This window comes from Macaca thibetana, chromosome 1, assembly GCF_024542745.1.
Source record: "Macaca thibetana thibetana isolate TM-01 chromosome 1, ASM2454274v1, whole genome shotgun sequence".
Lineage (NCBI taxonomy): Eukaryota > Metazoa > Chordata > Mammalia > Primates > Cercopithecidae > Macaca > Macaca thibetana.
In genome coordinates this window covers 85554507-85689503 of record NC_065578.1, presented here as the reverse complement: position 1 = coordinate 85689503, position 134997 = coordinate 85554507, and the positions used below count along the sequence as shown (strand labels likewise).

The 134997-nt window shown below is 38.2% G+C and overlaps 2 protein-coding genes and 2 pseudogenes across 4 annotated transcripts; 2 read left to right on the top strand and 2 right to left on the bottom strand.

The window, feature by feature from the left end:
- Positions 1-11476: 11476 nt before the first annotated feature.
- CLCA2 (chloride channel accessory 2) lies at positions 11477-43473 on the bottom strand. Its single transcript, XM_050773469.1, has 14 exons — positions 42722-43473; positions 41700-41837; positions 38631-38781; positions 36230-36338; positions 34825-34984; positions 32598-32825; positions 28269-28499; positions 27049-27226; positions 25834-25940; positions 23345-23569; positions 20499-20769; positions 17307-17477; positions 14463-14696; positions 11477-12958 (listed from the first exon to the last, which is right to left on the bottom strand). Exons 1-14 carry the CDS (start codon positions 42905-42907, stop codon positions 12516-12518), a joined length of 2832 nt encoding a protein of 943 aa, XP_050629426.1. The 5' UTR covers positions 42908-43473; the 3' UTR covers positions 11477-12515.
- Positions 43474-61843: 18370 nt separating this feature from the next.
- On the top strand, positions 61844-62767 carry LOC126943843 (60S ribosomal protein L7-like 1; annotated as a pseudogene).
- A 6147-nt stretch (positions 62768-68914) lies between these two features.
- ODF2L (outer dense fiber of sperm tails 2 like) lies at positions 68915-117023 on the top strand. Of its 3 annotated transcripts, none has more exons than XM_050772772.1 (17): positions 68915-69225; positions 77868-78039; positions 79367-79499; positions 80141-80266; positions 81754-81816; positions 81949-82020; positions 82608-82724; positions 88595-88780; positions 92461-92570; positions 93852-93987; positions 103690-103800; positions 105375-105479; positions 107362-107520; positions 109096-109181; positions 109263-109425; positions 110962-111087; positions 115048-117023. In XM_050772772.1, the coding sequence occupies exons 2-17, from the start codon at positions 77927-77929 to the stop codon at positions 115174-115176; spliced, it is 1935 nt and encodes a 644-aa protein (XP_050628729.1). In that variant the 5' UTR covers positions 68915-69225; positions 77868-77926; the 3' UTR covers positions 115177-117023. The 3 variants fall into 3 exon arrangements, with proteins under 3 accessions (XP_050628729.1, XP_050628794.1, XP_050628880.1); XM_050772837.1 differs by lacking the exon at positions 115048-117023 and adding an exon at positions 112311-115015; XM_050772923.1 differs by having other exon boundaries at positions 69125-69309.
- A 12570-nt stretch (positions 117024-129593) lies between these two features.
- LOC126949165 (transcription factor NF-E4-like) lies at positions 129594-134785 on the bottom strand (annotated as a pseudogene).
- Between the last annotated feature and the right edge of the window lie 212 nt (positions 134786-134997).

Sequence of the window (134997 nt, the reverse complement as noted above, 5' to 3'; positions counted from 1 at the left end):
GCCATATATCTAGTTATCCCTCATTGTGGTCTTTACCACAATGGTGGTTTTGTTTACCTTGACATAACCTCAACACCTCTTCATGCTCCCCTTAAATAAGAAAATATTCAATTATATTCCACACCCATTTGTACCAAAAGCATTAGCAAGTGATGTAGATATTATTGAATATTTTATAATGGAGAGTAAAGATAACATGTATATCTTACTTTACAAAGCATACTTCTTCAAGTTCCTCATCAGACCTCTGCATTCTCTATTCCATAGCTCCTACCAGTCAATAAAATTCCAATTAGCAACATTAAATTATTTTGCCGAAACGAAATGTCCCTTGGAACATGAATTACGGACTGTCAGCAGCTATATATATTCTTTCCATTTGCCAAACCTCAGGTGGAACCTCAAATTGGCCCACCATTTTCTTGTATTGAAATACTTGAAATATCTCTACATCCATAACTTCATTTGGTCTTCAGATGGTGGTAAGCATCAATTTCATCTTGTCTGTGCCTTTTCATAAAAATTAAATCAGTACTTTTTGCTAGCATAATCTTAAGCAATTAAAAGGGAAACACTGAAATAGAGTGGAAATACTCAATTATAACGTGGTTGTCCAGATGATCCAAAATATGCTTTTATATCAAAATATGTATACATTTATTATTCATACAAAATTTAAAAATTTAGATTCCAGGTTATCTCAGACTCCAAATATATGTGCCTGGCTTCCCTGAAAAACAGAGCCTAAGGCAGGCATATGTGCTAAGAGTTTGAGAGTTTAATCCCAGAGCAGTGAGAATGAGGGAGTGGGGAAATGAGTCAGGCAAGGCTGGGAATCATTACTGAAGGACGAGCATTACTAAGTCATGCAATGGAGAGACCCAGCAGGCCAGCCCACAGGACCCTTGCCTTCCTGTGTGGGATGTCTCCTGAGGGGCTGTGCAAAGAAACCACGCCTTGGAGCAGCCCTTTCAAGAGAGGAAGGAAAAGCATTTGGCTCCTTATCTTCTACAGGTGATCATCTCCCCCTAGACTTTCTGGCTGTGTCATCCAGCCCTTTCAGCAGTTGCTTAGAAAGAGAGACCTCCATGCCTTGTGGTAGGTGAGGAGCCAGGGGTTACAAGAGGTTCCACCTTGACCTCAGGCAGTGGAACTGCTCGGACCTGCAAGGAGTGGATAGTGACTGAGGTGGAGCAAGTGACTGAGTGCCCAGTAGACAGATGGAAACAAGCAAGTCTGAGGAGGTTCAATAAGAAGAGTATGATACAGTTCACTCTTTGAGCTGCTCAGATTCACTCTTGTACTTTCATCATATCTAGCTCCAGTATTATAATGTGGGATTTGCATTTCTCTGTGTGTGAGCACAAGCTGTCTCACTTTTTCCCTGAGAGAAGGTACAAGTTTAATCATTTACAGAATCTCCTTCAAAGTAGTGGTCAATTGCAATCTGCTCAAATGCATAAGGCAAGAGGGTTATTGAAATAAATTGCAATGCCTGCTGCTACAGCTGGTCTCAAGACATTTATAATCTCCCTCCTTTATCACCTATTTCCCTCACTTTTGCTCAGCATTTTGGCTGATCTGTATTGTTTGCTCTCTTGTTGGGGTAATCCCACCTTTCATCCCTTAGTGGGGTCTTTAGTTGTCTTGCCCTTGTTGGCTGCAGCTGCTGCATTTCCCTATGACAGGAGTCATCTGGTGTGACAGACCCAGTTTAAGTGCTCTCCAAATTTGCTTGGCATTCCCTGCAAGTTGGGTCTTGGCTGCTGGCTCAATGGAGAGTCTTGGCTGCTGCTAAAATTCACACATCTCCTAAAACCAGTGTTTCTTCTTAGCTTTCCCCAGGAAGAGGGCCTACTTTAGCATGGCCTTCACTGTGCAGACTGTGTGGGCAGCTCCTCCATTCTCTCCCGTGCCCAAGTCTAGCTTGAAATGGATGCGCGGAGGCTTTGGCTCAGATAAAGCACTGCACCATGGCACTGGGATCTGGCTTTGTCAGAGGCAGCCCAAATGGGCCAAATAACACAAACCAGAGGTGCAGGGAGTTAGCACCCTAAGGGACAAGCTTTCACCAAAGAATATTTCCAGCATTCTGGAAGTTTCCTTTGCATTCCCTTCCAGTCCGTCCCCCCAAAAGATAATCGCTGTTTTGACTTCTATTGCCACATAGGTTAATTTTGCCTGTTTTTGAACTTCATATAAACAGAAATATGCCATATGTACTCTTGCATTTGGTTACTGTGACATAATGTTTTCTATAAGAGATTCAGCCAAGTTGTTGAATATAGCAGTAATATGTTCTTTTTCCATTGCATTCAATTGTAAAAATATACTGCGATTTACTTACCACCTGTTCTTGATGAACATTTGGACTATTTCCAGTTTGGGGCTATTATGAATGAAGCTACCATGGATGTAAGCATTGATTTCAGTTGCGAATATACAAAGAGTGACATTGCTGGGTGACAGGGTATACATCTATCTAGTGACAAAGACTCCTTCCTTTGACTAAAACTTAAGTCAGGATCTTGAGTCTTCTCTGACTAGGTCTGACCTTGGGCTTCCCTCTCCATCCTTGCAGAATCCAGTTTGAGCAAGAATCTTGCTAAGTCAGTTTAGGGAAAATCCCCACCTTTGGTATCTGACCATTCTCAGCATCTTTCCACCATGGCCTGCCTTCAGCAATAACCCTATTGAGTCAGTTTAGCCAGACATTCCTTATCCTTGATGTTTCCTCTTAGGCATTTTTCATCCACTGACCCCAGCCTTCTCCTTGGTTATAAATTCCCACTTGTCCTTATTGGAGTTGGAGTTAATCCACTCTCTCTCCCCAACTGCAAGACCTCCTTACAATGGTCCTTGTACCTATCGCCATGGCCCCCACCCCTTACCATCTTTAACAAGTGTTTGCATGAAGTTTTTCTTTGATACTAGCTTATGTTGATCCCCCAAATACTTTTCAAGTGGTTGTTCAAGTTATTCCACATTCCAAGTACGTTGTACTGTCAGTCTTTCTAACTGTATCCATTTTCTTGGGAGTATAGTCATATTATTTGGTGGTTTTGATTTGCATTTTCCCTAATGACTAATGTTGTTAAAGACCTTTTTATATACATATTGGTCTTTTGTGAAGTGTCTCTTCAAGGTTTTTTTTGCACAATTTTTAATTAAATTGTCTTTTTCTTATTGATTTATGGGAGTTCTTTATATGTTCTGGATACTGAGTCTTTTGTACTGAAAGATACATTGAAAATATCTTCTACTACTTTGTGGCTTGCCTTAACAGTATCATTAGATGAATAGAGGTTTTTAATTTTAGTACAGTCCAATTTAATCTTTTATGTGTAATGTTTTTGTGTCATATTTAAGACAGCTTCCCCAAATTCATGAAGATATTATACAATATATGATTCTAGAAGCCTTGCTGCTTAACCTTTAACATTTAGGTATACTGATCTATCTCAAAATATTTTTGTGTATGGTGTGAGGAAAGGTTCAAGGTTTTTGCTTTGTTTTGTTTTCCTCTGTGATAGCCAGTAAGCCGAGAGCATTTATTGAAAAGACCATATTTCCCCTACTTAATTACAGTTGTGCTTTTGTTGTGCTCAGGTGACTACAGATATGCAGGTCTGCTTCTGAACTCTCTGTTCTGTTCCTTGTTCCATTGGTCTGTGTGACTATCCTTACCTTGATTATCTGGTAGTGTAAACAGTCCAGATTTGTTTTTATTGAAGACTATTTTGGCTACATTAGGTGCATTTCAATATAAAATTTAAAAGCAGCTTGTCAATTTCACATACAAAAAATCTGGATTTTATAGGAGTGCATTAAATTTGTAGATCAATTTTAGAAAAATTGACATCTTCATGATATTGTGTATTTCAAATTATGGAGATGGTGTGTCTCTTCATTTTAAGTTTTATTTAATTTGTCTCAACTGTGGTTTATAGTTTCAGGATAGGTATCTTGTGCATCTTTCATTAGATTTATTCTTAGGGGTTTTTCTTGGTGCTATTGTAAATGGTATTTTTATAAAATTCAATTTTCTAATTGCTTATTGCTGGTATATACAAATAAAATACATTTTTATGTATGGACCTTAAATTTAGTGAACTTGTTTAATTCACTTATTTCTAGTATTTGTAGATTCTTTTGGATTTTATATGTATATAATTGTGTCATCTGTGAGTAATAACATATTGATTCTTCTTTTCCAATATTTTTGTTTCCTTCTCTTATTGGACTAGCTAGGACCTTGGGTACAATATTGAATAGTGAAGAGAATGGATATCTTTTTTCTTGTTCCTAATCTCAGGGAGAAAAACATTCTAAAGAATTCTATATTTTACCATTAAGTATGCTGTTACCTAGAGATATTTTGTAGATACCTTTATCAGATTAAGAAAGTCTCTTTGCGCCAGGTGCAGTAGTTCACACCTATAATCCCAGAACTTTGAGAGGCCAAGGCAGGAGGACTGCTTGAGTATGAGGCCAGACTGGGCAACATGGTGAAATCCCACCTTTGCAAAAAATACAAGAATTAGCCAAGTGTGGTGCCATGTCCCTGTAGTCCCAACTACTTGGGAGGCTGGGGTGGGAGGATTGCTTAAGGCCAGGAGAGCCACTGTACTCCCACAATCCTGCCTCTCACTCTCACTTTGAATAGAGTGAGACCCTGAGACCCTGTCTTTAAAAAAAAAAAAAAAAAGTATTTTTCTATTCCTACTTTTCTGAGAGGTGTTTTTTTTTTGGTTGTTGTTGTTGTTAAATCATGAATAGGTGTTGAATCTTATCAAATGCTCTTTATACATCTATTATGATGAGTATATAATTTTTCTTCTTTGTTCTGATAACATGACGAGTTACAATGACTGATTCTTCAATGTTAAATCACTCTTACATTCCTAGAGTAAATCTTAGTTGATCGTGATGTAGCATCCTTTTCAATTTGCTAATATGTTGCTTAGGATTTTTGCACATTTGTTCATAAGACTGGTGTGTACTTTTCCTTTCTTGTAGTGTCCTTGCCAAGTATCAGTATCAAGGATATTCTGAGGCTGGGCATGGTAACTCACGCCTGTAATCCCAATACTTTGGGAGGCTGAGGCAGGCAGATGACTTGGGTCCAAGAGTTTAAGACCTGCCTGGCCAACATAGCGAAACCCTCTCTCTACAAAAAAAAAAATACTAAAATTAGCTGGGCATGGTGGTGCAGACCTGTAGTCCCAGCTACCCAGGAGGCTGAGGCAGGAGAATTGCTTGAAACCGGGAGGTGGATGTTGCAGTGAGCTGAGATCACACCACTGCACTCCAGCATGGGTAACAGAGTGAGACCTTGTCTCAAAACACACACACACACACACACACAAATTAGAAAATATTTGGAACTAAATGATAATTAAAATATGGTGTATCAAAATTTATATGACAAGCTAAAGCAACAGTCAGGAGGAAATTTAAGAAACTAAAAAATAGTCTTATAAAAACTGTTGCAGAGTGTATACAGACAGAATATAAATTTTTTTTTTTTTTTTTTTTTTTTTTGAGACAATGTCTTGCTTTGTCACCCAGGCTGGAGTGTAGTGGAGCAACCTCTGCTTACTTCAATCTCCACCTCCCGATTTCAAGTGATTCTTTCACCTCACCGTACCGAGTAGCTGAGATTACAGGCCCACACCACTACGTCTGGCAAATTTTTGTATTTTTTGTAGAGATGGGGTTTTGCCATGTTGGCTAAGCTTGTCCTGAACTACCTGCCTCAAGTGATCTGCCTGCCTCAGCCTCCCACAGTGGTGGGATTACAAACTGTTTTCTAATTTTCATTGTGAGTTCTTTCTTAACATATGAGTTATGTGGAAATATGTTGCTTAATTTCCAGACATTTTGGGATTCTCTAGTTGATTTATTTTTGCTTTCTAATTTAATTTGCCTGTAGTATTCATATGTACTAATATAAATATTATATATATATATACACACACACTAATATATTATATTCCTCTTTCCCCTGTCTGATAATCTGTTTTGCCAGGATGGTAAACAAGCTTCTGAACTCTGTTGGACATTAAATAATGTGCACATTAAATAAATTTGTATGCCATTTCTCCAACTAATCTGCCTTTTGTGAGTTGATTTTTCAGCTGAGCTTCAGAGAGCAAAGGGGATGTTTTGAGAGAGAAGGAAGGAAGAAACCAGTCAAGTAGGCAGTTAGGGTGGGTCTTCGGTTGAATTCTTTCAAACAAAAGAGCAACCTGCAGACATAGATAAGGGAGCTTGCACAGAGGGGCTTGCCTAAGACATGCCCACAACTGCACAGATAAAAAAGGCTACACAGGTGACTTTCCCAGACATGCCTGCAATGGAAAATTCTGTCCGCTAACACATGCGCAGTAAGAGGAACAAAGCAATATGGAGTAACTCAAGCTAAGGGCCCACATGCACACTAGGAGGACAGGGTGGAGCTATCAGAAAGTCATGCCTTATGCAAATGAGATACCGAGCCCTCATTGGTTTCTTATGAAAGCCTGTGCATTCAACTGTAAAAATGGCAATCTTCTGGGGCCCCTCTCCACCATTTATCTTCTTCATGTTCTTGCTTCTTCTTTCCTATGTTAGTGTGAAGTAAGATCATGCCAATTTAAAACATACTCCTTTTAGATGTTTGTTCTTTTATATTGCTTTCGCTACACAGAGCTAGGGAAATAGAAAGTAATTGCCCACTGTGCTGGATAGCTTCCTTCTTCCTGGGTCCTTGAGGCAACAGTTGTCAGAAAGCAGCTTTTTGATAAGAATCAGCAGCTTGTAGCTGAGAGGGACTGGGAAATAAAAGTGGCCACCATCCAGGTCACTCTCCACCCATTTCGGGAACCATCTTGCTGATAAGAGCTACTCATTCTAAGGGCAGGAGGGATTTTTGGACCAAGGCATGGCTTTTGATCTTTGGGAACAAGCTCTAATCACCCCCATGCCTGTGTGTCTATGTCTTTGAGTGTTTCTCTATCACCGTGTACTCTGTGATATATCCCTTTCATACCTTATTTCATCTCTTTTTTGTGCCAGATCTGGCATTAAACTTCCTATAATGCATACATACACGAGAAATCGGATTTTTCTTTCTTTCAGAGCCTGCTGCTCATCTGACTTCCCTCTGCCTCTACTTCCTGTTTCCCTGCATTTTGCATTTGCAGATCTTAACACATAATGCAGCATCCACCCAACTTTGTATACATTCCATCTTTATTTTTCATGAGGCGGATTTTCTACCAGTCTTATACATACAGTCCTCCATTATGGATCATCTTAATTTTGTTTTAAATGTATTTTTTCTTCTCTTTTGTCTTATCAGCTTTATTTAGATCTGGTTCACACTCTTGTTCTGTTTTCCCCCTCAATAAGGTCACTTTTTCTTTTCTTTGTGTATCAAATATCCTTGCCTCTTTCTCTTCCTCCTTAGAAAGCAAGGTTTCTCAGCCTCAGCATTATTGACATTTTTGACTGAATAATTCTTTGTTGTAAGGGTGTTAGAGTAGGTAGCTAGGTAGACATGAGTAGGACTGGAGACAGACCCCCCACCCTCCATCAGGAATGTCAGGCAGCCATCAGGTGATGGTCAGGCAGTTGTTCAACTGTCTCTCTAAAACAATAATTGGTTGCAGCCAGCACCAGGAGAAGGTAGTTTCTCAATAGATAGAAAACACCCGAAGCTGGTGATCAGCCGCTTCCCAATAAGACCTCGGGAACTGGGCGGGTGGACTCAAGCATGTGCACTAAGAGGCAAAATGGTGGAGTTTAACTGGTAAATGACCTTCCTCTAGGAACACTCGACTGGTAAGGAAAAAGATGCCTAAAATGAGCATGCACACAACTTTAGTAAACATACTGCGCATGCTACCCTCCCAAGTGCTGGCAGGCCACTGTGAATGCAGACAGCCTGTCCCAAGAAAAACATCAAGGGAGGAGAGATGCAAAACCCCGGAACCATGCCAACGTATAAAACTCTAAGTCAAAGATCAAACAGGGCACTTGGATCTCTCAAGTTGCCCACTTGGCCCTCTTTCAAGTGTACTTCTTTTCGTTCCTACTCTAAAGCTTTTAAATAAACTCTTACTCCTGCTCAAAAACTTGCCTCAGTCTCTCACTCTGCCTTATGCTCCTCGGTCAAATTCTTTCCTTCAAGGGGGCAAGAATTTAGTTGCTGCAGACCCATGTGGGTTAACTGCTGCTAACAGGGGTTGTCCTGTGCATTGTAGGATGTGTAGCATATTTTTATTTTAGATATTTTTATTTTATGTGTTATTTGTGAGATAGGGTCTCACTCTGTCATCCAGGCTGGAGTACAGTAGCATGAACACAGCTCACTGCAGCTTTGACCTCCTAGGTTCAAGTGATTCTCCTGCCTCAGCATACCGTGTAGTTCGGACTACAGTTATGTGCCACAACACCTGTCTAATTTTTTTGATTTTTTGTAGAGAAGGATCTCATTTTGTTGCCCCAGCAGGCCTCTAATTCCTGGGCTCAAGCAATCCTCCTACCCATGCCTCCCAAAGTGCTAATAGATGTGAGCCACCACACCTGGCCTCCATTCTCTATTTTTAATGGGTGCTAAAAAAGTCACAATGTACATCCTTAACTTATCCCAGTCTACTCTGAATTAATATTATACCACTTTATGTATAATGAGAGTACCCTTCAATATTGTAATTCCATTTGTCACCTTTATGTTCATTTTGCCCTTATTATCTTATATCATACTTCTTCATGTAATTAATACCACAATATATTGTTTTTATTTCTGCCATAGTTAATTGTTTTTTAAAGGAATTGGGTAAAGCAAACCAACAGCATAGATACTTACCTACTTATTTATAATTTATTTATTTATTTGGAGATGGAATCTCACTCTGTCTCCCAGGCTAGAGTGCAGTGGCGCTATCTCAGCTCACTGCAACCTCTGCCTCCAGGGTTCAAGTGATTCTTTTACCTCTACCTCCCGAGTGGCTAGGATTACAGGCACCCACCACCATGCCCAGCTAATTTTTGTATTTTTAGTAGAGACAGGTTTTCACCATGTTGGCCAGGCTGGTCTCGAACTCCTGACCTCAGGTGATCCACCCGCCTAGGCCTCCCAAAGTGCTAGGATTACAGGTGTGAGTTACTGCACCCAGCCTATAATTTCTAAAAACCCTTCAATGCTGTAGAGCTATATTTCCATCAGACATCATTTTCCTTCAGCCTGAAGAAATTTATTTGGTATTTCTTGCTGGCAAAAATTAGCTTCTACTTACCTACATTTTGAAAGACATTTTTGCTTGAAATCATTCTATGTTGACAGATTTTCTTTTAGCACTTTAAAATGCTATTTTATTGTCTTGTGGCCTCAATTGTTTCTGATGAGTAGTCAGTCACCATTTGTATGATATGCCTAGGTGTTTTCTATTTTAGGTTCACTTGAACATCTAAGATCTGTGGATTGATAGTTTAAATCAAATTTGTTTTTTTTTTTTTTCAGATTGAGAGGATACAGGTTTGGGGACTTTCCTCTTTGTGGTTGCTTCTTTTTGGGATTTCCTTCCTCAATTTGCAACTATTCTGACGCCCAGATAGCTTACTTCTGACTTGTCAACCTGGGAAGATGGCTGCTTTCAGCTTGAGCGCTATCCAGATTTTCTGAGCAAACTAGGGAGAGCCTTTGGGGAAAAATTTGGTTAAATGTGTATCTCATCTCTATTTATTCTCCCCTTTTAAGGGTCATATCTCCTTCAGTTTCTATCTGCTTTTGTCAGTGTCCATTGCTTCAAGAATTGTGTTCTACATTTTTTTCCAGAATTATAATTGTTATTTGTAAGAGGATTAGTTTGATATGAGCAGCTTTACTATCAGTGTCACATTAAGTTTTAAATGTAAGCTATATCTAGGGGTTAACTCTTCTAAGAATAATTGCATAGTAATAAAAGATAAAGCATATACAACATTTTTTTTGGAAGACTTTCTGTTATTAACATACAAGTACAAAGGTACTTTTATGACAGTCGATGGTGTCCACACAAACAGTGACCTGCTCAGTGCATAGGCTATATTAGCAGCTCTTAAAAATCCTCCATCCCTTACTTTTGTCTCTCTTCCATTGAGATTTAATCTTCCTCTACTATCCCTAAAAGAAGAGGGCAAAAAATGGGGGGATGTTCTCTTCACTTTCCAGAACAAATTTCTATCCACTACATAACAATGACTATTTTGGAATTTGAAAATAGTATCTGTCCATATTGCTTAATTCCACAGACTTCTCTTCCCTCTCTCAGATAACTGTGCATCTGGCCCACAGTCTTCCTTTTCTGGCAATCTTGGGTCAAATTGTTAATGATGTCACATGTTTTGACATCATGGTATTCCACTAGTGACCAGTGAGCACATCATAGTTTTTCATTCTTTTTGGCCAAATGCCCTATTGTTTCTTTTTTTTTTTTTTTTTAAATCAGGTATACAGAATCAACAGGGCATTTACTATGACTCTGTTCTATTGATTGCTGGAATCTCTAAATCTGTGTTTTCCCACATTTACTACATCTTTCTTTTTGTTTAATATTTTCACTCCTTACAACCACTGAACAGTGTTTACCCTACACACTTCATGAGATCACTCTTTCTACACTGTTATATTTGTTTGTTACTTTAATATCGTTAGAATCCCTTAATTTTGCCTCTTATACTCACTGATTTCTGGACTTAAGTCCATATGTTCCATTCCTGTACCCACAAAATGGAAGACAAACAACAACAACATCAACAGCAAAACCTACCAGGTTTCTTTAAAGCTAGATCTGCTGTCCTGCGAACTTATCATGAAACAGTTAAATACCTCTAGGTAGAAACCCTGGCGTCTGCCCACACCTTCTTAAATAGGAGTAAAGGAGTAGTCGGAGAACCTGGCTCTTCCTTTGTATAGCTTTGCCATTAACAAGTATACAACTGTGAATTACTCACCCAACCCTCCGTTTTCCTGTCTGTAAAATGAGGAAAATATTCGAGAACTTGAAACCCACTACAATCCATCTCTGTGCTTCACTAGCCCAGTTTGAAACTAGAGAGAAGCAAATTCCATGCTAGCAAGTATAATAGCGATAGAGGGAGGAAGGACTGACTGCCAGCTAGGAATTGAGCTTAAAGGGTCTTAAAGCTTTCATCTGTGAAAATGTAGGCACTGTGAGACTTAGAAAGTAACAGGCCAGACACTGGATCAGTAGAAACTACAAGGAGGTGGCCTGGGTAGAGAGAGTTGCTGGTTGTTTTTCTCCCCAGCACTGGTCTGAGTCTCTCATTTAGGGCTTCATGCTGTCTCTTTCTTCCTGTCCCAATTCCCCACATTTCCCTCTCCACTACCGTAAAACATAATCTAATTTTTATTCTTAATTGGTCCTGGTTATAAAACTTACATCTAGTCTACCTTATTATGTATATTCTTCAATAAAGTTTTAAACTCTTTAATTAAAAAGGCAAATGATTTTATTGTTCGATAATCATTTTAAAAAATAAGAGGAAGGAGTAAAATTAAAGAGGAAAGATGATTTTTATTTCCTTGTGACCTCTATTTCCCCCTTCCGCTGCCCTTGGTAAGTAACTCTTGATGGAGAAAGGATTCAAGACTCTTATTTAACCAAAAACCAGAGCCAGCTAATCATTTCCAAAGGTTGGTATCTCTCTGCTGACCTTTTCTTTGGTTGAAATTGAATAAAACTATATGTTCATATATGTATTAAAACAAACTCAGAATAACGAGAATAACGTCTTTTCTTCCTTAGTTAAGGCATTATAAGGGCTATAACTATCATACAGTAATACCCAAGGCAGTAACGTAGAAAGCTGCTTTGATGGGAGTAGAAACTTATAAACAAATAAATTCAATAGACCTTTTTTACAAAACTGGTATGAAGAGAAAAGGGTAATACCCATATTTTTAAAGGTTGCCTCTTACAGTGAAAAAAAGATCTCTGAGCACTAGCAGTGAGATTTCATCTGTAATATATGTAACAAAATAGCAAGAGGTAAAGAGCTTTGCAATAGGGGCTTCATATATAAAATATAGCATGATCTTCAGTTGTAAACAAGCAACCTGTTCTGTGTAGATAAGGAGAAAAGAAAAATTAAAGTAACTAAATGATTGCTTCACATAGACAGTTATAATGCAGATCTACCCTCCTTTTCTCTACTTGGGGCTATTTTTCCACCTCAATAAAACAAACTTTTCTTGACACTGGTCCAACTTTACCCTGCCTTTGCCTTTAAAGACATTACTTTAAAGAATAATTTTTATTATTTGTTCATAGCCAAAGTCTAAGGGTTTTCTAATCTCTGCCCGAAAAGAATTTGTTGATCTACCATGTAAAAAATCTTATCTGTATTATATAAAAACTCAATGCATTTTAATACAGTTTTGATGTTAATTTGACTTTGTTAGTATGTTTTTGTAGTTGAAGGCCATGGGTCTTATATCTAAGAAGGAAGACATTTTGTATATTTGTTTATAATAATTTTGTTCCATTCTCTTTCTTGTCTGCTCTCTTTTTCCTGTTTAAAGTATGATGTGTCACAACTATAATAAGGCAAATGATTCCTATCAAACCCATTGCTGTTAAAACTCCTTTCAATATAAGATAATCTCTTGCAGGTACAGGATCAGAATTGGGGGGAGTAAACAGAGATGCCTGGGCAATGTTAGATATAGCAGACTTTAAGGAGTTCCTATCCATTGCTCGTATTGCAACATAAATTCTGTGGCTTTCATGTGTTTCTCCATTTGGCTGATGTTCAGGTCCATTTCTGGAAATTTGAGGTGAGAATGTAAATATCTCCCTGATGCCAGCTTGCTGAGGATTTCGCTTTGATGTATTTACTAAAATAGCATTGTTAAAGTCATCTTGGATATTCTCTAGACTTTTACTCATTCTTATTTCATAGCTTGTAGCTGAAATTAAAAAATATAAATAGGAAAATTAAGTCACTTTGAGTATATTTTCCAGTTTATTAGAAATTACTAATGAGAACAGCAACTAAAAGTCAAAATATTTAGAAATAAACATAACGAGAAATACGAATACAAGCAAAACTTTAAAACACTACACAAAGACTCATTAAAACCTGAGGACTTTTTTTTTTGAAAAGCAAGATTCAACATAAAAGATGTTATTTTTTTCCTAAGTTATTTTGTAAATGTTATGTGATTTTTTTGTTTGTTTTTGTTTTTGTTTTGTTTTGTTTTGTTTGAGATGGAGTCTCGCTCTGTTGTCCAGGCTGGAGTGCAGGGGTGCCATCTCAGCTCACTGCAACCTCCAACTTCCGGGTTCAAGTGATTCTCCTACCTCAGCCTCCCAAGTAGCTGGGATTACAGGCATGCGCCACCATGCCCGACTTATTTTTGTGTTTTTAATAGAGACGGGGTTTCCCCATGTTGGCCAGGCTGGTCTCAAACTCCTGACCTCAGGTGATCTGCGCACCTCGGCCTCCCAAAGTGCTGGGATTTCAGGCATGAGCCACTGCACCCGGCCTGGTATGTGATTTTATTTAAAATACTTCATTTCTGCTTTAACTAGTCAAATTTATTGTAAATTCATATGGAAATTAAGCAACCAAATTGAACATATAAAGTCTAAAAATAGCAACGTGGAAAGACTAACTCTACCAAATATACAAATGCTATAATACCTCAATAATTAAAACGCTGTGGTACTTACTGATGCATGAATAGACACATCAAAAAATAGGCCAAAACACATTCAGAAGTTTAGTATATGACAAAGGTGGAATTCATATTAATGGGGGAAAAAATAAAATTTCTGAATAAATGGTGTTGTGAAAATTGGGTAAAAAATTTGGAAAAAGACAACGGAGGTGGAAGCCTGAAAGTTAACATAAGCCTTAGAAAAGGGAAAGTAGAGAAAGGTACTCCGTCAATGTTTGCCCAAGCAAGAATAAGAAAGCCCTGAATCAGGGGACCGGTCCCAGCCTTCCTAACAAAAATAACGGCCAGAAGTAGGAAACAAAAATGCACCAAGGTTTGCATGAGTTACACAAAAAATTCCCCGAAGCCTACTGATAAATATATGAATAAATGTTTACTACCCAGCTTTCAGAAAGAAATCACTTCCAGTACTGGGAAGCACACGCTCTGTAGTGCAGAGCCCATTTCTACTAAACAGATACCATAACACATGGTGTTGATGCTTCTAGTCAAGATTTCTGAGAGATTAGTATCAGTGAGTTAGCCAGGGCCTCCTCACTCCAGGGGTAGCAACACACTGTCCTTCTGGGACTCCAGGATTTAAAGCCTTATCAGCAACTCAGAGCTTTTCACAACAATCCTCTGTACCTTTTTCAGTTCTAAAACCCCAAAGCTATTTTCACTCAACTAGCCCCTAGTTATTAGAAATGCTGTCTTATGGAAAAATAGGTCATGAAATAAGCAAACCTACCCTGGCCCTGATCAAAGTCTTCTCCAGGTGCTGTCCAAGATAGGGTCAATTCCTCTTCTACGTTTACAGCTTCCAGGTCAATAATTTTGCATGGTGGAAACACATCAGGGTGGGGGCCACCTGGAACTCCCAGCACTGAAAAGGAGCCTCCTGAGCTGACTCGGCTAAAGCCCCATTTTTGCTCCTGCTCATTTCTGCCTACTGATTTCCTTGGAGCATTCATCTGAATATTACCTGAGACAAAAAAGAAAAAAAAAAAAAAGGCAAAACGACAAATTACAAAGCTTCTGAATAGCTTGTTCTTGACACGGTGAGACTTTCTTAAACCTTTTTTTATTTACTACATCTTTAGAATAACTGAGTGTATTTGTACAATCCTTTGCTCACTAATTCATCCATTTATTCACTCAATAAATATTTATTTTATTTTACTTATTTTATTTTGAGACAGAGTCTTACTCTGCTGTCCAGGCTGGAGTGCAGTGGTGTAATCTTGGCTCACTGCAACCTCTGCCTCCCAGGCTCAAGCAATTCTCCTGCCTCAGCCTCCCAAGTAGCTTGTATTACAGATGCCCGTCACCACGCCCGGCTAATTTTTATATTTTTAGTAGAGACGGGGTTTCACCATGTTGGCCAGACTGGTCTCGAACTCCTGACCTTGTGATATGCCCGCGTTGGCCTCCCAGAGTGCTAGGATTACAGGCGTGAGCCACTGCACCCGGCCTCAGTAAATATTTATTGAGGGCATATGCTGTACCAATAATTACAGACAAAACAGTATCCCTCATGGAATTTATAGTCATGTTAATCACATTAATAAACACATATTTACAAAGTATGATAAGTGTAAGAAGGAAGGAAGGCAGGATGCTATGAAAGAAAATAAAGTGGGTCTATAATTTAGAGTGGTATCAAGGAGGTAACATTGAAAGGATTCCTAAAGGTTGAGTAGGAACTGACCAGGTAAAGAAGAGTGGGAAGAACATTCTAGGTAGAGAGAACAGCAAATCCTGAGGTGAAAAGAGGTTTCAATTAGAAAAGCTAAATTAAAAGCAAAGTGAGTCATCTGAGATGAGGCAGGAGAGAAGTTTACACAGGACCTCATGGTTCAATGTGGTTTTAGATTTTAATGTTACATGCTGTAGGGAAGCAGGGAAGTGACAAAATTATATTTGCTTTCTAATAGAACACTCTGGCTGCTTGGTGTAGAATGAATTAAAGCACAGCAAGCAACAAGGTGGCCACTTACCCATTCAATAGTCCAGATGAGAGAAGATAGCAGCTTGGGATGGGAAATGGCATGGAGAGGGGGGCAAGAAAGAGGCAGTTCAAGAGGTCTTCTGCAGAGGTCAAGCAAAAGCTGGTGATGGATATGAATATAGAATAGTGAAGAAGAGAAACCTGGTTTAAAATGAAAGAAAAAAAAAATTCCAGGTTTCTAAAATGAGCAAGCTGGGAGGAGAAGTAGGCTAAGGAGAAAAAGACCAAAAATTAAATTACAAGGTTTGTGATTCCTGTACAACATCTAATTCAAGATGTTAATGAGCCATTTAGATCTGGATTTTAAGCTTAAAAAAGAGATTTTAGCTAAATGTAATAATTTTAAAGTTATGAATTTGGAGGTTATACACAGATAGATGTTATTAAAGGCATACAGATTAATGAGATTAATAATAATTATTACTGTAATGATAAGTAGGATTTACTGAGTGCCTTCTATGTGCCAGGCACTTTTCTCAGGCCTTACATGTATCAGATATTTAATTTTCCCAACATGGCTATGAGGAGGGCAATTATTACCCTTATTTTTTTAGATGATGGAACTGAGACACACAGAAGCTAAGTCACTTGCCCAAAGTCACACAGCTAGTAAATGGAGGAACTGGGTTTCAAAGCCAGGAAATGTGGCTCCAGACGGGAAAGTAAGAAGGTTCAGACTCAGCCAACAGACAGCCTGGTAGAAAACGAGGAGCTGGAAAAAGAGCCTGATAAAAAATTCCGGAAAATAAGTGGTAATTAAGAGAGTGAGGTATCACAGAAACCAGGAAATGACAAAAGAGGGATCAATTGGCTGTGTTTGATACTGGTGAGGTCAGAAAGAATGAGGACTGAAAAGTAAACAAAAAGGATAGAGTCATGTTATGGAATAGTCCAAATGATTAGTTATAACTTTTAAAATACATGAATAATATTTATAAAGAATCTGCATTTTTGGAAATACAAATGCTTAGAAGTCTTTTTTGAGATTGTTTTCAAAGACTATAGCATGACATATTTCTGTTTGTCTATTGTGCTTTAACCACTGCTTCCTATCAGGAACTATTATAATGGTGTTAAAAAGATAAATATCTTCCATTTATTTTGCATTTTTTTCTTGAAGGAAAACAAAACATCTTCAGGATCACTTAGTTGTCTGTAACATCCAAGTTCATATTTATTTAGGAACTCATTTCCTGTGTGGACTGTTTGGGCTGTTGGCCTCCTTCTTTCAACTGCTAATAACTTTTTGCCTCTTTCTCTTGCCTAAACCTCTATAGAGGAAACACAGAAGCAGGAACTGAGAAATTAACTATTAGTAATTCTGATGAAACAAGAAAGAGGTCAACATAACGACTAAAATAAAGGTAGGTATAATCTGTGGACATTACCTATTGCCTTCCTGTTACCTGCCTACCACGAATCACTGAGGACTGAAGAAACAGTCAACAAATTATGTATGGACTTAAGTGTAAAGACTTTTGAAATTTTCTTTCTCTCACTCCCTGCCACCCCAGTACACACATACCCATCAGAGATATGTACATGAAATGATGTTACTCAAATAACAGTGCTAATGGTTCTTACCGTTTGCTGTGTAACCTGGTACATACATAGCATGACTCCCTGGAATAGAGTGGGCTAGTGTGCTTATGCTTGGAGAGTGATTGACATGCACTTTCAAGCTATATCTACCATTTACAGCAAAGGAGAAAAAATACCTCGAGTAAATTCCATCATTTTTTATAACATCAGCACCTGTATATATAAAAAACACAGTGTCAACACTTGTTATCATAGTAGATTACTAATATTTAAGTCATTAAAAATGAGATTTACTCCCCTTATTCTTTCTATATAAGGTATATGATCATGCTCTTATCTACTTTTTATATTCTCAGGTGATAAAAAATCCAATGGGTCCATAATTTCTCCCTGTAATTTCTTACCTCAGAAAAATGATTTTCTAAAGGCGAATAAGTTGTACCATGCTAATAAAACATTTAATCATCACCTTTAACATTCTTGTTCTTATCATTGAAAATAATACTAGTTTTTTTAAGAAATCAAGCACATTCTTCAGGTTGCTTATAGTCATTGACCCTTTTGAGATGTTAAGAAAAGCTATTTTGTCTCTAGGAAATAAATATATATGCACATATACACATTTTCCTACAGTTTCAAGGGTTTATGAATGCCCTGAAGTCACTTGATTAGGGACCTTTAATAAATACAAACTTTGGTTGCTTATAAAATAGTGTGAAATTACTTAATTTCCTCATTAGAGGGTATCTGGAACTGTTTTTCTAGATTCTAGGGGGCTTGATGACCTGGAGTTTGACAGAATTTGATAGCATCTACTGTGCCTTGCTTCAGGGGGCATTCTGAAAGGTTAGCCAGTGATGTACTTCCTTCCTTTTGTGTTGATCTTTAGAGAGCAGTTCAATTCCAAGCCAAATTCATGACTCAGTGGCAGGATGGCCGAGACCCCAGGGCAGCAGAGGGAAGTCCAGCTTAGCCCAAGTATAGATCACTTTTGCCATTCAAGTACAGGTGGTCATATTGGGCAAGCAGCTTGTCCTCTATCCTAGAGGTCAATTCAGTTTTCATACCACACACACAGTGCTGTACACCAGCAGTGTATCATTGCTAAAGTGTCCCCACCATCTCCCTCTTCCCCACTGCAGAGGCAGGGCTCCTTAACATAAGAAAAACAGGAGTACATTTAAATGAAATAAGAAGTGCTAAACATTTTATTATCAAGGGAGATTTAGAATTCTTTTTTGTCTGTTGTAAGAAATCAAATCTTAACCATCTTGGCTAACACGGTGAAACCCCGTCTTTACTAAAAATACAAACAATTAGCCGGGCATAGTGGCAGGTGCTGTAGTCCCAGCTACTCGGGAAGCTGAGGCAGGAGAATGGCATGAACCCAGGAGGCGGAGCTTGCAGTGAGCTGAGATCGCGCCACTGCACTCCAGCCTGGGCGACAGAGCAAGACTCTATCTCAAAAAAAAAAAAAAAAAAAAAAAAAAAAAATCAAATCTTGGTATTTAGTGGTTTAATGATGAATAAAGTTTATCTTTGTTGAGAAATTACAAAGGAAAATCTCTCCATATTAAAGTCACCACTGCCACCTCTTTTAATCACTGAGGCAGAAAGAAATGGGGAAAGAACATTGGCTTGGGAGACAGAGGAATTGGTTTGAAGGCCTGCATCTGTCACTTAGTAGCTATGAGGCTTCATGTCTCTGAGCCTCAGTTATCTCATCTATAAAATGGAGATAACTTATCTTGCAGGGTTGTTGTGATGATTATTTGAGAATATGCATGAAAAAGTACATTTTAAATTGTAAATCATTTCAGAGGTATAAGTTTTATTATAGTTCATTTACTGAGCAGATAAATACTGCTTCCATTATAAAAGTAAGTATTAAACAACTGTGTACATACATGTTAGGTATTGATTGGAGGGGAAACAATTTATATTTTGATGCCTGAGCAGTGTTTTTTATTGTTTCTTTTTTTAGGGTATACATTTAGATAGCAAGCAAATAAAATAGTTCCAGGGAATAATATAAAAGCCTATTGAGCTGAATCAGATGATTTTCCCTAGGAGAGTAGGCTCTGTTCTCCAGGCCAGCCCACAGGGTGGGGCAAGAGAGAAACATTCTACAAAAGTGCATTTTTGGACCATAAACAAAAATTGAAAGGTACAACCATGGATAAGCCATCAGAGCATGAGAAGTTCATTTGGATCCAATCCAATAGGCAAAACAAGAAGACTTCTCTGGTATCCCCCTGAGGTGGACTTGAACCAAAACCCTCTGAATGAACTTTTGTTTTCCTGCACATCATACATGATTGCCATGGCAAGATACTAATGGGCTACCGAACTTAAGACTCTTGAAAAAAGATGAACTTTGAAACAACAGAGCAAAAGAATATAATTTTGTTAGTAGATCAAACACTTTGGGCTGCCAACAGAGGCAGGTCTACCGCCATTCTAGGAATGTAGTTTAGGAAAATAACCAAATAGGAAAGATGGAACAACAAAGGAATTTGTTTTTCAAAGGAGCCCAAGTGCTGCTGTTTACCTGGCTGGATGTTGTACCATCTATAATGTATGATGACCTGGCTCTGAACGCTGTATGTGCAGAATGAGAGCTTTTGTCTATTCTGATTCCTCTAGACTTGCAGGCTGGGTCTTCTTGGGACCAAATCATATATGTAAAAGGCAGTGGCTGTGCTAGAAATGAGCTGTGCCCTCTCATCAACCCAGCCTCTTGGGTCTAGGGTCATCTTATAGGTCACAAGTTCAGTTTCCGATTTTTTCTTCACAACTGGGGTCCAAAGGGAAAAAGTGGGTTCACTGTCACTGCACCTCCCTTCTGATTTTCATTTCCTACTTTAACAGTCCAGTCTGATTACTTCAGTGAATAATAAAGCTGGTGACTTTTAGAGGAATATAAGTATGTCATAAGGACATAGAAGCCTGCTCCCGTATGACCTCATCAAATGGAAGCCAGGACCAAAGTGTCCAGCGGCTGCCTCCCACCCTTTGCTCAAACATAGACACTATGAGGATCCTCAAGAGGACTCTCTTTTTCCATGCTAACATGGAAATATCAGTGGTTCTATGAGAATTTGAGAATATTGTAAGATTAAGAAAAATTACTGAACTGAAGGAATCTTACAGATAGGCTTAATATTGATACTACCGCATCATATCATAAGAGCTGTTGAGAACATGATAAAATGTCAAGACATTCCTTGTTACCTGCTCCATCATCGAGAAGTCTCAGTGTAACAGGATGTCCAGTCTCTGGCTCAACTGTGGCAGTGACAGTGGCATTAAGAATGGGATAAAATCCCTGTCTCACATTGGCATAAATCATCACAGGCTGGGGAAAATGGAGGCTGTCTCTTTCCACAAAGGCTTCCACAGTGGCTGGGGGCACAGCTGAGTTGGAGGCACGAGAGGTCACTGCCACTTTCAGGGCTTGCAGAGAATGGTGGGTATTGTTCAGTGTGTAAGTCCAGTGCCCAGGCTGTAAAACAAGTCTTATTGTTTTGGAAAGTGTGAAAAAAAATCAACCCTAATTCGAAAGCATACATCTAAGCTGCTGGAGAATTTTGCTCTTGTTTTGTTGATGTTACACTTTTAAAAATACTACAAAAAGATGCCAGGAAAAGTAGCATTGGTTAAGGGATAAATAAATTCATATTTACATGGCTTTCATAGCATAAGTCACCTTTCTTTCTAGGTGATTCTTTAGGAATTACACCTCGGATTTATTTGGAGTGAGGGAGGATACATCTTGATTCCCATTTTTAGAACATAACAATAATAGTGTCCAGCTTCAAAGTACTTTACAGATATTAATCTGAGCCCCTTCCCCAAAAAGGAGTTTAAATGTTTTTCATTTCTTTTCGTAACTGAGAAAATTACATCAAATTAAGTGGACCTATATTATAATTTATGTGGACACCATGGACTAAAAAGGCAACAATATCCTTCTTTCACTCCACTTCCCACAAAACTCCACACTCAGAAATCTCAATCAGCAAAAAACACATACACTCTTAGGGACCAAGAAAAGGACCTACTATTTTTAATAGGTCAGGATTATACAATATCTAATTTGAGTAATTTATAGAAATACTGTTAAACACCACTCTTGCCTATCTGCCTGGGAAAAACCGACAAAAAAGAAAATCTGAAAGAAAAAGACTAAAATTATAATATAGAAGAAATTCATCCTTTTGATTAAGCTATACTTTATATTACTTTTTCCTGACTTCTGCTGCTGCTCCTTATCAAACCCCCAGAAGTAACAAGAGAAACACAACAAAGCAGAAGGAAGAACAGAAAAGCAAGGGGTTGAAGTGTAACTCAGGGTGGAGAATTAAGATGCACCACACCCTAGCCATCTTTCTTCATTGGGATTCATGAGCTTCACCATTTTCCATTAGTCATGATTCAAGCACCATGTTTTTTGTTTGTTTGTTTGAATCATAACATTAGTGACAGATGCATGGCAGGAACTTCCACATCAAAAAGTTATCTGAGTGCAATAAATGTTTCGATACAGGGCATCTAATCCAGACCAAGAGGTCAGGCAAGGGGAGCAAGAAGTAGGTAAAGTTGTCCCTGGCCCTTATACACAGGTGTGAAAAGAACATGATGAATTTGGAGAAAAGTTCAATAGGAGCAGAGCATCGAAGAAGTTAAGAGAGAAGCTTGGGTAGAAGCCAAAACATGAAGGGTCTGGTATGTAAGAGTTACCACTTGGATTTTATTCTGAAACCACCAACAAGGTTTTGAACAAGAGACACACTGATTTGTGCTTCAGAAGGATCACTTTGATAGAGGTAAAGAATGCACTGGAGGATGGCAGTTTAGAGTCAAAGAGGCTAGTTAAGGGGCTGTTGAGAGGGTGGCAGTCACGGTGGCTCACACCTGCAGTCCCAGCACTTCAGGAGGCAGAGGCAGGCAGATCACTTGATGTCAGGAGTTTGAGACTAGCCTGGCCAATATGGTGAAACCTCATCTCTACCAAAAAATACAGAAACTAGCCAGGCATGGTGGCAAGTGCCTGTAGTCCCAGCTACTCGGGAGGCTGAGGCAGGAGAATCGCTTGAACCTGGGAGGTGAAGGTTGCAGTAAGCTGAGATTGTGCCACTGCACTCCAGCCTGGGTGACAGAGCAAGACTCTGTCTCAACAACAACAACAACAACAACAACAGTAACAACAGCAGCAGTGAGTGGGGCAGCAAGTGAGGAGGCACTGAATTCAGGCAGTGCAAGAGTGAATCTGATCAACTTACAATTCTCCTTAGAACCATTAGTGGTTCCCTTTCATTTCAGGATTCAAGCCCCTGTTCACTTTACTGTTGTGCAAAGCCCTTGCTAACACAGCTCCTGTTTATCTGTCTAGCCTCACTACTCCCCTCTCCTTCCTTTGCCTACATCCCTACCTAATAGACTACCCTACTCTATTGAACTACTCTAGTTCTATGAAGTCATGTTCTTTTTATCTGAGTCTTTCTATGTGCTGTTTCCTTTGCCCAGAATGTCATACCCACCTCTGGCCCCGTTATTCCTTATATTTCCATTTTGATGTCTTTGCTTCCAGGAAGCATTCTTCCTCCCACCCTCTTGTATGTTCTGATAGTATCTTGTTTATACTCTTACCATGACATTTTATTGCAAAGTACCTAGAACAAGACCCAGTACACCCAGTAGATGCTAAAAACCATATACATTGCATGTATTCATATTATAAATTCTAAGTAGAGATTTTTTCTAAGCACATAGAAAAGTGTGTTTATATGGATTATGTAAAGAAACATGTAGGCTAGAAAAAAATTTAATTGTAATACTAGTGGAAATACTAATTTTCAGTGTTGAAGTGTTTGATATCTAATATTTAAAACTGAGAATATACTTTAGTTATTCCTCTTAAATTTTTAATATTCACAAAATGGCCTCATAAATTTAAAGTAAACTTTGGATACATTAAAACAAGATTTTCTTTACACAATGCATTTAATCATGTAATTCAACTGAAAATCATAAACTTGGCAGAATGTTGTCCTTAGGAACAAGCTCACAACACCTACCTTAGCTGTTCCTGGAATCCAAAGACTAGCTGTCCGAAAAGTTAGATTGGTGATAAAATTATTTGTGTAGTATTTTCTTCCATCAGGATCAAATAACATAATCTCAGGAGGACCACTGGTCTGCCACGTAACTAGAAAGATAGTGTCATTGCCGACAGTGTTATCCACAGTCACCGTGTTTTTCAATTGATGGTAAGGTTTAACATTTTCACCTGTACTTTCAAGCTGTTAAAGAGAAGATATATATTAGAGTTTCTGGTGTATGCATAATCATTCCATCTTTTTCTTTTATAACAAGCAACAATGAATTGGAAAAAATAAAAATAATTTAATTCCGACAGGTACTATAATTATACATCATTTTTCATATAAAAATACTTTGCAAAGCAAAATATTGCATGTTATTTAAGTACAGTAGGTATAAAACATTTTGTTGTAGTTAATGCAAGTGTCATTTCATTGTTTATTAAGAGATTTTAGTTGTCCTCATATTATCTCTTATCCAAACTAACATTGGCCTCAGATCAGCAATTATAATAACAAGCTTTTAAAAATTTTCATTTGTGAATATGCTTAAATTTTATTAATTTGTATATAATTTGTCCAGATCCTTTTACATATTTTGATAAGAAATACAAACTTGGGTTTTGGCTTGGTTTTACCACATTAAAAAATTATTTAGGTTGGTCACAGTGGCTCATTTCTGTAATCCCAGCACTTTGGGAGGCCGAGGTAGGTGGATTGCCTGAGGTCAGGAGTTTGAGACCAGTCTGGCCAACACGGTGAAACACTGTCTCTACTAAAAATACAAAAGAATTAGCCGGGTGTGGTGGCGTGTGCCTGTAATCCCAGCAGCTACTTGGGAGGCTGAGGCAGGGGAATTGCTTGAAGCAAGGAGGTGGAGGTTGCAATGAGCTGAGATCATGCCGCTGCACTCCAGCCTGGGCAACAGAGTGAGACTCCATCTCAAACAAACAAAAAAAAGTTATTTAGCCATTCACAATAAGCCATGTGTTTGCACATGCATGTGTACCATGTACAGAGTACAAACGTTTGCCTGGCACTGTGCTAAAGGCTTCACAATCTTACTTGATCCTTATAAAAATCCTCTGTGATAAATACTATTGTTATCCACATTTTAGAGATGAGAAGAGTAGGCTTGGAGAAGTAATTTGCCGATGTCACATAGCAAGAAGGTGGAACTGTGATAAAACCCAGTGGTCCTGACACCAGAGCCCCTGCATTTAATCACTATGTATTTCCAATGGCTACAAGTCTCTAAATAACTTTGAAAATTTACATTTATTAAATAAGCACATTAGTAATGCTTCGTTAAATTGCTGAAACCTGCAAAGCATGTAAAATTATATTGGTGGATAACAGCAAAGGCATTGTGAATTGTTTGTTCAAGTCAATTCAAGAAATACTTATGGATTGCTGACTTCTGTGCCACATGCTATGCTGGGCCCTGGGCTGTTGAAGGGGATTTACATGTAGTTCCCACCTCAGGCCAGTGGTGCTAATGACTTCAACAGCTTTTGGGGAGGGGGACAAGTTTGGGAATGTTAAGGCTAATTTGATCCCATACAAATAATATTTTGTTAAATTTGTTTTTTACTTTTTAAAACAATTGTTTTTATTCCATATTATTGAAGAGGAAGTCACAGGGCATAAAGATTGAGCATTATCAGAAGAACCAATTATAGCCTAATCTGTACTAGATATTGTCATTTGTAATTCACATTTTTACTTCTTATTATGGAATTGTGGTTATTGCCTTCACTGTGTAAATATAATCTTCATGTTAAATATTTCCTAACAAGAATTGACAGGCTGCATTGGTCACATCAAGCCATTAACTTGGCAGGTACACTTGCCATCTGTGAGGAAACTATAGATGAAATTTTGTTCAAAACATTATTCAGTTATGTCCAAAATATCTTTAAAGTACTTTGGAAAGAAAAAAAAATGGCCCTATAAAAATAACTTAACTAGAGGAAGCTTTGGTGAGCAAAATCATGTAAGTTGTGGTAGTCAAAGAGATATTTAGATATTTGTGGTAGTTAGAATTTAATGAAATAGTTGATACCCCTTATACAAGGAAGAGCTTCAAAGATGTTGAAGAAGCAAAAATAAGATGAATTCTGATTGATGGAAAGTTACTACGACACTAAAACTAAATTCACAGTTTCTTATTTTTCTTCTGCACTTTGCCTCTGCCACACCCCCATCTGCACTTTGAGCCACAAGGAAGGAGCAAGCTCCACTCGTAGACTTTGAAAAGCTGAGGTGGCAATTTTGGTAAATGGCTCCTAGGGCTGAAAGCCTGGCTCTGGTGATGCCAAGCAGCCTTTTAAAAGCCTTTCATACACAGGCTGTTACATATTCAAGTAAGGTTAATGAAGCAAGTAGCACAATTCGTCAATTTCCTTGTTTCCTTCTCCCTTCCCACTCCCCACCTGGAAATATAACATTGAGAAAATTCTGACCTGAATACGTTGCTGGAAAATGTCTCCAGTTCCAGAGGAAATTCTACTGAAAGCATCAATCATGCTATTGGAGTTTGATATATCTGGAACAAAGAACTTTAAACCTCCTGAAATACATGATAGGGATGTTCACTATTAAAATGGGTAAAATAAAACAAAAATAAAAATGTTAGGCCTTTTCCAACAAACTTTCTTGGCATTAGAGTGTTTGTTTTGGGGAAATGGGTGCTATGCTTGACTTGTTTTGCCTGACACCCTATACAACTACATGGTAAGTGGCCCTAGGCAAGTGGTTTCAGCTATTCTATCCATGAGTGTATTGCCAGGGCCTAGAACTTATGCACAGTACATAAGAACTCAATAAATATTTATCGAATACTCAAGATTAAAGTAATTTTAAGATAATTTAGGTTCATTGCTATTTACGTCCCTATGTTTACATTTATATTCTGAAAACTTTGCTTTTAAAGATAATTCAATAAAACCTTTCAATTGTCAAATCAGCATGCCCATTTTTTATTGAATAAGGAATATAAGAGAAAATTATTCTGTGCCTCATTTAGTATAAAAAGATATGTATCTTAAAACACTGTGTGTGTCACTACTATAGAAGTTAGTGCATTTAATCTTTTTTCTGTTTTGAGATGGGGTCTCGCTCTGTCACCCAGGCTGGAGTACAGTAGTGCAATCTCAGGTCACTGCAACCTCTGCCTCCTGAGTTCTAGTGATTCTCCTGCCTCAGACTCCCGAGTAGCTGGGATTATAGGCACCTGCCACCATGCTCGGCTAATTTTTGTATTTTTAGTAGAAGTGGGGTTTTACCGTGTTGGCCAGACTGGTCTCAAACTCCTGACCTCAAGTGATCTGCCCACCTCAGCCTCCCAAAGTGCTGGGATTACAGGCATTAGCCACTGTGCCTGGCCACAAAGCATTTAATCTTAAACATATGTTTTAGCTCCATGATTATGCATGTTCACACTGGCTTAACACAGAATTATAAAATACTATTTTTTGGATGTATAGAATTAGAACCTTTAGGGAAAATGTAAAAAAAAAAATCAGCAAAATATTGATCGATTTTAGTAATGTGTGTGTGTGTTTTAAAAACAGTTTCTATATTTTCAATTAAGCCATATAACGAGTTTCATAGTTGTGTTTTGGATATTCAAGTTAAAGGGAAATGCTCCAAAAGGCATGTTTTTAAAAGTTTATTACCTGTAAGACGTGATAATTCCTCCAGATTTGGGGCTGCAGATGAACCCAGGGCAATGGAGTGAATTGTTGAACCACTGCTGAGCACAGTGGGTAAGCAATTGCCAATAAGCTTATCGTCTCCACTGGTCACTAATATCATCACAGTGCCATAAGCTTTTCCATTCAGTTTTTCAACCACCTGAACATACAGAATTAGTCATTTGGAAGGAAGTGTAGTTCAAATTGTTTTATTGAGCAAAAGAATTATCTGTCATCCAAATTCCCACTGTAGCTCCTCCACCCCACGCCCATCCCCACTCAAGTTTTACCTCAACCCATCACAGCACTTGTCACCCTACATTCCACTGCCAGTGTGCTTGTGAGCAGGGACTTTTCCTGCCTGAATCGTCAAGATGTCCCCATAGTTTAGAACTGTATCATAGAGGATATGGAATACATCATAGTGTGAGAGGCTTGCCTCTGAGATCCAGCAAGTGACCAATAAGAGGGCCTAGAGCAGTGGTTCTCAGTCTTGGCTACACGTTAGAATCAGATGGGGAGACTTAAACAATTTTAATGGTCAGGTCACATCCCAGATCAATCAAATCAGAATCTCTGGGGGTGAGACTCACGCATTAGTATTTTTTTAATCCCCAGGTGATTTCAATAGATAGCCAAGGTTTAGACTATGGGCAGCAACAACCATAGCTGATGTGTCTTGTTTGCTATCAGATAAGCATCCCAGATGCTGAATTCAAACTTGTATTGATTTAAATAAACTCTGTCATTCCTGAAACACAATTCTGGCCTTAATTGGTTCTGATATGCTTGAAGTCTAGAATGACTATAGACAGAAGCCAGACATGCTAATTTTGACAAGAAAATTGAAAGGGAAAAATGGCCACAGCTGAGACAGTCCCAGAATGACTAGGAACAGTTTAGAAAATGCCCAGATGTTGTTTAGGTTCTCTAGTCTTGTCCATTGTATTCATTTATTTGCTCATTCTGTCAACAAGCATTTATTAAGCAACTATTTTATGCTATGTACTTTGCTAGGCACAAGGAGTACAATGGTGAATAAGGCACAGCTCCTGACTTTAAAGATAATCCATCATTACTTTCATAGTTGAGGCTGTTATGACCACCCTGTAACAGACTGCCCCCCATCAGAGGAAACCTCGTATACTAAATGAAGGAAAGGAAAATGATGGTGATCCAAGGCTTAGGATGCTCTACTGTACCTCAAATCCTTTCTTAAGCCCTGAACAAATGCTGACTTCTGTTTTAGCTGATACAGTGGTGGGCAGATATGAAACCAGCAACTTTCGATCATCATTGCTGTTAATTTGGTGTAGCTGAGCTCTGATCTCTCCTTTGCTATCGAAACTGGCAATGCCCACGAAGGTATGAATTTCAACAATCTGCATCAAATAAAATTCTGCGGCTTGTTGTAGTTGAAGGAGTCTGTCAGCCTATGTCCCAAAAAGGAAAAAAGAAAATGGCAACATTTGGTTGGTAGACAAAAGTATGATGAAGTAACTCAATTAGCAAACATCTCTGCTAATTCTTTAGAGATGTTGTATCATAATTTTTTGAGCTTTAAAGAGTAACATAATATTAGAATATTGTTTGATTAATTGCAGGCTCAAAAATGAACGCTTTCAGGGAAGAGGGAGTGGCTTGGGGCTCTGCCCCCAACAAGATGTTCGTAATTTACCACTCTCTGTTTCTCATCATCCCCACTATTTCACTCCAACCCAGAATTCAAAGATCCATGAACCCAGCTGAGACGAGATTTGTAACTGCTGTTTTAAAAATGCAGTCCAGGTAAAAGGAAACATTGCAAAGAGACCTTTGCTAGAGAGGAGTGGCAGTCAGAGGATCCATGATCTGCCCTGGCACTACCCTCTGCTATTGTGGTCACCTTAGGCTGGGTACTTCATCTATAGGGTGAGGACGATAGCTTTCTTGTTTATTAAATTAGAATTGCTGTGAGGATCAAGTGAGATACATATATGGCAGTACAGTTAAACCATGAAGGGCTAACCAGGTTTAAAGTATATTAGTGACCAGTTTTGGGCAGGTGATGCTATTGATTAATTCACTGGGGTCACTTGTTTTGAAAGCTCTGGGAAAAGAGAGGAGCAGCAAGCTGAGCTTCAATGACCACCCACTCAGGGATGACCCCGATCTCTATCTCCAACTCAGGCATCTTCCTGGGTGGATCTAGACCTGCATTTCACACTTCTTAGGACACAGGTGTCTGGCTTAACTAGTTGGGAGTGATGATTTGACAACCGTGAAGATGGCAACTCTACACTTTGAATTCAAATACTGTTTCTCTTACAATATTGGGAAGTAAGTTGTAAAGGGGGTAAAACAAGGTCTTAGAACTCTGCCTTCAACTTTTGCTAATTACGTGATCATAGTAAAATTACTTCTTTTTTTTTTTTTTTTTTTTTAGCTTCAGTTTTCTCATCTGCGAAATGGATACTGAGTAAGCACTCACAATAGAATAGCTATTGCCATCTTCATGGCCATCAGGTCATCACTTCCAATCTTGATCTCTACTCCCAGCTAGCTAAGCCAGCAACCCAGGACTCTCTTACCATTTCTGTTACCAGCCTCCATATTCTTGAACAGGTCCCATCGACTCAATATCTTAAATTTCTCTCAAATCCACACCTATGTCTCTATCCCATTCGCCACCTCTCAGATCCATCCAGTGTCATACAAATGAATGCCCTTCCCTTGAACAAATCCTTCTTATTTTGCCTCTTGGTCACTGCACACATTTTTCCCTTCCCACAAATGTCCTCTTTTCTTCTTTTTCCTTACATCACCCAACCTAGCAAGCACCTAGTTGAATCCTTCAAGATTCAACTCCAAGTTGATTCTCTCAGTGAAATCTTCCTTGACCACTTTCTGCTACAGCACCAGGTGCTGCCTCTTCAGTGCTCACATAGTAACTTACATCTCTGTGGAGCGTGGTCACATTGTATTGTATCTATTCACATGTGTGTGCCCTGTGTCCCTCATTAACTGTAAGCATTTCAAAGCAGAGATACTGTTCTTGTCATCTCCATATCCCTCAGGCCAGTGCAGCGTAGGCACCTGATAAATGAATGAATGGCAATAATGGTTCAATGACTGTTGTTGGCAGGAAAAGGGAGGAAAGTTTGGTTTGCCATGAGTTTGTTACTTTGGGCTTATTTCTCTTCTACATATTTCAGGTCTACTCTCAAGTACCATCATCTTTCCTCTTCACTCCATCCATTCTTGCTCAATACAGGCAGACAGCCAATATAAATTACTCTGAGACCATATTTAAGAAAAGCATGCCGCCAGGCATGGTGGCTCATGCCTGTAATCCCAGCACTTTGGGAGGCCAAGGCAGCAGATAAGCTGAGGTCAGGAGTTCGAGACCAGCCTGACCAACCATGGAGAAACCGCGTCTCTACTAAAAATACAGAATTAGCCAGGCATGGTGGCACATGCCTGTAATCCCAGCTACTAGGGAAGCTGAGGCAGAAGAATTGCTTGAATCTGGAAGGCGGAGGTTGCATTGAGCTGAGATCGTGCCATTGTACTCCAGCCTGGGAAATAAGAGCGAAACTCCATATCAAACAAACAAACAAACAAAAAACATGCCCTAGTCAACTGCAGGTAGGCAACATAGCAAAATAATTCAAATGCTGGCTATATTAGTAGAGTTTTTAGTTTTTCAGGTATCAGCCAAAAAGGCAAGTGTTCCAGGACTATTGATCCACAGAGCATGAGGGGATAAATTCTCTCCTTGGACAAGTTACTATCAAAATAAACAGCTACCACTTATTATTTATTTTGAACTAAAAATGTCATATTATCTTATTTACGCCCCCCTCAATAACCCTATGAAGTAGACAGTGGTATGCTGGTAAATGTTTAATAACAGTTTTCTGATGAAGAATAAAAGAAAGGAAGAGAAAAAGGGAGGGAGAGAGCAGGCAGGCCTGACTCGTAGCAAACGCCAGTTTCTGTGGGGTAAATATTCTTCCATGTGTGAAACCATGGTTGATTTCCTGCTGTTAATGTGACGTCACTGAGTGCACAGTTAGGATGAAATTGTAGTGGCACATCCATACAAATGCAATAGACCAGAAATAACCTCAAGAATTTAGCTCAGGGATCAGCAGAAGTTTTCTGTGAAGGGCCAGATAGTAAATAATTTAGGCTTTGCTGGCTATAAGTTCCCTGTTGCAACTCCCCAACTCTGCTACTGTAGCAATAAAGTATCCATAGATAATATGTTGACAAATGAGCATTGCTATATTCCAATACAATTATTTGTGGGCAAATTTCATATAATTTTCACATGTCATGAAAAAGCCTCTTGATTTTTTTTAACCATTTAAGATGTAAACCTGTCCTTATTTTGTGAGCCATGCAAAACAGGTAGTGGGACATAGTTTGCTGACCCTGAGCACAGATAATAGTAAAAAATAGTAGGAAAAATTAAGAAGTGTTGAGTTTTGAGTATTTTGTATATTTGTTTTCATATATTTTATTGTAAGCTTATATCATTTAATTGTTATTAATAACTACGTTTAATTACTGGTTTGCAGATTTCCTAAAACTTTAAAAGCTGACTCTCATAAAAGTAGGCATTATTATCCCTATCTTACAGGTGAGAAAACTGCTTCAGAGAGGCTATCGTGCTCTTTATAACAAAGACATATTACACAGTAGTGAAGGAGCCAGGATTAAAACACAGCTGCCTGATTGTGGAGACTAAGACTTTAATCAGTTAAAGCAGCTGGAGGCTGCTAGATTGCTAGATGACTGAGATATGGTCTTCTGTACACAATGATGTGGAAAATAGCCATATAATGGACATTCACTTTCACTGCAAATTCACAGTCTACTTCCTCAACCAGGGATATTTACCTGTGAGTAGAATGTAGCCAGCAGCAACTTTTTGTTATATATAGAATTTTGGATTGTAATAGGTCAGAATTTTGGAAAAGGATCTTGGTTGGAAAGAGTTTCAATTAGGAGCAAAAATAAGCATTAGAAATTATCTGTGGATTTCATTTATCTGCATTATCTCAACTTTTGGCCACATTCTGAATTTGTTCCTCCCAACCCCCGAAAAATAGGATGTCCTTGACTATTCCAAACCTTTTGCCTCCTCCAACTCTCACCCTTACTTCCTGAAAATAAAAATAATTAAAAACTGATAGAAGAGGCATGGTGTCCCGCGCCTGCAGTCCCAGCTACTTGGAAGACTGAGATGGGAAGACCACTTGAGCCCTAGAGGTCGAGGCTGCAGTGAGCTGAAACTGTGCCACTGCACTCCATCCAGCCTGGAGGACAGCGGGGAGGGCGAGCATCAGGATAAATAGTTAATGGAGGCGGGGCTTACTACCTAGGTGATGGGTTGATAGGTGCAGCAAACCACTACGGCACACGTTTACCTGTGTAACAAACTTGCACATCCTGCACGTGTACCCTGGAACTTAAAATAAAATAATAAAGAACTGATAGAAAAAATGATAAATGTTTACATTCATTTTCGTTCAAAATGTTACCTCTGCCATCTTGCTGGACACATCCAGCACTAAACAGACCACTATGTCACCAGCCTGTACAAGCGAGAATGTGGGAGGAGGCGGAAGCTCAGTCCCATTCATGGGAAAGCTGTGGTGAAAGTCAGCGGAGTCTGTGATTACATCCCATGCACTTCTGAGGCTGCACATCCGGTTCTGTAGGTTTGGTGCTTCTTGGTTGTGGGTACTTGCATTACAAAATTCAACCACCTGGAAACAAAAACCGTCTTTAATAAAGAAAGGAATGCCTCCCAAAGCAAACATAGTTCTCATTCTCAAGGAAGTATAGGTAACAGAAAAGGTGAACTGAAAGAAAAGAAATCAAAAGTGGTACAGTAATATACCTCTTTCCTTCAAGAATGACATCAAATTTACAAATAAACCTTGGCTTTCTTGCTGGAAACACTAGCACCTTTGCGGTCTGAGAACAATCTCTATTCAAGTTTATTGGTATTAGATAACAAACCATATATGTGTATATATACACATAATCTTAGTCTTGAAAAACAAAAGAAAACAATCTCCTTCCTCCCTTAGCACAATATTGTGTTAAGAAAACAGCCAGGAGAAGTTATCATGACCTACTCCTATTCCAAGCCTACTCCTTGGAATAATATTTAATGACCACTGTGCCTTTATTTGTTGATCAGTCAATATATATTTTTCTACATCAAATATTGATCTCTGTAAAAATAGATAAGGGGATAAACAAATTTACTTCCTGATGCCCCCACCTCTCACTCAATTTGGAAAATAGATATAATTTATAGAAATATAGATATAATTCACTGAATGATACTGAACCTATGTTAATCCCCCACTTAAAAATGTGGTTTGCATTGCTAAGTAATGCATAACCATCTATTCCCAGTGGCTCTATTCCTACAAAGAGTCGATACTTCCTGTTAACACAGCCATGGAAATTTAGAGCTAGAAGCAACTGAATAGCCTCTCTTGTCTAAGCTCTAATTTCATAGAAGAGAAAGCTGAAGCTTTGAAAGGTTGATAACTGCTCAAGGATATGAGTTTCTTAGGACGGTGTGGGGACTGGAACAGAATCTGATTTTGCTTTGCGTTGTTTAACTCTTTTTCTTCCATTTCATGACTATGGTTATGGGATTGTAAAACTTTTCTGACAAGATATTTATGAGTAGGTCTTTCAAAACATCGTGAAGATAGTACCTAGTCACAAATAATGTGGATCAAATGCATTAGGTTAGTATCAGATATTAAAGCTATAAATAAGAAACATAATGGATGGGACAAGAAATATGAAAAATTACCCTAAAGTTACAAAATAACTCCTAGTCCTGACTAAACCAGAGTGAAATAAAATAGCATGTCAATCCAAGGGGCATTGGTCAGCCATGGAAACAAAGAGAAAACTCCACAGAGGCATGTGTGGGCTGTACCCCCAGATCTGTGAAGAGATGACCCACAGATGTGACTTACAGGTTTTTGTGAACTTAGAGAGATATATCAGGTCATGAAGGCTGATGCTACTAACCTCTGAATCACCTAACTCCCTCCTTTCTGATTCCATGCTCTCTGACCCTGCATCTGGTGAGAATTGGCTGTTCCAGGCTGCTTCATCCAGAGAGAAAATAAGTTGGCCAGAGGATGCACGTATGAGATTCCCATGACAGAGTACTCTTTTTAATTAATAATTTTAAAAATAATATTCTGGATTTATATGCTAGTCTCTTGTCAGTTAGTTAGCATGGAATATTGACAAGGTTGGGTTTCTGCAAAGCAGAGTTGGTTGACTTCCCCTGGTGATACCTTACCTTTAAGTTCTAGACTATTCAAAACAAAGTAAAGAGATTTAGGAAATGCATTTCAAATACAGAGTGGCCTGCTATCTCAAACGAGAGAATTATAACCATTTGTTATATCAATCTCATTAACCCAATGTGATTTCTTATGAAAGGATACAAGAACACCAGCATATGAACAATTTATTTTGTGGTCCCCAGAGTCCCCTTGTTAAACCTCCCAGGAAAGCAAATAGTCACTTTCCTAAAGGTGTCATTTTGGTAATTATCTTGGGAGCTTCAATTTTTAAATCTGTAGAATAAAAACTAGATGAACTCTAGGGTCCCCCAAGTTCTAAAGTATAGTGCCTCTTAATTGTCTTATAATTTAAATACTTGAAACATGGGAAGAGAAGGAATCCTGCAAGAGTGTGTCATTCCAAGGGCATACTTACAGAAGATAAACTTTGCATGAACATTATTGATGCAGTTGCATTTTGGGTGCTATTGTAGATAAAGGTGCATCCTTCTTTAAAAAGCTTACTAATAATACAGTTTTCTTGGGGGCAAGGACCTTTTTCACACACAAAAATGCCTGTGATGTCAGATGAACACCTAAAAATGGAAAGAGAAACTGTTTCTTCTTGACTAGCTCATATAATTGTTTCAAGGATTGTAGCCTGCTAGATATATACAAACCTTTAAAAACTGCTCTGCTGGCGGGGCGCTATGGCTTACGCCTGTAATCCCATTACTTTGGGAGGCTGAGGCAGGTGGATCGCCTGAGGTCAGGAGTTTAAGACCAGCCTGGCTAACATGGTGAAACCCGTCTCTGCTAAAAATACAAAAATTAGCCAGGTGTGATGGTGGGTGCCTGTAATGCCAGCTACTCAGGAGGCTGAGGCAGGAGAATTGCTTGAACCCAGGTGGTGGAGGTTTCGGTGAGCTGAAATCGTGCCATTGCACTCCAGCCTGGGCGACAGGAGCGAAACTCCGTCTCAAAAAACAAACAACAACAACAACAAAAACAAACAAAAAACTGCTTTATTAAGAAAGTTCACTAAGTTAGAAATGCACTCTATTTTATTTTAAAGCATTTTATCTTGATGGAGGGGCTCCGTATTAACAAGGGCTTTAACAACTAAATAGAGTCAACGCAAAAGATACCAGGAAATCCAGATGGACATGAGTGGCAAGATCCTGGGTTAGCACTCCTTTGAGTTCATTTCCACTTGGTATCAGGGAAAAAAAGAGAATGAACATGTAATGATGATATTTAACAGAATTCTTTCCTAAATAAGCAATCTCAAATATTGTTGATGGGAATGAAAAATAGTGCCACTTTTAGGAGAAGAAGCAGTCAATAGCTACCCAAATCACCCTTTGACCCAGTAATTGTTGATGGGAAACAACCCATGTGTCCATCAAGAGGAGACTGGTTGGATAAATTATGGTACAGTCACATAATGGAACCCTATGCAATTAAAAAACACAGAGACAAGAAAAACATATATTTCCATTCATTTGAATTTGCCTGAAGAAATACTGAAAAAATAAACAAGAAACTAATCAAAGTGGTTACTTAGAGGGCATGAGGGGAAACAGTGAAGATACTGCTGCGAGCAAGACAGCTACAGGCGTCACTTTTTATACTGTTTTGATATTTGAACCACATAAATACCAATTTAAAGAAAAATGCCATATAACTTAAGAACTGAAAAATGAAAGGATCTCTTTCTTGTCAACTAAGTTTTAGCTGCAATTAAATTGATTGCTTAAATTAGGCAATAATTTAATTGCTTAAGTTATAAGCAATTTTAGAGTCAAATAATGAATTATAACATGAAAAGAAGTACTAACCTTGTCACTTTAATTTGATTTCGCCCATTTATATAGAAAGGTTTGTCATTGTTATACTCATCAAACACACCCCAACGGAGATGGGCCCATTCGTGGACAAACACTCGGCCTGTGGAAGAAAGAGCTTTTGCTTTTGAGTTTCTAAAATCTCAGTAATGTGCCTTGCTAACTAGTGAAGACGTAACATGTCTTGACTACACATACTCATTCCAAAGAGTTTAAGTTACTTCCCTCTCTCCCCTTTTCATCTCCCCTATCCTATTCACATTTCCTCCTACTTCACCCTACCATCATAAAAAAGGCAGCATGAAAATATGTTTGGTCTTGTAAATGCAGTAATTTACTTGTTGCACATCTATTTGAAGCTAGTGAGTAGTCCCACATCCTCTCATCTCCCCAGTGAAGCTGCCCGACAGGTTTCTATTCAGCTTCATAGAGGCCTCTAAGTTCAGGGTTTGGAGAAAGGGAAAGAAGCATATCCAGATAGGCAAATAAAGCTTTCCTAATCTTCTGTCTGAGCTATCGAAGCAGACCTGCTTCTTTTCTTGCAGGTAATTATTCTATCTAGAGCAATAGTTGAAACCTAGGAGCTAGGGAAGGAGGAAGGAGCAAAAAAGGAGACTACAGAATGTTCTCTCTCAGGGAAGGACCAGCCTGGATGGTCCTTTCTCTTTGATTTTATCCCTTATTCTCCATGTTTATGTATATTTTACAGCTTCTAGGTCAGGGAAACCCCCATCCTCAGCATGAGATCCCTTAGAACTTTCTCTCTCTCTAAATCTTACATTCCCTTCGAAGTTCAGACCATAACTTTCTCATATAAGCTTTCCAGATGAACTCTCCTCCCAAAGCACACATTTCTTTTTTCTGAATTATTTTAAGTTCTGGGAACTCAGGAAGTGTGTGCTGAGTTGACTCAGGCTGTGGCATATTGTGTAATTTTTGGACCTCGAGACAAAGGAAGGGAGGGTAACAGTCCAAGCTGTGAGTGTTGAGGGAAAGATTGTGCCTACTCATGAAATTTAGAAGTGCTGATGAAATCATGCTTGAGCAGAGATTATCAGCATCTCATGGTTACCAGGAAAGAAAAAAAAAAACTATATTTTTCTAAAGATTGATAAAGCGTTTTGTAAAGTGTATTTTGTGGAGTGTGTCACTCCACTTCCTGCTAACTATACAGAGGATAACAAAATCCTCGTTAACAAAACCCTAGTTTAGATTTAACTAGGGATAAAAAAGAAAATTAAGACATCATTTGAAAGGCATTACTGTTAAGTTAAATCAAAAACAAAAAATAAAGATTGGGATAGATAGTCCTTGACTGGCGAACTGTGCTCACTATTTTCTCCTTCAGATCTCACTTACTAAATACCAGTCCCAAGGCCTATAGCCCTGGCTTCTCTCTCAAACTCCAGCCATCAATATCTAACCACAGGCTGAACCACTTTCCCTGGCATAGTCTACTGCTCTTCACCATGAACTTGCCTAGATCCAGACTTGTGGGATTTCTTCTTTAAGCTGGTTTTTTTCCATGTCTGACAAAAACCTGGTGTGTGCCTTGTTCCTTAATGCTGTCTCTACATGCCTCTTGCCTTTCCTTCTGTAGCCGTTCAGACCTCTTTTTGTTTTTTATCTCCGGAATATTTCTCATCACTTAGAGTTGCTAGAATTAAGTATGATAACATTTGAAAAGCAAACCACAGAGCGGCAGCACATAGGACATCTTCATTGTCCTTATTACTATTCTTCCCGTCTCACGGTCTCCACCCATTTTTAAGTCTTGTGACCTTGTATCTCCAATTCTCCCAGTTATTCTCCTGATATCCAGTTTCTCCCTCATTGATCAAAGGAAGCCAGATTAATCTTAAAACACTGCTTTGATGGAGTCACTCCTGTGCTTAGAAACCTTGAGCGGTGACTTGAAAATGTGGCCATTTTAGTGCATCAACTGCCCTCATGTGCGTTTCAGCATTTTCTCCCACTGCCCACAGTCTCCCTGCACCATCATCGGGGTCTCTGTCTCTCCTACATGATTTTTCTGCTGCCACAGTTTTTTTCATAGTCTTCCCACTATTTTCTCCCTTCTTTCCATTTATCAAAATGATGTTCAACCTTGAAGACCTTTTCCTTTGTGAGGCCATTTCTGACCACCCTTGGCTCTAAATGACCTTTCCTTGACTGAATTCTTATAGCACTCCTCTCTGGGCCACTAATCTGGTGCTGAACTCTTTCTGGTTCACTTTAGCCCCTCATCTTTGCATGGGTATAAGGGCTATCTCCCCATTTGAATGATAAGTCCTTGACAAGTTTCAGGTTTTGTGAGCGAGTCCCTTTCAGCACCAAGCACGGAATATTATAAGTAGTACCGTTCAATGGCTATTGTTTTATTGGTCCCACTTACCTCGTGATCCGTAGCCAGCTGTTAAGTTATCATTCAGTAGGAAATTAGGTGTGAAATGAATGTATTTTCCCTCTTTTCCACACCCTCTGTACTGCAGGGTGTATGGATCATCTCCATGTGCCCCATGCCAGTCAGTCACTATGACATTTGCCTACATTAAAAGAAATGCCTTGTAACACTTTCTCAGCTCTGATGTTCGTGACACAAATGTATACATTCATTAAAGCACTTTGAACTGTACACTTAACATATGTGCATTTTATCATATGTAATTATACCCCAATTTAAAAACAGAATTGAAGAAAAACGCCTTGTGGATGGAGTTTAAAATGCACCCACGCCTACATGTCAATAAAATCACTTGGGACTTCCAAAAAGGTCTATGTTATAAAAGATTAGCAAATTTTTATGGAACTTCATTACTTCCATTTGATCTTTCCACATTCCAGATTAAAATATTCTCAAAAGTCAATCCTATAAAAGTCTGATATAACAAAAGACCATAAAATGTAATTAAAATATTTGAAGAAATTCTAAAAGCATTTATACATCATTCAGAACCACTCAGAAGGCTGTAAAATGTTACAGCCTTTTGTGAACAACTTTCTGTGGGTTATTTTACTGGTGTAAGATAATAGAACATTATTTCTTTGAAAATTTGTCCTTTCTTTCCTGTAACCAATTAGATCAGCAAAACAATCATTCCAATGAAGTTATATTTCATCTTATGGCCTGACCACTTCCATTACTGTTGCTAAAACATATTTGAAGTCCCAAACTGAAATATCTACTCATATAACTATCAAGACAATAAAATGTTGTATATAACATTGTTTCTTTTACTTTTAGGAAGAAAGATAACATATTATTCTGGATATGCCCTTAAAAGTTAAATATGCTGTTAAGTTTTTTAAAAAGCTGATTTTGGAAAAATAGATCCAATATACATAATTATCACTATATGTACAATATGTATATATGTTGTGTGTGTGTATGTATGTGTGTGCATCTGTGTCTGTGTGTGCCACTGAGGAGAAGAGGACAATAATATTTTTATTTTTATTTTCCATATTTCTACATTATTTAATTTTTTAAATGAACATAAATTACTTTTATAATAATTAACATTTCTTTTTGGAAAGATAAGAATTCAAGCCGAAGTCATTACAAGGAAGTACCTACAGAAAAGACTGAAGAGGTCATGCTCCTGGAGAGTCCTCACTTGGATAAAACCTCATTCCTATGTCTGAAAATTTGTCCTGAGGCCAAAAGGAAAGAGTGCCCTTCATGGAATGGAATACTCAGATGCTGCTTGGGGTTACCTTATATCTTATAAACCACAGTAATTTAGCTCTTACCTACTTTTCCTAACCCTTTCCCCCTTCCCTGATTCCTACCTATATCACATTGTAGACTTGCAAGGACAGGAACTACCTTGTTGGTCCTTGGGTTCTCTGCAGTGCCTGGCATGGCCCCATACATAATGATCATTCACTAAGTGTTTGCTTAACTGACATTCTGAGGTTAAAGAATTGGTATCCAACAGATATATGAACAGCATTCAGTGACTATTATTTCCTTTGGTCTTTCCGTTCACTCATATTTTCACTTTTGCTTTACTTATTTATTTCTCTCCTCTCCATTAGGATCAAGAGTATTACCTATGGCAACCTGGTTTTGGTGTTTGTTGTCTCCAATACTTCTTAGTTCTATTGAAGGCCAAATAGATGCATGAAATCTCTGTCGACAACTAGAGACAACAAAGCTTAGTGCAAAAACCATGGGTTTTGGAGTCAAATAGACGTTCAAATACGGCTCTGGAATTTACCAGCTATTTGATTTGGGACAAAGTCCAGACCTTATTCAAGCCCCAGTGTTTTAATTTGTGATTACAGAAATTAATTTTAAGTTATGTGATAATTAAATAATATATGTTAAATGCCTGGCACTTAGTTGGAGCTTAAACACTAACTCTTCCCAGTTTACCCCAGTTCCCCCACCTATCCTATCTTCATGTGCAAGCATTCTCAAATGCTTTCATCTGGTCATAAGTCAACAGCTTTTCACAGGCTCTTTAACTTCTTCAGGACATTGGGGTACCTATCTGGATTGCTATACCATTCAATTTCTGACAGAGTAGCTTCGAAGGAGAGCTAAGGATAAAACAGACTTAGGAAATTTCATACTGCGGGTCAGAAATAAGGAAAGGGAAAAGCTGTACCGCATGTTTGAGTCATTCTGTTAGAGATGTAGCTACAGTCTCAAACCCACTCCATTGCTGAAACCCTGAGCTAAGTTGTCAGTGCCTCTGCTTCTAGTCCTTCTGGTAACTGCGATGGACTCTTGTTCACAGTTGACTTCAAACAGTGATTTACCATTTATATTATTTATCAGTTATTTTTAGTGTGCATGCTAGTATGTACCAGACATCATCATGGGTGCTTAATCATGATCTGCAACTTATGAGAGCTTTTCAAGGTGAAGTTCTTCTATAGGTGGGAAAAAAATGGTAGCCATTCCCCTATTCACCCACATCCCCACATCCTTCCTCCCTTCCTTCTAATCTCTGTATTCCCCTAAAACAATATCCTGGACTTGAGTTAATGTGAAATTCTGATAGTCTACACCATGGCATGAGACGGCAGTCATATTTTTAAATGCCTGGTGGTTTATATTTCTGTCTGGACATGCATGTTTACTGCTCCTGACAGGATGGTAAATGGGTATATTCATAATTGGAACTGTTCCCTTTGTAGCTCATCCTCAGTAAGATAAAACTAGTTCTTGATCCTTAACCAAACTTTTCAGAAAGGATTCCATAAGTTACAAAATAAAGAGCTCTTCTGAGAAACTACTTAGGCAATGGCATTTGACTCATTTTTTACTCTATAATTAGGATTCATTTATTCTCATGTATTTTGTTGATAACATTCTACCCATTAAAATTATTTGCATTGTTAATACTGATTACTTGTTTTTACTTAACTTCTCACTTTTATAGTTTAAGCACAGTATATTTTGGTGTTTGTTTTCCCCTTGAGATCATTGAGTAAAATCCTGGATTCTTACCTTTTCATATGATTCTTGTTTTACTTTGCTGTAATTATTAGCTTTCCATGTGGCAGGTATTAAAATCTTTATATCTCTGAAAAATACTCTTCTCTTGGTAGCATTAAATAGGTAAAATGAAGCTTCAGTTATCATTTCCTATAGCCAGACAAAAGAAAAACTTCCTTTACCACTTGTAAATCCTGTATGTTTTGGTTTTCTGGTATGCTTAAACGGTAATAAAAATATTGAAATATTTTGAAGAGACCTAGACTTTGGGAAAACATAGGAGTAAAATTTTTAAAAAACTTTAAATGACTATCTGGAAGATTTTAGGACACTAATTATATGTCTGTGCTTGCCTTCATAGTTTTCCCAATTTTGAGAAAGGCTTTTAAGATTTACTGAACAAATCCTTTTCATGTCACACCTGTGTGCACATTCAAGACCACACCTTATGATGACACTGATTTCACTAGAGCAATACCAAAAGGAGGCTCATACATAATAGAGCTATGATCCTCCCTTGCCATATTAAAGTAAAAATAGTCAATTATGTTATAGCTCATTCAAGTGAAAAGAAATAATTTTGCTTTTTGGCCCACCATACAGACTCTCACCCCTTCTGCCTGAGAATTCTCACCCTTAGGATGGAAACCAGCAATATGATTTTAACAAGCAGGCTCATTACCATGCTTATTCATCAGTTAAATATTCAATCTTTGTTGACACAATGGGTTGTTATTTTTCTAAGTTGCTACCCCAAAAACGGTAATGTAGGAAAACAAAAAAGCTGAAATTAGTAGCAACCAACAATAACAAAAGAGAGGGTTAGATCAACACTTTGTTGAGCTGAGACTACACAGAATTAGATGAGCAAACTGGCTTAGTTAGCCATAATCATAACGCTGTGGCGTTATCTTTTAAAAATGCTGTTCTCTCTACTACTCAAATACAAACCAGGCAGGGTAGTTAGCTTTTTAAATAAGGCTACAGGTCTGATCAAATGGTATACTAGTATCAGTTCCATAATTTCCACTCACCTTAATGTTTGAGATGAGGTTCTGATTCTCAGGTACCTGAGGATTAATTGCAATGAGCAATCCATTATACCCATTGTCTCGAAGTTGTATTCCAGCTCCCAGGAATGGGAGTTCTGAACTTAGGGCAACCAGGAGAGTCACAAACTTCAGGTTGCAAACAGGACCTGCAATGCCTCTTTGCGTCATGTTGTGGAGAAGCCTCCAGTTCACTCACACTGAGCTTGCTGCATACATTGTGTCAGGTTTTCAATGTGGATGCAGAAGGTTTCTTTCTGAACTTGCAAGGTTTTAGAATACAAGATGAAGGAGGTGTCTTCTTTGAAAAGTCTGGGGTGGATCCATCTGGGACCTGCCTCTACTAGTCCTTTTCCTCTAGGCAATGCTACACTTGCCTGTTCTGTGGCTGAGCTGCCTCCTGAATCATGGTTGGGCAAGAAACCTTCTGCTCCTCATTCATTTTATAACTTCTCAGAAAGAAGAGAGAAATAAGACCAAAGGAGCTTAAAAGCAGGAAATCTGGCTGGCTTGGCAGGAAATTAGTATATCTGGACTGTTCAATCCCCTTGCAGTAGAAACACAGAAACCTATAGTGATTTTCCTCTCCTCGTTTCTCATAACCTCCTCCATCAGTTAGCACAACTACTTTCTACTGCCCTCAAGTCATTTTTCACTTGGTGTAAGATTTCCTTGGCTGTTTATTTTGAAGATTTAGAAATCCATTCAGCAGCCCAGTCCCTAGAGCTCTTGGGTCAGAAAGTCTGGGCAAGCTCTCAGCTGATGGCTGGGGGTCAGGTATCAGATATCCCCCAGGGAGGGCCAACTGCCAGGAACTTGGGTACCTGTGCAGGCCTTTCCCTCTGGCCTTGCTACCTTTTCTCTCTGCATAAGGAAGAAGAATAGACTTCTCCTTCAGCTGTCTCCTAAGGGCAAGGTCCCGCGTCAGTCAACCTTCCATTTCTCTAGGACCAAAACCAGGATCTAATCTACAGTAACCTTCTCAAATATTTTATGACTGTTTCATAATACCTGATACTTACCTCATGCTTTAAAGTTTTACATATGCACTTACTTAAATATAAATACTCTGATGTAGGTATAATTCGTACTTTTCAAGTGAAAACACCGAGTCTTGGAAATTCTGATTATGAAAATTAGCCAATGAGAGAAGAAACTAACATTTATTGAGTGATGGATTTTATTATGCCTATTTTATGGTTGACAGAACTAATGTTCAAAAAAATCTAAGTAACTTGTTCAAGGTTGGGAGTATTATTATCATACTAGAATGAACCAACTGACTTCAAATTCCAGTTTTTCAATATATCATATTCTCTCTTAGTTACTAAATTATCTTAGCAACCTCGTTTCTCCCTCTTCTTTGTGTTTAAAAATGCCGCACAGTGACAGCTATTGTAAAACTAAAGAAAAAGTTTTATTCACAGCGTCAGAGCTCCACAGCAAGCAAAACCTGAGACTCTTCCCTGCTGTGGCCCCGTCTCTGAATGTCTGGGGAAGGAAGTGTAGCAGTTAGGAAAGGGTCTGTCCCTGCTGTCAACAGGGATTTCACCAACATTGTCTCTTTTCTGCTCTACTGTCCATCTTCATGGGCAGTGTGATGTCACTCTTCTTCACACCAAGGTTGGAGTCTTCTGAACCTGGGCTTTGATATTGCACTGCAATGTTGACAGATGTTGGGATTTTTTCCCCTTGCTGTCTTGCTTGAATCCTATTCTCATGCCTCTTCTCACCTGCTTTTCCTTCAAATTCCAGCTGTATCCTGGAAGCCTGCTGAGCTCCATAACTAGGTCGAATTCCCTTCTTTCATGCTTCCATAGCATCAGATAACTCACCTTTGCAGCATGATCATGGCAACAGTGTCACATTTATATTGTATAATTGATTGTCAGCTTCCTGCTGTATGAGGGAAGGGATGGGGTCTGTTTTTATTCAGTACTTCCCCAGCACCTAGCTCAGTAAACTCTCTGTTGAATGACTGAATGAATGGAGTCAGGAGAAGTAAATAAAACCAGATAGTGAAGGAGCCCTGGATTATAGTGTAAAAATTATTTCCCCTACTCTTGTTTTCTAGAAGGCATCTCTTCTGTTCTAGAACAGTTTCCCTCTTGCTCCCTCTTGACGGGCAGTGCTTGGGCATGGCGCTCTCCCTTGAGTATGAGATGACGCTGGTCATTACGTGGCTGCCCAAGTGTCTCACCCTAAAGTTCAAAGGTCAGCTTAGCTACCTTTTCTCCTGAACTGAATTCCCAGCTCTGGTTTTGTTCTGCTTGTTCACTGTGTCTTTCAGAGTAGAAGGCCGGAGGTGTGGCAGCTCCAAAGGCTCTGTCTGTAAATGTGACTCATTGAGCAGAACAATGCACTTCATTTCAAATATCCTTGGCAGGTTATTTTCTTATGCCAACCTCTTGTGATTTTAAGAGTAAAAATATTCCCATCGATAAAGCAATATGCTCAAAAACTAAACTCGTAAGCACACTGCAAGAGTGACTTTTTGCCAACACCCAGGGAAATTTTTCTTGACACTTGTATAGGTTGTTTGCTGTGGGAGGGAGTGACTGAGGACTGACATTCAGCACTCTCTCCACTTGTTTTTATCATTACGATGATTCCCTTGGGATGTAAGGGTGGAGAATATTGGCTAGAGAGTGCATGCAACTTTATAAAGAACAGCCACAAATGAACAATTTTGTTCAGCTTTACTTGGGTTGAAACCTGAACAAGCTCACTCAGGCTTTGCTTAGCCTGGGTTGAGAGTCTAGGCATGATATCTACCCTTGTCTATCTGCTTTTTTTTTTTAACTTATAATTCACAGCCCTTTTTGTTTCAGCAACCAGGCCTGGGACTGGGCCAGTTGAAGGTCTCTTTTTACTGCCTCCTTCTTTCAGCAGGCTGACCTTACAGCAGACAAAACTAAAAAGGTGGAGAAAATGAAATTGACTAAAGGAATTAGAAATTATACCTAGCACAGCATCTTTTTGTGAAGTGTGACTTTGTCAATAAAGTGAACTTTTTATCCTTTCATTAAACAAAAATTAACTGGTCATAGCCATAGATTTTAGATTTTATAATATCTGAGAAAGAAAATATACCTAAAGGAAAAGAAAGGAGGAATACAGTTTTTAAGCGTTTATTTCAATGTTATATAAACTCTAGGAATCTGCTTTGCTTTTATTCTGCTTTCAAGAAAATTTATTCAATTTCAGTAACTGAAGAATCTAAAGCACATCTTTGTTAATTGTTTGACTCTGTAGTTCAACCCGGCCCCAGAAAGAAGGGTCTATTTTTTTCATGGAGTCAGCTGGTACAGACCCACAGTCTAAGTGAATAAAACACCCAGTTGGTGTCTGAGAAGTCAGGAGATTTGGCATCCTGGGGAAATCAAAGAAAATTTTGGATTATTTCCTCTCAGGCTTTGGTTTCAACAATCCCATTTAGAAAAGGAAAGTGAAGTACACTGTATGGTTGGGCTACACAGCTCATGGGCCACGTTAGTTTATGTAATCCCTGTGAAATAAATCGGAAAAGAAGTGAGACAAATTGTCAAGACTAAGAATTTAAACAAAACACAGAGTTTGCCAAGGGCCGAGATGGTACATTTCCTACCTCCTTTATCTCATTTCCTTCAAATTTAGACTCATTTTCAAAGCAAAGCAACAAAGTGGATGGTCCAGATAGGGTCTGGGAAGCCATTTTTGTTGTCAAATCACCGCCATGCCAAAGCATGGAGATCAAGAGCAAAGGTGAAACACAATGAAACATAAACTTATAATTGAGCACGTCAGGATAAACCAGTTGGTTTCAGAGAGAGATGCTTGAGAAACTGATAGTGAAAATATTCCAAAATTGAATAAAACAGGGACTGTCTCACATTACAGAAGGAGGCACTGAGTTTGGATATTGCAAAGACACTCATGGCAATAAAGGCTTATGGGCACCAGTCATTATTAGAAACAATCTCTCATGTTTGTATGGTGCTTTGCACTTTTCAAAGCCCTTCTTAATCGTACTGTATCTCATGAGTCACAGGAACTTATAAATTCTGCTTCTGTGGAAGTTAAAGAATAGTAAGAGTAGCTATCTTTTTTAAGGGACCATTTAGGTGAGATCTGTCTTGCACACAAGGTTAAGATTTAGCTCACAGGTTCTCTAAAATTTATTCCATGCATATCAGTACAGTGTACTGTGGAATGTAAAGAATGGGAGATACTGGTTTTATTCACTTGCTCTAGGATCCAAGTCACATCACTTAAACTCTTCAGGCTTGGTTTTATCATCTTCAAAATAAGGGGGTTGATCTACTGAATGGCATTATTTTTCCTCACTTTCCTCATTCAATTCACTGTGGCAATAACTCAATAGATTATCTTGTGTGCACACAAACACACCCAAACCCTCCAAAATTTGCCAAAATGAATGTAAAACAAGAAATACTTTTAATGATAACCCAATTAAAAATTGGCAGAAAGTGTATGGAACATTTATCATTTGCAAAACAGCCACAAACTTGCCTTTTGTAAAAGACTGCTATACCTACTATGTACCAGAGAGTATATAGCATCATGTGGATATAAGATATTATCATTATTACTACTGTTACTTTTGAGAGGAAAAAAAAAAGAGAGAAAGCAGAAGTGTAGGAAATTTATTAAAGAGATGAAAAATAACCAGGGAGACTCAGAACAGTATACAGAAGTAGAAGAACAAGATTTCGACTCTGTTCTTCCCTAGTTTCCCCTCGATTGCTTGGTGCTCTGACAGTGGCCTCCATATGTTTCTGAGACCCCAGGGATTTGCCGGATTCTCCTCTTGCTTGCAACCCCACTGGGAAGGGGTAGCAGGTATTTTTTGTTCTCCTTCCTCTACTTCTGCTGCTTCTAATACTCCATTTCACATTGCCTGCCCTGTGAAGAACAGGAAGTAGCTATAACCGGTTTTTCAACTGGCAACTGGGGGATTAGGGCTCCCCCTTCTGTTCTTGGGGTGCAGGTATCTGGGCTATGAATCTCTAAATAAATTCTCAGCAACAGAATGGGCCTGCACAGACTTCCCTTCCAAAATGTACCAACAGCTGTCTAGAACAGTGCTTTTCAAGTTTTATTATACCCAAGAATCACCTATTCAAATGCAGATTCTGACTCAGTGGGTCAAGATGAGACCAATATTCTACATGTCTATTAAGCTTCCATTATGCTCCCTTACGTTTCCAATGAGAATGTAAATTAATTTGTGACTTATGCAGCCTTTGTTTTATTTTATAGTTAACACTAAAATATGAATTGTGAATTAACAGGGAATTGTTAATTTCAGCCAATCAATGACATCTTTAATAAGTGAGGATTGCCCATAAAGAATGAATAAATCATTATGACAAACATTAATAACTTACGCTAAACTCAACCTAATAAATGAAATATATATTGGAAATTTATTTATGTGGCTGGGGCCACTGGTCCTTGGGCCATACTTGAAGTAACCTCTGGGTCAGGTAAGGTCCTGGGAAATATCTAGGGATTTATTTCGCAATTATAGCCTTTACACCAGAAAGAGGTAGTCTTTATAGTCTTTAAACACATTTTTACCTTCTATGGAAAAGGCCTGTGTATTCTTCAGAACTCAGGAGAAAAACATTGCATTAGTTATGCATTTCTATGGTGACACCATAGTTTAAATATTCTTTGTAAAGAAACAACTGCAAAGAACTGCGGTTTTTTTTTTTTTTTAAAGCAAAACCAAACAAAACAAAAACACTGATCTGTAGGTTTTGAAATCCTAAAATTCACAATCACTTCTCTATTATTAAAACCCTGCCCCGCCCCTCTCCCCACCCCAGTTCAATCCATCTATTTTCTTATTGATCATATGAGAGGCATAATAAGATTGTTTTAATGGGCACTTTTAAAAAAATTTCTTATGCTTCCTCAGTGATCTCCAACACATAGCCTCAAACAAGTAATTTTCAATGATTGCCTTACTCAGCAGGGGACTGCTCCCTTAACTTTTCTTACTCTCTCTTTTTGCACACTGGTTCATTCATTCATTCAAAAGTAAAATTGTGTCAATTATATCTCAATAAAGCTGTTACAAACAAAACTATGTTCCTACTAGATGTCAGGCACTTTTCTACATGCTGGATATGAGTGAACAAAACCAACCAAGTCCCCGGCCTGATGGAATTTACATTCCAGAGAAGGGAGAGAGACAACAAAGAAATATAATGTAGCATCTAGTAACCATATTGTGGAGAATAAGAAATCAGATACGGTGGGGAGGCAATGAGAGGGTGGAAGTTGGGGTTTCCTATTTTGTGTTAGCTGGTATGAGGAAGGCCTCACAGATAAGATTATCAGGAGTGAGGGGAGGAATCATGCAACTATCCTAGAGTAAAACAGAGCAGGTAGAAAGGCAAAAGGCTGAGACAGGCTGGTGCTGCAGTGGAGTGGGCACAAGACAGCAGAGTGAGAGAGGAGGTGAAATCTCTGGCTCTGGAGAGGCTAAAGCATCCAGGTGGCCTCTGGTACACGGATCATGCAAAGCTTGCAACTTTATGTAAAGGATGGGAGTTTACTCTGTAAAATGGGGAATCAGTGGTGAATGTGGCGGAGTGATATAGTATGACCTTCCTATGTTCTTTTTGTAAGGACCACTCTGGCTGCTGAGTTGAAAGTCAATGGGAGGAGGCCGCAGGCGGAGTGGGGGCCAGTTGGAGGGTGTAACTGTAATGCCAGTGAGGAAGGGAGACAAAGCTCAGACAACAGGTTGGGTTGTCTTCATCCTCCAACTTTCTTGGAATTTCCTTTCCCCTCCCTATTAAATATTGTTGCTGTGTGGGTGAAATAAAAGCCCTTCAGCTTATAGGTTTATTAAGAGGAAGGATCATACTTCTTTGCCTGCCCAAATGGCCTTAACGTAATGCTGACAAGAGATGAGATAAAATGAGAAACAATGACAAAAATAACCTGAGACCTAGAGTCATTGGTAGTCAAATGACAAAAATGTAGTTCAAGTTTAAGCTTATAAGGCTGTGGTTCTTAATGTCTCATCCATAAATGCCTCACAAATGGCAGCTGATTCTACAGTAATTATTAATTAGTATAATTATCAGTATTGTCAGCTGGAGTTCTCTTATTCCTCAGAGAAGTAGGTATAATTGACTTTTGCCTTTGTCAATTTCATGGTCTGTGGAAGATCAAGCCTCTCCTAAATTTCTGCAACTACCCTGGATGCTTGACTTCTCAAAACTCCTGCTTCCCAGATCCACACCTGCCGCTTCTGTGTTTCACTACATTGTCTTAAATGCAGTATTTGGAATTTCTCAAAGAAACATGTATATATTGTGTTTGCAGCATTTTAGACTTTACTAAAGAGTTTTTAGGGAAACTGGAGCGGTACTTATATCACAGAAAAAAAATAAAACTTTAGCAGTGAAAATGGCAACATTCTTGTAAGGGAAATAGCTGCACTTTAGTCAAGAGCAGGCTGAGGTGGCCTTCTGGTGCAGCATGACTCAGTGGGTTTGGAGTGCAGGTGCACAAGCCTGCACGTTATGTAACCACATGACATGAGGTGCATTAGGTGATCACCCATGTGAGCTCGTGCTTGGCTCGGAGCCATTATTGTCTGTAAAAGGTATAATTATCCTGCTAACACTGTACATACCGCTCACCTGCGTCCAGAGAGAGAGTAGTCATGTCAAAACTGTCTATGTTTCCTCAAGTGTTTTTCCAGCTACCCACCACTTGCCCACCAACTCCCCTCAGAGCTCAGTTAGAACCTGACAATTGGCATCATGAACAGGATCCTGAGGACAGTGAGCCTTTGGTCTCCCATTGATTCCAGGTTGGCCATGTGGCTGAAACATGGGTTGTGGTACCCCGTGGCAGCTGTTCGGCTTGGATGGGTTCCAGTGGAAACCTGGGCGGCAGTAGTTGGGTCTCCCATGAGCATGGAGAAGGTGCTGAAGCAGCTGGAAGCACAGACACTGAGGAGCGAGCCTTTGCTGGCAGAGTTGGATGGGCATTTTTGACTGTACTACAAGAAGTACACACCCAGTCCCTGAGGGATGCAATGCAGGTAAGGGCCCTCCAGGTGCAGGCAGCGCACCTTGAGGCCTGGCTACACAGCTCAGAAAAAGAGTTAGAAACTGCCATGAATGGGGACCTCCAGGTGTCGGTGGGGTGCCTGAAGTGCTGGCTACAGAGCTTGGAAAAGGAATTAGAAGCTGCTGTGGGCCAGGTGAGGTGGCTCACGCCTGTAATCCCAGCACTTTGGGAGGGCAAGGTGAGTGGATTACTGAGGTCAGGAGTTTGAGACCAGCCTGGCCAACATAGTGAAATCCTGGCCCTACTAAAAATGCAAAAATTAGCTGGGTGTGGTGGTGTGCCCCTGTAATTCCAGCTACATGGGCCACTGAGATAGGAGAATTGCTTGAACCTGGGAGGCGGAGGGTGCAATGAGCTGAGATTGTGCCACTGCACTCCAGCTTGAGTGACAGAGACCCTGTCTAAAAAAAATAAAATTTAATTTAAAAACCTGCTGTGAATGCAGGCCTGGGTTGGTTATCTCAGCCAGAGACCCCCACTTGGTCAGATACCAAGAAGGAAGAACCCCTGTTATGGGCTTACCCAGTAGACCATCAGAAGGTAGATCATAAGCAGCCATTGGGGCCCCAAGGGTAGGCTCATGGACCCACCACCATAATGCAGCGTACTTCAGATACTGCCTATACCCCGACTGAGTTGTGGGAGTTAGGCAGGCAGTGCCGTCAGCATCCAGGGGAACCTCTGCTCATCTGGATGCTTCATTTGTGGGATGAGGGAGCAGATAGTATCTCCTCTTCTGCCTCTGAGATAGAAAAGATGGCCTCTATCACGACTCACCCCTCCCTCCATCAGCAGTTGCAGGTTAGCTGGTGGCTGACACAAGGGCAAGGTGACCACACGTAGATTGAGTGGCTATGGGCAGCCATACGGACTGTGTGGAACACCACCAGTGAAATACTTGAAACCATGAGTAAATGGCAATTGTATGCCAATTTGGTGTAAGTCACCTGGGAGATGAGTATGCGGCAGACTATGTGTATTAGGGTTCTCTTGGACAAAACTAATAGGAGATATATATATATATATATATATATATATATATATACACACACACACATACATGAATGAGGGTTTATTAAGTATTAAAACTTGAACGATCACAATAGGCTGTCTCCTAGCTGAGGAGCAAGGAGAGCCAGTCCGGGTCTCCAATTGAAGAACGTGGAGTCCAGTGTTCTAGGGCAGGAGGCGTCCAGCATGGGAGAAAGATGTAGGCTGGGAGGCTAGGCCTGTTTTCTTCTTTTCACGTTTTTCTGCCTGCTTTATATTCGATGGCAGCTGATTAGATTAAGGGTGGATCTGCCTTCCCCAGCCCCCTGACTCAAATGTTAATCTCTTTTGGCAACACCCTCACAGACACACCCAGGATCAATACTTTGTATCCTTCGATTGAAGCGAGCTGACACTCAGTATTAGCCATCACACTATGTTTGACCTGAATACCCAGGGGGCCAGATGATGAATATTTCACCTCCCACATGAGGGATCTGCTGTTGGGTTCTGTGCTCCCAAGTGCCTTTGGCTTCCTAGCTGCTGTCCTCACCCCATACGTAGGGTGCCGCATACATGAAGTGACTACTGCTGTGGCGGCTCTTGGAGAAGCAGAAGGCCACTGGTGGGACCTAGAAGTCCACACCGTAAAGAAGGAGACGACGCCTTGCCCATAGGGGCCACACCATGGGAGAAAAGGGGGCTGCAATGAGTGACATGCTCACAGATGCAGATAGATTTGATTTTGGCCGGGATTGGATGAGAGAAAATTGATAAGCAGCCCAATGAAGTACTCTTAACTTTGTGAAGATAGTTGTCTTCAGAGCAGCAATTCCAGAAAATTCTCCCAAGGGGGAGAAGGATGTTGCTGCACCACCCAGTGCCACCTGGTCCCACCTGGGTGCTTTAGCTCAAAGACTACTTGCTGCAGCCAGGTGGAAACGTGGAGCCTTTTTCTGTTTGATTAGGGAACTGGCTGAGGTCCCCGGCTTGTGGGGACACTAGATGACTGGAGGCCACATGTGGAATTAGAGATCCACTGCTCCCCCACCAATGTACAGGGGGTGCTGGCACTGGCGGATACTGGCATGGATTGCAGCCTTGTTTATGGGAACCTGGATAAGTTTCCAGGCAAACCTGCTTACATTGACAGTTATGGAGGCTGATCAGTGAAAGTGAAGCCTGGGTGGGCATACAGAGATAACTGAGTCAATTAAAAAGCTGGAGGAGGTGCAGATAGTGTGTGGTACCTACAACCCCTACGGTTCTCCAGTGTGACCAGATAGAAAGCCTGATGAAACTTGGCGGATGACCGTGGACTAGAGAGAACTAAATTAAGTAACACCCCCTTTGCATGCAGCTGTACCATCAATAATGGATTTGATGGACCATTTGATGACAGAACTGGGACAGTACCACTATGTAGTGAACTCGACCAATACATTTTTCTCCATAGACATCACTCCAGAAAGCTAGAAACAGTTCACCTTCATGTGGGATGGGGGACAATGAACTTTCACAGTGTTGCTACAGGACTATGTGCATAGCCCCACCATATGTCATGGTCTAGTTGCCACAGATTTAGCCACCTGGCAATGTCCAGAAGGGGCCCGTCTATTCCATTATGTTGATGATATTATATTAACCTCTGATTCTCTTGCAGATTTAGAAGTGGCAGTGCCCCTCTTGCAGCAACATTTGGCAGCATGCAGTTGGGCTGTCAATGAATCCAGGGTTCAAGGGCCTAGATTATCTGCCAAATTATTGGGAGTTATCTGGTCGGGTGAGACAAAGGCCATCCCAGAGGTTATCATTGATAAGATTCAGGCATATCTCCGCCCCACCACGGTGAAGCACCTGCAAACTTTTGTGGGGCTCCTGGGATATTGGTGGGCATTTGTGCCCAATTTAGCTCAAATGATGAAAGCATTGCATTGGTTAACAAAGAAGGGCGCTATCTCGGATTGGAATGATGTGGCTGAGACTGGCTTCCTGCCAGCCAAGCAGGCTATTCAGCTGGCACAAGCCCTATGGGTAGTTGACCAGGGGTACCCATTTGAGCTGGATGTGCATGTGACCACAGATGGCAGCACAAGGAGCGCTTGAGAATGCCATTAGGCTTTTGATCTCTATGGAAGGGAGCTGAGCTCTGGTATTCCTTGATAGAGAAACAGCTAGCAACTGTATATGCCGCCCTTTAGGCTTGTGAGAGTGTGACAGGATGGGCTGCAGTCATTGTGCGAATGACTTACCAATAGCAGGATGGGTGCATCATGGGTAATGACCCCCTAGACTGGGATGGCACAGACATCCACCTTGGCAAAGTGGGGCACCTACTTGGAGCGGTGGAGTATGCTGAGTACAAGCCCCTTAGCAGCAGAGTTGCAAGAGGTCTTGGGACCTGTAGTCTTAATGCAAGGCAAGGCCCGAGGCACCCCTAGACCCTGAGCCTTCACCATTTAAGGAAGGGCGTCCTCCCATTCCCGATGTGACATGGTACACAGATGGGTCTAGCCGAGGTGCTACTGCTGCCTGGACCGCTGTTGCAGTCCAACCTAGTACTGACACCATATGGTTTGAAACTGGGTATGGACAAAGAGGCTGACAGGCTGAACATAGAGCAGTATGGATGGTGATCACCAAGGAGGTGAAACCTATGGTAATCTGTACGGACACTTGGGTGGTCTATCAATGTTTAACCTTGTGGTTAACTACCAGGAAAATACAGAAGTGGCCTTTGGCCACCCCCGGCAATGATGAGGCAGATGTCTTGGCCAAGGTCTGATGGTTAGAGTCGGCACTTACATGAGATGTGGTCATGTGGCTACACCAGAAACTGGGACATGCGGGGGTAAACTGACGTCACAGGTCAATATGCATTGGGATCTGTCCCTGCCCATGCAAGATATTTGGGAGGCTTGTCAGAAATGCCCAGCATGTGCTCAGACATACCCTAATCAGAGGCAGCTGCCCAGTGTTACACAACAGTAACAACAGGGCAAGTGCCCTTGATCAGGTGGCAAGTAGACTACACCGGGCCACTGCTGAAGCTGTTAGGGTACACACATGTGCTAACAGCTGTGGCCATGGCCACAAGCCTGTTGTTCGCCTACTCTTCCAGGGTGGTCACCCAACAGAACACCATTCAGGCCGTGCAACACTTATGTGCCCTGTGTGGTTACCCTCTGGCCATTGAGAGTGATAGGGGAACACATTTCACTGGACAACAGGTACAAAAATGGGCACAACGAATGGGCATAAAGTGGGGACTCCATGTGCCATACAACCCACAAGCTGTGGGTATGATTGAGCGATATAACAGGCTCCTGAAAAATGGGTTAAGCTTGTATGTCACACCCCCATCTTTGTGGGGCTGGAGTTCAAGGCTGGACCTGGTGCTCCAAACCGTGAATGGATAACCACCGAAAGGCGGCCCAGTCCCAGTGGAGGCTTTGTTACACCGGGCCACTGTCCTATTCAGTTGCAGATACGTACCAGGGATGACCTCCTCTGACCAGATATTGGGACAAACGGTAACCTGTTGTTACCTGCCCCAACACCCTTGAAGGCAGGAGAACGGAAAACCTGGCTGTGCGTGTGGATCCTCCAAGTACCCCCGTGCTGGTGGTTGTCCATTACAGCTCCCTGGGGGGAGGGCCTGCAGTGTGACTTGCGTGTTGCTCCTTGGGTGTTTGATGCATGGCCCCCGCGGTTGGCTTTCAAGGTGGGGCGGCCGGGGAAGGAGCCCTACTTGGGGGACACATGTACTGTCTGTGTGGCCTATTATGAACTCCCCTGTGACTCTGGCACTGATACAGGACTCAAAGAAACCATAGGGAGCTGAGGAAGGTGTGGTACCATTGCCCAGGGCAAAAGCCCTTGGCGGTTGCATTGTTATCCAGGGATGAAAGATTAGCCTATATTTTGCCTGAGGGACGTGATTTACCCCCTTTAGTACCTGTACTTGCTCTGTCACTTTGACATAGGTTAACATGCTCCAACTGCATTGTGGACCTATGCTGAGGTGAGCAATGTTTTCAACTCTTGGATCTGCACCACCCTTCCAGCAGCAGCTGTGGATAGCTTGCCTTGGCACATGCATCCTACATCTGCAGAGAACTGGACATAGTTGGAGACTTGGGGTCCCATGGCTGACACCCGGAACGCGAAGTGGCAAGCTTTGGACAAAGGATGCTGCAAGACCCATGGTGCGCCCACCCCCTGGCTGGCCTGTAGCGTTTATGACAGGTGGGGCTGCCTAGCGGGGGAACATGTAGTACCCCTGGCCCAGGCACTGCAGTGCATAGAGCAACATTGGGGTAACACCACTGTGGGATGGGTACCTGTCATGACCTGTGCAAACATAACATGTGTCACCACACCGAAGGTAGGATGGAACAAGCGGCCCCACCAAGGTCAGGCCCCATGGACTTTTTGCCCCTGAGACTTTATGGATCTGTGGGGACACAGGGTGGCCTTACCTACCAGATGACAGGATTGGATGTTGTACCTTGGAGTGGCCTTATGTACCTGCCACTGTTCTCTCCATGTTGCCCAGATGTCTGTGTAACTGGGAGGTGCTACGCTCTTGGTTTTTGCAAGTGCGACGAGCACCCTGGTGGTTCTACCCCTTGGCAATGACTATCACTGGAGCGGGTGTCATAACTGTAGAAGCACAAGTTACTCCTCTTGTAGAGCACACCACTTGGTCTCTGAATTGCACCTGAGTGGCCCTCCTCCTGTTAACGGATGAGGTTGATCAGATCAGAAAGGTGGTGTAGCAAAACCAAATGACCTTAGGCATCATAACTGCTGCCCAAGTGGTACCTGTGTCCTTTTAGAAACAGTGTTGTACCTTTATCCCTGACAAGCAGCAGAACTTAACAGCCGCCCTGCAAGGGGTCTCATGGGAGATTAAGGCAGTTGAGAGCCTTACTGATGACCCCCTGCATTCCCCAGGCTCTGGCCTACACTGGGCCCTAATAGTCTTAAGTAGCATAGCTGGGATCCTAGTAGTGAGCTGTTGCTGTCTGTATTGTTGTTGTGGGATATGGATTCAGTATCCCATGGTCATGACCTCTATGGTCATGTATCCCTGCCTGGAGGAGGCCCTCAGCCTAGGGAGTGGAGTGGAAGTGATATGGCTGCACTTTAGTCAGCAGTAGGCTGAAGTTGCCTTCTGGTGCAGCATGATTCAGTCGGTTTGGAGTGCAGGCGCACAACCCCACACATTATGTAACCATGCCACATGAGGCGCATTAGGGATTGGAGCCACTATTGTCTGAAAAAGGTATAGTTACCCCACTAACACTGTCCATATGGTTCACTCATGCCCAGAGAGAGAGTAAAGCCATGTCGAAACTGTCTATGATTCCTCAAATGTTTTTCTAGCTACCTGCCACTCACCCACTGACTCCCCTAGGACCTCAGTTAGAACCTGACAATTCTTTATTTATTTTTTAATTTATTATTGAGACAAGGTCTGGTTCTATTGCCCAGGCTGGAGTACAGTGGTGAAATCTCAGCTCACTGCAACCTCCGCCTCCCAGGCTCAAGCCATCCTTTCGCCTCAGCCTCCTGAGTAGCTGGAACTACAGGTGAATACCAGCATGCCTGGCTAATTTTTGATTTTTTGTAGAGACAGGGTTTTGCCATGTTGTCCAGGCTGGTCTCGAACTCGTGAGCTCAAGTAATCCACTTGCGCAGGCCCCCCAAAGTGCTGGGATTACAGGTTTGAGCCACCACACACCTGGCTGGCAACATTCTTTAAATAATTTTCCACAAATGTGGATCTTCCTTGGCCCCCAGTTTGCCTCAGCCTCTTTCTATCCTGAGGGATCTTCATCTCTCTTCTCTTCTCTCTTCCTCACTTTGAAAAGTAAAAGCATCCAACCAACCATTAACAAAACAAGCCTTTCCTGGCCTCATACAGAGCCTGTGCCTTACTCCTCTGAATCCTAAGAACCACTCACTCAAAACCCAGGCAAGATAGGAGAGGTAGAATAGCTCCCCTCCACCCCAGACATTTACCAAGTGCTCTCCCCAAGAGGGATTCTTCAGTAAGAGCTTTCAAAGACTATTTTGGCAAAGGCATTCATCTTCCTGGGGCCTTCAAAAGGGACTAGAGTTCACCTCTATTTATTCTTTTCTGAATTCAAAGTCAGAGTATTTTCTCCTCTACCATTCTTTTTCCTGTGACATGTCAGCTTTATTTTCTAAAGTTGCCATTTTCCCTTTAACTAGCTGGGCATAGCCAAGGTCTCAGAGTAAGGTCTCAGGGTTCTTCCCATATCCCACCATACCTAGCATTCTACCTTGTTCCCAGTTTTCCTGAATAATCTCCTGTTTTGATTATTCTGAGTTTTGGCTGTGGCTTGCTTGAAAATTCTAATGAAGGTTCTGCTTAAACTAAGATCACTTTGATCTTATTCCTCATTCCTCGCCAATTCTTTTAGTGTCTCCCATATGAGTACTTTCTCCTCTGCCTTTTTCTATACTCCCCCACGAAGGCTAGGAAACAACTTTTTTTTTTGTTTTGTTTTTGTTTTTGGAGACGAAGTCTTGCTCTTGTCCCCCAGGGTGGAATGTGATGGCACAATCTTGGCTCACTGCAACCTCTGCCTCTCAGGTTCAAGCGATTCTCCTGCCTCAGCCTCCGAGTAGCCTCCCGAGTAGTATAACAGACACCCAACACCATGCCCACTTAATTTTTGTATTTTTAGCAGAGACAGGGTTTCACCACGTTGGCCAGGCTGGTCTCGAACTCCTGACCTCAGGTGATCTGCCCGCCTCGGCCTCCCAAAGTGCTGGGATTACAGGCATGAGCCACCGTGCCCGGCCGGGAACAACTTTAAAAAAAAAAATTAGGCCAGGTGCGGTGGCTCACGCCTGTAATCCCAGCACTTTGGGAGGCTGAGGTGGGTGGATCATGAGGTCAGGAGATCAAGACCATCTTGGCTAACACGGTGAAACCCCATCTCTACTAAAAATACAAAAAATTAGCCAGGCGTGGTGGTGGGCACCTGTAGTCCCAGCTACTCGGGAGGCTGAGGCAGGAGAATGGCGTGAACCCAGGAGGCGGAGCTTGCAGTGAGCCGAGATTGTGCCACTGTACTCCAGCCTGTGTGACAGAGCGAGACTCTGTCTCAAAAAATAAATAAATAAATAAATAAATAAATAAATAAATAAATTAGTATGTATCTTTCACAATATATCTGTTTTTAATTTTTTCTCCATTAGAAAGTAATGGGATATTTTTGAGTAGAGATTTTTTAGAGTCTGATAACTAGGAAAAAGGAAATTGAATCAGTTCTTTGATGTAATATTATAATTGGTTACTAAAAATGCAATAATTTCCAAAACAAAAGTGTACAATATGTAGTACATTTTATCCAAGATCAAATATTCATATTACAAAAAATATTGAGTCTTTTAAAAACAATAGTTATGAGTAAGTGACACATTTTTTAAAAGAAACTTTTCAAGCATATTATCTTTTTAAAGAATAAAAGAGTAAATTTTTTAGTGTCATAACTTATCCTAAATGTTATTACATCACATACATGCTTTATCTCCATTTGAATAACTTACCATAATCTAGATTATAGCAATGAGTCACACATTGTAGATTACTTACTAAGAAGGCAATAAAGCCAAAAGAATAAAATTCCAGAGTATAAGAATACATCAAAATCTCCTGCCACTTCTGTTTTCCATTATATGAACTTTTATTGGCCTTCATCTGCTAATCCTGTGTTACCACAATCATGTGGAAGCAGTGGTTAAATGGTTAAATGATTGGGCTTTGAAGTTAGTCTGCCTGGATTGAAATCCCAGCTCTGCTTCTTACTAACTGTGTGGCCTTAGCTAAGTTATTAAACATCGCTATGCCTCAGTTGATACATCTGTAAAATTGGTGTAATAATTGAGACATATAGTGACTAACACTATGATTAGGCCAGAGTAAGAGTTTAATAGATATTAATCTCAATTAATGTATTGCTGGTCTCCCATGTGTGTGGCCTCTGCTTAGGTTTTGTTAATGCCTATGAATCACCATTCTCCTTCCTTCTTTCTTGCTGGCAGAACCTGTCTTCCATGACAGAGGTCAAATGTCTGATGCTCATTTTTCCAAGCACCCCTTATACTGGAACATGAGTATGTGGCCTGACAATAGGATATGCTAGCAGGAGGGAGGCGCAAGAGAAGGAAGTGGTGGTTTTGGGATCATTCAGAAAAAAGATTTTTCTCCTGGAAAAGAGAAGTCTGGAAAATCCCCATTCTTCTTTCCTATCATGGTGTCAGAAGCTGAGGGAGGCTCTGTGACTGTCAGGTAAAAGATGTGAGGGCAGTCAAAAAGCAAAAGGTAGTAGAGCTGAAAGGTAGAAAGAGCTGGCATCCCCGATGACACTGGTAACTCAGGAGCCAACCCAGGAGCATCTAACTCCAGACTTCACTGTGAGAAGTCATGAAAGCCCCTATTCTTTAAGCCACTTTAACAGTTGGGTATCCTGTTACTTCCAGCTGAAGCTGATAACGATTGATAAAGGCACTTCAGAAAATAGCATTGACATTTCTAAAAAGTGTCAATCAATCTTTGGAAACATGTACATAAAGTGGTTTAATCTGTAAGCTATGTAACATTTTGATGAACATATTATTATTATTTTCAGCCCTTCTTTTCCAAATAAAAGGATCATGTTTAGCTTAATAAGCTAGCGGGGGAAAGACCTATTGAAAAATATCCATCCAAAGTAGACAAGCCTACATTAAAAAGAAAAAAGGGAAAAAGTAAAGTAATTGTTTAGGTTTTTAAAGCTTAAAGTGTGTGCTAGACCACACATGTGCTAACTATGGCAGTTTCATATTTGTATCCCTGCATTATTAAGCTTCTGTGTCCAAAGGACCACTTTCTGTCTTCCTATATTTTTCTTTATACTTGGCACCTAGGAGTTCATCATTTTCTGAGGGTTCTTTAAATAGTTCACTAGCTCTCAAATTAATTTCTGGTTATACGAGTGGATTTTTCAAACAATACAAGAATAGAAAGTGTCTTAATTTCTCTATGACCACACAGCATCTTTATGCCATAAGACTTAAGTTGCTTACATTACCTTTAAAAAGCCCTTAATAGCTAATGAAAACCAAGTGATAACATAGTTTAAAAGGTAAATTTTATACTTAAGCATCATTTCCCTTTGGTCAAACACTGATGTCCCAGAGGACAGAATATTAAGCTTAAAATACAAGGTTAAACAGTGTTATTTTCTGAATAGCATTTAAAATAAACAGATTTAAAAGCTGGTTATGTAATACAATGCATTAAATGTTTAATACCTGACCTAATTTCATTGACTGTAGACATTGAACATGTGCTGCAAGGTGGGCTAAGTTTGACAGTAACTATTTAACCGGTCAAACATCCTGGATTTTTTTCAGGTTATGGTAATTACTGGAATCATTTATAGTTAGAGGGAAAACTAGATTCACATATACTATTACTCTCCTTTAAAAAAAAGGCTCATGTCTGAAGACTGTAACTTATGTGGAAAATATCTGGATGAAAAGAGATAAACATTCTTGATTGTGCATCATGTACTTTGCACCTTAAAACAATCATTGCCAATACCTACCACTTATACAGCACATACGATTTATCAGCGATAAGGCAAGGTATTCTACAAATATAGCTTCAATTACCACAACAATCCTATCAGATGGGTAGAATTATTCCTTAGTTTTTTAATAGAGAAGCCTCAGAGAAGTAAAGTAATTTTTCCATGACTTCTTGGTAGAAAACATGAATACAGGTTGGTCTGATTCCAAAGCCCTTGTTGCTAATTACTGTGTAATTGTAACAACCCATTTCACCCTCACCCCAGGCCCACACTTAGCCCTACCTCCAGAGGTTTAGTTAAGTGTAGTGCTGGGGTAGTTAGTTCCTTTCTGGATGGTTTCTGGTAAGAACCTCCTTTCAAGGTTCAGGGTAGCATGTTGTCCGTTGCTATGGATTGAATGTTTGTATCCCCCACTCCCCAAAATTGATACGTTGAAACTATAATACTGAATGTGATAGTATTTAAGCATGGGGTCTTTGGGAGGTGATTAGGTCATAAAAGTGGAGCCCTCATGATGGGATTATTGCTCTTATAAGAAGAGACATGACAGTGGGGAGGGCATGGTCAGTAACTAGCACTAGAAAGTCGGCAGAGCAAGAGCAAAGAAAAATTCCTTTGTTCCTAGGAAATCTAGTCCTCAAAGCCACTCAGTCAAAGCAGGCACTTTATAGCAAAGAAGGAGCAGAGGAAAGGAAAAGGACTCAGGTTTAAGTGACTGGAATCATTCCTATTTGATTCTTGGCAGCACAAATGTGACAAGCTGCAACTCAAATGACTACATGTAAAACCCTGTGCCTTGAAACAACCAGATAAACACTCCTCGGCCTTTGTTGTATGCATTCAAAGGATTAATGATGTGAGTTTACTGGTGCAGAGAATCATCATAAGACTTTGCCTGAAGACGTTTTTCAGTGGTGTCTTTGTAGAAGTCACCCCCTCCCCACCCCTCCACCTTCAGCCTAGAAATGCTACATATAGTGGAACATTATGTGACCTGGGGATTTCTAAATCTGAAGTCTCTCCAGGAACTCATCTTGAAACGTGGGCAAGTCAAGGTCAAAAGTAAGACCATTCCCTCTGGCAGACAACACAGTTATTGGGGAGCACCTGGGGAGGTTTGGCATTATTTGCTTGAAAGACGTCATTCACGAAATTGCCTTCCTGGGGAAGTGTTTCTAGGAGATCTCATTGTTCTTGCACCCTTTCCACCTCTTGGTGGCCTGTCATGCTACCAAGAATGATACGGTGGGCTTCTTCAAGGGAATGGGCTCACCTGGCTATCAGAGTGAATGCATGAGTGAGGTCATCCACAGCTGAACTAGATCCAGAATACCTGAAAGCACAGTGTATTAGTGTATTGGAAGCATGTGTTTTTGCTTTTCAGAAATGATATCAAATAACTTCAGAGAAGATTATTTACTGCTCTATTGTCAAAAACTGAAGGGAAGGGTCAGGGAAAAGACAGCAGGTTATGTTCATTGCAGGCACCTCTCGGCACAGTCCAGTTCTAAGGAAACATTTCCATGTTCTCCTTATTGGCTGCCACATCCTCTGAAATCAGCATAGGCCATGGAGGAAGGAGTCCTGCTTTGTCGCATCTTCTATCCTGGGGTTTAATATTCATGAGTGAATAAGCATTTTGTACAAGACACCCTAAGACTCCTACAGCAGTGCACCAAGCCCAGGGGCATACTTGAATCTAGCGGTTCCTGAGGCCTTATTTTTAACTGACTTGAAATACAGTTAGGAAGAATGGCACAAAAAGAACTTAGTTGTCTCTCCTGTGCATCTATGTTCCAACTTTTCACTGATGGCTCTGAGAGCTCTCAGACTTGGCTGACTCTAAATATAACTGGTGTGTTTTGTATTCTAGCCTGCAACTGGCTTAGTCTTCTTCTCTAAAAGCTCGGGATTTGAGAATGAAAGACCTCTTCAGCAGAAAAACATGTACACACTCAAAATTTTGCTGGCAGTTTTAGGGCGTTTAGACCCTTCTCCTCAGGGACCTAGGCACCTTACGTGAGGAAGTCCTGCTCTTCTCAGGACTGATCACCCAGGCCCTGATGTTGATCATTTCTGGTTCCATGTCCTGTGCAAGACCAAAGCTTACCAAGATAGCTTTTTCTCTTTACATGGCAGATTGTGTTGCCCCTATGCCTCCTAGAACTCTGGGAAATGCCCACCGTTTCTCTCCTGGGCTTCAGGACAGAATTTCTTGGTTTCTCTGATGATCAGCACTCTCTTCAAAATGCAGATCAGGAAGGGATGAACCATTTTCTTGGTTTGGCCTGGATAAAGTTAGCACTATCTGGCTTTTTAGGCCCCAGGCAGGCAGCCTAATAAATCTTTTCCTTGAAATTCTAGTCTCCAAAAGTATTGCCCTTTGTCCTGCTGGTAATAATGTAGGAAACTAGCAACAAGGCTTCTAGGGATTTCCTGAAAACAGTGGCTCTGATACTGCTTGTGTTTTTCATCAGTGTCCACCCTCAAGTGGATCCTCGCACTACTCCCTTCAATCCTACAGCTTGCCATCTGAGCAACTGACGAAGATGTGCCAGACCTAGGTTAAACTTTAAAACATGCTTGACCATTGTATTTCCTGATCCTTTCAGAACAGCATTCTACAATTTGACTTATGGGGCCCTCAAATATAGCTGGAAATTGAGTTAGAGGTATAAGAATGCCTTAAAACGTGCCAGCTTATGAGGCCATCAATTAGGTTGGTTGGCTCCAGAGTTAACCTGCCAGGAATAGATACTATAGATGTTATTCTTACACTGTAAAACACTGTGAAATCAGATTACTTTTAAATGATGTATCACAAAGTCATGGAAAAAAGCAGTGGTGAATATGGAATCCCAGGTCTTATATCCCAGCTTTTATACTAAAAATGGCTACAGTGTTTTCACTCTGCCTGTAAAATGGGAGCTAATATCCTCCAACATGCCCACCTCATGTTGGTTAAAAGGATTAAGCAAAATAATAGTTTGTAATTTATAATTCTATACAAAGCAAAGATCTTATTATTTATAAGGAAGAAACATGAAAGAGCTTGCTTCCCTCCTCTCTCCACCATGTGGGAGTAAAACAAGAAGGCATCCTTCTGCAAATCAAGAAGAGGGCCCTCACCAGGAACCAAATGGCTGGCACCTTGATCTTGGACTTCTCAAATTTCTGTTGTTTAAGCCACCCAGTTTATATTTTTGTTATAGCACTCCAAACTAAGATATGCGCTGATACTCTATCTTATAAAAGCAATGTTGTTCTGTTCCCTCAAGACTTTGCTCAATTCTTGTCCTACTTACCCTGTGGACAACCATCTTTGTAGTAAATGGAGTCTACCCAATTTTAAGACTTATATAAAACTACAGTAATCAAGAGAATGTGATGTAGGCAAATGTTTCGATTATAAATTATTAGAATGGATTGTCCAGAAATAAACACACACACACATATGGTCTAATCATTTTCAACAAAAGCACTAAATTAATTCAATGGGGAAGAGAAAGTCTTTTAAATAAACGGTGGTACCACATTGGGTATCTGTATAAAACAAAGGGAATCTTGACTCCTTACATCTTTCCTAAAACACTTAATTCAAGATATGTCATATACTTACTTATGAAAGCTTCAAATAATAAAACTTCTAAATGAAAACATGGCAACTTCACAAATGTGGAGTTGTGGTACATTAAACTATAAAAGAAAAATACTGGTAAGTTAGATGTCTCAAATAAAAATTTTCTTCTCTTCAAAAGATACCGTTAAGAAAATAGATAGATAAGAAATAGGAGGAAAACATTAGTTATATATATCTGACAAATCGTTTTTCAGAATATATAAACAACTCATGAAAATCAACAATAAAACAACAATCCAATACAAAAATGGGTAAAAGACTTGAACAACACTTCATAAATCATGTACAAATGGTCAATAACTGAAAGGTACTGAACGTGATTCATTACCAAAAAAACACAAATTGAAATCCATGTGAGCTGCCACCTCACATCCCCTAGAACAGTTAAAATAAAAAATACTGCTTTACTAAATGTTGGCAAGGATGTGAAGCAACAGGAAGCATCATATACTGCTGGTAAAGTTAAACATACTCCTAGCTAAGAAAAATGAAAGCATATGTTAATAAAATGCCTTTTAAAGAATGCTTATAGCAGCCTTATTCATAATAACTAAAAGCTGCAAACAACCTAAATATCTATCAACAGGAGCGCTAATAAGCAAATTGTGGTATATTTACACAATGAAATACTACTATATAGTGGGCTGTTCTTAAACAGTTTGTTTCTAAAATCTCTTGATTTTAGAGGATTGAATTAAAAGAATTTAGGGAAGGGGGTAATGAAGAGAGGTTGATTAATGAGTGCAGACATACAGTTAGATAGAAGAAGTAAGATCTGACCTGGGAGAAGGCTTTCATACCAAAAAAGTGCAAGATTTTGCTTATTTATATTGGCAGAAGCCTATGGAAAATAATGAATTCCAAGTGTGGCAGACCAGGGATGAAGGAATATTTTGATGTGTCCAAGATATTAATATGAACATATTTACCAGAGACCATAATTCACTGTGCTTGCTTTGAACATCTGGGAGTGGCTGTCAAGGTTTGCTCAGTTGGTTGGTTGAAACTAAATACAGTTGAGATGTTAGAAATGTCTTGATTTTAGAGGAATGAATTAAAAGACTTAGGGAAGGGGGTAATGAAGAGAGGTTGATTAATGAGTGCAGACATACAGTTAGATAGAAGAAATAAGACTCAGTATTTGACAGATAAGTAGGGTGACTATAGTTAACAATAATCTATTGTATATTTCAAAATAACTAGAAGAGAACAATTTGAATGTTCATAGCATAAAGATAAATATTTAAGGTGATGGATATCCTGACTATCCTGATTTGATCTTTACACATTACACATTCATATAAATGTATCCAATTATCACATGTACCCTGAAAATATGTACATCTAGTATGTATCAATTTTTAAGGAAGACTTAGGGAATAGTACTGTAGGAATAGATTTATCATGTGTGAACCAGTCATCTCCTTTCAAAGGTGTTCTGAGAGGGTCAAAGGACCTTCTTTTTACTAAAGCATTGAGAAAATATAGGGAATGCCAGAATCCTTTAAAAGCTCTGTAGCTGCTATTCTATAAGCCTGGGGACGAAGATGTTGCCATTGCATGAAACCCCTAATTTTCTAATGGAAATAGTAAGATCCCAAAGGGATAGAGGCCAGGTGATACTACTGAGCCATCAGAGATGAGATACCTGTTGTTACCATGATACCAGCAGGACGTATCATGTTGTTTGACTAAGCGGGGATTTTTAGGAGTTGATAATTAATCAGTGTCCCTGTAATTGAAATGGAGAGTCTACTAAGATTCTACTTAATTTGTACAGCAAAAAATTTACCAGAACTAATGAAGAGACCTGAATGTCATAACCTTAAAGGAGATTTACAGCATCTTGACATTGGCTTTTTGACTCATGGCTATTATAATGGGAAGACAAAGTGGAAGCCTTTTGAACCGCCCCTATCTACTAAAAGATTAAACCAAAGGCAATACCATAGTCCTAGGGGAATTCCAGTGATTAGTGGCACTATTAAAGAGTGCAAAGACATAAAGGTGGTGATTCTCCATCACACTTTCATTTAACCTTCTGTTTGTCCTCTGCAAACAGAAGGTTATCTAAAATATTGCTTTTTAATTTTGAAGTATTATTTGTAATCAAGTATCTTTATTCTATTTCATTGTTTGCTATTTTTACATTCTAGTCCCTATTTGTTGCCATGATCTACCCAACACCGTAGTGTTGCATCCTACACACAAATGTACTTTAGTGAGCTCATATGTTTACATTTATGTATCATCTATGGCTTTTCTTGGTACGACAATGGCAGAGATAAATACTATCACAGAGACCATATGACTTGCAAAATCCATTAATAAAATACTTACTATCTGGCTGTATTAGCCCATTTTCATACTGCTATAAAGAATTGCCCAAGACTGGATACTTTATAAAGGAAAGGGGTTTATTTAATAAGACTCACAGTTCAACGTCGCTGGGGAGGCCTCAAGAAACTTACAATCATGGTGGAAGGTGAAGGGGAAGCAGGGTACCTTCTTAGTAAGTCAGCAGTAAGAAGTACCCGGTGGAGGGGGAAGAGCCCCTTACAAAACCATCCGATCACTTGAGAACTCACTGGCACGAGAACAGCATGGGGTAAACTGCCCCCATGATTCAATTACCTTCACCTGGTCTCTCTCTTGACACATGAGGATTATGGGGATTACAATTGAAGATGAGATGTGGTTGGGGACTCAAAGGCTAACCATATTACTGGCCCTTTACTGAAAATGTATTAATTCTGTCTCTCGCTTTAAATTATTAAAAGGGACAATTACAGTAGTGGGGGAAAAGCATTGCTGGAGTGCTTTAGTGAAACCAATTATTAGGTAGCAGTATGCCACGGTTACGGCTCAGTTGACAGTTGCTCTACCTGTGAACTTCCTATGTTGGTGTACGATTCTTAAGATGAATATTAAGTAGAGGCGTTGAATGAAGATTTTTTCCGAATTAAATCTTGCTTTGCTTCTTCAGGACTTTAAAAACCAGACCAGCTGGCTGTAACGCAGATACAAAAGACTTTGAGACCTGAAGTCACCTTGGAGAACATCATCACGCTCCCTCATTTAACAGGAAAAAACCTGAGGCCTAGGGAGGCATCTCAGCTAAAAATACCACTATACATTTAAAAGGTGGTTTCTTCCGGTCGCAGTTGCCTTCACGTTTTCAGATCTTTCCTTTAAAAAGTGAAAGCAGGCCGGGCCCGGGGGCTCACGCCTGTAATCCCAGCACTTTGGGACGCCGAGATGGGCGGACCACGAGGTCAGGAAATCGACACCATCCTGGCTAACACGGTGAAACCCCGTCTCTACTAAAACTACAAAAAAAAAAAAAAAAAAAAAAAAAAAAAAAAAAAAAAAATTAGCCGGGCACGGTGGCGGGCGCCTGTAGTCTCAGCTACACCGGAGGCTGAGGCAGGAGAATGGCGTGAACTCGGGGGGCGGAGCTTGCAGTCAGCCGAGATCGCGCCACTGCACTCCAGCCTGGGCGACAGAGCGAGACTCCGTCTCAAAAAAAAAAAAAAAAAAAAAAAAAAAGCGCGAAAGCAGAACACATACAGGCCAAGCGCCAGAAAACTCGGAATTGGCTTTATTTCCTTTTTTTCTAGTTGGGCTCAGTTATGACTTTCGGTAATGTACACAAGTGCCGTCCTTTTCCAGAAACAAACGCTTAAAAAAAAAAGAGCTTATCCGAGACACAAGGATAGACGAATCTCCCCTCCCTGCCCCGTCCCTCACCCTCGCCAATAGCTACAGGCGCTGCCCGCCGTCCGTAACCCGGACCAATCCGCAGCCTGCTGCGGGCCTGACGGGAGGGGCGGAGACGCCGTTGCCAGAGAAGCCACTAGCCGGTTACTAGCTGAGCTTTTGTTCCACTTGAGAGGGGATTCTTCCGCGGCAAGCAGGTCTAGGAATTCGCCTGCTTCCCACCTCGCGTCCCTTGCCTTCCTTCCTACTCTACCCACTGTAGTGCCTCCTGCGTCCCGCTCCCTCCTAGCCGACCCAGAGCCCAGGAAGGATTGCCAGAGTTTCCACTGCAGCAGCCGTGGTGCCTCTGACCCTTTTTATAGCGCGGCGACGGCGGGCTGATGTCACGACGACGTGCGGACGCAGCGGCGGGGGCGTAGGTACGCCTTTTGGGTTGGGGACGACTTTGTGGGGAGCAAAGCTGTTGCTGGGCGTTTACCGTGGGCGCCCCTGGAGGTGTGGAGGTGAGGGCCGTGGTGGGTCCCGGAAATAAAAGGCCCTCGCGCCCACCCAGCCCCCTCCGCGTAAACCCTCCACCTCCCTCAGGCTGACTACCTGGCCTGGGAAAAGGGCGGCGAGACTCGCTCTTAGGAAGAGTGTGGTCCCTGGGACATCAGGGCAGATGTTAGCGTGAGGTGGGCTTGTCCAGAACCAAGTCCTGACCGGGCCGTTCCTGGATATGGTTGCGTTTCTTTCAGAAATAGTGACCTCTTAATCACTGGGCTGGCTTTTAAGCGCCCCTCATGTTATGTATCAGATTGTGGGAAGCCCTGGGGGCTTTGTAAGTGAGGCATATTCCAGGAATCCTCAGGAAATAATTCCTTCTCCAGGATTCCTCTAGGTCCCAGCATCTATAGGCGACCCCTGTAGTGCGGGATTGGCCTAGGGTCGTGGAGAGTGCTAAAGGCCGACTTGTGTTCAGTCCCAGCTCTGCCACTGAACCCGCTGTGTGGCCTTGTCTAGGTCACTTAACCTTCCTGGCTTGCTTACTGATAACTGTAAAATAGAGACAGTAATCATCACTTTGGGGTGGTTGTAATACGAGATTAAATAAGCGCAGGGCCATTAAGGTGGCACCGAATGAAGGTGGTTAGTGAGTGGTGGTGCTTGTTGTTTACTGAGAATAACCATACTGGGGCTGCTGTTGGGGATAAAGTCTATTTTGAAGACAGTTTCTTCATCACCCAACGCATAGTACGGTTTCAAGTGTTTTTGAATGAATGAGGTTCTTGGAGTTTTAAGTGCAACTTAGTTATGGTTAAAGAAACAAACCGCAGAAAACCTGTCTGCTTTTGAAATTGTGATGTTCCGCTTATAGTAAGAATGGCATGATCTTGTTTGTGATCTGCTTTTTGCTTCTCTTTTTCATCTTCTAATTTTACAATGGATGTGTATTTATAGTATAGTTTTTCTATCCTAAAAGTTCCCTGTGACAAACTTCAGAACAACAGAATTTAGTGATGTGGTCGCGGTGTGCTCTCCCTCTTTAGAATTGTAGTCTGTGCTTTTAGGTAGCTCAATCTTTATTCATTACTCATTTCCTTCATTTCCTTGTGTAGAACAGTCTTCATCTTTTGAATCTAAATTGAATTTATGAGTATTAAAACCTGACTGAATTAAGGCAAGTTTGTGTGTTACTTTTTGCTTTGTAGATTTTTATATTTATGTGTTAGTATCTCATGACTTTTTTTTTTTTTTTTTTTTTTTTTTTTTTTTTTGAGATGGAGTCTTGCTCTGTCGCAGTGGAGTGCAGTGGCGCGATCTGGGCTCACTGCAACCTTCGCCTCCAGAGTTCAAGTGATTCTCCTGCCTCATCCTCTCGAGTAGTCCGGACTACAGGCGCCCACCACCAGGCTCAGCTACTTTTTGTATTTTTAGTAGAGACGGGTTTTCACCATCTCATGACTTTTAATTCAAAGCTAAGTTCCACCAATTCCTTACTTGTAACCTTGGGCAAGCTGTTTAACCCTTCTAAGATTTAATTTCCTTATTTATAGCTTTTTAATAGCAACCTTGTGAAGCTTTTGTGAGATGTTTATAAGGTCAGTCAGTGCTCTGCTCAGTAAATGGCAACAGCTGTCATGTTGAAGGAAAGGAATGTGCTTTATGTTTATCTGGTAAAGAATGGTGGCTTTATTTGGGATTAGACAGTATTCTGAACATCTTTGGCCCAGCCTTTTTCCGGGTAATTGGGCTCTGTATGGACACTTAAAAGTGTCTGAGTTTAAACAATAAATAATTTAGTCACCTTAACTTATATTTGAGAACCTAATCTATGCTCTCCACTGTGTTAGGTAATTTTTTAGGGCAGAGAGTGATGCTTATATTTGTCCTTACAGTTAATAGCAAGTTTAAAAGAAAACTAAAATATGAGCATTTATGGAGCAATTTAATTCTAAACTATAGGATTCTGAAAATACCTTTTTTTAGAGTTCTTGGTGGGCTGGAGAAATCAGGGCAACACTTTGAGAAGGAAATGGGATGTTGGCTTTGAAGTACATGCCGTGTTTACAGACCAGTCACTCTTGCTGTCAACTCTTCTGCCTATATTATCCAATCTGCAGCCCATCTTTTAAATATACATCCTTCTTTATTCATTGGAGAAAGGCATTAGTGAATTAGTTATCTAATATAATCTCTCTGTATCAGAAAATGTTTTTTCCACTTTGGTAGCTTTTACCCATAAGATTTATTTTCCAGCTTTTTGCCTGTTTCCAAGCTTCCTGTCCTTTTTTTTTCCCCCCATACAATTACCTCTCTAGTAAACTTTTGTCTAGTGTCCAGAATAGTAAGGGGAAAAAAACAGCATTCCTGTATCTACTTTGTGTTGCTTGCTGAATATTTCATGGTGACTTTTTTCAGTGGAAGCTGTGTTTGAAGCCAGTGGAAATTAGTTTTCTAAGAATTCGTGTTTGGCAAAACAAAATCTGCAGGATTCGTATGCTATTCTCTTCAGAGAGATTGCTTTAAAATACGTATTTGTCTGAAGTTGGTTAGTTTACTTAGTCTGATCTAGGTGTTAAGGAAGGTCATGTACCATGATTTTCCTTTTTCTCTGGCCATGGCTAGCATCATGGTCCCTGAACAGTTATCCCCAAATGCTTGCCGTTGGCCAAAATGGAACATAGTTTAGTGAATGTAGCTGGATCAGCATAGCCTACAGAGCACTCCTGGAAAAGATTTTAAGTACATGTCCTCTTGGCAGTAGACTGGCAAAATTGTCTCCGTATAGGAAATTTAAATCTTTAAACATTTTAAAATGTTTTAAAATTGCTCATCTTGAAGGATTTTTAAATGGTTTTTAAAAATTTTTTATTTCCATAGATTTTTTGGAAACAGGTGGTGTTTGGTTACATGAGTAAGTTCTTGAGTGGTGATTTGTGAGATTTTGGTGCACCCATTCCTGAGCAGTGTACACTGAATCCAATTTGTAGTCTTTTATCACTCAGCCGCTTCCCACCCTTTCACACTGAGTCTCCAAAGTCCACTGATTCATTCTTATGCCTTTGCATCCTCATAGCTTAGCTCCTACTTATGAGTGAGAACATATGATGTTTGGTTTTCTATTGCTGAGTTACTTCACTTAAAGTTAAGTCTTCTATTCCATCCATGTTGCTGTGAATGCCATTAATTTATTCCTTTTTATGGCTGAGTAGTATTCTATCATATATATGTATATGTGTATCACAGTTTTTTTACTCATTGATTGATGGACTTGTGTTGCTATAAACATCCATGTGCAAGTATCTTTTCCATATAATGACTTCTTTTCCTCTGGGTAGATGCCTAGTAGTGGGATTGCTGGATCAAATGGTAGCTCTACTATTAGTTCTTTAAGGAATCTCCATACTGTTTTCCATAGTGGTTGTACTAGTTTACATTCCCACCAGCAGTGTAGAAGTGTTCCCTTTTCACCGCATCCATGCCAACGTCTGTTACTATTTTTTGATTATGGCTGTTTTTGCAGGAGTAACGTGGTATCACATTGTGGTTTTGATTTGCATTTCCCTGATGTGATGTTCAGCATTTTTTTTGTGTTTCTTGGCCATTTGTATATATTCTTTTGAGAATTGTCTATTCATGTCCTTAGCCCACTTTTTGATGGGATGGTTTGTTTTTTTTCTTGCTAATTTGAGTTCATTGTAGGTTTTGGATATTAGTCTTTTGTCAGATGTATAGATTGTGAAGATTTTCTCCCACTCTGTGGGTTGTCTGTTTACTCTGCTGACTATTCCTTTTGCCATGCAAAAGCTCTTTAGTTTAGTTAAGTCTCAGTTATTTATCTTTATTTTTATTGAATTTATTTTTGGGTTCTTGGTCATGAAATTTTTGCCTAAGCCAATATCTAGAAGGGTTTTTCTGATGTTATCTTCCAGAATTTTATAGTTTCAGGTCTTAGATTTATATAGTTTCAGGCCTAGATTTAAGTCTTTGATCCATCTTGAGTTGATTTTTATATAAGGTGAGAGATGAGGAACCAATTTCATTCTCCTACATGTGGCTTGCCAGTTATCCCAGCACCATTTGTTGAATAGGGTGTCTTTTCCCCACTTTATGTTTTCGCTTGCTTTGTCAAATATCAGTTGGCTGTAAGTATTTGGGTTTATGTCTGGGTTCTCTATTCTGTTCCATTGGTCTGTGGGCCTATTTTTATACCAGGACCATGCTGTTTTGGTGACTGTGGCCTTGTAGTATAGTTTGAAATTGGGTAATGTGATGTCTTTTCACCTAGTCTTGCTTTGGCTATGTGGGCTCTTTTTTGGTTCCATGTGAATTTCAGGATTGTATTTTCTAGTTCTGTTAAGAATGATGATGGTATTGTGATGCGAATTACATTTAAATTATAGATTGTTTTTGGCAGTATGGCCCTTTTCACAATGTTGTTTTGACCCATCCATGAGCATGGGATGTGTTTCCATTTGTTTTTGTCATCTATGATTTCTTTCAGCAGTGTTTTATAGTTTTCCTTATACAGATCTTTCACCTCCTTGGTTAGGTATATTCCTAAGTATTTTATTTTATTTTGTTTTGTTTTTGCAGCTATTATAAATAAAAGTGGTTGAGTTCTTGATTTGATTATCAGCTTGGTCACTGTTGGTGTATAGCAGTGCTACTGATTTGTGTACATTAATTTTGTATTCTGAAACTGCTGAATTTATCAGTTCTAGGAGCTTTTTGGAGGAGTCTTTAGGGTTCTCTAGGTATAGATTCATACCATCAGCAAACAGCAACAGTTTGACTTCCTCTTTACCGATTTGGATGCCCTTTATTTCTTTCTCTTCTCTGCTCTGGCTAGGACTTCCAGTACTATGTTGAATACAAGCGGTGAGAGTGGGCATCTTTGTCTTGTTTCAGTTCTCAGAGGGAATGCTTTCAACTTTTCCCCACTCAGTATTATGTTGGCTATGGGTTTGTCATTGATGACTTTTGAGGTATGTCCCTTGTATGCTGATTTTGCTGGGGGTTTTAATCATAAAGGGATGCTAGATTTTGTCAAACACTTTTTCTGCATCTATTGAGATGATCATGTGATTTTTGTTTTTAATTCTGTTTATGTGGTGTATCACATTTATTGACTTGTGGGTGTTAAACCATCCCTGCATCCCTGGTGTGAAACCCACTTGATCATGGTGGATTATCTTTTTGATATGTTGTTGGATTCGGTTAGCTAGTCTTTTGTTAAGGTTTTTTTTTCTTTTTTTTTTTTGAGATGGACTCTCGCTCTGTTGCCAGGCTGGAGTGCAGTGGCACGATCTTGACCCTCTGCAACCTCTGCCTCCCGATTCAAGCACTTCTCTGCCTCAGCCTGGGATTACAGGATGCCCAGCTAATTTTTGTATTTTTAGTAGAGACAGGGTTTGACCATCTTCACCAGACTGGTCTTGAACTCCTGACCTTGTGATCCACCCACCTGGGCCTCCCAAAGTGCTGGGATTACAGGTGTGAGCCACCACGCCCGACCTTTTAAGAATTCTTGCATCTGTGTTCATCAGGGATGTTGATCTATAGTTTTCCTTTTTGGTTATGTCCTTTCCTGGTGTTGGTATTAGGGTGACACTGGTTTCATAGAATGATTTAGAGAGGATTTAGAGAGGATTTAGAGAGGATTCTCTCTTTCTGTATCTTGTGGAATAGTGTCAATAGGATTGGTACCAATTCTTCTTTGAATGTCTGGTAGAATTCAGCTGTGAATCTGTCTGGTTCTGGACTTTTTTTTTTGTTGTTGGTAATTTTAAAAATACTGTTTCAGTCTCACTGCTTGTTATTGGTCTGTTCAGGGTTTCTAATTCTTCCTGATCTAAGCTAGGAGGGTTGTATCCAGGAATTTATCCATCTCCTCTAGGGTTTCTAGTTTATGTGTGTAAAGGTGTTCATAGTAGCCTGAGTGATCTTTTGTATTTCTGTGGTGTCAGTTGTAATATCTCCTGTTTCATTTCTAATTGAGCTTATTTGAATCTTTTCTTGATTAATCTTGCTAATGGTCTATCAATTTTATTTATCTTTTCAAAGGACCAGCTTTTTGTTTCATTTATCTTTTGTATTTTTGTTTCCAGTTTCATTTTGTTATGCTCTGATCTTGGTTATTTCCTGTCTTCGGTTGGGTTTGGGTTTGTTTTGTTCTTGTTTCTCTAGTTTCTTGAGATGTGACCTTACATTTTCTGTTTGTGTTCTTTCAGACTTTTTGATGTAGGCGTTTAAGGCTATGAACCTTTCTCTTAGCACCACCTTTGCTGTATCCCAGAGGTTTTGATAGATTGTGTCACTCTTATCGTTCAGTTTGAAGAATTTTTAAGTTATCTTTAAAAGGATTTGATCATTAAACATGTATACAGAATATGTGTCTTTGTTTCACCCACCACTGACAAGTTGTACAAAAGTACAATACATTTGTCAGTTAACAGTATATTCTACATTACTAAAAACATCTTATTGTGAAATGTCTGCTTTTCTATGCAAGAATACATTTGATCCAATAAAACGATAGCATTTCTTATAAAGTAGGACTTTTTATGCTAAAGAAAATTATTACATTTTTGTTCAACATATTTTTTGTTATACAGTTATCACAACACAAAAGCAGTGGAGTGCCTTGGAATCTGAACAGTATTTATCCTGGAGAAGATGATTGTTGACAATTTTCATGGAAATACCTGAGACAAATAGTTCTCTTCCTTGTGTGCTGAGAAATCAGTAATGTAGATTCCATTTTAGAATGTTAGGTAGAAAGTCATTCTGAATTCCTGTTTTTACAGTGTATTGATTTTATTATTTATTTGTTTACCCTTTAAGATAAGTGGCAGTTACCAATTATAGGTGATGAAGCAGAAAAATTTTATGACTTTATTTTATGATAAAACTTTAGAAAAGTTGTGTATAAAATACTGATACCAAACTAGTCTTATCTTGTAAAATATTTTTTACAAATTGAAAATTTCTGTCTTCTTACATTGTTTTTTAAACCTTTATTGCAAATATAGGAACCATTTTTCTTTTAATGATCCCTGAAAAGACAAATCAAGGGGTGAATTTAAAAAAAGGTAAACAGTTTTTAGTTATTATATTTTTTAAGAGCTCTAAGCGTTATGTGTTTTCCTTCAATTTTTGCTTAACTTTTACAAGGCTTGTAGGTGCTGAGGATTGAAATATAAAAAAGACATTCTTTCTTGAGATTCCAGTCCACAGAGAGATAAATATGACGAATATTTAAACAAGTGAAGGGTTGGTACCAGTTGCTTTCTGTATGGGATAGCTATTGCAACTGAACGAATTAGTAGATGATGGTTCTCTTGATTGCAGTGACTTATCCTGAGCATATTCTTAACTTTTAGGTTTGGTTTTTTATTTGATTTTGTATACTTGTAATTCTTCTAGTCTATAGATAGCTCAAAATATTGTTATACCCTTGTAATAGATGTTGCATATTTGCAGCATTCAAGGGAATCATCCTAGACTAAGTTGGTTGCTTAGCAGTTCCTTTTGGACTTCAGTTTCTGGTATTTAAAAAATATGACCATACTTCATTGACCTGTTTCCTAAATATTTGTCTCTACAGTATATAGAACATTCAGATAAAATAAGTACATTTTATGAACACTTTGGAAGGTTTCTGAATGGCTAATATAAATAATCTTCAACCTGTAATAGCACTTCTACTCTTAAGTGTTAAAAATTCTTGAATATAATATGTTTTGTAATATAGACATACAAAACTAAATTACAAGAGGTAAATATCTGAAAAAAAATGTAGAAAACCTTGAATATAACCTTTGATTTTGTGTAAACATAAAATGAAGTCAGGGAACACATTACCATGTACTGTTAGAGTTGGGAAAACAGAGCCTTAATGGTTGCCAAAGCTCTAACTCATTACTTCAATTGGAGTAGTTTTGAAGAAATTCATAAATATTCACATTTTTAAAGTGACATCTACAGGTGTGAGTAAAAACAATTACGTTAGTAAAATTTGGAAGTAATGTCTGTCTGTTCTTTTCATTATCACCAATATTCTAGATTGAGTTGGGAATAGGAGTAAGTGAATTTACTTTTGAAAAGTCTGCTTGCAATTGAATATCCTATCCTTTGTAGCTATTGTTGCCAAGTCTTTGAAAAGTTAGATTTCTACAGATTTAGGCATAAATAACATATATTTCTTATGGCATGGGCCTAATAAGACAAACTATAAGTAACCCATGGTTTTTATATTTGTTTTATAGTCTTGCTGGGTTCAAATATTGTAATACTTCAAGAAATAGACTAATAAAGATTTTGACACTGTCGTGATTATTTAGGAATTATCAGGCCTTTTGGAAACAGTGTATGGAAATTGGCTATTGTTGAGTGGTTGTGCTATGCAATTTTGATACAATTTTGAATTAGTATCACAATGAGTAGCAGTTATACTTTTTATTTTGTCTTTGAAATGTTATTCTTTTACACATCCTTATAACCTTTATTTTTTATGAGAGAGTAATGACAAAAAAATCTCTATTGAGATAAATTTAATAACTAAAATATTTCCTAGATTTCAGCTTATGTGGAGAAGTTGCTGTGAAACCACCTGTAAATCCATTTACTGAATTTATGGAGACGGCTATAAATGATGGAAGTCATTCAGAAGAACTCTTTTCCCATCTTAAAACTATATCAGAGAAAGAAGATTTACCACGGTGTACCAGTGAAAGTCATCTCAGCTGGTATTCTCATCAGTATCAGGGGAAATCTAAATTTCCGATTTCAGAATTTCCTGTTTTGTCCATAATATAAATTATTTGAATCAAATACAGCATTCTTTTAAGAGTATCTTTTTCAAATCTAGTATTTATTTATTAAAATATATTTAATCTGATTACAAAGGTACTCATCTAGCAGAATTCAGCTAGTTTTTTTGAATCTGAATGAAAGCAATTAAAAATGAAAACCTGGCTGGGCGCAATGGCTCATACCTATAATCTCAGTACTTTGGGAGGATGAGGCAGGTGGATCACTTGAGGTCAGGAGTTCAAGATCAGCCTGGCCAACATGGTGAAACCCCATCTCTAGTGAAAAAATGCAAAAATTAGCCAGATGTGGTAGCGTGTGCCTGTTGTTCCAGTTACTTGGAAGGCTGCGGTAGAAGAATCACTTGAACCCAGGAGGTGGAGGTTGCGGTTGCGGTGAGCCGAGATAGCACCACTACACTCCTGGGTGACAGAGCCTGGGTGACAGAGCGAGGCTCCATCTCAAAAAAGAAAAAGAAAAAAAAAATGAAAACCTCATCTGTTAAGAATTTGTAAAATAAAGCTATTTAAGATAAATGAAAATGTAATAATATGTGATATCAGAAATGTAGTTAATGCATGTGAAATCACTGTCATTTCGTATATTACTATATAGCAAATACTTGTCATACTTCTTTAGAGTGGGGAATACACTTGTTATTTACATGAAATATTGCCCCCTGCCAAGTGGCAATCTTAGTATACCATTACTGTCAGTATGGATAGCTTAGTCCAGCTTCTGGTTTAACTTGTTATAAATGAAAATAATATTTTATCATCTATAATCATACTTGACTTTCTGCCTATGATTTTTAATAAGGGACAGGTGTCATTTATAGATAGAATGTTCTTAGGCTCTTTACTTTAAGCCAGTTGTACTTAACACATATTTTTGACATAGCCTCTAGGATGCTGTCAGTTGTTAATGAGCCATTATGTTTTACAAAGAAAGAGAAAAGCTGCCAATTAAAGAGTTTCCATATCACTTGGAATTTTATTTATAAATATTGAAAATGCTCCTTCAAACTTAACTATACATGTGTCTTTAACCCAAATAACTTTTGTGATTACATACAAGTAAAATATAAGTAAAATAAGGTGTTCTTAAAATTTGCTTACACTCAAAGTCCAAGTTTCGAGCTACTTTTGGACTAAAAGTTGTCCTTGCTAATAAGAGTACTGTATACGTGATATGGCATTTCTGAGGAGCATCTTTAAATGAAGTTGGATTTAACTTAAATTTTGTATGTGCATTTGTAATTAGCCTGAAGCAGGACATCCTAAATGAAAAGACTGAATTGGAAGCGACACTTAAGGAAGCGGAGTTGGTAACTTGTTCTATAGAATTACTTTTGCCACTATTTAAGGACACCATTGAAAAGATTAATTTTGAAAATGTGAGTGACTTATGAATATATAATAAAATGAAAAGCTAGTATATTACTCAGAATGCATTAACTGAGGTCTCATATCTTATGTAGGTATGCTCACATATGAGTATTTAATACCAAAAATGAGGGTTTATCAGAATTCTTTATTCCCGTGTCATTAACTACAATTCTTTTCCTGAAAGATAACCTCAGGCATACACCTGATAAGAGGCTAAGCTAGAAACAATATATTTTGGGTGCTTGAATTAACTGGAGTTGAACTAGAAAATCAGCTTTTCTGAAGAGCGAATTTAAAACTAGAATCTTCTGAGAGGTGAAATGTATCAGTTTTCGATAGTATTATTTGGAATAGAGAACTGTTTTTAAGTTCCAGCATATTAAAGTTTAAATTAGGGACAAACAATAGATTATCTTCTATAACTTTTATTTAAAAGCCTAAAATGCTTTTAGAATATAAGCTCTTATTTTGATTTCATTTTATTTTAATGTACTGTATAACAGATCCAATTTACAAATTTTGTAACATTATTACTATGCACAAAAGAATGATTTTGTTAGGAAAAAATATGTTTGATAGTATCATATTTTAGAGGGTTTTACTTAATGCTGTGTCTTAAAATGTGTATGCGGTTCTTGTAATTTGTCAGGCGAATCTTTCAGCATCGAATTTGAAGATTTCCGAACAGAAGGAAATATTAACAAAAGAATTAGACACTTTCAAAAGTGTAAAACTAGCTTTAGAACATCTTCTTAGAGAGCGAGACTACAAACAAGTAAGGCATTAATTAACACTAAGCACTCATTTTAATAGTGATATTTCTCACTTGAAGGATACATTATTTTTAAACTGTAGAAATTATTGGTATATTTGAAATGGAAATAATTCTTTGAATTTTGTCAGTCATGAATCCCTACCTTTAATGTTTCATAAGTAGTTCTGTATGAAAACCACATTTTTATAGAAAATGTATTTTTATTTTTCATCTCAAAAACTTTATTTGTTATACTTAATTTAGCTGATTCTAATAAAATATACACTTTTTGAGTTTAAACTCTTTGTACATTATATTTATATATATGTAACATATTTATATATTCTTCATCTGGTAAAAGCTTTATTGAAATAGAATTCACATACCATACAGTTCTCCCATTTAAATTATAAAATTCAATGGTTTTCATTGTATTCACAGAGTTGTGCAGCCGTCACCACAGTCAATTTTAAAGCATTTTTATCACTCCAAAAAGAAAGCTTATACCCTTTAAATCACCTAAATTATTCTTCTGACTCCCTTTTGACTTTTTCCTATGATAATTTTTTTCAGAATTGTAAAAACTAATATTAGGTAATAGTTTTTGTAATTAAAAACTTAACATGCTTATAGAAAATTTTGATAAGCAGAGAAATATTCTCTTGATCTCAGCACTTAGTGAAACATCACGATTAAGGACTGTTAATTTTATGTTGTGTATGTTTTGCAGTCTTTTGTTTCTTTACTGTATATATGTTATGTGTGCATATATACGTGGTGTTTTAGAAAAATGGAGTAAAACTACTCTCTTCGTTTTGTAACTTGACTTTTATACTTAACACTGTATTGTCAATATTTTCTCATGTATTGAATATTTTTTGAATAGAAAGGAATCTTAACTCGAGTTCTTTGGACCCTTATCGATCCAAGGATGGCCTTTATGAAATCCATAAGCCCTCTGAAATTCCGTGTATAATTTTGTGTTATATGTACATATATATATGGTTTTGGGTGAAAAGAATTGATTAACTTTTTCACATTCTAAAGCAGAAGTATGACTTTCAAAAATGAATAAATAGTCTTCTGTGGTCTCATTTAAAATGGCTACATAGAATTCTGTTACTGATTCGCTGTAATTCTTTAAGAGATTTCTTATTGCTAGAATTTAGATTGTTGATAATTTTTGCCTCTTTGTAAACAGCACTGTGTTGCATTCTATACTCTATACAAACTTCTTTTGTATAGAGGATTTTTGTGATTTTAGTGTCATTGACCTATACCTTCTGAAGCATTCTTTTGCGATCAATTTAGTAAATTAACTAATTTCATAAATTGCAGACCAAAAATAATTTGGAATACTTGAGCAAAAATCTTTTCAATGGTTAACTCTTTTAAAAATCTGAATTAAAAGTCATATTAATTTATTGAGTAATGCTTATTCCACTTCCTACTTTTTTATATAGAGAAATATAATTTGTGATCACTGATTTATAACGTTCTTTTCACAGACAGGAGACAATTTACCCAGCATGTTGCTAGAAAATTTAACTGATAATGAAAGTGAAAATACTGTAAGTCTTTCCACACTTAACTTTTTGTCCATTCTTTCTGTCATTGTTATTTGCATGCTGCTTGGTTTTATAAAATTAGCCAATATTATCCAAGTTGTGAAATGTCTAATTCTTATTTTATATTTGCTCAAGAATCTTAAGAAGAAGGTATTTGAAAAGGAGGCCCATATCCAAGAACTTTCTTGTTTGTTTCAGACTGAAAAGGTAAGCAAAATTTGAGCTTTTGAGCTTAATTCATTTTATTAATATTGACTTCTTTTTTTTTTTTTCCCCATCCTGGCCCCAACTCCTCAGAAATAAACACAGAAAAGTGTTTTGAAATTCTAGATTATTTGGATATTTTACAGCTTTTACCTATCAAATATAACATCTTAATTTTATTAAGCTTTTTTTAGAGTTTTATGGTGTTTTGTCAGGATATTTGGCATAAATCACTTCATATAGGAACTGTTTTAAATTTGTATTGTATTTCAGTTGGGTGACAAATTAAGGAATGTTAGTGTTTGTAGGAACATTTTAGGTATACCCATACCTTTATAAAGATAGATGGGAATTTTAAAAAAGAGATGATTATCAGGAACCATTAAATAAAAAAGGTTGGGGGAAAGAACTTAGCCCTGGTTGGGCATGAAATACATTTGTAATAGGGGCGGCAGTTTATGTAAAGTAATGCTTTGCTTTTTATCAGCTGTTTAGATTGTTTTTTAAATCAGGGTAAAATTAGAGGTGCTGGGCTGGGGATACAGCAAATAATATGGTTATTTTTGGTTTTCTCTTTCTCTTTGTTACAGGCAAATACTTTGAAAGCAAACCGTTTTTCTCAATCAGTAAAAGTAGTACATGAACGACTACAGATCCAAATTCATAAAAAGGAAGCCGAGAACAATAAGTTGAAAGAATACGTAAAGGTTATATATAAATATATATCCATTTTAATAGCTTAAGTGATAAAATTAATGAAACACTATAAAGCCATTCCTTAGTTCTAGAATTTGATGGTTTTAAAATACACAGTTGTTGACATGGGAAATACATATTTAAGGTAAATCTTAGTATTTGTGGCCTAACTAAAGGTTTGGGTCCAAATTTCAATATAAAAATGCTGTCTCTGTTTAATACCAATCTAGGAAGGATTTATGGGATTGAATTACTTTAAAAATCATTTCCACTTTATAATTAATTTATATTTACTGTGGAAAATTTATAGAAAATAAATTTAAATACACCAAAATCATTGTTAACATTTTGGTGTACATTATTTCAGTCTTTTTTCTCTGTCTGTACATACATTCATATATACTTTCACATGTTTAACAGTCAATACAAGGTTTATTTTCTGTTACTAATCATAATAATTTTAAAATCAGCCCAACTTTGATGTTCACAAAATTAAGTAATTCCCTTATTAAACAACTTTGTAGGAGTATAATTAAGGGGAATTTTTTGATTTAATTATTCTTTTGGAGTCAAAGTCACTTTGAGATGAGAATTTGAGGTGGCATGTCATACAATATAAGGTAACTTTTTTTTTTATTTCCGCCAAAGGCAAAGAAGCAATATTCCCACCTTGAGAGGTTACAGAGACTCCAACTCCATTGAGTGTGAGGACTTCTAAATTAGATTTCTGTTTGGTTTTGCAGTCCTGAATCATAACAGATGTCTGCAGCCTGTAGCATGTTTCAAAACTGTACTCGAGTTTGTGTGTGTGTGTCTGTTTCTTCCTTTAAAGGGACATTAAGTAGATTTATGGGGCATGTAAATTTTGTATGCTAGGGCACTGCAGATGAACTGGACTTGGTATTGCAGTGGTCTGTCATAGTAAATACAGGAGAGCACATGTGATTGAATACATCTGATGTGTGATTGAACATATTAGGTAATCTTTCCCAATTTATCTTAAAGCATAGTGTTTATTTTTTATAACCATGATAATTTGGAGAAAGAACATAAGGCTAAAATCCTAAAATTTTGCTTTGAAATTCTACTAATAATTTGAATTCAAATTCTTTTACCAAAATGCTACTGTTAAGAAATGATTAAAAGAAACTGAGTTTATGGATTTTTCTACATTTTCTCTCACAGACTTTTGGATTTAAGGCATTAAGTAATTAAGGGGTTCAGAATTTAGTTCTTTTTGACTTAGGTTTGACAGTGTTTTGTTTTTGTTTTTGTTTTTAAGAGTATGAATCCAATGAACTCAATTTGGCAACATCAATCTCAACTGTTTAGTGTTGAGTAATTTGTTGTATTGGGTCTTTTAAAAATTTACATTGTAAATCTCTGGGAACTATCCCACAGATGCCTTGCACCAGTTTTTCTTTCTAGATCTTTGTGATGTAGCAATTAGAGTTAGAACATTTTCATATTTTCAGAAGAGATTGAGAATAATTGTCTGTATAAAATGTGACATGTATGCGGACACTCCTTTGGAGAGAGAAGAAGACAGATAATCAACTTTGTGTTCATTCATTTGGCAAATGACTTGAGAGGTTATTTTGAAATTATAAAAATAATTTGTCATTTCAGTATACTCCTTGATAGTGCCTAAGTGTGGGATTTGATAAATCTGGTGAGAACATTGTGTCTGGAACCGTGTTCAAAAAGAACATTTACTTTCTATGTTTAAAAGTCTTTTAACCTAAGACAGCAACTATTCATGGTGTGATGATGACACCGTGTGGACTTCTAGAGGAATGACAGCAGTGTTTCCTGTGGGATGTTCCTTTGTCTTATGTCGACTTATTGTACTGCTGTTTTTCCCCAACTAGTTATGTTTTATGGGATTTTGTTTTTTTAAAAACAATTTAAGAATGTATTGCTCCTTCTCTTAGTTTACTTAGTCACTCTTCAAAGAAATCAAATCTAAATCTTAATATATACTTCTTAATCTCAATTTTAGTGGCAGTTAAGAAACTTAGATTTTGATGATTGTAGAGTTAAGTTGAAAAGTCCTAGGTTTAGCTTTTACTGTGACTCCTTTGCAATTTTTAAAAATTAAAATGGCTGTCTAAGGAATGGGAGACTAAAACTTAAATTCTGTAATAATTTCACATTTCAATATTTCACAGGTTTCAAAAATGTAAAAACATTAAAATCATAAGTCTTTAATAGATACTTAATACTCAAATACTTTAAATACAAAGTCTTAAAATAATTTGAAATAAAAACATTTGAGTCATCACCTTAAATCACATCCCTCATCTACCCAGCCTAATATTCTGTCTCTCATGTCACCAAGAGGTATGCCAAAGAGATAGTCATGCCAATTAGTTACAGTCACATTCAATGATAGAAACGTGTCCTCAATAATACTAATCTTATGACTGTTATAGTCATTAATTTGTCTAAACCTGTGTTTGGTCTTGGAATAATGACTTCCATAAATTTACTTTATTGGATAAAGTAGTATTTTATTATCTTTAATGTAACTCTAGTGTCAGGACATGCCCCCTAATTCTAGTAAATTAAAATTTGGTAAATAAATCTGTTTATCTCATCTATAGCCTTCTTAAAGATTATAATAATATCTTTAAGATTTTAGCTTTCAAAATGAATAGTCCTAATATATTTGGGGAGCTACCAATTCCTTTGAATATTGGTACATATTTAGATTGTTTCTAGCTCAATTGTGTTTTTTTAAACTAGTTTTTAAAACTAGTAAGTTGTGTAATATTCTAGATGTGAACTAAAAAAGCTGAGTTAATCACAGAAGTTTTAAGGAAGTTAGTGTTTGTACCATAATCACTAATATTAGTATCTTTAATAATGGTAGCATTAGTTTGATATAGGATTATATGTTTTAAATTTGCATCCTTTAACAGGTTATAGAGAAGCATTGGTGAAGTCACCTTTCTTCACTATTTTGCTTTTTTAATTAATCTTATTAATCATTTTGATAAAACCTATATAGAGAATTATTGTATTAGGCCATTTTAACATTGTTATGAAGAAATACATGAGACTGCATAGTTTATAAAGAAGAGAAGTTTAATTGGCCCACAGTTCCACAGGCTGTACAGGAAGCATGATTCTGGCATCTGCTCAGCTTCTGGGGAGGCCTCCGGAAACTTAGCAGTCATGGTGGAAGACAAGCGGGGAGTGAGGCATCTCACATGGTGGGAGCAGAAGCAAGAGAGAGAGCAAGTAGGGAGGTACTGCACACTTTTAAACAACCCAATTTCGCGAGAACTCACTCACTATCAGGAGAACAGCACCAAGAGGATGCTGTAAACCATTCATAAGAAACAACCCCTGTAATCCAACCACCTCCCACCAGGCCCCAGCGCCAACACTGGGGGTTACAGTTTGACATGAAATTTGGGTAGGGACACAGATCCAAACCGATATAGTTTGGCTGTGTCCCCACCGAAATCTCATCTTGAATTGTAATCTTAAGAATCCCCATGTGTTTAGGGAGAGACCTGATGGGAGGTGATTGGATCATGGGGGTGGTTTCCCCCATCCTGTTCTCATGATAGTGAGTGAGATCTGATGGTTTTATAAGAGGCTCTTCCCCCTTGGCTCTTCACTCTTTTCTCTCCTGCTGCCATGTGAAGAAGGTCCTTGCTTCCCCCTCGCCTTCTGCCATGATTGAAGTTTCCTGAGGCCTCCCTAGCCATGTGGAACTGTGAGTCAATTAAAACTTGGCCCTTTGTAAATCACCCAGTCTCAAGTATTTCTTTATAGCAGCATGAGAATGGACTAATACAGTTAATTGGTACTGCAGAGAGTGGGTATCGCTATAAAGATACCCACAAATGTGGAAGTGACTTTGGAACTAAGTAATTGGCAGAGGTTGGAACAGTTTGGATGGCTCAGAAGACAGGAAGATGTGGGAAAGCTTGGAACTTCCTAGAGGCTTGTTGAATGGTGTTGAGCAAAATGCTGATAGTGATATGAACGATGAAGTCCTGGCTGAGGTGGTCTCAGATACAGATGAGGAACTTGTTGGGAACTGGAATAAAGGTGACTCTTGCTATGCTTTAGCAAAGAGACTGACGGTATTTTACCCCTGCCCTAGAGATCTGTGGAACTTTGAATTTGAAAGAGATGATTTAGGGTATCTGGTAGAAGAAATTTCTAAGCAGAAAAACATTCAAGATATGACCTGGTTGATTCTGAAAGCTTTCAGTTTTATGCATTCACAAAGTGATGGTTTGAAATTGGAACATATGTTTAAAAGGGAAACAGAGCGTAAAAGTTTGGAAAATTTGCAGCCTGACCCTGCGATAGAAAAGAAACACCCATTTTCTGGGGAGAAATTCAAGTGGTCTGCAGAAATTTGCATAAATAATGAGAAGTCAAATGTTAATCAATGGGGAAAATGTCTCTGGGGCATGTCAGAGGTCTTCATGGCAGCCGCTTCCATCACAGACCCAGAGGCCTAGGAGGAAAAAGTGGTTTTGTGGGCTGGGCCTAGGGCCTTGCTGCTTTGTACTGTCTTGGGACTTGGTGCCCTGTGTTCTAGTTGTGGTTAAAAGGGGCCAATGTATAGCTCAGGCCATTTTTTCAGAGGGTTGATGCCCCAAGCCTTGACGACTTCCACGTGGTGATGGACTTGCAGGTGCACAGAAGTCAAGAATTGAGGCTTGGGAACCTCAGCCTAGATTTCATGGGATGTGTGGAAGCACCTGGATGTCCAGGCAGAAGTTTGCTGCAGGGGTAGAGCCCTCATGGAGAACCTCTGCTGGGGCAGTGTGGAAGAGAAATGTGGGGTTGGAGCCGCCACATAGAGTCCCCATTGGAGCACTGCCTAGTGGAGCTGTGAGAAGAGGGCCACAGTCCTCCAGACCCCAGAATGGTAGATCCACTGACAGCTTGCACCATGTGCCTGGAAGAGTTCCGGATACTCAATGCCAGCCTGGGAAAACAGCTAGGAAGGGGGCTGTACCCTGCAGGCCACAGGGCTGGAGCTGCCAAAGACCATGGGAGCCCACTCCTTGCATCAGCATGATGTGAAACATGGAGTCAAGGGAGATTATTTAGGAGCTTTAAGATTTAATGACTGCCCTGTTGGATTTTGGACTTGCATGGGTCCTGTAGCCCGCCCTTTTTTGGTCAATTTCTTCCATTTGGAATGGGAACATTTACCCAATACCTGTGCCCCCATTGTTTCTTGGAAGTAATTAACTTGCTTTTTATTTTACAGACTCCTAGGCAGAAGGGACTTGCCTTGTCTCAGATGAGACTTTAGACTTGGACTTTTGGGTTAATGCTGGAATGAATTAAGACTTTAGAGGACTGTTGGAAAGGCATGATTGTGTTTTGAAATATGATGACATGAGATTTGGGAGGGGCAAGGGGCAGAATGCTATGGTTTGGCTGTGTCCCCACCCAAATCTCATTTTGAATTGTAATCCTTATAATCTCCATGTGTCTAGGGAGAGACCTGATAGGAGGTGATTGGATCATGAGGGTGGTTTTCCCCATGCTGTTCTCATGATAGTGAGTGAGTTCTTGTGAGACCTGATGGTTTTATAAGGGGCTCTTCCCCCTTTACTCCTCACTCTTCTCTCTCCTGCCACCATGTGAAGAAGGTCCTTGCTTCCTCTTCACCTTCTGCCATGATTGTAAGTTTCCTGAGATCTTCCCAGCCATGTGGAACTGTGAGTCAATTAAACTTCTTTCCTTTATAAATTACTCAGTCTAGGTTATTTCTTTATGGCAGTGTGAGAATGAAGTAATACACAAACCGTATCAGTTATGTACATATTTTTACAATGTTTACATAAACATTGGAGTTCTGAAATAATTTAATTGTTGCTAATTTTTTTTTTAGAGCTTAGAAACCAAGATAGCCAAGTGGAGCCTGCAATTGAGAATGAATAAGAATGAGGCCGTAGTGATGAAAGAAGCAAGTAGGCAAATAGCTGTAGCTTTAAAAAAGGCATCTAAAGTTTACAAACAAAGGCTTGACCATTTTACAGGAGCTACTGAAAAACTTACTTCCCAAATTAGAGATCAGGTATGTAAATTCATTCTTTTTAAAATTAAAAGTTATATTTTATGTGCTTAGTTTATATAATTAATGTTATGATGCTTCATATAGTAATTTTATTCTTCTCTTAATGCTGTTAATACCAGAAAAACTTACACTTTTTGCTTTAAATCTTTTATTTTGAAATATTACATAAAATGTCAAATTTTCATATTGAAATATATCAGCATTTCCTTGGGAACTTTACTTAAAGGAAATATTAAGTGTGTCCCCCCCTGCACAAACAAAAAGGTTCTATTGGCCAACTACTTAAGGGTAATATATTATACACATTTCCTCTTGGGACATTGTGGTCCATGTTAGCAAATTAAAGGCTCTGAGAAGGCTTTCAGAAACAGTGGAACGAAGGGTGTTGAACTAAGAGTTTCCCACACTTTTTTAACCACAGAGCTATTCTTTTACCCACAGAGCAACTCTTGGAACTGGTTCTGAGGAACACTAGTTTGAGAAATGCTGATTTATGTTATTAGACCCTATGGCTTTATTCAGTAATTAACCTCATTTAATCTCAGTAATACATTTAAAACCATGTGCTGACATAAACACATCATGTAAAATGTATCTTTGGGTATAGTACAAATTTGAAAATGGCCTTAGTGCTTTGTTGTTTTCAACACATTATATTTATTCAATTACTAATTAATAATTTTTTAAATAAAGTCTGACTGATATCCTACCTCTTAAGAACTTATGTTAAGGCTTATAGAATTATTAGAGGCTTTTAGAAAAGAAAACAGACTTGTATAAAAGCTTATTGCAAACAAAATAGTATTTTGTTAACTTTGTGACTTGGGATAAGGAACTTAACCTCTTTAAGCTACAATTTCCTCATGTATAAAATAGGGGATCATAATACTCCCTATCTCATGTGTTTGTAGGGAGAGATAAATGAGAAAATATATTTTTGCACTGCCCTCCTTTCTGTTCCTGTAATGCATGAAGTTTTTTTCTTTGTTTTGTTGTTTTTCTTGTTTGTTGCTGCATCTGGCTTTAATGTTCTTCCCTGGCTCACAATAGCTCTTTCTTTTTTTAATCATTCAGGTATCTTTTCAATTGACATCTCTTCAGAGAGGCCTTTCTTGACCATTCCTTTTGAAGTAGTCCTAAAACAATCATATCAATGTCTTAATTTTTTTTCATAGCATTCACTATAATCTGAAACTATATCATTTATTTTTTCATTTATCACTGCTGTTGTGTTTTGTTTTATTTTTAACTGTTTCCTTCTACTTGAATATAAGTCTCAGAAGGCAGGAGCTTGCTATCCTATTCACCTAAGGTAAGGGTACCATTATTTAAAACGGTATCTTAAGTCTAAAACATGAACAGTTCAGCAATAAGAGCTAAATAATAGTTTAACAAAATGTTATCACATATCTACACAATGCATAAATTTTACCAAGGACTACAGAGAGAGATCAAGGACAAGGAGGATTTGTAAAGGTCTGTGGTCTTTCATAATTAGAAGGTCACTAGTTACTAATTCAGTTGCAGTTTCAGTGCAGTGGAAGGAAAGGTGAAAAGGGGGATTTTGCTTTATATCTGCATGTTGTAAGGAGAGATGAAAGAAGAAATGAGGATTTGGAAAGTACTAGAGACAAATGATTCTGACATTTAGTACCCAGGGGTGAGGATGTTAAATGCTCTATAATTCTGCACACTGAAGAATTAACCCATTTCCTTCTTTGGAAATTAGATCCTAATTTTGCTTCTGGTGGCCTTAGATGTGCCATTTCTCTAAAGCAAAGAGAAAAGGTAGGCCAACTCAAAAAACTCTCTAGGAAGGTAATTCCATCACTGACTAGTTTTGACATCTAGGAATGCCATACTGATGAAGTAGGTAATAATTATCTTGCTAACACATAAATTCTTTTCTTACTGATAAAACTTCTGTATATCTTAATTTATATTATAAACTTATACTTCATAATTTATATTAAAGCTTATTTTATACAAAATATGAAAATACTAGTCTTTAATATATCAAAAATATTACTGTGAAAAAATTTAAACAAAACAGTCTTGCGCATAATACACGCCCAGTAAATACTTGCTCAGTAAATGGATGAACGATGAAAGAAGGAAGTACCCAATAAATGTTAATTGTTGTCATTTCTGTTTCTGAGCTTTTTGATTTGTAATTACTGGCATTGTTGCCTTCCAGTGTGTTTTTATGTAGAATGTAGACAGGAGGCACAGTGGCTACAGCTCTTTAGGTGGATCTGCAGTTAATAGATTTGAGCTATTTATTGAGTGTGTGCTGTGCTGCAGGCACTATCAAGGCCCTAGAAATACAGCTATGAACAAAAGCAGATAAAAATCCCTACCTCGTGGGAGTTCACATTCAAAATGGATAAGCCACTACTATCATTTATGTCTCTTTGTGGACAGTAGCAGTGTTTGAAGGCTGATGGGGTGACCTCTATAAAATAGATCTTGGCGTCGTTATAGCAAAGATAAGTAAGGTGCATCACCAAATGTTATGGAGCTTTGGAACTAGGGGTAGTTTCTGTGTGTACCACAGGGGCTTTCTCCTCTGATGCTTATGTGGTTGTTACCATCTTCTGTATATAGAGCATGAAATTAATTCAAGACCAGCCTGGGTAACATAGCAAGATGCTGTCTCTACTATATATATATGTGTATATATAAAATAGTATATACACCATATGCATAAAATAGATATATGTAGACATATATATACATATATATCTAGATATATTTTACGTATGTGTGTATATATATATGGTGGCTGTGGTGGCACACATTTGTAGCCCTACCTACTAGGGAGGCTGAGACAGGAGGATCCCTTGCACTCAGGAGTTGGAGGCTACAGTGAACCATCATGACCGTGCCACTGCACTTCAACCAGGGCAAAATACAAAGTAAAATGGAAAGTTCAGTAAAAAGAAAAGAACTTATCTTAATTATGAAATATTGTTTAAAAATAGTTGCAACATCTTTTAAAATGTTAAGTTGAAACTTCCACTATGTGTATATAAAATAATAGCAATATAGATACTTACTTTAAAATTTTTCTGTTCAAAGTTGTACACTGACTTTATTTATTTATTTCAATAGTTTTTGGGGGACAGGTTGTTTCTGGTTACCTGGAAAACTTCTTTAGTGGTTATTTCTGACATTTTGGTGCACCTATCAGCCAAGCACTGTACACTGTACCCAATGTGTAGTCTTTTACCCCTCACTTCCCTCCCTCCCTTCCCCCAAATTCCCAAAGTCCATTATATCAAACTTATGCTTTTGCGTTTTCATAGCTTAGCTCCCACTTATGAGTGAGAACATACGATATTTGGTTTTCCATTCCTGAGTTACTTCACTTAGAATAGTGATCTCCAACTTCATCCAGGTTGCTGCAGATGTTCCTTTTAATGGCTAAGTATATTCCATGGTGGTTATATACCATATTTTCTTTATCCACTCATTGGTTGATGGGCATTTAGGCTGGTTCCATATTTTTACAATTATGAATTGCACTGCTATAAACATGCATGTACAGTTTTCTGTATTTGAAGTTCCATACTTTTTGGAAGATTGCTTCCCAGTTTATAATGTATTTGTGTTTAGAGATCTGAGCAAAACAAAAATGTTTTAAAATTATAGTATGAATACTTTTATGTATTTTTTAGGAAGCCAAGTTGTCTGAAACAATTTCAACTTCCAATGCCTGGAAAAGTCATTATGAGAAAATTGTAATAGAAAAAACTGAATTGGAAGTACAGATTGAAACAATGAAAAAGTAAGAAAAAATTTAGAATCTTTTGTTATTTAGTAAGAGTTTTCACTTTTTAAAAAATTCTTTGAGTTGTTTGTATTTTGATTTTTTTAGATTACATATGGTAAAGGTGCTACCTATATGATTTGATATTTTTGCATTTATAATTCTGTAAAGTTTTCTTACCTTACTATTAAAAATAATTAAAATGATTGCTCATTAAAAGAGAATTGGTGTTCACATTTTGAATTTTTTTTTTTTTTTTTGAGGCAGTATCTCACTTTGTTGCACAGGCTGAAGTGCAATGGTGTGATCTTGGCTAATTGCAACCTCTGCCTCCCGGGTTCAAGCAATTCTCCTGTCTCAGCCTCCCTAGAAGCTGGGACTACAGGCACGCACCACCATGCCCAACTATTTTTTTTGTATTTTTAGTAGAGACAGGGTTTCACCATGTTGGTCAGGATGGTCTCGATCTCCTGAGCTTGTGATCTGCCCACCTTGGCCTCCCAAAGTGCTGGATTTACAGGCATGAGCCACCGTGCCTGGCCCACATTTTGAAATTTTAAACTTGTAGATTATCATTCAGTATTTCAGTATGCCATCTATTATTTGTAGTAAATGTTAATATTTACTTTTTCTTAAATGGAGGTGATGTTTCTCTTTTAAACAAGAATGTATAAAAATATATTTAAAAAGTTTATAATAACTGCTTTGAAAATCCTAAAAATTATTGTTCCTTAATTAAAGTGACTTAAATGCATAACAAAGAAAATGAAAAATAAAAATACATGTATTTTATTATTTGAAATGTATTACTAATAACACTATAATGAACCCTGAATATTTGATTTTAAGTGTTTTCTGTGTCTTCAGTTTTGTCATTGAAAACTACCATATATAATTCATTTCTAAAGTTTAGTTGTTATTGCCTCACTTAATTCTTTTCTTTATCCTTGTCCCTTAAGTAGTGTATATATGTGTGCATGTGTATGAATGAGAGGAAGAGAGAGATGTGCATACTTGTGGATAATAGTTTAGAAGTTTTATTGAACAGCAAAGAGCATGTTGGATAATTTTTTGTTGGTATCATCAGTGGGCAATTGTTTCTAATCACAGTTACTTTGGTTGTACCCTTTTGGATTACTTCTCCCTATTTTTCTTGTTCTATCAGTTCTATTTATTGTTGTGTATTCCCTATTTGAAACATTGCATCCTACCAAAGTGATTTCAGAAACACACTTAAAATGTGTTATTTGAATAAAAATTTTTATGACTTTTATAAAATGTGTCATTCATTTTATAAAGGCAAATCATCAATCTTTTGGAAGCTCTGAAGAAAATGGAAGACGATGGAAAAAATTCATGTGAAGAAATTCTTAGGAAAATTCACTCAATTGAATATGAAAATGAAACTCTGAATCTTGAGAATACAAAATTAAAGGTACTATGTATGAGTGTTTGTACAGGCGTGTATTGTATAATGACCATAGTCTACTTAGTAGAAATAACTTGAAGAAAGAGTATGTTTAGAGCAGTGCTCTTATATAATTTTGTCTTCTGTGCTTGTCAGGATATTATGTTTTCAGCAGTGCTAAATAATATTTATGAAGTTAACAGTCTCTTTGCCTCAACTTTTAAAATAAACTACTATCTAATTTTGCAGTTAAATGAATCATCCAAATTACATTAACTTTAGTACATAAGATTATTTCTAGGTGTCATGGTTACAATAGGATATAACCTCAGGCCTGGTCTGTTTGAAATCAGAAAGTATGTTCTTGGCTGCTTCATAATCAGAAAGAATTTTCCAGCTTACTCATGTCCAAGAGGTAATTGCTTTCCATAGGTACCAGAGGAGAGACGGGGAGAAGCTTTTAAATTTTCTGAGAAAAAGAGATATTTGAGTTCTCAGTCAACCCAAGATACATATAACCAGATGGAACTTGAAAGATGATGGCATCATTTCCACTTCCATAATAATACTTTTAGAGGACAGAAAATAGAAGACAGAAAAGAACCTTTTTAAACCATGAAATAAAGTTTATATGCACAGGAAAAATAATATATTAGTAGTATAGAGTACATTTTAGAGAAACTTATAAAATAAGCATCTGACATTGTTTTGTTGTATTTATAGCAGTTTAATTCTATCACTGTAATTAGAATTAACTAAATGATAATACATTTAGTCTGTGTATTAAGATGTCCTTAAGACATGTTAAATTCCTAAGAGATATTGCGGATATATTTTGTGGTCCTTGAGAGAAAAGATCTTTAATGTTAAAAGAGAAGTGAAGATCTAAGGCTTTTTTTTTTTTTTTTTTTTTTTTTTTGATTTAAGGTTTGTTTTTGTTTGTTTGTTTTGCATTAGAAATGCACTTGTTTCTTGGAAGCATTATAATTACTGGCTGTTTAGAATTACACATTATATAAAACTTGCAGTGGGTTTTTGAAAATGAGTTTGTTTATGAGAAAAATATACACAATTTAAAAATCATCACCAAAGGAAATTATTTTAATAAAATGATAGCATTCTAGGCTTTAAGGTTCTGAATTGTTATTTTAAAAGATTATTTTTCTGATGGAGATACATCCAAATCTCTTTTACCCTTTCTAAACCCATCTTTTGCTATACGTCTAAAATGTGTGCTGAGAAGAGAATTTTATCCATTGTAGGTCTTAGCATTATTTTCTTAGGAGCCGATCTGTTTTCTACATACTGATCTGTCTTTGTGGGAGATTCATAGTGTTATGCAGCACAGTATATAGTAATTAAAGATTGTTTATTATATATTGCAGAAGGCAACAGATTGCCCAAGCCAAAAAGATTCTTTCCCTTTGTAGGTTTATAAAGTTGGTAACTTTTCTCATCTTGATGTTGAGTTTCAGTCTCCTTTAGACCAATGGGGCAAAGCTAGGCTCACAAATCTCAAGTCTGTTTTGTTCCAGGTGGAAACACTCGATTAGTTTGGAGTGCAGGACTTGAAATTGCCAGTCCTGTTGACTGTGGTCTTTCAGAGTGAGTGGAGGAAATAGGAATCTAAGTGATACGTTATAGGAAGTAGCAGGGTCTTCTTTTCTCACCTTTAATGTATTTAGTAATACAATTATTTCAGCTACTTTTTGTTAGGAAAGGTTTTTTAAAAAATCAAAATTGCGATGTACCTTATACCATTTTTTTTTGGCAGTGACATTGTGATATTTTGAATTAGAATTTTTTCCTTCAAGAAATTTTGTAAGTCCTTTATAGTCCTTCAAGCAGTATGAACTTCTTATTTCTTAATAAAAAGAAGTTCATTTATTCAGTGAACATAGTTCCTCCAACTTCTGACAATTTATTCAGTATTACCTTTTGAGTGAAGAATATATACTCATTACAGTAAAATTGGAAACTATAGAAATATAGAAAGAACAGAATGATTGTTGATCCCACATTCCTTGGAGATAACCGTATTTTATAATATTTGTTTTTTCACAGTTGTAATTAAAATAATGTCTTGCTTTGTTCACTTTAAAATGGAAACAGATTATGTATATAACATATAAACTCTTTATAAGCATCCTTTTAAATTACTCTGTAATATATATTCAATGTAGAAGTGTTAGGTGATTCCCTATTTGTTGGACATTCACGTTATTCCCATTGTTTTTAACATTTAATAAAATAATGCTCTGATGAACATTTTCGTACATAAACTTCTTGCTGTATTATCTTTAGCTTAGGTTTCCATGTAGAATTACTGAGTCAAAGAATATGAACATTTTGAATGTTCTTGATGTGCTTTGCTACATTTCCTCTGAAAAGGTATTTTATTACCCGTACTGCCATTAGTTCTCTATACCTCATCAGCACAGGAAATGAAATGTGTGTTTTTATTTGTAGTGTTTGCTAATTTGGCAGGTAAAAATGTTATCTATGGTTTTAATTTGTAACTCTTTGAGGAGCTAGTTTTAAATTTCTAAACAATTTCTATTTTTATTCTTCTCATGGTTATCTGTGTATCAGTAAATTATGTATTATACTATTCCTTGGTTTATCACATTTAGTCAATTATATTAACCTTCTAATTAGTAGAGCACTAACATAAGTGATAATATAAATACTAATACAACTAAAAGACATGTTAAATTCCTAATAAATACTACAACAAACATATAACTTTTATGCTTTCGAAAAAATAAGTGAAGGTAGTTTGATATAGGAAGCTAAAAGAGTTAAGGCTTTTATGGACATAAGATATGAACATAAGGGCAATATTCAATAAACACTTCCAAGATAGGGCTCAATGACGAAAGAGAAGAAAGAGGAGGAGGAACATGGAGTATATGGGCTTTATGTAGAATGCTGTGTACCTCTGTGGCTTGCTGTGTTCAGCTGTGTTTGTGCGCTTTGTATTCAGCTGATGTTTTTTACATGGTTCAGACAATTAATGAGCTAGAAAAAACTGCATCTGAACAAAAGTTACTTCTTTGTTATACATCATTCCCCTGCTTACCAATATTGTAAGATGAGCTTCACTTGACAGAAATGTGAAGCATAGGACAGATTATGTATCTTCACCTTTTATTTGGAAAATAAGGATGTTTTCCAACTACCTGTTCTCTATCTGTTCTCCCCACATTCACTTCGCCAGTGTTATTAAATTGCCAATTTGTTCTGTAACCTCAAGTGCTCTTTTAATAGATCGATTCTAAACATTAATAGTAATGACTTATAATTGTTCTTTCACTACACAGTCAAGTAATACGTTTATGCATGTTTTTTTCTTGTACAACTTTAAAATTTTACCTGGAGTTTCCAAAAACCCTACTTGTTGTACTCTTTGCCCTTATCGTTGTCTTCCCCCCCGCCCCCTCTTCTTGAAATTCTTCATCCTATCTCTGTTCTCTGAAGAACCTATTTTCCCCAGATTTCTTCTACTTAGGGCCTTCTATGTTCTTGTTTCAGTCTGAATGGGTTGGTCTCTAGGCCTGCTGCCCAGATGCCATGCTGGAATTTTCTTGACTGCTACCCTGGTTCCACTGTTTCCTTGAACCCACATTGTGTTTCTTTTTCTCTTTACTGGAATATATCTGCAAATAATATTCCCTTAAGGAATAGAAAATTGGAAGTAAACATTAAAATGGTCTCACATGTCTAAAAATGCCTTTATTCTGTCATTTTGATTAATGGTTTCAGCTGGGTATAGCAACTTAGATTGAAAGTAATTTTTACTGAGAACTTTGAAGGCTTTGCTCCATGGTCTTCCATAAGTCAGAGTTGCTAGTAGAGAAAATCTGCCATCAGTCTGATACTTATTCCTCTGTAGTGACATTTTTTATTTTTCTTGAAAGTTTTAAGAGATTCCCCTTATCCTTGGTGTTTTGAAACTTCACACACATCTAGTTGTGTCTTCCAGTACTTTGTGCTAAGTACGTTGTAGACTTTGTAAATCCAAAGACTCATGTCCTTTACCTCTGGAAAATTCTGTTATATTATTTCTTTGGTAATGCTCTCTCTCCTGCCCCTTTCCGTTTTCTCCAGTCTGTCTGGATGTACTGCTGATTGTATTGTTGATTTGTTGGACCTCCTAGATTGATACTCTGTCTTCAGTTTCTGGGTTTTGTTCAATTTTGGGGGCAGATTTCTTTGGTCTTTATCTTTTAATCCTTCATTTAAAAGTTTAATTTTCAAGAATTTTAAAAAGTATTCCCCAAGTGTTCCTATCATCAAATATCTGAAAATACCTATAACAATTTTTTCTTTTTTTTTTTTCAGTGTTTCAATTTATTGTTTCCAACTGGCATGGTTTTTTTTTTGTTGTTGTTGTTGTTTTGAGACAGTTGCTCTGTTGCTGATGCTGGAGTGCAGTGGCACAATCAGAACTCACTGCAGCCTCGACCTCCCAGGCTCAAGCAATCTCCCACCTCAGCCTCACAAGTAGCTGGGACTACAGCACATAGCTAATTTGTGTGTGTGTGTGTGTATGTGTGTAGTTGGGGTCTCCTTGTGCTGTCTAGGCTCCTGGGCTTTTGAACTCCTGGGCTCAAGCAGTCCTCCCACTTTGTCCTCCCAAACTACTGGGATTACAGGTACGAGCCACTGCGCCCAAACCAATTTTTTTCTTCCTTTTTTTTTAATATATAAAAAACTTTTAGATCTCTCTCATGATACTCTTTTTCCAAAAGTCTGATGACATTTAAGAATTTACAAATGAGACAATAAAAAGACTAATGGAACAGTAGAAAACCAAATGGATATGTGGATGGTTCTTGTCACTTGATTGGTTTCACTTCACTTTTCTCAACTGTTGGGAAACTAGCAGTTTACTGGTGGCCCCTAAAAAATGCCAAAATACATGCGTCTTTGCTCTGGGTCACCAGCACCATCCCTTTGTTGTTCCCAAACAGTTCATTCTATTTCTTTAGAGAAGGACTTGTCTTGTCTTTGTTTGTTGGGAAGTAAACTCCTAGTTCCAGGTGTTCTTCCCTTGAGTGTGTGAGCAGGGGGTGGAGGGTAGTGGTAGTCAGCTGTTCTATTCACAGACTTTGAATTAATCCTTTTCAAACCCAGGTCTCACTCTTGCCCTTAGCCCTGTGCCTCTCTAGATTCTTCAGGTAGATGAACTTCCTCCTTGCCTAAATCCATTCCTGATTCATTAGTCGGTCATCAGTTTTCCAGAAGCATTAAAAATATTTTTTCCTTTGACAGCCCCTGGTCTGTTATTTTTATTAAGTTGACTTATAAACATTCCTTTTGCTTTATATTAGTTTGGTCATTTGGTCTTGGGAATGAATGGAGATTTTAACATGTGGTTAGTTTTCCAGCAGAAGACTCCTTAAACCTAGGAAATTCTCTGTAATAGGGCACATTACTAATCTTCCCATTTTTCACCCTGTTTTATTCTCTCTATATTAATTTTGCAGGTAGAACTTCATTACACTTACTTGTTTGTATAATTTTTCTCCCTCTGAGGGCTGTTTTTCCCTCCATCCTCCACGTACCAGGGCCAGGGATCATTTTATCCTCCCATTACTTCTAGTGCCTAGTACTGTGCCTGGAATACATCAGTCATTTAATAAATGACTCTGGAGAGTAGCAACCATAATGGCTACTATCTATCAATTACCATTAATGTAGGAGGCACTTGATAAGTAGTTTACATTTTTTTTACTTCTAATTCTCATGTCAATGCTATCATAAAGATGCTTTTCTTAATTATGGATGAATACATTGAAACTCAGAGAGATTAAATAACATGCCCAAGATCATACAACTAGTTTACTGGCAGAGCCAGAATAGAATTTGGAAGAAGACAGGAAAAAAATACTAGACACAATCTTGTTCATATTTTATAATTAGAAATTTGATTTGTCTCACATTTTAAGTTATATAAAGTTTGCCAGAAATTGTATTGGAAAATTCCAGAAAACAAAATACACTAGCAACACTAGGGAAGTTTCTTTTATATTTCAGCAAGCCTTATATTAAGATTCAGCTTCATCATATATAACAGAAAATCCAAATTATATGGCTTAAGTAAGATAGAGATATATGTTTATTATGTAGAAGTAGTACAGAGTTGGCACTTCAAAACTGATGTGGCTCTTTAGCTTTTTAACTTTCTGTTCTGCCATCCCTAGGTATGACCCTCATTCTTTTGATCTAGAATAGAGGCTGGAGCTTCAGCCATTATAGTCAAGTTTCAAGCAACAGGATGGAGGAAAAAAAGATGCATTACCTCCCTTTTTAAAAAATTTCCTCCCCTTTAAGGAGCCTTCTCAAAATTCCCATATGACTTGACTCTCTTACTTATTTAGGCACGTGACCCCCACCTAGCTGCAAGGGAGACTAGGGAATGTCGTCTTCTAGTTATTCTGAGCTCTAGCCAAATATGAATACTCGTTTTATGTTTTCTGCGTCTACTCCTATAGTTCTCCTATTCTTACACTTTGGAATGCCATTTTTCTCAGTATCTAAATCCTACCTTTCCTTTAAAGTTTAGCTCAAATGCTACTTCCTCCCAAAGTCTTCTCAATGAATCTCTCCTTGTAAACTCTTATCTTTGTGTACATACAGGTTGCCCAGGGAAGGTATGACATATACTCTTAATGGATATTTATTGAGTGAATGCTTAAATTACTCTATTTGGAAAGAGGAAGCAATTTTATTATGTTTATTTTCTTATTTTCTTGAAATCCTTCATAGAGAAAGGATTAGAAAGATATTTTAAACTAGTTTTTGATAAAATTATGAATTAATTTTAAATTATATAGACTATAAAAGTCATTGAGTTAAAGTTTGTATCTTAGCGTATTCTATTAATAATTAAGAAATGTATTTTTAATGCATTATTTTCTGGATTTTTAAGGAAAACATTTAAATAAGTTTGGCATATGTTATTTGCAGTGTAAATGCAGTTTTTTTGCAGCCTAGATGTTTGTGTTTTATTACTTTTAATTACTTTAGAATAGTTTTAGATTTTAAAGTTGCAAATGAAAAATAAACTGTTAATGCTGCTTCCAAGGCCCAGTAACCTCCTCTATTAGACACAACAGAAAGTTTATTTGGAAGGTTAAAAAGTTGTATTTGTTTCTTACAGAAAGTTAGAAAAACAGAAAAACACAAAAGGAAAAAAATTTAAATCGCCCATAATCTCACAACTGAAAGATAACTGGAATTAATATTTTAGCATATATATAATTTTTTAATTTTATGTGTGATATATATGCTACTTCCAATAGCTACTTCCAGTTTTTTACTATTGCAAATAAAAACATAGTTTCGTTGAGTCTTTTTTGCTTATCTGTTTTCTTAGGATATATTTAATTGTTTGGTCAAAAGAGAGACTCATTTTTAATATTGTTCTGTATTTCCAAATTACCTATCATAAATGTGTCTACTATAAGTAAAACAGTCCCTATACATTTTCCAGTACCAGGTAATTAAAAGTACTAATTTTAAAACAAATCTCTCCAAATTTTATAAATAATCTCATTTATTTTTGTGGCTTTACATACCATCTATGTGCTCAAGGTTTTCAAATTTATACCTCTAATCTAGGCCTTGTCCCTGAATTCCAGACGTATATTCTGCTGCCTGATTGACATCTCCACTTCGATATTTAATAGATGTCTCAAAGTTGTCATGTCCAAAATGGAGCTCTTAATGTTTCCCAAAATAGTAAATACTACAGTTTTCCTCATCCCAATTAATGGAAAATCATTATTTTTCTCATACGCTGCTTCCAGTCTGTCATCAAATCTACCTCAAGTATATTCAGAATTTGACGACTTCTCACCAGCACCACTGTCATTATCCCGATTCAAGCCTCCATCATCTCTCATTGTTACTGTGACCTCATGATCATTCTCCTTGCTTCAGCCCTGGCCCCTGCAGGCAGCATTCAGTATAGCAGTAGAGTTGTTCCTGTAAAAATGTAGTCAGATCATGTCACTGCCCTGCTCCGAACCCCCCAGAGATATCTTGGTTCATAAATACCTACAAGTCATTATACCATCTCATTTTCTATTACCTCTCTTCTTCTTCTACTCTCATCTCCTTCCATTCTTCCCGTTTCTTCTCTATTTCTACCTCACTGGCTTTCTTGTTGTTTTCCCCTAACTTGCTAGGCCTCCTACCGCTGTTGCCTTTTTCTCTTAAAGAGACACTCTTCCTATCAGTTTTACTCAAAAGTCTCTTTCTCAGGAGGCCTTCCCCCACATGTCATTCCTAGCTGCTTTTGTGTTTGATTTATTTTACTGCTTATTCTTATTTTTGGTCTGTCTGTCCCTCCAGTATGTAAGTTTCATGGAGGAAGGGAATTTCGTCTGTTTTGTTCACTAATAGAACCTTCAGTGCCTACAGCATAAAAACTAATGAACATGCTGGTTCATGTATTCATCAATCATTCACATTTCTGCCTTTTTTGAATTAATTGCTCATTTTTTATAGTTGTCTTTTGTCCTAATTAATATATAATAACTGTATATTAAGGATATTAATGTTATATGTTTTATTTTTGTAACGACAAATGTTATTTGACAAGGCATCAAATTTGTCATTTGCTAATATTTTTTCATATTTTGTTTGCCATTTAAACTGTATTGAAAAGCTATGAAATTTTGGAGAGAGATACACGCGCACACATTTTTTTAAATGGCTTCTCTTGAGAGTGCTCTCACAGCTCTGCACATCTTGTAATCAAAGACATTGTCCATGTAGACTGTCTTTTCAAGGATGTTTGCATAGTAGATATCCTTGGAATATGATAACTGTGTCTCCCTTAGGAGTATGGGCAGGCATGCTCACTGCCTGCTATAAGAAATTTGGGTTCCCTAAACTCAGGTTCATTCTTTTGCAATGCATTTGACTGCATATGCAGTTGCCACCTGGCCTGTTTAGGTTGCTCTGTGGGAATTGGGGCTCAGGAAACTGATACAAATGCTGACAGTCTTGCTACTCTTATTGCTATGAGTAATAAGTCCCCTGTCTCTGACCTAGGAATCTTGTACCTTCTGTTATAGCATCCATGAAATTGCAGTAGGCTAACTAGTAAGCTTGCAAGGAAGATAGTATCTCAGACTTTTACATTTCTCCATATCTTCTTTTAATTTTATGCTCTTTAGGACTTTTGCTATCCTGAAATGAAATACAGTTTTACCTGAATTGTCTTTGAAAATTTTTAAAGTTTTTATTTAATTCATTTGATGCTTCTTTAGTTGGGCTGAGGCAGGTAGTCAACCTATTTTTTTCCCTAATAAACAGTTATTTTATTGCCATTTATTTAGTTGTCCATGTTTCCTCCATTGATTTAAAAATCTAACCTTTATCATGTACTAAGTATAATTTTTCTGTATTTTTCTTTTCCAGTAACCTCTATATTCTACTGATTTTTCATATCTAGGAACATTTCCAAGTTTTTTTGTCAGTAAATTTAAAAAGTTTTAAAAATCATATGTCCTGTGTAAATCTTAAGAAGGTTGTTCATAAGTATTAGTCATTAACTTTGTGAAATTCCTAAATTTTAGATGGTAATTGCATGCAATCAGAAATAATTGTTTTATCAACTTTGTTAATACATGAGTTATGTTTTTATAATTCTGTAGCACTGAAGTATAAATATATTCTAATGACTTATAAAATCTGTATCGTTTTTGCTAGACTACACTTGCTGCTTTGAAGGATGAAGTTGTTTCTGTTGAAAATGAACTCTTAGAATTGCAAGAAGTAGAAAAAAACCAGAAAACCCTTGTTGAAATGTATAAAACTCAGGTGACTACTGCATTTATTTTAGTGCTTACTAAAATTGGTAGACAATTTAAAACACTATTTGTTTGCAATCTAAATAAACAGAACTGAAGAGAGTTGGGGCTATCATTGTGGGTTATAATATGGTATGACTCAAATATTTCTTAAGGTCCCACACATCTTTGTAAATAGATGATTCTGCCAATTACTGATTCCAACACTGCATATGGATATAGTGGATATTCCTAAAAGTAGATTTAATATTCATTACATAGGTATAATGTGACCTCTAATGTATTCTTGTTAATCTTGGCTATATTTGTCTGTCATCGTGTATATTTAATGGTATTGATTTAGATTAATGACTCCTTTCTAGGGTCATTAAAGTTCATTATGCCTCCTTTCTCAGGAAATAAAGTATAATTCAGATTTATTCACATGAAATGCCAAGAAAAGAACATGTGACAATATATATGAAATAGACCATGTGTTCAATGGTAATTTGTAGAAAAACCTTTATTTTTTGGAAATGTAGTATTCAAGAAAAAACTTCATGAGAAAGATGGGACTTATGCAGGTCCTTGCATGATGGGTAACACACTGGTCAGAGAAAGTTTGAATTAAAGAATAATGAACTGGCTGGGCATAGTAGCTCACACCTGTAATTCACTGAGAGGCTGAGGTGGGCGGATCACTTGAAGTCAGGAGTTTGAGACTAGCCTGACCACTATGGTGAAACCCTGTCTCTACTAAAAATACAAAAATTAGGCAGGTGTGGTGACACGCACCTGTAGTCTCAGCTACTCAGGAGGCTGAGGCAGGATAATTGCTTGAATCCAGGAGGTGGAGGTTGCAGTGAGCCGAGACTGTACCAGTGTGCCCCCAGACTGGGCGACAGAGCAAGACTCCATCTCCAGAAAAAAAAAAAAAAAAGAATGAACTAAGGATGAAAGCTTAAGGGGAGCAAAGTGTGGGCAGTAGAAAGGGGCTGCATCTCGATGGATTAGATGGGAAAATTAGAGTTGAGACCTCCAGTTAGAGTATTTCAGTCATCCAAGTCTGAGGTAGGAATGGAGATTGTGGGGGACTGTGGGACCTCTTCTTCATCAGGGTCTTCCAGCTGGTTATTTGTGTTTAATCCCTCAGCAGGAATATTGTTGTTGAGTGACCATATTCTGGGTGCAGGGCCTAGAATCTTTTTTTTTTTTTAATCAGATTTTGATTTGGTGGGAAAAATAATTTAAATGGAAGCTAGTTTGGACCAGAGACTGGTTCTTTGAAGTGACATTGATCTGCAAATGAAACCTTTGTAGTCTTCAAAGCTCAACTGGAGAGTTTAGAAGTATTGATGAGAGAAGACAGGTAAATCAGACAAAGATTGTGGGTTAGAGTAGACCACTGAGTGATTCCGTATTTAAAGAAGGAATAACATTAGATGAACCAATCGAGGATATTGATAGGAAAATGATGACTTGTTTAAAATGAAATTTTAAATTTTAGATTTTTATCTCATGATTCTAAAAATAATATGTTTCTCTAATAACAGACTTTATTTTCAGGTACAAAGTTGTATCTCTAATAATAGACTTTATTTTCAGGTACAAAAGTTGCAAGAAGCAGCTGAAATAGTAAAAAGCAGATGTGAAAATTTGCTACATAAAAATAACCAAATAACAAAAACCAAAAATAAAAATATAGAGAAGGTATGTTTGGAATTTCAAATAAAATATAAAATATATAAAAATTTTATTTATATATTTTTTACTTTATAAATAGTATGCAAATTTATTCATTTTGGTCATTTTCTCTAGTTCATACTTAGGAAAGGGCTAGTCTTAACCTCTGTAAGAGTTTGTTTTCCAAGGAAATAATGTTTCTTCCAGGCTGGAAATGTTGTTTGTTTATATGAATTATTTTCACTTTTTTGTTAATATTTGGAAAATAGCATAACATAAATGTTTAATTTTTCTGATGCAAGAACAGACTTTAAATAGCTCAAAAAATGGTTATCAATCATAAGTATACAAACCTAAGTACCTCTCATTTTTAATCTCACCCTTTTTTTCTGGTTATAAATCTTTTATGTCTAAAAAAGCAAAGCCAGTATCTGCTAAATGCATTTTTGAAGAAAAATAATATCTTTAAAAAAACCATCATTTCTTTTATTTGTTCTATTGCAACAGAATGAAGGGAAGGCCAGTGTTGGCGAGTTATGATGTTTTCGTGAATATTTTAAAGTTTTTAAATGAAACCACATCTCTGGGTTTTTGTGTTGTTTTGGTAAAGAAGCAGTGAAAGTTGTAGGATGCTGACTCCTGGCAGCAGAGGTCATGCGATGTTAGTGGTCAGTTCCATCTGAATCTAATAAGGTTACTCTCTCTGGGTTGCTTCCCTATCTTAGGATTGAGGAGTCAGAGCGAGGCAATAATGTGAAGAAGGGGTCAGCCACAGCAAGCGTCCTCCAGTTATACAGAGATAAAGATAGCCCACTGAATGCACAACTTACTGCTTTCATGGAATTACTTTTCACCTATTTTTAGCAGGCCAGCGAAGAAACCATTTTATGTCTTTTGGTCTCTTTTTCTCATGAAACATACCAGTGCAAATGTCTCCTTTTCTGCTAGGCAGCACTGCAAATAAAAGCATATTTTACAGTTCTGTTCAAATGACAGAAAGGGCTGGAGCCTTTTTCAGATACTATGAGATCACGATGTTTTCTTTCTAGTATTTTACAAGACAACTACTTTTTTAATTAAAGTTTTCTTTTTCTTCACTGTTTTAAGTCTCCTGGTTTTCTCATGGTTTCTAAGATGTTTTAGGGACACTGAGGGATCCTTTGTTCTGGATTTGTCTTTCATGATCAAGAATGCCAGATACTACACAGAAACTATTAGGTGTTCCCATCTCAGGGAAAGAGTCTATTTTTTGTAATTAGCAGTGCAAACATTTCTTAAGGTTGCTGCTTTTCACATCTCCACAAAAGTGCTGCAGTGAGGAACTGCAGTAGCCAAAGCAGATTAATGTAGATGAAATTAGATTTGTTGATAGTAACATTAATGGTCAAATTAAAGGCAAGCGAGAACTGATGATACTAGGTATTTTTAAATAATATACAGTAAACCCTACCAGTTTTGGCTAAGATGAGTGAAGCAAGCTGCTCTAATTTAGGTAAGTATCTGAGTTATAAGATTGAATGACTAAAAGTGACATTTCCTTTAGAACCTATAGCTGGATAGTAGACAACTACAGCTTTATTAGTTATGATTATTAGTGATAATCTGTGCTTGAATATAATGTCAGGATTTTAAAAATTTGCTTTTAAAAATTAGTTAAACATCCACCCTGTCAGCTAATTTACCCTATTTATGTGCTCAATAAACTTTTTGAAAACTAAAGTCTACCCCACTTTTTAGTTATACATTCTTATTTAACAGAGTTTAAATTAATATTTATTCAGTTGTGTTCTCATTTAAAGCCATTATACCTAAAATACTTGTGTTACAAGCATATCTAGTATTTAAGGTAATAAAAATATTAATGCTGAATGTGTGATCTTGCACTTATTTCCCTACTGCCACAACTCAGATGAAAGGCCAGATGGAGTCTCATCTGAAGGAGTTAGAGCGTGTCTGCGATTCCTTGATGGCAGCTGAACGGAGGCTTCACGAGTGTCAGGAGAGTCTGCAGTGCTGCAAGGGGAAGTGTGCAGACCAGGAACACACCGTTAGGGAGCTTCAGGGCCAGGTGTGCAGCCATCCTTCTGAGTTTTGCTAAATGCGTTAAAAGAATGCTTTGGAATGATTTCACCAGTTGAGGGCACTCATGTCAGAGCTTGATTTTTAAATTCCCATCTACTTAGTTTGTAAAACATCATTTTCACGCAGATACTATAATACTGTTTTGCAAGCTATTCTTTTAGTATTTTATGGTGAAAAATTGGTAATTAAAATTCCTATTTTGGTTTATTCATGCAAATCTATAGACATTTGAAGACATGGTAATAGAATCAGAGAAGGAGCAAAGTTATACTTACATATATGTTCCTTGATGTCAGGATAAGGTAAATTATTGAAATTTACAAAAATTAGAATTTATTTTAATTAGAATTGTACATCAAGTTTTTGGGATTTTTTTTCAGTCTGTTTTTTTGTTTTTTTTTTTCTGTTTTACTTTTTATACCATCAGAATAGGGATCATGTGTGTCCTGTTAGTAGTAGCCACATAGCCGTCTCCTAGCTCAATGCCTAGCACATAGTAAGCACTCAATATTTTTTTAATTAATGAAATTTTTTTAAAGGAGCAGTCCAAGGATGGTGACAAGTCTTTTTTCTTTTACTTTCAAGACAGTTTTAGGAAGCATTCCCTGTCTATCTTCCAAATATAATCTGGATTTTAATTTTAAAAAAACCAAATACTGCATTTTCTCACTTAATCAGTGGGAGCTAAATGATGAGAACACGTGGACACATGAGAAGAACAACACACACTGGGGCCTTTCAGAGGGTGGAGAGTGGGAGGAGGGAGAGGATCAGGAAAAATAACTAATAGGTACTAGGCTTAATACTTGGTTGATGAAATAATCTGTACAACAAACCCCCATGACACAAGTTGACCTGTGTAACAAACCTGCATTTGTACCCCTGAACTTAAAAGTTAGATAGAAATATGCAGACAAAATTTTAGAGTTCAAAGAGATTTTTCTAGTAAAATGTCAGATGACATAGATTAGCCTAAATTACTAATTGAAATTATGAGAAAAAAATTTTTTCCTTAAATCAAAACTTCTTACATTATTTAGATCAGATTTTGAAGCAGTGGGAAGAATATTCTGTCTTGGCATGGGCGAGTGTGTCTTTGATTGTTTACTTCATTTTGCTTCTCAAAAAAACACATTTTTTACTGACAGTTTCAACTTCACAGATATTCAATTATTAATCAGTATTTTTAGGTGAAACAGAAAACCATAAGAGAAACCCTAGGTATCCAAAAATAGGAGATTAATACTGCTTCAAATTTTCGTATTTCAACTTAACAAAATAAATACCTTTCTTCAATAAGGTGTTGTTCAAAATGTTTTAATTGCCATCATCCTGAATTTTTTTCAGTTGATTATTTTCCAACACAGGCAACACATCTTCTTTAAATATAACCAGGAATTTAAAACTTCCATTTTAACAATATAACATTTTCTTGGTGTCTTTCTGTGTGAGAGTAGTAACATTTATACCTTCTCATTGCTTGTGGTCTAACAAATTGTGTGGATTTCTTTGGAAGTTGATAGTGAAGAAAATGACTAAGAAACCTTTTTTTTTCTTTTAGGTTGATGGAAATCACAGTCTTCTGACAAAGCTTTCTCTGGAAGAGGAAAACTATCTTATTCAGTTGAAGTGTGAAAACCTTCAACAGTAAGTATTAAATTACTTAACATTGCTGCTGCATATTTCTCTGCACACTAAACTTTTGAAATGTATGTTTTCTGTAAAAAGAAAATTAGAACAGATGGACACAGAAAATAAAGAGCTTGAGAAGAAGCTGGCAAACCAAGAAGAATGTCTTAAGCACAGCAATCTTAAGTTTAAAGAGAAATCTGCAGAATATACAGCATTGGCCAGACAACTGGAAGCCGCTTTAGAAGAAGGTAGACAAAAGGTATGCATGGCCTTTATTTAGAAACTTTTTAATTCATTTACCAAAGAGTCATCTTTTTAAACATCTTGCCAAACCAGTAGTTATTGTTTTGTCTTGATGACAGGGTGAAGGGAGCAATTACATTTTTGTTCTTTAACTATCCTCTTTCAAGCAAAACAGATACATTGCTGGGCTAGAGTTACTTCACTAGATAAATGGTAATGTGGCTGGGGAAAGGGCAGAGATGGAAACCACTTTGAAGACATAATCTCCTCCTGTACCTTTTTTTTATATACAACCAAATTGAATGTGCAAATAATTGAACATTTTTGTTTTGATCAGGATTCAGTGAGCTGTAATGTTCAAGTCCCTTTTGACAAATATGGTTGCATAAATAAATACATACAATATTAAATTTCAGTTACATCCATTAGGTTAGCATTCAATGAATACTTCAGTATCAGGCAATCTGCTAGTGCTTGAGATGCAAAGATGAATGAGACCTGGCCTTAGCTCTCAGCACTCTCATAATCTGGTAGGGTTCAGCCTAAGTGCATTTTGGAAATGCCAGGTATGCTCTCAGATTCCTTCCTGAAAGGAAGAGTTCAGAGTCCCAGAGGTATGTCTGCCCTCTCCTTTCTCTCCTGCTACGGTGGAATATGGGGCTATCTGTAGCTTCTGCCCATGTGAGAGTGCCATCACTGCCCTGTTACCATGGCCTACACTGAGGGGATGGTGCCGAGGGCATTGGTGTTTGTCCTAAGGGCCTTTTCTCCCATAGCTTCAGATCACACTGGCATCTCTCATGCATAATTGTTCTTGGAATATGTACAGAAGAAATCTTTATAATAACTTAGAACTGAGTTCATAGGAATTAGGTTGGAGGACAGTCCTTTCCACTAGCTCCTTGTTCCTGGATCAATCCCTGCCTCTACTCTCATTCTTGTGGCTCCAACCCAGCATTCTTACAAATAGGCTTCCACATATCTGATTCCTTAGAAGAACATAACTAAGCTAGACTTCCTGCCAAAATAAGTAATCAGGTAAATATGAAAATTCAAATTCAGACCAGTTTGGAAGTGAACGAATGAAGAACCAGTCTCTGTGTTTGTGTGTGTGTGTGTTTGTAGGAAGTGTGTATACCAGTTCCTACTCCCAGTTCTGTTAATCCAAGTGTATAATGAGCATTTAACAAGGAATTTCTATGTTCCATCACTGCTCTTAACACCCTGGTGAATATAAATGCTATAAAAATGGTAACTGGTCTCAGTCTGTTTTTAAAATATACTGTTGGAGAAAACACCTACCTAAGTCACAGAGCAGTGAAAATGTATACATCTCTTCCATCTCAAGCCAATTTTGCAGATATTTAATGCTGCGAAGATAAGTATAGTACATACTTACACTATATATGCTTCTTCAAGATAGAACATCTTTAAACTTGGATATAACATACAAGTAATATGTTTAGAAAAAAGGTACAATATAACTATGTCAAGGCTTTAAATCATATTTTAAAGAAAGCACTTTATTTTACTCTTTTGATAAAAATTACAGGTTGCTGAAGAAATAGAGAAAATGTCATCTAGAGAGAGAGCTTTACAAATTAAAATATTAGATCTGGAAACTGAGCTTAGAAAGAAAAACGAAGAACAAAATCAACTTGTTTGCAAAATGAGCAGTGTGAGTATTAGCATGGCTTAACATATTATAAAAAATAGCATTTAATATTCTTACCATGTAGAAAGTACAAAGCGAGTAAATCAAGGCTATTGTTTTACTGATAATATTAAAAATAAGCAATATAAAACATAAAAAATAAAAATGTTATGATATGCCAAATAATTTATTATTCTGCCTCCTTGGATGGCATGTATTGCATTGCCCTCAAATCTGATAAAATCTCATCAGGCCCTTTCCCTACATGTTACTTTTGCAATGACCACTGCTTAATGAAAATTACAGATATAATCTACTTGATTTCATCCTGATATGAATTTTTCATTTTTTAAAGATAAACACGTGAGTTTTATATCTGTCTTGAATAATGAATATTTTATTTTAGAAAGTTATAATTTTGTATTAAACATTCAGTATTGTTAGATATGCATGTGAGATGGATACTTTAGTCCATTCAGTCGAGAAATGAAAATACCAAATTGACTGTGTTCAATTAGTCTTCTGTTTTTTTCCTGAATACGCATGAAATAGTCAATTGGCATAGAATATTCTGAAAGCTAGTATTACTCATGATTAAATTACTTAATAACTATCTACTAGATAATGACATAGAGAATAATGATACTGTATTTTTTCCAGGATCCAGAGAGTCCATTAAATCTATTTTTTTTATTCCCAAGTGTCTAAAAAGTTGAAAACCTAAAAGATTCAAGGGTTAAATGACTTTTGGCATGCACAATTTGATTTTATTGCCATCAAAAGTTTCATGACAACTTAATCAGAACAAAATGTCGATCACCTTTAATTTAGCACAGGCCTTCCATTTATTTCAAAACTTTTTTTTAAACTCACCATTAGAGTTTCTGACATTGTAAAATATGTGTGCTGTTTTTTGTGTAATTGAAGCCTCTGAAAAAATAAATGAGGTGGGTTTTGCTGTAATATCCCTAGTACTTGGCTAAAGTTAGTAAAATAAACAGATTCCATTCACAATTGCTACCAAGAGAATAAAATATTTAGGAATACAACTTACAAGGGATGTGAAGGACCTCTTCAAGGAGAACTATGAACCACTGCTGAAGGAAATAAGAGAGGACACAAACAAATGGAAAAACATCCATGGTCATGAATAAGACAAATCAATATCGTGAAAATGGCCATACTCCCCAAAGTAATTTATAGATTCAGTGCTATCCCCATCAAGCTACCATTGATTTTCTTTACAGAATTAGAAAAAACTACTTCAAATTTCATTTGGAACCAAAAAAGAGCCCACATAACCAAGACAATCCTAAACAAAAAGAACAAAGCTGGAGGCATCACATTACCTGACTTCAGACTATACAACAAGGCTACAGTAACCAAAATAGCATGGTACTGGTGCCAAAACAGATACATAGACCAATGGAACAGAACAGAGGCCTCAAAATAACACCACACATCTACAACCATCTGATCTTTGACAAACCTAACAAAAGCAATGAAGAAAGGATTCCCTATTTAATAAATGGTGTTGGGAAAACTGGCTAGCCATATGCAGAAAACTGAAACTGGATCCCTTCCTTATACCTTATACAAAAATTAACTCAAGATGGATTAAAGACTTAAATGTAAGACCTAAAACCATAAAAACCCTAGAAGAAAACCTAGGCAGTACCATTCAGGACATAGGCATGGACAAAGACTTCATGACTAAAACACCAAAAGTAATGGCAATAAAAGCCAAAATTGACAAATGGGATCTAATTAAACTAAAGAGCTTCTGCACAGCAAAAGAAACTATCATCAGAGTGAACAGGCAACTGACAGAATGGGAGAAAATTTTTGCAATCTATCCATCTGACAAAGGGCCAATATCCAGAATCTACAAAGAACTTAAACAAATTTACAAGGAAAAAAACCCCATCAGAAAGTGGGCAAAGAATATGAACAGACACGTCTCAAGACATTTAGGCAGCCAAAAAACATATGAAAAAAAGCTCATCATCACTGGTCATTAGATAAATGCAAATCAAAACCACAGTGAGATACCATCTCATGCCAGTTAGAATGACGATCATTATAAAGTCAGGAAGCAACAGATGCTGGAGAGGATGTGGAGAAATAGGAATGCTTTTACACTGTTGGTGGGAGTGTAAATTAGTTCAACCACTGTGGAAGACAGTGTGGCGATTCCTCAAGGATCTAGAACCAGAAATACCATTTGACTCAGCAATCCCATTACTGGGTGTATACCCAAAGGGTTATAAATCATTCTACTCTAAAGACACATGCACACATGTGTTTATTGCAGCACTATTCACAATAGCAAAGACTTGGAGCCAACCCAAATGCCCATCAGTGATAGACTGAATAAAGAAAATGTGGCACATATACACCATGGAATACTATGCACCCATAAAAAAGGATGAGTTCATGTCCTTTGCAGGGACATGGATGAAACTAGAAACCATCATTCTCAGCAAACTAACACAAGAACAGAAAACCAAACACCGCATGTTCTCACTCATAAGTGGGAGTTGAACAATGAGAACACATGGATACAGGGCAGGGAACATCACACTGGGGCCTGTCAGGGCATGGGGGGCTAGGGGAAGGATAACAGTAGTAGAAATACCTAATGTAGAGGATGGGTTGATGGGTGCAGCATACCCAGCATGTGTATACCTATGTAACCAACCTGCACATTCTGTACATGTATCCCAGAACTTAAAGTATAATAATAATAAAAAATAAAGATCTGATGTTTTGTGAAACCTGATAATTTTTGTACTAGTAAAATTCTAGAATTCTAAGCATAGATTTAAAACATTGCTGAAAAATTAGTTTGTGTGTTTTATGCCTTCCAGGGGACAGTTAAGTGGGCAGTATTTAATATGCCTGCTTTAGCCCCATTTGAATTGTAAGCACTCTGAGAGCATGTCTCGTAGTTGCCTTTATCCCTGGTGTCTCCCACAGTGCCCTGCTCACCTGCAGGCCTTTTTGTATTTTCTGTCCAAGTACCCTAATGGGGTGGCGCAGAATGGATGTACAGATCTGAGGATGACCTCAGCAGCTTAAACCAAGGCACCCTTCCTGAAGCCTGAAATGTCTTTGAAGTCATGTATTATCCTAAAATCCATTGACATTTTATATCCTACCCTACAAAATAAGTGTTACTATTTTTCTTTCCAAATTTTTGAGTAAAACTCATTGTATTTATCCTGTGACTTTGTACTGCTAAGCCTATCACATTATTTTTTACCTGCCCCATTTCCTGAGATGGGCATTGCTCAGTTTCAGAAGGTATCAGGTGTCATTGAACACCTGATATGAAGGATGTAAAAGTTCTCTCTTTTCTGTCTAGGTGTCTGTATTTTAATTGGAAGCTAGATGATATTTGCAACCTGTGGTTATCTAAAGCATTGTCAGTGAACTCACCTACTTAAGAATTCATATGCACCTTAGTTAAAAAAAAATGTATTGCAGTTTTAAATTTTTTCCTCAAAGAACAACTTTAATGTGAAGAATTATTTTTATTTTTTAAGGGATTCTAGAAATAAAATGTTCACATCAAAACTAGAGTTCTGTCAACTTTTAAGACGTTTAATTATTTTGGAATAAAATGTGAATTTTTAGACAGAAAATGGCAAAAACTGGTATGAAAATGTATCATGTTACATGTGAAATTATAACAGTTGTTAAAGAACCTATTAAGTTAATTATGTTAAATATGTAATAATTTGGTGCTAAATGAATGTGTATTATAAATTATATCAGTGAAAATCAACCATATGTGTGCTTTAATTATTAATTTTAAAGAAGAGTGAGCTCTAAGAATGAACACATCAGATGTGAGTATTCTTTTAAAAAATCAAAAAGAATTATCTAGTTATTGTATATATGTTTTTAATATTACGACTCTGCTCCTTTGGAATGAATGCTATTATTGCTTATCTGTATTTTTTTCCTTTTTTTCTTTAGAAAGCACAACATCAGGAAGTGTGTTTGAAAGAAGTACAAAATAGTCTTGAGAAGTCAGAAAATCAAAATGAGAGTATTAAGAATTATTTACAGTTTCTTAAAACTTCGTATGTAACAATGTTTGAATAAATTGTCAGATTTATTTTCTCTAAGTAGTAGATTTTTATTATGAGTCTAAAATGTGATTGGGTAAAAAAATAAATATACTACCAGTTATATTTTATGATTTATGGGTGATAGTATTAGAGTTTTTATGTAAAGATTTTTGAAACATAATTTATCTAACTGAAACTTTAAAATAGGATAGTTGTTACTTTTCCTTTTTGCTGGATAATTCTTATTTATCTCTGGTTTAATTTCTTTTAAAAGTAAATTGGTTTTTAGAATTTTTCTCTCACACATACACATAGAAGTCCGATTAATTCTTTGTGATGTTTGTAGCCACCATTCAAGTGAATTTTTAGTAAGTCTTTGCCAATTTGATTTTAAATAATATATATAATTGATTATATTGTGGCGATATATAAATGTAATAAAGTAAAATATTCTTAATTTTAATTTTTAATAATGGTGTAATTACATACTTTCTAAAGCTACTAAGTTTTAAGTCACAGCTATTAAATACCAGCTGCTAATGACAGGTGAAAACGTGGTCATGCATTGTTTCTTTATAAAGAACAGACATTCAGGCTGTCTTCAATTTGTAGTCTCTTTTATTCATTTTATACTAATGATTATCTGATATTATTATTATTTTAGGCATTCTAAAGCCCCTTAGTTAAATAAAAGATTAAAGGAGAACAACTTATCCCACCTTTCCATGGCCAACTCACATGGAGATGATCAAAATAAGCACTCTTAACATCAAGAAGCTTTAAAATAAGGTCTTTAGTATTGAGATGAAGTTGTCCAAGTTGACAAAGAACTTGTTTGCTATAATCTCCCACTGTGTGTGCCAAGGCAGGATACTCTAAAAGGGGATGGACGTGGTTTACAAAGGATCAAGTAATAATGACTCCTCTTGGACAATGACTTTAGAGCTGTTAATTCAAAGGAACACTCAGGTCTTAAAAGATCTCTAAAAAAGGCAGGTTTTGAACTACACAGTTCCAGCCTATGAACAGACATATCTCTTTAAGATGTTTTATGCTCTTTCCTGATCAGAGTTGAGGGCCTGGTCCCCACTGATCCCCTCACTTTTAAGACTGTCGTGTCATCCACAGATGCTTACTTTCTAGTGACCCAATTGCTTCATAGTATTTTTCTTAAAATAGCAAAATACAGAGTGTCAGAACTGGCCACATTTTTTACCCAACAATTGCTGACAAGATTAGTGTCACTTTTTAAAAAAATCGTAGTACTCATGGTACTAAAAACATACCTGACCCTTGCAGCCGTTTCTTTATCTCCTAACACAAAGGGAGCCTCAAGAAATGCCCACATGAAAGGAAAGCAAAGCTCTTGAGTTTTACTCACTAAACTGTAAGCTCCTTAAGGGCTGAAATGTATCTTAGTCATATAAATATCTAGGTACTCAGTTGATGTTTGTGGATAGATGGACAGATGTTGAAAGAAGCAGGTATTCATACTCCTGTTTTAGATATGAAAAATGTAAGCAAAAAGGGTTAACTACTATGGCTGTGGTATGAAACTTAAGTTTAAAGTTGGCATTTAAATTCAAGTCTACAATATTAAAGTTCTATGTACAGTGCTGTTTTCCCACTGTAGCAGCAGCCCAGCAGCAGCGCTGCTATGATTGATTAAGCACTTGCTATGTTGCAGAGTTAATACTTGTGATAATATATTAACTTGTTTAATTTTCAGGAAACTAAGACATGGAAAGGTTAGGTAACTTGCCCAAGGTCGCACAGCTAGTAAGTGGCAGACGTCCAGAGTCTCTGCTCTGCTCTTAACTCTCACCATACTACCTCTGTATCCATTTCATAAATAAAGATAGTGGTTTCTTTTAACAGTAATGCGTTTGTCTTACCCTTGAATACCTCCTTTCTCATATTTTTAATTTTTTATTGTTACCAAAATAATTTGTGCTTATGGCATTTAAAAATTGGTGCCTGCAGCTTTAGATGGACTGTGTATGAAAAGACTACCACAGAGTTCCTAAGGTTGGTATTTAGCTCCTAGTGACACAACATGACAAAGGAAAGTTGCTGAATGCTAGAATTTAACAATCTCTGCTTAATACTGTTTCCGTGTGAAGCATTAGGTACACACATTGGGCTTACCTGGTATGTGACATAAATTCAATGTCAGTGAGGTCCTTGAGCCAGAAAGCCCATTTCCCCACAGTACTAAAAGATCTGCAGGATTTTCCCTTTAACTTTGATATTCAGGGCCTCAAGACTTTCTAAGTTGTAAATGTTTTATTCCATTATCTATGTTACTGTTACTTCTCATGTTCCTTTCCTCTTTAGTTGGCCTCCTGGATCTGACCTCCATGCAGCTTTGTCTTTTCCCTCAGGTTATCTGCACTGGGTCTCTTATGAGGTATTTCCTCCAGCGATTTTTTTGACCACTAATGTTATTTTCAAAGTCAGTCATTCTCTTTTTCTGTTGGATGTTGAACTTTTAATTAAGAAATCGTGGTATTTTTTAGTTTCTGAAAATCTTTTCTTTTTTTAATTCTATAATTCCATGATATTTTTCATTAAAATTCTCCTCTGTCTTTTCCATTGGTTCTGCTTCAGTAGACATCTGTCTTATTTCTGTTCCGCCAGTCTTCTTTCTTCCCATGCCCCGTAAATGAATTTAACTTTTCCTGGCCTACTCATGCTGTGGTTTCCTCAGCATCTGCCAGCACCTTGTGCACATCTCTTGGGCAGTAGCAAACTAAGTGGTAAGAGATGCGGTGGCTTCATTTCTCATGGACCTGTGAGACCTCTTACCATCTGATAACTTTCTATGAGGAGCTGTTTAACTCCCAGACCTTTTCAGTCTCAAGCAGCAGTTCCTTCCCAACTACAAGATTGGAAAGCCCTTCACTAGAGAGCCCCTTAAAGGTTTTCTGAGGCCAGCAGGTCTGTTGCAGCAAATGGCAAGTGAAGTCCTCTTAGGAAGTGAGTCACAGCAGGGTCTGTAGTTGGAAAAACATACAGCAATTTAAAGAATGAATTTGATCTATCTCTGCTGGCTTGCAGTTTATTCGTTATATTTAGGTGAAAAAAAGTCACAAAATCATGTTTATTTTTGTAATTAAACACCTCTCTGTATATAGGTTCACATATGTTGGTATGCACATGGAGAAAGGAATAGAAACCTATACACCTGATATGGTTTGATTCTGTGTCCCCAACCAAATCTCATCTCAAATTGTAATCCCCACGTGTTGGAGGAGAGGCCTGATGGGAGGTGACTGGATTATGGGGGCGCATTTCCCCCTTGCTGTTCTCTGGATAGTGAATGAGTTTTCATGAGATATAATGATTTCTCATGAAAAAAAGTATGTGGCAGTTCCCCCCTCACTCTCTCAGTCCTCCTCCTGCTCTGCCATGGTAAGACGTGCTTGCTTCCCCTTTGCTTTCCACCATAATTGTAAGTTTCCTGAGGCCTCCTAGTCGTGTTTCCTGTTAAGCCTGTGGAACTGACTCAAACTCAAATCAGCAAGATAAAAATAATCCCATTAAAAAGTGGACAAAGGATATGAATAGACAAATTCTCAAAAGAAGATATACAAATGACCGACAAACATATGAAAAAAAATGCTCAACATCACTAATTGTCAGGGAAATGCAAATTAAAACCACAATGAGATACCACCTTACTACTGCAAGAATGGCCATAATCAAAAAAATCAAAAAAGAATAGATGTTGGCATGGATGTGGTGAAAAGGGAACACTTCTACACTGCTGGTAGGAATGTAAACTAGTACAACCACTATGGAAAATAGGATGGAGAGTCCTTAAATAACTAAAACTACCATTTCATCCAGCAATCCCACTACTGGGTGTCTACCCAAAGGAAAAGAAGTCATTATGTGAAAAATATACTGCATATGCATGTTTATAGCAGCACAGTTTGCAATTGCAAAAATATGGAACCAGCCTAAATGCCTGTCAACCAATGAGAGGATAAAGAAAATGTGGTACATATACATTGTGGAATACTACTCAGTCACAAAAAGGAAAAAAATCACAGCATTCATAGCAACCTGGATGGAGTGGGAGACCATTATTCTAAGTGAAGCAACTCAGAAATAGAAAACCAAATATCATATATTCTCACTCATAAGTGGGAGCTAAGCTATGAGGATACAAAGGCATAAGAATGATATAATGGACTTTGGGGACTCTGGGAAAGGGTTGGGGGGAGGGGAGGGATAAAAGACTACACAATGGGTATAGTGTAAACTGCTTGGGTGATGAGTACACCAAAATCTCAGAAATTACCACTAACGAACTTATCCATGTGACCAAACACCACCTGTTCCCCAAAAACTATTGAAATTTAAAAAAAAAGAAATAATTTTATTGTAATGTCAAGGAAAACTTCTTGAATGTCACCTGAATGTAATCCTAAAACTCATTTTTGTCTATAAAATTTGCTTTAACTTCTATGGACAAACACAGTTAATCACCTTAAAACTTCATAAATTTGCATTTCCAGGCTAGAAGTATAACTTGATTTCACTATTTTGAGCTTGTTTTATTTGAAATTTTTTATTTTAGCCTTTCTGATAGTATACATGTGGTAGTGTAAGCATTTCAAGAAATAAGAATTTTAATTTCAAATGACTCACAGTAAAACACCAAGCACAATACTGTATGGTATATTCGATACTCAAAGACTTCTTTCTTTTTCCTACCTGTCATAGAAAGAACTTTTAGAAATTAATAAAAATGTGAATTCCAACAATAAAATATCGAAGGATACGAACAGACAATTCACAAGAGAAGAATTACCAATGGCCAATAATCATGTTTATAAGATATTCAGATTAATTAGTAAGGGAATGTAAAGTAAAACTAATCTTTTTTATTATTTTTGTCTACAATAATTTTAAATCATTAATTCCTAGTATTGAAAAGATGAGATAAAATGAAGATTTTCTCATATTACCAACGGAGCTTATTGTTTCTTTATCTGGGTACCACACAATATATTAACTATAGCTCTATTGTTAAATAATTGCATTTCCCAAGATTGTCAAAAGAAATCTCCAAATGTTGGGATATTAGAAAGATAATTAGGAAAAAGGCTGGGCTCGGTGGCTCACGCCTATAATCCTAGCACTTTGGGAGGCCAAGGTGGGTAGATCACCTGAGGTCAGGAGTTCGAAACCAGCCTGGCCAAAGTGAAACCCCGTCTATACTAAAAATATAAAAATTAAGAAGGCATGGTGGCAGGCTCCTGTAATCCCAGCTACTCAGGAGGCTGAGACAGGAGAATCACTTGAACCCGGGAAACAGAGGTTGCAGTGAGCAGAGATCACACCACTCCAACCTGGGTGACAGAACAAGACTCCGTATTGAAAAAAAAAAAAAAAAAAAAGAAAAAGCTATTTAGGGAAAAAACCCAACTGACTAGAAATTAAAAATACTTATAAATAATATTAAATAGATAAAAATAGATTTTTGGAGGGAGAAAATGGCAGATAGGAGGCAGGACTAACTTGTAGCTACCACTTGGGCGGACGGAGCAACATGTGGGGTCCCACATGATGAGCTTTTGCTCCGGTAACTACCACAGGAACATACCAGGAATGCTGAGAGACGCCACAGACCCTTTGAAGGAGGTTTGCTGGGTTGCTGCTTCAAGCTCAGTGGGACAGCTGAGGAACTGTGAATTGGTTTTTTTTCTCAGCTGGGAGGCTTGTAGCCTGAGGCAAGTTCTCAACCCTACTCGGGCTGCCTGGAAATAAACTTGGTGCTATTATGGGGACAAAATGGGAGTGAGACTGGCCTTTCAGGCCGTGGGCTGCATGGAAGTTGGGTGAGGCCTGTGGCTGCTGCCTTTCCCCCACTTCCCTGGTGATCTGTGTGACACAGCAGAGGTAGCCATAATCCTCGAGAGAACATAACTCCATTGGCCTGTGAATCACACTCCCAACCCCTACAACAGCAGCAGCAAGCCCTGCCAAGGAGAGTCTGAGCTCAGACATGCCCAACCCTGCCCCTACTCCCCACCCCATAGTCTTTCTCTACTTGCCCTGGTAGCCAAAGACAAATGACATAATCTCTTAGGAGCTCTATGGCTCTGCCTACCGGCTTGATCCTTCCTATACTACTGCAGCTGATGTGCTCTTCAAAGTGCCACCTTCTGGCTGGAAGCCAACCAACAAAACCAGCACACTTAAAAATACAACCAAGGACCCTCACAGAGTCCACTTCACTCCCCTGCTACCTCCACCAAAGTAGCTGTTGGTATCTGCAGCTAAGAGAGTTGAAGATGGATCACATCACAGGACTCCTTGCAGACACTCCCCAGTACCAGCCCAGAGCCTGGTAGCTCCACTGGGTGGCTAGATCCAGAAGAGAAATAACAATCACTGTAGTTTGGCTCTCAGGAAGCCACATCCCTAGGGGAAAAAGGAAAGCACCACATCAAGGGGGCACACCCATGGAACAAAAGAATCTGAACAGCAGCCCTTGTGTCACAGATCTTCCCTCTGATGTAGTCTACCCAAATAAGAAGGAATCAGAAAAACAATTCTGGAAATATGACAAAACAAGGTTCTTTAACACCTCCCACCCACAGCAATGGATCCAAACCAGGATAAAAATCTCTAAATTGCCAGAAAAAGAATTCAGAAGGTTGACTGTTAAGCCAATAAAGGACGCACCAGAAAAAAGTGAAATCCAACTTAAAGAAAAAAAAAAAAAAAAGATACAGAATACAAACGGAAAAAAATCTGTAGTGAAATAGATAGCATAAATAAAAAACAATCACATCTTCTGGAAATGAGGGACATACCCAGAGAATTGCAAAATGCACTGAAAAGTCTCAGCAACAGAATTGAACAAGTAGAAGAAAAAGCTTCAGAGCTCAAAGACAAGGCTTTGAATTTATTTAATCCAACAAAGAAAAAGAAAAAAGAACTTAAAAAAATGAAGAAGCCTCCAAGAAGTTTGGGATTATCTTAAATGACCAAACTTAAGAATAATTGGTGTTCCTGAGGAAGAAGAGAACTCTAAAAGTTTGGAAAACATATTTCAGGATATAGTTGAGGAAAACTTCCCTGGCCTTGCTAGAGATCTAGACATCCAAATACAAGAAGCTCAAAGAACACCTGGGAAGTTCATTGCAAAATGATTATCACCTAGGCACATAGTCATCAGGTTATCTAAAGTCAAGAGGAAATAAAGAATCTTAAGAGCTGTGAGGCAAAAACATCAAGTACCCTATAAAGGAAAATCCTATCAGATTAACAGCAGATTAGATTTCCCAGCAGAAAGCCTACAAGCTAGAAGGGATTGGGATCCTATCTTTAGCATCCTTAAACAAATCAGTTATCAGTTAAGAATTTCGTATCTAGCAAAACTAAGCTTCATAAATAAGGAAAGTACGGTCTTTTTCAGGCAAACAAATGCTGAGAGAATTGCCACTACCAAGCCAGCACTGCAAGAATGGCTAAAAGGAGCTTTAAATCTTGAAACAAATCTCCAAAATACAGCAAAATAGAATCTCCTTAAGCGCAAATCTTACAGAACCTATAAAACAACAACACAATTAAAAAAAAAAAGAAAGGTATTCAAGCAACAAATAGCACAATGGATAGAATGGTACCTCACATCTCAATCGTAATATTGAATGTAAATGGCCTAAGTGCTCCACTTAAAAGATACAGAATGCTGGCAGAATGGATAAGAATTCATCATTCAAGTATCTGCTATCTTCAAAAGACTCACCTGACACATAAGGATTCACATAAACTTAAGGTAAAGGTGTAGAAAAAGGTATTCCATGCAAATGGACACCAAAAATGAGCAGGTGTAGCTATTCTTATATCAGACAAAACAAACTTTAAAGCAGCAGCAGTTAAAAACGACAAAGAGGGACATTATGTAATGATAAAAGGAGTAGTCCAACAGGAAAATATCATAATCCTAAATATATATGCACTGAGCACCAGAGCTCCCAAATTTATAAAACAATTACTATTAGACCTAAGAAGTGAGATAGACAACAACACAATAGTAGTGGGGGATGTCAGTATTCTACTGATAGCACTAGACAGGCCCTCATGACAGAAAGTCAACAGAGAAACAATGGACTTAAACTGTACCCTACAACAAATGGACTTAACAGATATTTACAGAACATTCTACCCAACAACTGAAAAATATATATTCTATTCATCAGCACATGGGATGTTCTCCAAGACAGACCACATGGCAGGCCACAAAACAAGTCTCAACCAATTTAAGAACATTGAAATTATAGCAAGTACTCTGTCAGACCACAGTGAAATAAAATTGGATATCAGATCCAAAAGGAACCCTCAGAACCATGAAAATACATGGAAATTAAATAACCTGCTCCCAAATGATCATTGGGTCAACAATGAAATCAAGATGGAAATTTAAAAAATTATTTAACTGAACAAGAATAGTGACACAACCTGTCAAAACCTCTGGGATACAGCAAAGGTGGTGCTAAGAGGAACGTTCGTAGCATTAAGTGCTTATGTCAAAAAGTCTGAAAAAGCATAAATAGACAATCTAAGGTCATTCCTCAATGAGCTAGAGACACTTCTTTTCCCAGAGGAAAAGAAGTCATTATATGAAAAAGATACCTGCACACACATGTTTATAGCAGAACAATTTGCAATTGCAAAAATATGGAACCAGCCCAAATGCCGATCAATCAACAACTGGATGAAGAAAATGTGTGTGTATATATGTGTGTGTGTGTGTGTGTGTGTGTGTGTAGATAGATAGATGATAGGTAGACCATGGAATACTACTCAGCAATAAAAAGGAACAAAATAATGCTTTTACAGCAACCTGGGTGGAATTGGAGACCACTATTCTAAGTGAAGTAACTCAGAGATGGGAAACCAAACGTCATATGTTCTCACTCGTAAGTGGGAGCTAAGCTATGAGGATGCAAAGGCATAAGAAAGATACAATGGAATGTGGGGACTCTGGGGAAAGGGTGGGAGAGGGGTGAGGGATAGAAGACTACACATTGGGCACAGTGTACACTGCTCAGGTGATGGGTGCCCCAAAATCTCAGAAATCACCATTAAAGAACTTACTCATGTAACCAAACCACCGGTTCCACAAAAACCTATATTGAAATAAAAAATAATAATAAATGTTAGAACCAGGAACTATTAATCTAAAAATATTTTGAACTAAATTCTAATGAAAATATGACACATTAAAACTTGTAAGATAGAATTAATCAGTGGTTAGAGAGAAATTTATATAAATATATATGAGAAGGAAAATGACTATAAATCAGTATTCTACAATTCCACCTTAAAAAACTAGAAAAGCTACTCGGGAGCCTGAGGCAGGAGAAGGGAGTGAACCCGGGAGGCCGAGCTTGCAGTGAGTCCAGATCATGCCACTGCACTCTAGCCTGGGTGACAGAGCGAGACTCCATCTCAAAAAAAAAAAAAAAAACCTAGGAAAGAATCCCCCTCGAGCCAGATTAGAAGGAAGAAAATATTAAAGATAACACAAACTAATAAATTAAAAAACATATACAGAGAAACTTAGGTCAAAAGTTAATTCTTTGAAGATTAGTAAATTCATTAAGGAAAACAGAGAAATTATTGATATTACAAATGAAAAGGAGGATGTCGCTGCTGATCTTATATTGATAAGAGGAAGTTGTGAGCAACATTATGCCAATAATTTTGAAAACTTACATGAAATTGGAAAACTCCTGAAAGAACACAGCATACCAAAACTTATAGAAGGAAATAACATTGGAATAGTGTAATATTAATTGAATAAATAAACATTATTAAAGAGACCTGTAAGGTTCTTGTATCTGTTCGAACCCCAAGAGCGCGCCAACAGACAACGAGGCGGTGTGGAGCAACATGCTGTTTTAATGAGCGCCTGGGTGCAGGAGGGCTGAGGCCTAAAATGGTGTCAGCCCCAGGTGAGGATAGGGTAAAAGTTTTATGGTCTCCTGTAAACAGAAAGTGTCCTAGTCTGATGTAACTGCTACGCTGTACCTGGATGTCCTGTTTCTCTTCAGGGGTACCTGTCGTCCAGCCAGGGTAGGTATTTTCTGGCAGGCTCTCTTCCTGCTTCTGCTATCTTGCTGACGCCCACTGCTGACACAAGTGGCCTTGCACCTTGGGACTGGGCCTGAGAAGGGAGGAGCTCCTTAAGCTTTCAGGCCCCAGGGAGAATCTTACATTCCTGGTATTTGGTTATAGAAAAGGGAAAAGGGACGACTTTTTCAATAACTACTTCAGGCATGACATAGGGGTGGTGTGGGCACCTTGGAAAAAGAAAAACAATTTTGGGGGTATTCTTGAGAGACGGGTTGGTATCTATTGTGTCGTAGTAGCAGGAGCATTGTCTGGATTGTCTGTTGGTTAACTGTAGTTTCAACAAGAGTTTTAATGGCTTTTATTATCAGTGGGATAACACAGGGGAGAAAGAGGGGAGCCCAGTGATAAAGATTATTGTCACTACCAGCGTTTTAAATTCTCCTAAATTAGAGAACCACCCACCTAGAAGGTTTGTTGGGTCCCATCCTTTCCAGGTTTGAACTGGTACATGGGCTATTTTTCTGATGTTTGAAGCAATTTCTGGAACCACTTTTTTGTTATCGTCTATGTTAAGACAGCAATTGGAGATATTAAATTTACCACAGACTCCACCCTTTTCTGCTAATAAGCAGTCTAGTGCTAGCTTGTTTTGATAAATTGCCACGTGCATTTTATTGTTGTGCGAGCATTTCCAGGGCTGAGGCAGTTTGGTTAGTGATTAGTTCTAGAACAGCCTGTAGTCTAATTATTCTATTTAGCATATATATAGGAGTGCGATAACCCCATAGACCATCCTCAGTCCAAGTGGCAGGACCATAATATTTGATGATTCTTTCTGGAGGCCATTTGTCCCCTTGCCATTTTTGGCTCCCTCCTACCTTTAAGGATCATTTTTCTTTGTTTAGATTATTATATACAGGGACTCCGAGGGTGTTTCCTGCTGTTAATGTTTTGGAAGAGGGAGTAGCCTTGGGGGTGAGCTTGACCCTGGTGCGATGGATCCAGTGGGGGTGTCCTTGGACTCTCACTGTAGTTGGCGTGCTGAGTATCACAGTGTAGGGGCCTGTCCACTTAGGTTGTAGCTTTTGGTGAGGGCTGGCTTGGCAGATAAACATGTCTGTGCCTGCAAAACAGTTATGTTGAGAGGACAAGGAGGTGTCAACAGGGAGAGGCATGGCCTTATTTGTTGCTTCATGAATGAAAGACCATGTCTGGATTAAGGAGGGGAAATAATTCCTGAGTGGCTCGGAGTTTGGTAAGGGTGGAGGCCCCAAGACAAAAGTTCGGCCATACATGATTTCAAAGGGACTATAAAAAGAGGGTGGTTTTGGTGTTGTGCGAAGTCTCATAAGGGTGAAAGGGAGATTTTTTGTCCACAACTGGCAGGTTTCTAGAGCCAGCTTGGTGAGTTGGGCTTTAAGAACAGAATTAATTTTTTCAACTTTGCCTGAGACTGAGGCTTGTAGGGTGTGTGGAGAATCTGCTTTATTCTTAAGGATGTAGAGACACCTTGGGTAATTTGGCTGATGAAGGCAGGCCTGTTATTGGACTGGATAGATGTTGGGAGCCTGAAACAGGGAATTATATGCATGATGAGTTTGTGTGATGACACTTGCACCTTCTTAAGTTTTTGGAAACACTTCTACTTACCTGGAGAAAGTACAGGCAAAGACTAGAAGATAGTGGAGCCATTTATTGGGCAGCATGTGAGTGAAATCTACTTGCCAATCTTGCCTGGGTACCTGGTCCTGGGCTTGGTGGGTAGGAAAAGGCTGCGGCCAGAGGGACCCCAGGGGTAACACTGAGTGGCAGATAGAGGAGGACTGGGTAATCTCTCATACATCACTGGAAAGGTGAGGACAAGTGAGAATAGGATGGAGAAGTTGCAAGAGAGGTTTGTAACCAACATGGAAATCGTTGTGGAGGCTTTGGAGGTAAGGAAGATTTTGAGAGTAAGGAAGAATAATACGCCCTTCCTTGACATACCATGGTCCTTGCTTTTGAAGGTTTTGGGCTCAGAAGTCCTCCTTTTCTTCTGAGGAGTAAAGAAACGGGTCTTGCATGGGTTGTAGGGCTACTTGTTTGGCTACCTGATCTGCTAGCGCATTTCCAGCCGATATACGATTGTCTGGGGTTTGGTGGCCCCTGCAATGAATGATGGCAACTTTCTGTGGGAGGCTGGCAGCTTGAAGGAGCTTGCTGATGAGAGAGCCATTTATGACAGGAGTGTTTTTTGCAGTTAGGAAACCCCGTTCTTTCCAGATGGATGAGTGTGAGTGCACTGTGTAGAACGCATCATGAGAATTTGAATATATGTTCATCTGTTGTCTGGCTGCTAGAGCAAGAGCTTGAGTGAGGGTGATGAGTTCAGCTTTTTGGGAGGTGGTTCCTAAGGGGAGCAGATTGGCTTCAGTAGTCTGGGGGGTGACACTATAGCATAGCCAGCATGCTAACATCCTTGATGTAGGAAGGAGCTACCACTTAGAAACCAAGTACATCTGGAAGGGGCTGGTGTATGAGGTTTGGAAAAGGTATAAGAAAGGTTTGAATAGTGTTCACACAGAAGCATGTAGAGTCTCGGGTGGTTGTAGCTTCAGGTAAGAGCGTGGCTGGGTTTAGACAGGAGCTGGTTAGCATGGTGCTTTGGGGAATTTTTATGAATAGAGCATACAGTTGGAGGAACTGTAGGGCAGAGATGAGACTTAGTACACTGTGGTAAGCTAGCATGTCTTTGATGTTATGGGTTGAATAAACTGTTAGGTTGGCATGAAGAGATAGTTTTAGGCTTTTAAGGGTGAGGACAGCAGCTGCTGCCAATGCTCGGAGGCAGGCAGGCCATCCGAGAACTGTGGCTTCAAGCTGTTTGGAGAGGTAGGCAATAACCTGGAGGGTGGGTCCCTTAGACTGGATTAGAACACCTAGTGTAACTCCACGCCGTTGGTCGGTATAGAGGGAGAAAAGTTTGCTGAGTTCTGAGAGAGTGAGGATGAGGGTTGAGGTGAGAGCCTTCTGGAGTAGACACAAAGGTTGGGTAATAGGCTGTGCAGGTTTTAAAGGCTCATGGAAAGGGCCTTTAGCAGCTTGGTATAACGGTTTGGCAAGTAGAGCGAAGGAGGGAACCTGGAGCCCAAAATATCGCGCTAGTTCTAGAAAAGAGAGAATTTCTTGCTTAGTTTGCAGAGGCAGGAAGGACTGGAGGAGGGAATGCAGTCCGTTGTGAGCCTTCAGGTTTGCGGGGTAAGAGCTAGGCCTAGATAGGTGACTGAGGGGGTGCATATATGTGTGCTTTCTTAGGGGAGACCTGATACCCCTGTTGGGCCAAGAAGTTTAAAAGAGAGATGGTATGGGCATTGCAGTCTCGTTGAGAGGGGCTACATAGGAGCAGATGATTAACATGGATGGTTTTAGGGATCAGGTACAGGGGTCTCGAGCAAGGGCCTGTCCAAAAAGGTGGGAGCTGTCTGTATAACCTTGAGGTAGTATACACCAGGTGAGCTGATGTGAAAGGTGGGTGTCAGCGTTTTCCCACATGAAGGCAAAGAGGTTTTGGGAATCAGGGCGTAAAGGAATTGTGGAAAAAAAAAGCATCCTTTAGGAGAAAAATAGGTGGTATTGTAGGGAACTGTGGAAAGTCAAGTATATGGATTAGGAACTATTGGACATACTGGGAGTACAGCTTGGTTAATGAGCCTGAGGTCCTGGACTAATTGATAAGTTCCATCTGGCTTTTTAACAGGTAGAATTGGTGTGTGAAAGGGAAATTTGTTGGGCGGAGTAGGTGACTGGTGAGGAGGCCAGAAATGATAGGCTTTAGGCCTATGAGAGCTGATTGAGGGATGGGACACTGCTTCTGTGATAGGAACTGGGTGGTCTCTTTAAAGGTAAGGCAGAGGGGGGTGTGGTGTTTTGTGACTGAGGGTCTGGAAGTATCCTAAACAGCGGGGTTAACTACGAATTGGGGATAAGGAAAAGTTGCATGCTTTAAGGTAGGAGGTTGGAGGAGTAGAAGAAAGTTAGAAGCTCCGGAGGGGTCTGGGTTGATGCATTGGGTACTATGGGGAATGTGGAAATGGATAGTGTGGAGTTTTGAAAGGATATCTCTGCCTAGGAGCAGAGTTGGGCATAGGGCAGGACTCAGATAGAGTGAGTGAAGGAAAAGGTGTGCAGGGAGCAGAAAAGTGGAGGGGTGGCTTGGAGTTTCAAGACTTGTCCATCAATTCCCACAACAGAGACTTGGGAGGACTGGGTGGATTCTGAAAAATTAGGTAAAGCAGAGTAGGTTGTCTGATATTAATAATTAAAAAAAAAAAAAAAAAAAAAACCATACTGGCCTACCTGCCACTATCAGGGTTACCCTTGACTCAGATGAAGCAATGGTAGTTGCCGGGGCATCCATTCCAGGGCACCATCAGTCTTCAGTGGCAAGGCCAATGAGATTTGAGTAGGAGGTTTTGGCTGGCTTAGGAAGGGGTGGTCCTTGCAGGGGCCGCTGACAGTCCAACTTCCTGTGGGGTCCTCTGCAGAGGGGACACGGCCTGGTGGGCTTACCTGGGTTTGGGCATTGTCTGGACTAGCGGCCTTCATTGCCGCACTTCAAACAGGCGCCAGGTGGAGGTGGATTTCTAAGAGACTTCCTTGTGGAGCTGCGGCCCCCTGGGCCTGCAGGGCCCCTGATGGTGGAATCGAGCATTTGAAACTCTGCCTGTTTTTGCCTTTTACTTTCCTCATTACGATTGATAAAGACTTTGAAGGCTAAATTAAGAAGGTCTCGTTCTGGGGTGTGAGGGCTGTCACCAACCTTCTGAAGCTTGCACTGAGTATCGGGAGTGGATTGGGAGATGAATCGAAGGTTTAAGATAGTAGTTCCTTCTGGGCTGGCTGGGTCTAGGTTGGTATATTTTCTCATGCCTTCAGTTAAACCAGAGTGAAAAAAGGCTGGGTTTTTGTTAGGACCTTGGGTGATTTCTGAAAGTTTTTTATAGTTTACCACTTTATGGGCACCCTTTTTGAGTCCTGCAAGGAGACACACAATCATGTGGTCTTGATGGCGGTGTCCAGAGGCCCTGTCTTGATAATCCTAGTGGGGATCCTGGTTGGGGACTGCCTCTGCAACAGAAGGCTGGGCAGGAGCTTGGTGATGAATTGTATTAGCATGTGCCTGAGCTAGGGTCCAGATATGGTCTCGGCCTTCTGGGGTGAGGGTGGAAGAGAGGATAACGCAGTGGTCATGTCAGGTTAGTTTGTAAAACTGGGTCAGGTACTAAAACTCTCTAATATAAGAGGTAGGGTCTTCTGGAAGTGAACTGAGTCTTTTGTTAATTTGAGAGAGATCAGTGAGGGAGAAGGGAATGTGAACTGTAATAATACCTTCAGTTCCTGCTACTTCCCGAAGTGGGCACTCTAGCACCTGCACTGAAGTAAGGGTGCGGTATGGGCCAAAGGTGGTGCCCAAGCGAGTGTGGGCGGGAGAGAAGGAAGAAGTTGAAAGTGGTTCCTGCTAAGGGTTTGAAGGGGTGGGGGGATGAGTTAACAGGCAGTGAAGGCTAGATAGGGGCAAAAGGTGGCAGGATGGGTTTACAAGCCTCAGGAGAGGGTGGTGGGGGAGGAGAATGGGTACAGGCAATACTAGAATTGTCCTGAGGAGGGGACGGTGTAGGAAAAGAAGTGGATACTGCTGATTGAGAAGATGGCAGCTGGGAAGATGGTAGCTGAGAAGGTAGGGAGGAGGCTTGGGCGGTTAACGAAGACAGTTCAGAGAAAGAGGTAGGGGCTGGGAGGGGTGGACGGCAGTCAGCTGGATTGAATGAGGAAAAAGAGGTAGGATCGGGAGGAGAAAGGTGATCAGGGCAGCAAGAATGGCGGAGAAGGATTTGAACAGGTGAGCAAGAATTGCAGAGGTCGAGTTGTGATCTGAGTGCAAAAAGGCCTGGACGTAAGGAATTTTTCCCTATTTCTCCAGTCGTCGGCAATAATTGTTTAAATCAGTTAAAATTTAAAGGCGAATGTTTCATTTGTGGGCCATTTGGACCCATTATCCAATTCGTATTGTGGCCAGATTGAATTGCAAAAAATGACAAGGTGCTTAGGGTGGATATCTTGCCTGAGGCCTAACGTTTGCAGGTTTTTTATGAGGCAGCCTAGAGGGCTGTTTTTTGGAATGGAGGACCGTGAGTTTCACATAACGGAGGGTAGGTTTGGGAGAACAGGGAAAAGGAGACTGTCTTGGATGGCCGGAGGGATATGATAAAAGGAGTAATCGTCACTGCTGCCTTTTTCACTCCAGGAACAGGATCAAATGGCTTAGAGGCATCCCCCTAAGACCAGATGATCAGCGAGTGCCTGGCACACACCGGAGCCTTCTTGGACCAACGCTGAGTTTTCAGACTGGAGAAACCAAGAGAGGCTGTGCGGATTTTTACCTGTTAACTGGGCTCCCGGGAAAACTTACCAGTAGTAGGCGAGATCAGTGACTGATTTGCATGCACAGAGAGGCGACTAGAGGCTGAGGAATTTCCTTTGTCCAGTTGCTGTGGTCTGCTCTCCGGGGTGGAGGGGTAAGTCCATGAGGGACACGGACTGGAGCCCCTCCCTGTTTTCGGCACCAGATAGATGTAAGGTTCTTGTATCGGTTCGAATCCTAAGAGCACACCAACAGACAGGAGGCAGTGTGGAACAACATGCTGTTTTAATGAGCACCTGGGTGCAGGTGGGCTGAGGCCTACAGTCAGCCCCAAATGAGGACGGGTCAAAGGTTTTATAGTTTCCTGTAAACAGGAAGTGTCCTAGTCTGACATAACTGCTATGTTGTACCCAGATGTCCTCTTTCTCAATCTTCAGGGGTACGTGTCTTCCGGCCAGGGTAGGTGTCTTCTGGCAGGCTGTCTTCCTGCTTCTGCTATCTTGCTGACGCCCACGGTTGATACAAGTGGCCTTGCACCTTGGGACTGGGCCTGAGAAGGAAGGAGTTATTCATCTCCCTAAGCTTTCAGGCCCCAGGGAGAATCTTACAAGACCCCCCAATATGATCACAGACACATACATTCTAAAATCTTAGGCTTCACTGCTGACTTTTCTCAAATTATTAAGTAAGAAGTAACATAAACCAAAGCTTCCAAAGAATAGAGGAGGAAATACTTCTCAATTTTTTTTTTTAATGAAGTCAACATAATTTCAATAACTAAAACACAGCAAGGACATTTTAAAGAAAAATAGAGTCCAGTATCACACATGAATGTAGATGCAAAAATCCTAACCAGAATATTAGCAAATTAGATTCAGCAGTATGCAAAAAGGAGAATATATGATCATCAAATGGCAATTTATTTCAGAAATGCAAATGTGGTTTAATATTTAAAATTGAATTAATTTAATTTGCTTTATTCTCCAGAAAGAGAGAAAAATAATATACTCATTTTGATTGGTATACTAAATAGTATTTAACAAAATTCAGCATCCATTCATAATGAAAACTCTTAGTAAACTAGAAATAGATGTTGGAATGTCTGCAAAAAACTTAGAGCAAACATCATACTTAATGGCAAATTATTGAAAGGTCTGCCTGAGATTACAAATAAGACAACAATATTTGCTCTCACATATTTATATTCAAAATTGTGTGGAAGGTCCTATCCAGTGCAATAAGGAAGAAAAAGAAATGAAAGGCATAAGAATTGAAAAGAAGAAATAAGATGTCAGTATTTGCAAATGACATTATTGTGTACATAGAAAATCCAAAAGAATTTATAAACTCCTAGAATAATGTGAATTTATTAATATATATGAATAGGTCAGTATACCAAAAATCACACTATTTCTGTTTTGTAGAAATAAACATATAGAAAATGAATTTTTAAAATACCATTGATACTAGCATGAAAAAAAATAGTCCACCTTTAAGTAATATTGCATCAAACACTGAGGACAAGCAAAATATCTGCAAGGCATTTACACTGAAAACTACAAAACATTACTGAAATTTTTCTAATGTAAAAAATTGAAGGATATATATCCATGAATGGTAAAGATCTTAGTCAACTTTCCCAAATTTTTAGACCTGTAGATCTATAAATTCATTACAATCCCAGTCAAAAGCTTGTTTCATTTCCTTAGATGGACATTGACAACCTGATTCTAAAATTTACATTTATATAAAAAGGGCCAAGAATGGTTAAAGCAATCTTGAAAAACAAAGCTTAAGGACTTACACTACAAGACATCAAAACTTATGAAGCTACAGTTATTACAACAGAGTAGTAATGGAGCAAAGGCAAACAGAACAATGAAACAGAATAAAGAGTTTGAGGCAAAACCCACCCATTTGGTTTATGATGTCTGATTTATCTGATTTATGACAAAGATGACACTGTACTATATTGGGAATGAATTGTAGTTTCAATAAATGGTGCCAGACCAGTTAAATATACACATGGAAAACAATCTTAATTTCTAGTTCAAGCCATACATAGAATCTATTCAAGATGATTGAACATAATATGAAGGTAAATCAAAGTTTTTAGAAGAAAATTTAGAGGACTATCTTCAATAGCTTAGAGTAGGCAAAGACTTCTTAAAGAACATAGAGGATTGGACAAATTGGATTTATAAATTTTATAAATTATATAACTTATATAAATCCAAATTTATAATTGGATAAATTGTGTTTCCTTTGTGATTAGCAATTAAAATTGAGAACTTCTGTTTATCAAAAGTCACAATTGAGAAAGTGAAAAGGTAACCCAAAGAGGGATAGAAAAATATTATATAAAAATATTGGAGATATATATATTTATATGCATATATATGTGTGTGTGTATATATATATTTCTCCAGCAAAGACTCGTATCCAGAATTCATTTTACACAAACTGGGACCTAACTGTTGATCTTTAAGATAACTTTAATACAAATGGATAATTGAATAAATACATGTATAGGGGAATAAACATCAGCTTCAGGTATTACTTTAAATATCATCAACTAAATATTAATGAGATATAAAACCACAGTACTTCTAAATTATGTACAAAATATTGATATAAGCAAAATATTAAAGATTTATGATTTCAGAACTCTTCACAAAGCTTTCAAAGCACATTCTCACTTGTAAGGATGTACCAGATGCAGTACTTGATACTGAACATGCAAAGTTGACTAATAACTCGTTTCCTGGCAATAGTGCTTCCCTACCTTTTGAAAACCGTGACACACTAGAAAATAATATGTGTTATGTCCAACTATGGTAAAAAGAGGTAGTTGCTTATGGCTAGAAATTCTGACCCAAGGCTCTAGTCAACATAGATATTGTCCAGGCTACTCCAATTTATGAGTTGAGATTAGTATCTGTCTACATTTGTAATCAATTTATGCCTTAAGAAATCCATTCCCAGCCTTCTTTTGTTCTAGCCTTTCTTTTACAAAAGATCCTGTGAACATCTCATGTCCCCGGTGGGAGAACTGGTACTTCCTCTGGATGCCTTTGGATCTGAGATATGTACATGAGCTAGATTTCTTATGTTCTTTCTCAATCTGGGTCTGTTGGTGCATCTCGACTATTCACAACTTGTTGCATGGAAGCAATAATTGGTGTCTTGTTAGTCTGTTTCCTGCCTCCACTTCTGTCTTCTGTTCTTTTTCCATGTAGTAGGTATTTTCCTCATCCAGAGGGACACATGATTTCCATTATATGAAATGCAGTATAATTTGGCTTTGAAATAGCTGAGATAAAAGTTTTCATTTGCAATGGGAATATGGCTGAA

Bases quoted from the DNA above. Each gene is read 5' to 3' on its own strand.
- CLCA2 (XM_050773469.1), bottom strand. From the start codon at position 42,907: ATGACGCAAAGAGGCATTGCAGGTCCTGTTTGCAACCTGAAGTTTGTG. The intron at 36,339-38,630 runs GTAAGTGGGACC...TTTCTTCCACAG, and splicing joins AGCTGGCTACGGATCACGAG to GCCGAGTGTTTGTCCACGAA. The intron at 23,570-25,833 runs GTCAGAATTTTC...TCTCTTTAACAG, and splicing joins TTTTCCAGCAACGTATTCAG to CTTGAAAGTACAGGTGAAAA.
- ODF2L (XM_050772772.1), top strand. From the start codon at position 77,927: ATGGAGACGGCTATAAATGATGGAAGTCATTCAGAAGAACTCTTTTCC. The intron at 103,801-105,374 runs GTGACTACTGCA...CTTTATTTTCAG, and splicing joins TTGAAATGTATAAAACTCAG to GTACAAAAGTTGCAAGAAGC. The intron at 109,426-110,961 runs GTATGCATGGCC...TAAAAATTACAG, and splicing joins TAGAAGAAGGTAGACAAAAG to GTTGCTGAAGAAATAGAGAA.